Source organism: Equus caballus, chromosome X, assembly GCF_041296265.1.
Source record: "Equus caballus isolate H_3958 breed thoroughbred chromosome X, TB-T2T, whole genome shotgun sequence".
Classification (NCBI taxonomy): domain Eukaryota; kingdom Metazoa; phylum Chordata; class Mammalia; order Perissodactyla; family Equidae; genus Equus; species Equus caballus.
The window spans coordinates 62,682,088-62,826,266 of record NC_091715.1 but is presented as its reverse complement, the minus strand read 5'-3'; the positions used below and the strand labels follow the sequence as shown (position 1 = coordinate 62,826,266).

The following is a 144,179-nucleotide window of genomic DNA, read 5'->3' as shown; positions in this document are numbered from 1 at the left end:
GAAATGTTTGATAATGGGCAGTGTTGACAAGGAGTAAGGAAACACTTTCATATACTGTTACTGAAAGCATAGATGACAAAAATTCTTTGGAGGACAATTTGATAATCTCTCAACATTTATGATGCCTATACCCTTTGATGTAGCAATTCCATTTCCAGGTGTCTATCCTGTAGATGTACCTGCACAAGTGCGCAAAGATGCACATACAAGATTAGTAATTGTAGAATTGTGCGCATTGACAAAAGACTAGATATACCTAAATGTCCACCAATAGTAGACTATTTAGTATCTTATAGTACATCATACAATGGAATATTATATACTCATGAACAAGAATGAGGCTATTCTCTATCTGCTGAAATATGGATATGTACACAATATTCCTGAAAAGATTAATAAAATCTTGTTGATTCTAGGGAAGGGATTGGGATTTGAAGTCTGAGATAGGAAGAGACTTTTTATTGTTTGCAGTGTTTACATTTTTAAAATTGTACACAGTTTTAATCAATGTAAAAGACAAAGTTGTAGATCTTTATATATCAATATTCAAAGATAAACAAAAAGTATTAAATTAAAAAACAAGTTATTCCACAGTTTGAGTCAATATTTTAAAATATACACACACACACAACTAAAAGTGATTAGGTACATAGAATAAAAGCTTAAAAGGATAAAATATTGACAGAAGTTAACTCAGTGATTAAGATATGGGTAACTTTAACTTTCTTCTTTGTTTTTCTTTTGAATTTCTATAACTTTATATAATGAGCATGCATTAAATTTATGAGTAAAAGCAATATGTACTAAAAGAAGAGAGATTAGACAAACTTGGGGAAACAATGAGAAAATAATGCAAGACATGACAATAGTCCTTCCTTTGGCTTGAAAAGCATATCATTATCTCCACTGTATTGATGAGAATGTGGGGACTCAGCAAGGTGAATTAATCAGGGTTTACCTGAGGAAGACTTGACCATAACCTGAACTAATGGACAATTTGTGCTTTCTGGCTTTGGGTTCATCTTTCCTGGGAGAGGTCAGTATGCAGCTCACATCTTCTATACAAATTCTGGGGCCAGACACCAGAGAAATATGACCTCTAGGGTTCCTCTAAGGAGCATGGGCTGGTGGGGAGCTCCTAATGATCTGCAAGGCATTTTTACATAGGATGAGGAGAAACAAAACTCCAGCCAGGGCTGCTGCTAGCATATATGGCAGCTTTGATCAAATTAGATAAAGCCACCCCTTCCTCAAGTAAAACCTTTTTTAGTTAGGAAATTATTGCACACCCTGAACAATGCTACAATTTTCCAAAGCCCTGGCGGCGGCACCCTGGCTGTGGATACACACATTCCCCACACTCTTACCTGTTCACACATCTCCTGAATGTTGAGTCTCATATGCCATTGGTCATGCATACACTCATCATCACCTTCCATCCCCTATTCTTGAAGTGAGATGACTCTGACAGGATTCCAAGTTGGGAGGGGGCAGGAATTAGATCTCTGTGAGTATCAGTCAGCAGAAAGAAGTCATCTCAGGAAATGCAGCAGAGATAAAGCACAGCTGTTGCAAGTGTAAGGGTCAAGGGCTGGCATGGGTTCTGAAAATAAGGGCAGCTCATGGTCAATTCTTATACCTCCTTCATTTTTCTTGCTTCTTAATTGGTCAAGATGTACTCTACAATATTTAATAGAAACAGTAATAGAATAGAAACAGTATCCTTTTCTTGTTCCTGGGTTTCATGAAAAGGCTTCTAAAGTCTCACCATTAGGTATGATATCATGCTTATATTATAGATTTTTATTTTTTATTGTATTTTGTGTATATCTTTTAATATTTCATTCTATTCCTAAATGCTTAAGTTTTTTTAAAATCATGAATGAGTATTGACTTTTATCAAGCACTTTTTTGCTCCCTTGAGATCATTATAGAGTTTCCTCCTTTAATCTGTTAATCTGGTGTTATATCAGATTTTTCTGATGTGGAACCATCCTTGCATTCTTAGAATAAACTCCTTCTGCCATTTTTCATACACCAGTGAATTGAATTTGTTAATATTTTACTTAAGGGATTTTTTAAATTTATGTTCATAAGTTTAGTGTCCTATTATCCTTATAAAATAATTTAGGTGGCTTTCTTCTTTTCTGAAACAATTACTAGAGATAAGATATAACCTTTTCACTAAAATCTTTGTAAAATTCTCCTGTTCAACTGTCTGGACCTTCGATCTTTCTTAGAGGGAGGAGGTTTCTGATTACTGGTTGAATTTCTTTAATGACTATTGGTTTATTCAGGTTGTCTTTAGCTTTTTGAGTAAATTTAGCAAAATTTTTTTTAAAGATTGACACCTGAGCTAACATCTGTTGTCAATCTTTTTTTTTTCTTCTTCTTCTTCATCCCAAAGCCGCACTAGTAAATAGTTGTACATTCTAGTTGTAGGTCCTTCTGGTTGTGCTATGTGGGATGCCACCTCAGCATGGCTTGATGAGTGGTGCCATGTCTGTGCCCAGGATCTGAACTGGCAAAACCCTGGGCTGGGGAAGCAGAGCATGCGAACTTAGCCACTCAGCCACAGGGCCTGCCCCGCAAATTATCTTTTTCTAGGAAATGATCCATTTCTTCTCAGTTTTCAAATTTATTGGCATGAAGTTTTTGTAGTATTTTCTTATTTAAAAAATCTCCAATCTATCTTTAGTTATGATGTCTTCATCTTTCCTAAGACTGCTTTATTTATTCCTTTATATTTTGTCTTGATTTGTATTGCCTATGGTTTATCTACTTTATTAGTTTTTTTTCAAAAAAACTAGATTTTGGTTTAGCAGGTGATGTCTAATTTTTTAGAGAGCTAAAAAACATTTTTTTAATTATTTAACTGTTTCTATTCCCTTACAACCCACTCCTATCTGGCTATTCTAACCACTGTCGTCCTCAAACTGCTATTGTCAAGGTCACAAGCAATTTTCATGTGGCCAAATTAAATGAACACTTTTATCTTCCTATCTCACCCAGTTACGCAGCAGCAATCAACCAATTTAGCAACCTCTCCCCGATTTGTCTCTCCACAGAAGTAACCACTTTAAAATCTTCCAGTGGATTAATTTGGTATTAATATCAAATCACCTCTGTAAATATTATACTTACATTGCTATTTTTAAATTGTTCCTATTAACATTATCTATTGGTTTTCTCCTATGGAAGACAATAATTTAGCTCTCCTTCCTATCCCTGCCCACAGACACACACACTTGTCATCCCTCCTCCCTTTTTCGTTAGATCGGTAATACCATGCATTATTTTGACCATGTGTGTTATTTAGAGAGGAGTTATGGAGTGAATTATGTCTACCTTTTCATTTCTGCACAACTTTTTGTTTTCTCTGGAGTTGATAATTGTTTGGGGTTTCGTCTTCTTGTACTATCACTATTTCATCCCAAACTCCCTGCCAGTTGTTTACATCTCTTCTTAATATGTTTAGACACACAAGGAATTTGATCAATTTCATCTTCTTGAAAAAAATTCCCTGGGAGCCTTCTGATCTGCTTTTATATGGAATGGTTGTCCTCTATGCCTGTTGCATACCTATCATCCTAAGATATCTTTTTATCAACAGGATTTCGTTCACTTTTCTGCTGTGTTGGGCATCTTCTTTCTACATTCCCTGTCTTTGTTTATTCTGTTTGTTTATTCAGTGGACCACATCCTCCAGTACCTTCCTGAGAAAAGGTGTGTTGGAGGAAAATTATTTGAGACCTTTCATATCTAAAAATGGCTGTTTTCTTAACATCACATTTGACGGACAAGTTTTCTGGGTAGAGAATTCTATTTTTGGAAATCATTTTTTCCTATAAATTTGAAAGCACTGATCTTGAGAAGTTTGAATCCAATTTTATTCCTGATCCTTCCAAGTGATCTTGTTTTCTTCTCGGGACACTTGTAAGACGCTTTTGTCCTCGTGTTCTAAAATTTCACAATGATATTCTTTGCTGTGGATCTGTTTTTATTCATTATGCTAGGCACTTAGTAGGCCCTTTCAATCTGGAAACTTGTGTCTTTTAGTTGAAATTTTCTTCATTTATTTACTCAAAAGTGTCTTCCTGTTTTCTCTGTTCTCTCATTCTAGAATTCCTTTTATGTAAATGATAGTCCTCTGAAATGAGTTTTCTAATATCCATAAGATCTCCTATTTTCCATTTGTGTCTTTGCTCTTCTTTCTGAGAATTTTCCCCAACGTTATTTTTCAACCCTTGCATTAAGTCTATAAAAGTTTTATCATCTTTTTAATTTCAAAAATTCTTGGGATTATTTTATTTTCTGAATGTTTCTTTTATACCATATTTATTCTTGTCACGTAAATGCAATGTTTTCTCTTAATAATGCTCTCTTTTTGTCTTCCTGCATAATGTCTATTTCTGCCAAACTGCTTTCTCCTGTTTGTGTTGGTCTCTATCTTTCATTCTCAAGGCTTTCCTCAGATGTGTGTGTTCCTTGCCATCCATATTTAAGAATGTGGCAATAAAATGCTGATTAGAAATTCAGAATACGTGGATGGGGCTTGTCAACTGTGAGCTTTAGTCCAGGCTAATCTGGCTGGGATTTTTATTGGGGATCTTCTGTTGATGATATATTTAAGTCTTTCTTCTTGGCTGGTCTAATTTCCAGGGGAAGACTCCTCCAATCTCCCACCTTGAAGGGTGAGGGTATGCCCACTAGCATTCTGGGAGCAAGCTGAATAGGGGAAGAGTGCTAGGGATGGGGTGGAGCTTCAGCATTGAGTATGCATAGCTTCACTTAATCACCTTGTTTTCAGTAAAGCACTCTCATCCTCAGCTGTGCCTCTCATGCTCCAGTATAGAGACCCTCTGTTTTGCCATCTCCAGAGAATCACCCTCCAGTTTTCTGTTCGGATGGGGAAGAGATAGCTCTCTCAGAGGCGTGGACTTAGGGAGAGGAATCTAGGGATCTGAGTGTTTCTTAGTCTTCCATTAATACTTCTCATGTTTTCCCTACCCCCACTTTTAAAGATACCTAGAGCCTCCAATTTCTGCTTCAGCAGTGTAAATGGGGTTGGTCCTTATCTCTCCTCACTGCTGGCTTGGAATTCATCTTTCTCAGATCTTCTATTTTTCACTCATCCATCTGCTTTGCAGCCTACCAAAACTTTTGTTTTCTTTTATCCAGTTCTCCTACTCCTGGTGAGTGTATGCCTTTAAAAATCTATTTATTATGGATATTGAGATTTGAGGAAGGAGGTAAAAATAGATGCATGTATTCAATATGCCATCTTCACCTGAAAGCTGCTTCCTACTTCAGTTTTATTTTCTGGCTCTTCCTACTTTAACTTGTCTTCAAATGGAACTATCCGAAGCTGGGTGCTAGCCCCTTTTCTCTATGTATGCATTTTTTCTGGGTTATCTCATCCAGACTTGCAGCTTGAATTTATATATTGGTAATGCCCAAATTTCTATCTCTAACTCAGACCTTTAACTTAGAAGCTTATCTAATATGTTGATAGGTAATGGTAGATTGTGTTAACTATTTTGGGGCTCACATGTGTATTAATAGGGATCCTTTGGAGGTGATGCCTTAATTTAAAAGGGGAACCTTAATGAAGAAATGTTCAAACACTATGGTAGTATAGTAGGGGGAAATTTAAGACATGGTAAAGTCCTCTTGCACCTCTCAAGTCACATCATGTGGGCAACCACTTACCCAGAGTTAAACGAAAATTTGTTGAGTGTCTACTATTTGTGAATCACAATGCCAGAATCTAAATGGTGGTATAAAACTGTGGAGGAAGGATGACCAAGAAAAACTAACTCTTCAAGGCACTCCAATATATTACAAGAGACAGATAAATAAGTTATAATAAGTTTCAAGGAATTATAATACAACACAGGCACTAAGTAGGTTTTCAATATTTGCTGAATGAATGAAAGAGTAAGTGCTCTTTGTGTGTATAATAGTCAGTATAGACAAGGTTATGCTGCCTGGAAGCATAGCCTGGAAGTGACACATTGCACTTCCACACACATTGTATTGCCTATAAAAAGTCACACAACCCCAACCTAATTACAAAGGAAGCTAGAAACACATATATTTGATAATTTTTGCCTTGTTGGGGTATGTGAACTAAGTGTTGTGGGAGTACAAAGTACAAAGGAGGGTAAAACTCATTCTACCTGAGCAGGCACATCAGGGAAGGATCCAAGTAGAACCTTAGTGTTTGATTAGGATTTGGACAGATAGGGGTCAGAGTTAAAGTGTTCTAAGCAGTGGAAAAAACATAGCAAGCATAAATATGAAGATGCTCCTTACATGCTCATTCTGTGTTAAATGTGGGGAAGGGACATTAGATGATGCTCAGGAGATGTATAAACAGGAGAAGAAGATATTGTTGACTTCCAGTTTAGAAATTCTGGAATGACTGAGCCAGCAAGCCCCAAGGAGACCATATAATACACCCGTTTAACCTCACACATCAGAGAGACTGAGGCCCAGAGAGCAGAAAGGACTTGCTTAAATTGTTGCAATCACTTGTTGACTGATCAGGTATTAGAATCCAAATATCTTCACCCCAAATTTCCTTAACTCAAAAGGAAACAGAATGGTCAGCACTTGTGTTCTGTTCTGTATATCATAATATATGTCTCTCATCCTGGAAGCAGGAAGCATCCAGAGTAGTCCCACTATACCTAGAAAAATCATTTTTCAAGCCAATCTGGCTACTGAAATGTCAGGAAATTTCCATAATCATGATAAATTGATTTATTATATACCGTGTGCTCCCATGCTGTCAGATGTCCCTTCTCACCTTTGGTGGTTCAGTGCCACTGGATTTTGAATATTTATTTGTTCAGACCTGGCTTTGGATCATATTTTGTTTTGCTGAGTAGATCTCTCCCTATGTTGCTGAGTGGAGAGCTGCCAGGGTGTTTGAAGCCACCCCACCATCTGTTCCAACTTTCACTCCTATGTTATCAGAGAGTGAGGAAAAGGCTAAAGGTGCCATTGTGCCTTCAGAGATGTAGAAGCAGAGTGGGATCACTTGACTGCTGCCAAGTCTGATGCCAAACAACCAGAAGCATTAAAGCCAGGTAGTTTTTACCCCCGTCCCGGAAAAAAAAAGCTTTAATTCAGAGGCAGTGAACTTATATAGCCCCTGACATTGTCTGAGACAGGAAAATGGCATTAGAGATGTGGGGGACTAACTGGATGAGGAAAGACTTTGGGAATTCTAGGCCTCTGGCTCGGTTTCATGTCTACCTGGTGTCAGCTTCTGCTAGCTTTCCTTTGTTTCTCCTAGTTAGAGTCACCAGTATCCACTCATCTTCCCAATCTGCTGTCCTACTTTTTGTTTTAAAACAAAAAGCATATTTTTATTGTGGTAAATTATATACAATATAAAATTTACCATTCTAAACATTTTTAAGTATTCAATTCAATGGCACTAAGCACATTCACAATGTCGTATAACCATCACTATTATCCATCATTCCAAACAGGTACTTTGTAACCATTAAGCAATCATTCTTCATTCTTCCCTACCCTTAGACTCTGATAACCTCAATTTTACTTTTTGTCTGTATTAATTCACCTATTTTAGCTATGTCATATAATTGGAATCAGTGGAATCATACAATATATTTCCTTTTGTATCTGGCTTATATCACTTACTGTAATGTTTTCAGTGCTCATCCATGTTGTTGCATGTATCAGAACTTTATTTCTTTTTATGGCTGAATAATATTCCATTACATGTATATACTACATTTTGTTTATTCAGCCATCTGTTGATGAATCTTTGGACTGTTTCTACCTTTTGGTTTTTGTGAATAATGCTGCTATGAACATTGGTGTACATATCCCATTCTTGAACAAGTCCCAACCTGGACTGAAGGTGGTGAGTCAGTGGCTTCCGATAGTAGGACTGTGGCTTAGTTTGCACATGTTATTGGAGCAAATTCTGAGAAACTTGGAAGTGTCTGAGTCACAACTACCTTCTCTCCATTGGCTCATACTAGGCATCTACCTCAGCGTCTGCCTTGGCATGTTTTCAAGGTGGTAGGCAAGTGTTGTAAACAATTAGAAATATTAAAAGCACAGGGCACCAACAATCAGAAAGCAAGCTGATCATAAAACTGGAGGAGGGTAATGAAAGTCTTCTGGCTGGCCTAGGTATAAATCTTTTAGTTGCTGGGGTGTGAGAAAATCTAGGGAGTCCTGGAAAAGGGGCTGGAGTGGCCATGATGGGAAGGAAGACTAAAGACCCTGGACATTTCCCTACTGGCATTGAAGTGTTTCAGTATTTTAACAGCTGGTATGGCTGTACTAGTAAATTGTGTCTAAATACAAGTCTTGGGCATGTCCATCCTGGACACCCAACCTAACCTGGCCCTATTCACAAACTCTTCCAAAAATAGAGGAGGGTACAGTCTCAAACTCATTATATGAGGCCAACATTACTGTGATAACAAAATCAGACAAAAATATCACTAGAAAAAGAAAGCTAGAGATCAATATCATTGATGAATATTGATGCAAAAAACCTCAGCAAAATACTAGCAAACTGAACCACCAACATGTAAAAAGAATTATACACCATAAACAAGTGAGATTTGTTCCAGGAATGCAAGGTCAATTCAGCATATGAAAATAAACCAATGTAATACACAATATTAATAGAACAAAGAGACAAACCACGTATCCTCTCAATAGATTCAGATAAAACGTTTGCCAAAATACAACACCCTTTCATGATAGAAACATGGAACAAACTAGGAATAGAAGAGAACTTCCTCAGACATCTACAAAAAACCCACAGCTAACATCATACTTCATTGTGAAAGAGTGAAAGCCTTCACCCTAAGATTAGTAACAAGACAAGGAAGTCACCTTTTGCCACTTCAATTTAGCATTGTGCTTGAGGTTCTAGCCAGGGAAATCAGGCAAGAAAAAGAAATGAAGTCTATCTAGGTTGAATAGTAAGAAGTAAAACTATATTTGCAAATGACATGATCTTGCATATAGAAAATTCTAAGAATTACCCCCAAATTTAAACATAATATTACCATATGATCCACCAATTCCACTCCAAGAGAAATAAAAGCATGCTCATACAAAAATTTGTACAGGGAGATCTCGTCAAGATGACGGTGTGAGCAGACGTTGAACTTGTCTCCTCCCACGAACACAACCAGGTTACAACTATTTTTGGAAAAATTACCCTGGATCGAAAACTGAAAACTGGATGAAAAGAACCCCAACAACAAGGGACAGTCCTGACAAAGGCAGAGGAGGCAGAAATTCCTGCTGGAGAGGAAAAAAGCCACCTTGGGAGCAGCGGAGCTTCTCAGCTGCCCAGGCGGGAGCCAACCTAAGGTAAGCAACCCTCCCTGGAGGAGTGAGGTCCGGAGCGGGGGTGATACTGCTATAAGCATCCTTCAGACTCAGCCCAACTGAGATGGAGGTCTTACTGTCTGGCTTTGCTGGCTATTAACTGCAACGAGGATACCCCCAGAGAAGCTATTGGCCAAAAGCCGAAAAGACCTGGGTCATCAAGGACCCATGCACAAACTCACTCATTGTAGCAACCTAAAATCACCAGAAAGAAGGCTGACAGTCCTTTGGGCTCTGGGGGCATCTTGGTGAGAGGAGGGACCTCTCCAGAGACTGAGACATTGGTGGGGGCCATTGTTCTGAGCTGGTCCATGTGTGCTGACACAGACCCCAGTGGGTGCCATTGAGGTTCATCCCTTGGCCTGTTAGCCTAGGGGTCTGCCACGCCCACTAGAGCACAAATTTAATCCAGTTCAGCCAGGGCAGGCAGCCTGCCCTAGGGATCGGCCCCACCAAACAGCAAGCCCTCAGGCTACCCTTCAGCCTGCAATGACTGGGTGCCTTGATCCTCTATGGGCAGGCAAGGGTGACTGCCTTTGTGGGGCAGGGCCTGTGTGAGGACCAGGTGAACTGTGGGGGGACATTGTTGGAGAGGTGGGAGCCTCTGCAGTGTGGCGTTGGGGTACGCTCCTGGGGGTTGAGAAGGGTACACAGACCAGGATTGTGTTGACGGTGTATGTGGTCCTGTGGGAGGTGAGGCTAATCAGTGGCAGAAGCCCTGTGCTTCACAAATAGCCGGAAAAAGGATCAGCCCCACCTTCCAAAGCCAGAAACAATAGAGTACCACCGTGCCTAGGGCCAGGCCCACTCAGCTACACTCCTAAGAGAACTGACAACAGCCTTGTAGGCCTGAGGTCTATCACCACTGTAAGCCCCTGAGCCTAGCAATAAGCTACACTGGATACCAACCCAATTAAGAGGAAAATTGCAATAGGAGTGTGCTGAAAGACTTAGTAGTGAACAGTGCTGAGGCTCCCCAAACCAGGTTTACAAACAGCTGGCCAGGGAAGGAAAGACTAGACTCCCTGGGTAACTGCAGTGGGAGCAACCCTGCCACAGCAGAAGGACACAAGTAACCCACAAAGGGGTCACTCCTGGTTCTTATGGACTTGTGATGAGAGGGAAGCATGCTGCTGGCCCTCATAAGGCATCTCATACATAAGACCACTTCTCCAAGATCAGGAGACATAGCCGACGCACCTAATACATAGAAATAAGCACAGAGAAAGAGGGATAATGAGGAGACAAAGGAATACTTTCAAAGCAAGGGAACAGTACAAAACCCCAGAAAAAGGACTAAATGAAACAGAAACAAGCGACCAAATTGACAAAGTGTTCAAACAAAATATTATGAGGATGCTCACAGATATGGGGAGAAGAAGGGATGAACATAGTGAGCACATCAGCAAAGAACTGGAAAATATTTAAAAAAACAATCAGAAATGAAGAATACAATACTGGAAATGAGAAATTCACTAGAGGGACTCAGTAGCAGAGTAGAGGAGGCAGAAGAATGGATCAGTGAGCTAGAGGAAAGACTAGAGGAAATCACCCAAGCAGAACAGAAAAGAGAAAAAGAATTAGACAGAATGAGAACAGTCTAAGGGAACTCTGGGACAACATCAAGCATGCTAACATTTGGATTATAGGTGTCCCAGAAGGAGAAGAGAGAGACAAAGGGGCAGAAAATTTATTTGTAGAAATAATAGATGAAAATTTTCCTAACCTGAGGCAGGAAACAGTCATCCAAGTTCAGGAAGCACAGACAGCTCCAAACAAGATAAGCTGAAAGAGGCCCCCACCAAGACATATTATAATTAAAATGTCCAAAATTACAGACAAAGAGGAATCCTAAAAGCAGCAAGAGAAAGTCCACAAGTGACATACAAAGGGAAGCCTATCAGGCTATCAGCGGACTTCTCAGCCAAGACACTACAGGCGAGAAGAGAATGGCACGATGTATTTAAAGTGCTAAAAGGAAAAAACCTACAGCCAAGAATACTCTATCCATCAAGGTTGTCATTCAGAATGGAAGGAGAGATAAAGTGCTTCCCAGACAAGCAAAAATTAAAGGAGTTTATCACCAAGAAACAGTTCTGCAAGAAATGCTGAAGGGACTTATTTAACTGGGAAAGCAATGACCACAAATAGAGATAAAAAAATTATCAAAAAAAACAAAACAGCATAACAAAAAACAAGGCAATAAGATCACTTGTAAGGTAAAAATATAGTAAAGGTAGCAGATCGACTACCTGTGAAGATAATATGAAGGTTAAAAGACAAATGTATTAAAATCACCAATTTCAATGATAAGAGGGGAATAGATAGACACACACTAAACAAGAGACTATATATGATTTGAAAAAAAAAATGTGGGAGGAGGGGAGTGAAAAAGTAGAGCTTTTAGAAAGAGGTCATGCTAAAGAGTCTATCTACTCAATTTAGACTGTTATATGCATAGAATATTAAATAGGATCCTCATGGTAATCACAAATCAAAAACTTATAACAAGCAAGAAAAAAAGTAACACAAAAGAAATCAAACACATTTCTAAAGATAGCCATCAAACAACAAGTGAAGAGAGCAAGAGACAAAGAAAGGAACAGAGAAGAACTACTAAAACAGCCAGAAAAAAAAAGGGACAAAATCTCAACAAATACATATTATTCAATAGCTACTTTAAATGTCAATGGAATAAATGCTCCCATCAAATGCCATAGGGTGGCCAATTGGATTTAAAAACAAGACCCATGTATATGCTGCATACAAGAGACACACTTCAGTCCTAAAGACACTCACAAACTGAAAGTGAAAGGATGGAAAAAGATATTCCATGCAAATGGCAAAGAAAAGAAAGAGAGGGTAGCAATTCTTATATCAGAGAAAATAGACTTTAAAACAAAAACTGTAACAAGAGACAAAGAAGGACACTACATAATGATAAAGGGAACAATCCAACAAGAAAATATAACACTTGTAAATATCTATGCACCCAACATAGGAGCACCTAAATATATAAAGCAATTATTAACAGACATAAAAGGAGAAATAGACAGTAACACAATAATAGTAGGGGACTTTAACACTCCACTTACACCAATGGATAGATCATCCAAACAGAAGATCAATAGGGGAACACTGGCCTAAAGGACACATTAGACCAGATGGACTTAGTAGATATATACAGAACATTCCATCCAAACACCAAAGAATACACATTCTTTTCAAATGCACGTGGAACATTGTCCAGGATTGATCACATATTAGGCCACAAACAAGTCTCAATAAATATAAGAAGATCGAAATAATAGCATGCATCTTTTCTGACCACAAAGTTATGAAACTAGAAATCAACTACAGAAAACCAGAAAAGCCACAAAAATGTCTAGATTAAACAAAATGCTACTGAACAACGATTGGGTCAATGAAGAAATCAAAGAAGAAATCAAAAAGTTTCTGGAGACAAATGAAAATGAAAATACAACATGCCAAAATCTGTGGGATACAGCAAAAGCTGTTCTAAGAGGGAAGTTTACAGCAATTCAGGCCTACCTCAAGAAAGAAGAAAAGTCCCAAATAGACAATCTAAATGCTCCTCTAAAGGTGCTGGAAAAAGAACAACAAACAAAGCCCCAAATCATCAGAAGGAAGGAAATAACACAAAACAGAGCAGAAATAAGCAAAATAGAGACTAAAAAAATAGAAAAAATTAATGAAACCAAGAGCTCTTTCTTTGAAAAGATAAACAAAATTGATGATCCCTTAGCTAGACTCACCAAGAAAAACAGAGAGAAGGCTCAAATAAATAAAATCTGAAATGAAAGAGAAGAAATTACAATGGACACCAGAAATGCAAAAGATAAAACAATACTATGAAAAGCTATATGCCAACAAATTGGCTAATCTAGAAGAAATGGATAAACTCTTAGAAACATACAATCTTCCAAAACTGGACCAAAAAGAAGTAGAAAATTTGAATAGACTGGTCACCAGTAAGGAGATCGAAACAGCAATCAAAAACCTCCCAAAAAACAGAAGTCCAGGACCAGATGGCTTCCCTGGTGAATTCTACTAAAAATTCAAAGAAACTTAATACCTATCCTTCTCAAACTCTTCCAAAAAATTGAAGAGGAGGGGAGGCTTCCTAATTAATTCTACAATGCCAACATTTCCCTAATACCAAAATCAGACAAGGACAACACAAAAAAAGAAAATTACAGGCCAATATCATTGATGAACATCGATGCAAAAATCCTCAACAAAATACTAGCAACTCGAATACAGCAATATATTAAAAAGATCATACATCATGATCAAGTGGATTTCATTCCAGGGATGCAGGGATGGTTCAACATCCACAAATCTATCAACGTGATTCACTACATTAACGAAATGAAGAATAAAAATCACATGATCATCTCAATAGATGGAGAGAAAGCATTTGACAAGATACAGCATCCATTTATGATAAAAACTCTAAATAAAATGGGTATAGAAGGAAAATGCCTCAACATGATAAAGGCCATATATGACAAACCCACAGCAAATATTGTTCTCAATGGAGAAAAACTGAAAGCTACCCCTCTAAGAACAGGAGCCAGACAGGGATGCCCACTGTCACCACTGTTATTTAACATAGAATTGGAAGCCCTAGCCAGAGCAATAGGCAAGAAAAAGAAATAAAGGGGATCCACATTGGAAAAGAAGTGAAACTGTCCCTCTTTGCAGATGACATGATTTTATATCTAGAAAACCCTAAAGATTCCACTAAAAAACTTTTAGAAACAATAAAGGAATACAGTCAAGTCACAGGACACAAAATCAACATATAAAAATAGGTTGCGTTTCTATACACTAACAATGAATTAGCAGAAAGAGAAATTAAGAATACAATATTCTTATATTTAAATTTAAATATTTTACAATCGTAACAAAAAGAATAAAATACCTAGGAATAAACTTCACCAAAAAGGTGAAATATCTGTACACTGAAAACTATAAAACATTGCTGAAAGAAATCAAAGAAGACACAAAGAAATGGAAAGATATTCCATGCTCTTGGATTGGAAGAATTAACATCATTAAAATATCCATACTTCCTAAAGCAATCTATAGATTCAACGCAATCCTTATCAAAGTTCCAACAACATTTTTCACAGAAATAGAACAAAGAATCCTAAAATTTATGTGGAAGACAAAAGATCCCGAATAGCCAATGGATTCCTGATAAAAAAGAACAAAACTGGAGGTATCACCCTCCCGGATTTCAAAATATACTACAAAGCCATAGTCACCAAAACAGCATGGTACTGGCACAAAAACAGACACACAGATCAATGGAACAGAACTGAGAGCCCAGAAGTAAACCCACACATTTATGGACACCTAATATTAGACAAGGAAGCCAAGGCCATATGATGGAGAAAGGAGAGTATCTTCAATAAATTGTGTTGGGAAAACTGGACAGCCACATGCAAAAGAATGAAAGTAGACCATTCCCTTACACCATGCACAAAAATCAACTCAAAATGGATTAAAGACTTGAAGGTAAGACCCGAAAGCATGAAACTTCTAGAAGAAAACATAGGCAGTACGCTCTTTGACATCAGTCTGAGAAGCATATTTTCAAGTCCCATGTCTGACTGGGCAAGGGAAACAAAAGAAAAAATAAACAAATGGGACTACATCAAACTAAAAAGTTTCTGCACAGCAAAGGAAACCATCAACAAAACGAAAAGACAACCTAACAATTGGGAGAAGATATTTGCAAACCATGTATCTGATAAGGGATTAATACCCCAAATAAGCAAAGAACTCATACAGCGCAACAACAAAAAAACCAACAATCCAATTAAAAAACGGGCAAAATATCTGAACAGAGATTTCTCCAAAGAAGATATACGGATGGCCAACAGGCATGTGAATAGATGCTCAACATCATTAGCTATCAGGGAAATGCAAATCAAAACTGCAATGAGGTGTCACCTCACTCCGGTCAGAATGGCTATATTTAACAAGACAGGAAACGAAAAATGTTGGAGAGGATGTGGAGAGAAGGGAACCCTTTTTCACTGCTGGTGGGAGTGCAAACTCGTGCAGCCACTATGGAAAGGAGTATGGAGTATCCTCAGAAAATTAAGGATAGATCTACCATATGATCCAGCTATCCCACTGCTTGGTATTTCTCCAAAGGACTTGAAAACACAAAGGCATAAAGATACTTGCACCCCTGTGTTCATTGCAGCATTATACACATTAGCCAAGACTTGGAAGCAACCTAGGTGCCCATCAAGGGTCGAATGGATAAATAAGGTGTGGTATTTATACACGATGGACTACTACTCAGCCATAAGAAATTATGAAATCCGGCCATTTGTGACAACATGGATGGACCTGGAGGGTATTTTGCTGAGTGAAATAAGTCAGAGGGAGAAAGTCAAATACCATGTGAATGCACTCATACATAGAAGATACAAACAACAAGAAACAAACACATAGCATTGGAGATTGGATTGGTGGTTACCATAGGGGAAGGGGGGAGGGGGGAAGGCAAAAGGGGTGATTAGGCTCACATGTGAGGGGATGCACTGTAATTAGTTTTCGGGTGGTGATCATGATGTAATCTACACAGAATTCAAAATATATTATGATGTACATCTGAAAATAAATAAATAAATTATAAAAAATTTGTACAGGAATATTGATAGTAGCATTATAATAGCCAAAATGTGGAAACAACTCAAATTTCCATCAACTGATGATTAGATAAATGAAATGCATTATAGCAATAAAATGAATTATTCAGTCATAAAAAGGGTGAAATACTGATCCATATTACAATATGTATGAACCTTGAAAAAATTATCCTGAGTGAATGAAGCCAGATAAAAAAGGCCACATATTATGTAATTTCATTTATATAAAATGTCCAGAATAGGCAAATCCATAAAGACAGAAAATAGATTAGTGGTTGTAAGAGCTTGTGGGAACCAGAAACGATGGTGGAGAGTGACTGTTAATGAATAAGAGGTTTCTTTCAGGGATAATGAAAATGTTCTTGAATTAGTGGTAATGTTTGCACAACCTTGTGAATATATTAAAATCCACTGAATTATGTACTTTAAAATGGTGAAGTTTATGTTATGTGAATTTTATCTCAACATAAAAAAGGAAATAAAAGAAACTATGATGATGATGCCTTATCAAACAGAGAATATTATGAAGGGATGTAAATTATAAAAAAAGAACCAAATGGAAATTCTAAGGTTAAAAAATAATAACTTGCAGCTTCTGTGAAAAATGACAGAGTGGTTCCTCGAAAAATTAAACATATTATGACCACACAATCCAGTAGTTCCACTTCTAGGTATATACCCAAATGACTGAAACAGAGACTCAAACAGATATTTTTACATTAGTCTTCATAGCAACATTATTCACAATAGCCAAAAGGTGGAAACAATACAAATGTTCATCAACAGATGAATGTATAAACAAAATGTGGTATATACATACAATGGAATATTATTCAGCTTTAAAAAGGAATGAAATTCTGATATATGCTACAACATGAATGACCCTTGAAGACATTGTGCTAAGTAAAATAAGCCAGACACAAAAAGACAAGTGCACGCTTACCTCATTTTATTGTGCTTTGCTTTATTGAACTTCAAGATACTGCATTTTTTACAAGACCCTCTGCCAGCAAAAAAATTATGACTTGCTGAAAGCTCAGATGGTGGTTAGCATTTTTTAGCAAAAAAGTATTTTTTTTTAATTAAGGTATGTACATTGTTTCTTTAGACATAATGATATTGCACACTTCATAGACTACAGTATAGTGTAAACATAACTTTTTTTAAAGAGATTTTATTCCAAAACTACTCACAGCAGGGGAAAGAGCTGAGTTATATTCTTTTCCCCCTCTCCTGCTCCCACAGGGAAGGATTGGCCCTGAGCTAACGTCTTTTGCTGATCTTCCTCTTTTTTTTCTTTTCCCCAAAGGACTAGTGCATGGTCGTATATCCTAGTTGTAAGTTGTTCTAGTTCTTCTATGTGAGCCACTGCCACAGCATGACAACTGATACATGGGTGGTGTCATTCCATGACTGGGAGATGAACCTGTGCTGTCAAGGTAGAGAGCATGGAACTTTAACCACTAGACCATCAGGGCTGGCCCAGATATAACTTTTATATGCACTGGAAAACAAAAAAATTCATGTGACTTGCTTTGTTGTGGTATTTGTTTTATTGCAGTGATCTGGAACTGAACCCACAATATCTCCAAGGTGTGCCTTTATTGTATGATTCTACTTATATGAGGCACCTGGAATTGTCAAACTCATAGAAATTGAAAGTAAAATACTTGTTACCAGGGTTGGGAGGAGGAGATAATGAAGAGTTACTGTTTAATGGATACAGAGTTTTAGTTTGAGATGATGAAAAATTTCTGGAGATAGATAGTGGTGATGGTTGTACCACAAAGTGAATGTACTCAATACAACTGAACTGTATGCTTAAAAATTGTTGTGCTATGTAGGGAATCCTCTGTTGGTTAATGGATGTCTGTTTAGTTGTAACTTAGAGAGGAGAAAGAAAGGGAACAACTCACTCCGCCATGATGCTGACACTACTCAAAATAGTTGTTTTATGTTATGTGCATTTTACTGCAGTAAAAGAAAAACAATAACTGAAGTGAAAAATTCACAAGAGGTGCATAACACTAGGTGTGAACTGGCAATGAAAGAGTAAGTAAACTTGAAAATAGACTGATAGATATTATGTAATCCAAAGAACAAAGAGAAGGGGGAAGGGGCAGAGCAAAATGGTGGGGTGAGCTGACCCGGGATTCTCTCCCCTCCAAAATACAACAAAGGATCGGAAAAACTGAATTTCAGAGAATAAATCTAATGCCAACACGTTAGAGACCTACAATACCAACAAGGCGGAGAACATAGACCTTGCTGACGGCCTCGGAGGCGCTGGAACGGGTAGGAGAGAACGTCGCTCCCTCCCCTAGAGTCTCCGATCCCTGCTGCGCTGGTCTGGGAAGGAGCAAGGGAGGGACCACGTGACCGGGGGATCATCCAGGACTCCTGCCGCTGGTTCAGTGGAAACCCACTGGCGGGGGAAAGCTTCCGTGCGTGGGGACCCCATAAACTCAGGGCCTTGGGAGACCAGAGAACAAAACTGATCTGAATCCAGATTGGTGAGAATAGCAGCCCCTCCCTCACGGAAAAGTGCACTGGGTGCTGCCATCTTGCCGGAAGGCAGAGAGCTCAGAACATGTGGCTCTCGCCCTCCATCTAGTGGCGACAGGCTGTAACTGCAACCAAATTCTACCACCATGCGAAAAAACCGCTCCTCTACCATCCAGCAATTTATAAAAGCCCCGGACCAGAAGGAAAACAATAAAAACATAGAATTAAGTCCTGAGGACTTGGAATTAGGTAAACTAAGTGATAATGAGTTCAGAGCAGCTATAATCAAAAAACTCAATGAGGTAGAGAGAAAGATAGAGAAACAAGCCAATGAGTTCTGGAGTTACTTCACAAAAGAGATTGAAATTATAAAGAAGAATCAAACAGAATTACTAGAGATGAAAAACACATTGGACCAGATAAAACAGAATACGGATTCCCTGAATGCCCATGTAGACACCATAGAAGAGCAAATTAACATAATTGAAGATAGACAGGCTGAATGGCTCCAGACAGAGGAAGAAAGAGAACTAAGAATTAAAAAAAAACGAGGAAAATCTCCGAGAGATAGTGGATTCAATGAGGAGTAAGAACTTAAGGATCATAGGAATTCCCAAGAACGTGGAAAAGGAAAATGGAGCAGAAAGTGTGCTTAACGAAATTATTGAAGAGAATTTCCCAAATCTAGGGATTGACGGAGAAATGTGTGTAGAGGAAGCTTTCAGATCTCCTAGATTTGTCAATGTAAAATGACCTACTGCAAGGCTCATAGTAGTACAATTGGCAAGAAGGAAAGAAAAAGAAAGAATACTCAGGGAAGTAAGAAAAAAGAATAACCTACAAAGGAGCTCCTATCAGACTTTCAGCGGATTTCTCTACAGAAACTTTACAAGCTAGTAGAGAATGGAGTGACATATTCAAAGCTTTAAAAGATAAGAATCTTCAGCCAAGAATACTCTATTCAGCAAGAATGTCCTTCAGCTATGAGGGAGAAATTAAATCTTTTCCAGACAAACAAAAGTTAAGGGAATTTGTAACTAAAAGCCCTCCACTACAAGAAATCCTCAAGAAGGCTCTCATACCTGAAAAAAGAAAAAAGGGAGAAAGGGGTCACAAACCACAGACTAGGGAGACCGATGGATAGAACCAGAACAGGATAGCAAATATTCGACTATAGCATTAGGGTAAAGGTAAGGAAACTACCAAAGCAAGGACGATCTTATCACTCTAACTACAAATTCATAACACGAGTTGGAATAAGAAATGAAAATAATTCTTTAGGAGGGGAAGAGCAAAGGGTCTAAATCAGTATAGGCCAAGTAAGTAAGAGACCACCAGAGAATAGACTACATTATACATGAGATTCTAAATACAAACTTCAAGGTAGACACTAAAATAAAATACAGAACAGAGTCACAAATCATAAATAAGGAAAAATCTAAGAAACCCAGCATAAGAAATTGCAGTATTAAATTGGTAGGCTAAAGCACACAGGAAAAGAAATGCAGGAAAACAAGATAATGAGTGACAGATTGACAGCATTAAGTCCACATGCATCAATAATCACTCTCAATGTAAACGGATTGAATTCTCCAATAAAAAGACACAGAGTGGCAAAATGGATTAAAGAACAAGATCCAACAATTTGTTGCCTCCAGGAAACACACCTCAGCCCCAAGGAGAAACACAGGCTCAGAGTGAAGGGATGGAGGACAATACTTCAAGCTAATAGCAAGGAAAAAAAGGCAGGTGTTGCAATTCTCATATCAGACCAAGTGGATTTCAAAATAAGACAGGTAAAGAGAGACACAGAGGGACAATATATAATGATCAAAGGGACACTTCATCAAGAAGAAATAACGCTTATAAATATCTATGCACCCAACACAGGAGCACCAAGATTCATAAAGCAACTATTAACAGACCTAAAGGAAGATGTTAAAAACAACACAATAATAGTAGGGGACCTCAACACCCCACTCACATCAATGGACAGATCATCCAGACAGAAAATCAACAAGGAAATAGTGGAGCTGAATGAAAAACTAAAACAATTGGACTTAATAGACATATATAGATCACTTCACCCTAAAACAGCTGAATACACATTCTTCTCAAGTGCACATGGAACATTCTCAAGGATAGACCATATGTTGGGAAACAAGGCAAGCCTCTACAAATTTAAAAAAATTGAAATAATAACAAGCATCTTCCCCGATCATAATGCTATAAGGCTAGAAATTAATTACAAGAAAAAAGCTGAGAAAGGCACAAAGATGTGGAGACTAAACAACACATTACTGAACAAGCAATGGATCATTGAAGAAATTAAAGATGAAATCAAAAAATACCTGGAAACAAATGAAAATGATAGCATGCCATACCAACTCATATGGGATACAGCAAAGGCTGTATTAAGAGGAAAATTCATCGCAATACAGGCACAACTTAACAAACAAGAAAAATCCCAAATAAGCAATCTTAAACTACACCTAACTGAACTAGAGAAAGAAGAACAAATAAAGCCCAAAGTCAGCAGAAGGAGAGAAATAATAAAAATCAGAGCAGAAACAAATCCTATTGAAACGAAAAAGGAAGTAGAAAGGATCAATGAAACAAAGAGCTGATTTTTTGAGAAGATAAAATTGACAAACCCCTAGCCAGACTTACAAAGAAAAAAAGGGAGAAAGCTCAAATAAACAAAATCAGAAATGAGCGAGGAGAAATAACAACAGACTCTGCAGAAATACAGCGGATTATAAGAGAATACTACGAAAAACTATATGCCAACAGAATGGATAACCTAGAGGAAATGGATAAATTCTTGGACTCCTACAATCTCCCAAAGCTCACTCAAGAAATAGGAGACAATTTGAACAGACCAATCACAAGGAAAGAGACTGAAACAGCAATCAAAAACATCGCAAAGAATAAAACCCCAGGACCAGATGGCTTTCCTGGGGAATTCTACCAAACTTTCAGAGAGGATTTAATACCTATCCTTTTCAAGCTATTCCAAAAAATTAGGGAAGATGGAACACTTCCTAACACATTCTATGAGGCCACCATCATGCTGATACTAAAACCTGACAAGGACACCACGAAAAAAGCGAACGACAGGCCAATATCACTGATGAACATACATGCTAAAATTCTAAACAAAATTTTGGCAACCAGAATTCAGCAATTCATCAAAAGAATCATACATCAGGATCAGGTGGGATTCATACCAGGGACACAGGGATGGTTCAACATCCGCAAATCAATCAACGTGATACACCACATCAACAAACTGAGGAATAAAAACCACATGATCATCTCAATAGATGCAGAGAAGGCATTTGACAAGATCCAACAGCCATTTATGATAAAAACTCTGTTCAAAATGGGCATAGAAGGAAACTACCTAAACATAATAAAGGCCATATATGACAAACCCATAGCCAACATCATACTCAATGGGCAAAAACTAAACGCCATCCCCCTGAAAACAGGAATGAGACAAGGATGCCCTCTATCACCACTCTTATTTAACATAGTACTGGAGGTCCTGGCCAGAGCAATCAGGCAAGAAAAAGGAATCCAAATAGGGAGGGAAGAAGTGAAACTCTCACTGTTCGCAGCCAACATGATCTTATATATAGAAAACCCCAAAGAATCCATTGGAAAACTCTTAGAAGTAATCAACAACTACAGCAAAGTTGCAGGGTACAAAATAAATTTGCATAAATCAGTAGCATTTCTATACTCTAATAACAAACTAACAGAAAAATCTGAACTCAAGAACACAATACCATTCACAATCGCAACAAAAAGAATAAAATACCTTGGGGTAAATTTAACTAAGGAAGTGAAGGACCTATATAATGAAAATTACAAGGCCTTTCTGAGAGAATTGGATGACGACATAAGGAGATGGAAAGACATTCCATGTACATGGATTGGAAGAATAAACATAGTTAAAATGTCCATTCTACCTAAAGCAATCTACAGATTCAACGCCATCCCAATCAGAATCCCAATGGCATTCTTTACAGAATTAGAACAAAGAATCCTAAAATTCATATGGGGCAACAAAAGACCCCGAATTTCTAAAGCAATCCTGAGAAAAAAGAACAAAATGGGAGGCATCACAATCCCTGACTTCAAAACATACTACAAAACTACAGTAATCAAAACAGCATGGTACTGGTACAAAAACAGGTGCACAGATCAATGGAATAGAATTGAAAGCCCAGAAATAAAACCACACATCTATGGACAGCTTATCTTCGACAAAGGAGCTGAGGGCATACAATGGAGAAAAGAAAGTCTTTTCAACAAATGGTGCTGGGAAAACTGGAAAGCCACATGTAAAAGAATGAAAATTGACCATTCTTTTTCACCATTCACCAAAATAAACTCAAAATGGATCAAAGACCTAAAGGTGAGACATGAAACCATCAGGCTTCTAGAAGAAAACATAGGCAGTACACTCTTTGACATCAGTATTAAAAGGATCTTTTCAGACACCATGCCTTCTCAGAGAAGGGAAACAGTAGAAAGAATAAACAAATGGGACTTCATCAGACTAAAGAGCTTCTTCAAGGCAAATGAAAACAGGATTGAAACAAAAAACAACCCACTAACTGGGAAAAAATATTTGAAAGTCATATATCTGCCAAACGCTTAATTATCCATAATATATGAAGAAGTCTCACAACTCAACAACAAAAAATCAAACAAGCCAATGTAAAAATGGGCTGGAGACATGAACAGACATTTCTCCAAAGAAGATATGCTGATGGCCAATAGGCACATGAAAAGATGCTCATCATCGCTGATCATCAGGGAAATGCAAATCAAAACTACACTAAGATATCACCTTACACCCGTTAGAATGACAAAAATATCTAAAACTAATAGTAACAAATGTTGGAGAGGTTGCGGAGAAAAAGGAACCCTCATACACTGCTGGTGGGAATGCAAACTGGTGCAGCCACTATGGAAAACAGTATGGAGATTCCTCAAAAAACTAAAAATAGAACTACCATACGATCCAGCCATCCCACTACTGGGTATTTATCCAGAGAGCCTGAAGTCAGCAATCCCAAAAGTCCTGTGCACCCCAATGTTTATTGCAGCACTGTTTACAATAGCCAAGATGTGGAAGCAACCTAAGTGCCCATCAACAGACGAATGGATAAAGAAGATGTGGTACATATATACAATGGAATACTACTCAGCTGCAAAACAGAACAAAATCATTCCATTTGCAATAACATGGATGGACCTTGAGGGAATTATGTTAAGTGAAATAAGCCAGCTAGAGAAGGATAATCTGTGTATGACTCCACTCATATGAGGAATTTAAAAATGTGGACTAAAAACAGTTTAGTGGATAGCAGGGGAAAGGTGGGGTGGGGGTTGGGCACAAAGGGTGAAGTGGTGCACCTGCAACATGAATGACAAACATTAATGTACAACTGAAATTTCACAAGATTGTAACCTATCATTAATTCAATTAAAAAAAAGAACAAAGAGAAATAAAGAATGAAAAAAAATTGAAGGGTCTTAGAAAAATTTGGGACACCATTAAGCCACCAACCTATACATAATGAGAGTACCAAAAGGAAAAGAGAGAAAAGAGCAGGAAAAGTATTTGAAGAAATAATGACTGAAAACTTGCCAAATTTAATGATAAAGGGTTAATCTATACATCTAACAATCTCAACCAACTCCAGGTAGGATAAGCACAGATACTCTCTCGCACATATACAACATTGTAAAAATGCTGAAAGACAAAGAGAAAATCTTGACAGCAACAAGGGGAAACCTACTTGTCACATACAAGGGATTCTCAATATGCTTAACAGCTGACTTCTCATCAGCAACAATGGGAGACAGAAGGTAGTAGGATGACATATTCAAAGTGCTACAAGAAATTTAAAAAAAATCAAAGCTGTCAACCAAGAATCTTATATCTAGTAAAATTGTCTTTCAAAAATTAAGGTGCCAGGACTAAAAGCTGGAAAGGATATGGAACCACAGGAACTCTCATACATTGCAGGTGGGAAAGCAAAATGGTCCCTCCGCTTTGGAAGATAGTTTGGCAGTTTCTTATAAAACTCAATATAATCTTACCATATGATCTAGCTATCATGTTCCTTGGTATTTAGCCAAAGGAGTTGAAAACTTATGTCTACACAAAAACCTGCACACAGATGTTTATAGCAGCTTTATTTATAATTGTCAATGCTTGGAAGCAACCAAGATGTCCTTCAGCAAGCAAATGAATAAACTGTGGTACAACCAGACAATGGGATATTATTCATCACTAAAAAGAAATGAGCTATCAAGCCATGAAAAGCCATGGAGGAAACTCAAGTGCATATTACTAAGTGAAAGAAGCCAATCCGAAAAGCTTACGTATTGTATAATTCCAACTATATGACATTCTCGAAAAGGCAAAACTATAAAGATGAGAAAAATATCAGTGGTTATCAGAAGTGGAGTGGGGGTAGAGATGAATAAGCAGAGCACAGAGGATCTTTATTGTGGTGAAAATACTCTGTATGATATTATAAGGACGGATGTATGTCATTATAGTTTTGTCCAAAACCACAGAATGTACACCATGAGTGAACTTTAAGGTAAACTTTGGACTTTGGGTGACTACAGTGTGTCAATGTAGGTTCATTGTCGGTAAAACAAAAAAAAGCACCATTTTGCTGAGTGATGTTGATAGTGAGGGAGGCTATGCATATGTAGGCGCAGGGGGGTATATGAGAAATCTCTATACCATCCTGTCAAATTTTTCATAAACCTAAAACTGCTCTAAAAATAAAGTTTTTTAAAATATAAAGATATTCCCATATAAACAAAAACTTAGAGAATTTGTTGATAGACAGGCTCATCTTACAAGAAATACTAAAGAAAGTTCTTCATGCTGAAAGAAAATGATTCCAGACAGTAATGTGAATCCACACATAGAAACAAAGAGCACTATTAAAGTTAATTTTATAATAAAAGATAGTATAAATGCATATTTCTTCTCCTTTTTCCTCTTAACTGATTTAAAAGGCAACTGTATAAAACAATATGCATATAATTTTATTGTTGGGCCTATAATATATAGAAATGTAATATATTTGACATATGTGACAATATATTGTTGACCCGAAGGAGGTGGATAGCAGCAAAGTTGTATTAAAGAAAAAAAAAAACAGATGGCAACTTGAATGCATATGAATAAATGAAAAATTTATGGAGCTGTCTAAATTTTAGATAATTTGTCACAAGCCTATTTCTATTTGGGAAAGACTGAATTCTGCCACTGCTAACAAGTCCCCTACCCTCCCTTCTCCTCAGGAATGCAGATCTGCTCTGAAGAGTTTTTCACTTGCCTTAGAACAGCAAGTTAAGTGGCAGCTCAACCAGCCTTTTGCCAGGTTTTTCTATTTACATAGAACCAAAACCCACCAAAGAGAGCCCTGGACCAAAGAAGGTAAGGGAGAAAGTTGGGCTCACAGAGAGAAGCAAGGCAAGGGGCCTGGGTTAAGTCAGAAGTTTCCCTAAAGAGATCAACGGACATAGAAAAATAGTGAGTGGAATTGACACTTCCTAAACTCCTTTGACAAGATCCAAACCAAGGACTATAAGAAAAATTAAGGGTGCCAGCCTGGTGGCATAGTGGTTAAGTTGACATGCTCTACTTTGCGTAGGCCTGCGGTTCGTGGGTTTGGATCCTGGGTGCAGACCTGCACACCGCTCATAAAGCCATGCTCTGGCAGATTCCCGCATACAAAATAGAGGAGGATTGGCAACAGATGTTAGCTCCAGGCCGATCTTCCTCACCAAAACAAAAAAAAAAAGAAAAGAAAAATTAAGTTATCCTGGGAATAGGAGACTTTCTGTTATGAATGAGTAAACTGGCTGGGAGACAGAAAACAAAAGGTCAACATAATAATGTTTTTTTGAGAGTAAATGCTACCAGAGCATTTACATTTACAGAACATGAGTCTGTAATTTCGCATGGTTATAAATGTTCTGAAGAGCCAGGTAATGTATTTAGTGAAATTGAGCTGCTAATTCATACAGCAAGTATTTATGTAGAACCTATGTACTGAGCTTGGTCTGGCAATGGAAGAATCCAAGATGAGAAAGACATAGCCCCTGTCTGGAGGGATTGTACAGTCAGGTTGGGAAGACACAACACAGATGCTCATATGAATGACTGCTACTCAGTGTAAGACCAGTCTTGAGCTGGAGTCAGGGGAGGAGGAGACAATATGGTACATGAGTGAGGAGGAGAGGGCAGGCAGGAGGCTTATGAGGGAAAGGGAGACTGAAGCTGGTTCTCGAAGATTAGATGTTGGAATTGATGGGGTACACAACATACTCCTCCAAAATATGGCAGCTTCGCACGTTAAATATCTTAAACTGAAGGAATTTTAAAAATGGCCATGCAACTTTAGGAAAGTTGTTTAACTTCTCTGTGCTTAGTTTCCTTCACCATCTATAATAAGGGGTAATAACAATATTTACCTCATAGAAGCATAGTGAGGATGATTTAAAATATATAAAGTGTTTAGAACAGTATCTTACACATTATAAGCCATAAGTGTTAGTTATTATAGGCGTGCATTTGTGTGTTTGTGAGGTGGAGACGACTTTAGACAGGGTGGTAAGGGAAGGCCTCTATGAGCTGGGATCTGAATGATGAAGAGCCATGGGAAATTCTCTGGAAAGAGCATTCCAGACAGTGGGACAGTTAAAGGCCCTGATACTAGAATGAACTTCGGATATTAATGGAACAGAAAGAAGGACCAGGACCAACCTGGTAGGAGAAGCTGAGCAAAGAGGGTAGGAAATGGGTAGGGATTTCTGGCAGGTGACTAGCAGCAGAGGGTAGAAAGACCAGAGATCTAGTGAAGAGGCCATGACAATGGTCTCAGCAGCAGAGGAGGAATAAAGTAGATGTGGCACTAAAAAGCTATTTAGGAAATAGAATGGAAGACAGGAGGATTGGGAACAGGGACAGGGTGAGGGGAGAGGGAATTGTCAAGGAAAAATATCCAGGTTCTTATTTTGGGAAAATTAGTAAGTAGTGGTGCCACCAAGTGGGGGGTGGACATAAAAGGATGAGCAGAGTGGGATGAGAATAGAGAGAATATATTTGCTTATTAGACTTTCTGAATTTGAGGCTCTAAGAAACATTAAAATCTTGCCTGTCACTCCAAACTGTGTAACCTTGGGCAAGTTACTTACCCTCTCTGGGCCTTAGCTTCCTCATCTGTAATAACTGCCCTTACCCCAGAGATGTTGTGAAGATAACATGAGGTAATAACTCTAAAGCACATTGAACAGTGTCTGGCATAGAGTAAGTGCTTCGTAAATGTTAATTATAATTATTATTACAAAAGCATGTAGGCATGAGCAAGCTTGAGATGTTGAGGGGCTGGCAAGGGTCTACTATGCCTGGAATGTAAACTGCTGGGGGGAGATAGATCATGATGAATAGAGGAAGATAAGGCAAGTCAAATTGTGAAGAACCATAAATGTTCTCTAGGCTAAGGAAGGGAATAGATGTTCTGAGAGAGCAACAGGGTTGGAGCCTTGCATTTTAGCTCTAGAAAGAGATCTAGAAGTAGTGTGGCCTGTTTCCTTAAGATCCTGACTAAAGACTTCAGGAAACATCACCTGTGCACAGACATGTAAATAGTAGGACAGGGAACTTTCTTTAGGAAGAAGATGGGAAGCAAAACAGCTAAGACAGTAAGGGTGACCCATGGTAGACTGTGTATAGGTCTGGGGCAGAGGCAGGAGATAGTTCAAGGCCAAGTCCTGCCACTGTGACTGTAGACAAGTGCCTTTGATTCTTGGGCCTCAGTTTCTCACTCTGTAAAGTGGGGACAAAGGATTGGATCCAGGAATCTCTCTGGTCCCTTCCTGCTCAGACATTGTAATTAAGGGATATAGGAAAGCACACAATGGAACGCTACTGAATGGCAGAGAAGGCCTGACCCAGGCCTTGAAGGCCCATGGAAGAGTCAGGAAGCAAGTTCTAGGCCCATATCTGCCCGACTGCTTGTGTGACCTTAGATAAGTCCCTTCTCTCTCTGGGACTCCATCTGTACCAGGAAAGTGTTGGTCTATTCTAGCTTCTAGAGCAGTGACTCTCCAAATGTGGTCCCTGGAATAGCAGCATCAGCATCCCCTGGAAACTTGTTAGAAATGCAAATTTTCAGGCTCCACTTCAGACCTACTGAACCAGAGACTCTGGAGATGAAGCCCAGTAATCTGTTTTAAAAAACCCACAAAGTGACTCTCATACACACTAAAATTTGAGAACCATTGTTGTAGGTGTTTTCAAAATGTTGCAGTGAGGGAGCCCCTCCTTTTTTCAAGTTGTAGTCTATATACAACTTGATGAATTTTTACATGTTTATACCCTGTAACTACCACCCAAACCAAGAATATTTCCATAACCCCAGGTTTCCTTGTGCTCCTTTCCAGTCAATTCTTCCTACCCCAGCTCCAGACCATTCCTGCTCTAGAACTTCATACAAATGGATTATATGATATTTTCTCTTTTGTCTCTGCCCTCTTTTGTACAACATAATGCCTGTGAGATTCATCCATATTGTTCCATGCATCAGTAGTTTATTTCTATTGCCGAGCAATATGCCATTATATAAATATACTATAGTTTCATCCATTCTCTAGTTGATGGATATTTGGGTTGCTTCCAGGTTGGAGTTATTGCAAATAGTACTGCTATGTCTTTTGGTGGACAGAAGCACTCATTGCTCTTGCATAAATACTCAGGAACACCACCTTCCCCTTTTTTTTAAATTAAATCTTTGTGTGTGTGTGTGTGAGGAAGATTGGCCCTGAGCTAATTAATACCTGTTGCCAATCCTCTTCTTTTTGCTTGAGGAAGGCTGTCACTGAGCTAACATCTGTGCAATCTTGCTCTATTTTATGTAGGATGCCTTCACAGCATGGCTTCATGAGCAGCGCTAGGTCTGCACTCGGGATCCAAACCTGTGAACCCCAGGCCGCTGAAGTGGAGTGTGCGAACTTAATCACTATGCCACCAGGCCGGCCCCAAATCTTTTTATTTTGAGATCATTGTAGATCCACATACAATTATAGGAAATAACACAGAGAGATCTCATGTACCCTTTACTCACTTTCCCCCCCTCGTAACATCCTGCAAACAATATTACAATATCACAACCAAGATAGTGACATTGACACAGTCAAGATAGAGTATCATGTCGCAAGGATCCTTCATGTTGCTCTCTTATAGACAAAGCTACGTCTCACAGGCCCCTCTCCCTTTCCTTAACTTATGGCAACCTGTTCTGTTCTCCATTTCTATAACATTGTCATTTCAAGAACGGAGAATTTTGAGAAATGGGTAACAATACTATAGTGCCTTAAAAGAGCACAAATTTATTACCTTACAGTTCTAGAAGTCAGATAGAAGTCCAAAATGGGTTTCAGTGGACTTAAACCAAAGTGTTGGCAGGGCTGCATTCCTTTTGGAGGTTCCGGGGGAGCATCTGTTTCTTTTCCTTTCCTTTCCTAGTTTGTAGTGGCCACCTGCATTCTTTGGCTTGTGGCCCCTTCCTCCATCTTCAAAAGCGAGACACATAGCATCTTCAACTCTCTCTCACTTTGAGCCTCTTCCATTTCTTAAGGACTCTTGTGATTACATTGGGCCTACCTAGATAATCCAGTATCATCTCCCTATCTTAAAATCCTTAACTTAATCACACCCTCAAGTCCCTTTTGCCACATAAGGTAATACATTCACAGGTTCCATGGACATTTTTGGGGGGGCCATTATCGTGCCTACCACATCCATGTTCTTGGAAGAAGAAATCCACCTGTCTTCCTCTTTTTTAGAGAATCAAATTATTTATATGTATGCAACACAATATACAAAGCATATGAAAGCAGACATCTTCTGGTTGAGGTTGGAGGACACCTGATCTCCTTCATTCTTCAAGGCAACAACAATTGGGACTATCATTAGCAGAAATTCCTAAGGCTCCCTCTGATACTGATGTTCTCTAGGTCCCTAGAACTCTATTTGCTACCTTAGAATTGAGGCTGGGCAAGTATCTCCTCTTCTCAGTACGTGTCTGTTCTCCCACAGGCCCCCGGTGGGAATGGTAGGGAGAAGGTATAGTATAATAGTTAAGAGCACAGGCTCATGAACTAGATTCCCTGTGTTCATATCCTGGCTCTACTACTTCTAATCTTTGTGACCTTGGACAAATTAATTCATCTTGTTGAGCCTCAGTTTCTCCATCTGTAAAATGGGATAAAACAGTATATCCTCAGGGTAGTGGTTCCCAGATTTGTCTGTACATTGGAATCATTAAATATACTGATGCCTGTGTCCCACTACTAGAGATTATAATTTGATCTGAGGATATGGTCTGGGCTTTGGAATCTTTAAGATTCTAATGTGCAGACAAGTTTAGGAACCACTGCCTCAAAGAGTTGTTGTAAGGATTTAAAGCTCACAGCATACATAACTTACTTTTCCTTGCAAGTATTGGCTGACCAAGAAGGGAGCTGGTAAGCGAAAGAAAAAGCCAGATCCAAGACAACCTGGAAGGCTTATTTGGGTCTTAGTTACCTTATCTGTAAAAAACGGATAACCATATCTAGGCTACAATATTGACATGCTTTATAAACCATAAAGTGTCACCCAAAAGCTTTTGTACATACTCTCCATCCTCACTCCATACTCCACTCCCCACCACCTTTTGCAACAGGGATCAAGGTAATTTCTTTGACCTTCGTTGGCACTGCAGTAAGTAAGGGTAGTAGGAAGTAGGCAGCAATCCTGAAGGCTTCCTGACAAAGAGGCGGGACAGGGCCTGACCACTTCAGGAGGAGTCTAGAGACACAAACCACCCTTCACAAGCAGCCAAAGCCCGACGGCCAAGTGAGCCCAGGAGCATCACACGGTCAATGCAGGGCCCACCTACACTGGAAAGATTGGTCTGGAGCTGTGTAAAGGACATAGGCTATTAAGTTAGACAGTCCTGTGCCAATGGACAGTTATTCTACTTTTTCAAGCCCATTTCTTCCTGTATAAAATGAAGACAGTCATATCCACTCCCCATGGGACTGAAGTGAGAATGAAATGAGACCAGAGATGGGAAGGTGGCCTATAGAGTGGAAATTACAGTGAAGTTATCTTACAGCCACCCACTCATGCCACAAAAAAAGATCAAGTCACAGTAAAGTCTTCCTAAATTTTATTGGCACTGAAATAGAACATGAGTTGAGCATAAACCCCTCCAAAACAATTTTTAAAACCCCAAAAAATACACACAAAATAACCTGAATACAAAATCTAACTTTTCCCCCCCGCCTCCCTGGGGGTAGCCCTTAAGGCAGCTACATTACCCTAAATTCCAGGTTTGAATTTAGCCAGTATAGGGCACATCACCAAGAGAGTGTCAATATAATTCACAGCAATGCACGTAAGACTCCCCAAGGTCATGCAGGGGGTGGGGGAAGGAGAGAGGAATCGAAGCCATAGTCTCTGGGCTAGGGATATTGCATAGAGGGACAATATGGCCCCTTGAGGACTGAACTCTGGGGAGAAGGAAAAAGAGAAAAGTAAAAATAAAACCAAATACCAAGTAATTTAAGAATGGATTGTATGACCTATAGTGACAGGTGACATCACCAATACTGAAAGCTTCTTACGTTAATGTTTCTGGCAACATATGCTTTTATAGCATAGTATATGCCTCCCAGGTGTGGGGGTAGTACGGGAATGAGGCCAAAATGATCCTGCTCCAAGACTAATATCTTCTAAGGGTGCATTAGCAAGAAACACAGAAATCAATATTGAGTTAGATGCCACTAGAATATATAATACTGGTAGAAGGAAAAAGAGCCCACACATGAGACAGAACGAGGAGGCCGCTCCTGGGTTGAGAGCAAGGAGTGGGGGTATGGAAGGGACCAGGCCAGAGTCGCCAACAGCTCTCTGGTTTACAACTCCAAGGGACAGGACAGTTGGTGGCAAGACCTGGGCTAGAGATTTGTCAAACAGGCAGGGCCCAGTCACCACCTTGGAGCGGGGAGATGGGAAGGGGCTATTAGGCACCTGAGGGGGTCAAGTAAACTGTGGGATCTGGGCCACGGGCTTCTCTCACCATACTCAGCTTCTTCTACCCACTCACCATTGAACCAACTGACATCAAGCTCCAAGGCTCAACATACTAAGGCCTGGATGGCCCCGAAGCAAGAGTTGTGGCCCAAGTGGCTCTGATGGGAGAAGTGGCCTGGAACCTCTGGCAGGGAAAATACTGAAGCCAGGTGTAAATATTTCCTCCCTTTGGCAAGAATCCTGGATGGGGCTGGCTGGGTTTTTGGGTAACCATCCCTACTGTTCTAGCTGGAGGGCATTTGAGGATTGGAGTGGGGAGGGGCAGATCCCAAGAAGGGAGGAGGAACCCAGAATAATAAGTAAGGGATACCTCTGCCATTGAGCTCACTTGGAACAAGCCTAGCCTCCCATAAAGCATTGGGGCAGGATCTTCTACCTAGCGTTGCCTGAACAGAAGGGCCAATGTCCTTCAAAGATGTTGGTGAAGCCTCTTGAAGACATTATCTCCCCCATCTCACCTTAGGGAGAAACTGAGTCCCTGAACTCAGGGACAAGGCTTATTTAGGACTCAGTTTGTAACAGGCCCAATCTAGGTGGTAGAGAGAAGAATAACTCAATAACTTTTTAGCCTCCAATCATTACAAAGTCTAGATAACACTATAAAGAATGGGCATTGGGAGGCCTAATCCTAGGTCAGTCGACATCCTAGAGCATATAGCCAGGGCCCTGCCTCCTTCCCTAAATCCTGTGATGTTCCAGTTCTGCAAATCACAGGACCCTGAAGAGGAAGGCAGTAGTGGGGAAGGGGTTAGGGCTAGTTTTCAACTTACTCCACACTTGACCCTGGCAGAACAATAATAAATGTGGGGATGATTCCCCAATCAAGTGGAAAGTGCCTCTGAGCTGGGGAAGTGGTCTCTTCTAGAATGCTAGGTTGAATGGGACAAAGAGGGAAAAGAGGGTCCCATTGGCACCAAGTGGGCCATTTCTTTGCTCAGTGAGGGCTGAGGGGCTAGGTTTGGTCCCATGGCTACACTCAATGCTTGGCATGACTCCAGGGCTGCTCTAGTTAGTGGCTCCAGCACAGGGTGAGTTAGGTGAGAGTGTAAGAGTGTGGGAGCAAGGAAGAAGGGAGGAGGGGTCCCTAGAGGCTGGGTGCCCATTACATGGACTCAAACTCATCGATGCGCTGCTTGGTGTTGCCCTGCCGAATCTGGCGCAGGGTCTTGTATTTGTCTCGGCCCAGTCGCATGTTCTCAGCATGGATCATGTCATTGGCAGTCTTCTTGGACTCATCGCGGGCATTGGCCAGCTCTGAAGTGAGGGCCTGTGAGGATGCAAGGGGATGAGGGGTTAATGACTTCCTCTCATTTTACCTCCCCTTATTTAACTAGATCTTTCTTTCTCACTTGTTTTCTCTTTCTTTCTCTTCTTTCTTCTTTCCTTTCTTTCTCTCTCTCTCTTTTTTCCTTTCTTTCTCTCTCTCTCTTTCTTTCTCCCTCTCCCTCTCTCTCTCCACCCCCACTTACCCCTCCTTTACACACACACACACACACACACACACACACACACATACGCTTTTTTTCTTTTTTTGGTGAGGAAGATTGGCCCTTAGCTAATATCTGTTGCCAATCTTCCTCTTTTTCATGTGGGATGCCACCATAGCATGGCTCAATGAGTGGTGCTAGGTCTGTGCCTGAGATCAGAACTTGTGAACCCTGGGCTGCTGAAGCAGAGTGTGCAACTTAACTATTATGCCACTAGGCTGGCCCACACACACACATTTTTTGAGAGCCATTTCTACCAGCCCTGTTAGGACTGCAGTGGGGCAAGAATAAAACAAACAACACAAACTTAGGGGACCAATTGATGACAGGTATTCCCTGAGAGTAGAACAATGTATCAACAATTCAGGTAGGAATTGTGTCAGCTAAGTATTTTCTGAATATAAGAGGTAAATGGAATATGGATGGATGATGGGGCAAAAAAAATGGGGAAGAGGTGGCCTAGGATCTAACTGATAAGAGAGGGGTGCCTACCCTTAAAGCTCCCACTTGAAAAAGGCTCAGGATCCCATACAGCACGGAGATAGGCTCCTCTACCTATCTCCTCATGGTGATCTAGGGAAGGCCATGGGCTACTAAGTCAATGCACATGGTCTCCTTGACTCTTTGGCCCTGCCTGGATACCTTCAGGTGCTTCTGGACACGCTCATTCTTCTCCGCCTCAGTGGTACGTTCCTCCTCACTGCGGTCCTTGGCCATAGCGTCAGCCCGCAGGTCAGCGCTGGCCTCTGCCCCATTCTCATCCTGCTCATCCTGGTCATTCTCAGCAGGCTCTGCCACATGAGGCGTACTCATGGCAGTCTTCAGCTCAGCCCGGGTCTTCTCCAGGTCTTCTTGTACCATCTGAGCCTGTCAGTAACAGAGGGAGAAAAGGACTGGCAGTCAGACCAGGCTAACTTGTGGCATCCTATGTGTGCCTAGAACAGCCCAGCAGGAGGCAAGCACCAGGCAGGCCATGTCACTTCATCTGCCTGATCCTTAGTTTCGTCAGCTGTACAATAGTAGCAATTGTACCAATTTTCCTGGGGCAGTGGAGAATTCTGGGAAGTATTTGAGAAAGCCTGACCTCCTTCTTCCATGATGCCCACTGTCAAGGAAGGATAGAAGGTGGAAGGAACCCAAACCTAAGGAATCCAAAGAACTGAAATATATATATTCCCACAATGCTTTGCTCTGAGCACTGTGTCTTACCTTCTGCTGCCATTCCACAGCCTCACTCTCTTTCTTCTGTCGGGCCACCTCCAGCTGAGAGATCCGAGCTGTCAGCTCTGCCATTTCCAAGGCCTATGGATAAATTGGAAGCTTGTGAGAGCTGGGCCTTCTGATCCTCAGGGCCCAGGTGTCTTCAACCCCAGTTCCCTTGGAAAACCAACAGGGAACCTGCTGCTCCCTTGCTTGCTGTCCTGGAGGCTTTTTTTACCACACCTCCTCCAGGAAGCCTGGAGGACCACTCCTATTCTCAGATCTACTATCGCACTCGATTAAATCCAAATCATTTCCTTGTAAATCAGAGCTCCCCAGCTAGACTATAGACCTACTGAAGACAAAGAACATGTCATCTCTGTCTCCCCCTCACTTCTCTCCCTCTTCCTTTCCCTCATTTCTCTTCCTCTCCCTCATTTCTCCCCGTCTTCCTTTCCCTCTTTTCTCTCCCTCACTTCTCCCTTTCTCCCTCATCCTCATTTCTCTCTCTCATTTCTCTCCCTTTCCCCTCTCCCTCTCTCAGTATTGCCCACTGCACAGTTAGGGCCTCAGTAAGGCTTTCGAAATCACTATGTCAATGCCTGAATTCGCAGACCCTTCTCTGTTATCCTAGAATGCTCAGGGCCACTAAGACTTCCCAGGACGAACATAGGAAAGATGCTCAAGTATCACAATGTGATCTAAACAAGGGAAAAATGCTTATGCACACCCTCACTTGGGCAAATCTCCCAGAGGAACCTTCCCCTGAGAACTAGGTCTTAGTTTGCTGCACTCCCACTCCAAACAGTACAGAGATAGAGCATATGTCAAGGAATTTGGGCCACAGGTTCTTCAATTCTGAGTCACAGAACCCTTGGAAATTGTGATGACAGTACAATGCTCACCTTCCTCCCCTGAAAAATGTATAGGCACATAGTTGTACATGATTTTAGGGAGCAAACCCTTCAAAAAAGAGACAGAAATGGGTTCTCATCCTTACTTAGCCCTAAGTGTGTAATCTCTGGCAAGTCTCTTAAACTTCTCTGACCCCTGATTTCTTTATCTGGGCATATTATCCCATATGGGTTAATCCCATAGGGTTATTGGGAAGAAGAAATAAAGTAAGCAAAAGGGAGAAGTTGCTAGCATAGCTTGTAATGCACAGTAGGTAGTCAACCAAGCGTGAAGCTCTTTCTTTCCTCCCTCCCTTTCCTTTGTCAGGTCATCAGCTCAGATCCCCAAGGACTAAGAAAGCAGAATAAAAGTAAAGGTTAGGGAAGACTGTTTATAAAGGCCTCTGGGCCACACCAGTAACTTCTCAGTTTGCTTCTGAATGAGCTATCTGCTAGAGGCCTGTAGGGTGGTACCCTGCTGGAAAGAGCCAGCCCTGCTGGCAGAGGTAGCTGTGAATAGGTAGGCAGAGAGGGGAGAAAACTTAGGTCCCACAATCCTGGCCCATTTTGTAGCTTTACCAGCTGTTCCTGGGTCTTCTTCTGGTCCTGGGAGGCCTGCAACAGGGCCTCCTTGGCCTCTTCAGCTTCTTGACGCTCTTTGGCCAGTTTTTCAGCCTCGCTCTGGGCACGCTTCCGCTCCTGTTCAAGTTCCAGAGCCCTGCGGGTCTGTTCTTCCAGTTCTGAGAAGAGAAGGAGCGGAAATGTAGTGAAGAGTGCAGAGATGAAGAAAGGACACCTAGCTTCCTTCCTGGAAGTGCTTCACCCCAGGGCACAACTGGCAGAAAGCTCTGAGCACTCTTCCTCTCGGCTTACTTCATCTATTCTATAGCCACGTCTGGATTATATGGCCTGAGTCTGCAGCTGAGGTAGAAGGGTCTCCAGCTCATAGAGTCAGGCTCTGGGATCACCCAGTCTCCAAGGTGACTGCAAGCCTCACCTTGCTGAGCCTTCTTAGTCTGCTCCTCAATCTGCTTCAGCCTCTCCATCAGTTCTTCCTTCTCCCGTTCAATCTTCTCCTTCTCCTTTTCTGCCATCTCACGCTTCTTCTTCTCATTTTCCAGTAGAGCACTAAGAAAGGAGAAGAAGTGATGGAAGACGATAGCAAGGCCACATGGAAGCACTGGGATCTCCAATGCTTCCTGGCCCTGGACCCTCAGCCCCAACTCATCCAACACACTCGGGGCTTCTGAGTTGGGACTACTTTGCCTTATCTCCACATCTTTGTCCTCATATTATAGCCCCACATGGGCCAGTATGCTCAGGGCCTGGTCAGCTTGTCCCAGAGTGAGGACATCCAACCTGGATTCCCAGTTCTGCCACTAACCAGTGAGTAACCAGTAAGTGACCTTAGCTATGTCATTTCTTTGCTCCCCTGGGCCTAATAAGTCCTGCCCTATCTCATGGAGTTATAGGGAGACAAATTTTGGCTCTATGCTGGGATACTGAGCTTCAAGTCTGCTGATCTCTATGGCTAAAGCATCAGTCCTTAGGCCTAACTCTGCCTGCCCTCTGAAGCCCAGCTCTAGAATCCTTCTTTCCAGAATTTGTTGCAAACCTAAAATAAGTACTTGCTTTTTCTTGCCCCAACACCTCTTCCAGAAGCTCTTCTTTTCTCCATTGGCTAGATGTCTTTTCTCTTTCTAAGGCCTCAGGATACTTGGCCTATCTTTCTCCATAAAACTTCTTACCACCTCACATACTGTATAATTTGCTTATTTGTTCTGTCTGTCTCTTCCCACTAGAATGACAGCTTCATGCGAGCAGGGATTTTGTCTACTTTTTTCACTGCTCAATAAACTCTTGAGTGAATGAATGACACAGCTTTTGTACCTTGAACAGTTTTATATGTATATGCTGTTTTTCCTTTTTCTCCTACTAGATTGTGAGGTCCTTGAGGGTAGGTTTCTGCCAGATTTAGTTCTGCAAACTGCCCCCAATCTCAGAAAACATTTTCTGAATAAATATGAACCTTGGTGTCTAAACTCTCATACATGGAATCATTTTCCAGTCTACTACCAGAAGCCTCCTGAGGTTCCAAATTCTTTGTGACAAACTACAGCACTCTCAAACCTTAACATATATAGAAATCACTTGAGATCTTATTTATTAAATAACTCATTGAGGTGAAATTCACATAATATAAAATTAACCATTTTAAAGCAAACAATTCAATGGCATTTAGTACATTCACAATGTTGTGCAACCACCATATCTATCTAGTTCCAAAATATTTCCATCACTCCAAAGTAAAACCCCATACACGTTAAGCAGTTTTTCCCTATCTCCCCTCCCCCAAGGCCCTGACGACCACCAATCTGCATTCTGTCTCTATAGATTTATCTATTCTGGATATTTCATATAAATGGTATCATACAATATGTGATCTTTCGTGTCTGGTTTATTTCACTCAGCATGACGTTTTAGAGGTTCATACACATTGTAGTATGTATCAGTACTTTATTCCTTTTTATGGCTGAATAATATCCCACTGTATGGCTACACAATTTGTTTATCCATTCACCCACTGATGGACGTTTGGGCTGTTTCCACCTTTTGGCTATTATAAATAGCACTGCTATGAACATGTGTGTACCCGTACTTGTTTGAACACCTGTTTCCAATTCTTTTGTGTATATACCTAGGAGTGGAATTGTGGGATCATATGGTAATTCTGCCTTTAACTTTTTGAGGAACCACCAAACTGTTTTCCACAGCAGCTGAACTGTTTTACATTCCCACCAGCAATGTACATGAGTTCCAATTTCTCCACATCCTTGCAAAGATCCGTTATTTCTGTTTTTATTTATTATACCCATATTAGTAAGTATGAAGTGGTATCTCACTGTGGTTTTGATTTCCATTTCCCTAATGACTAAGGATGTTTCCATGTGCCTGCTGTCCATTTGCATATCTTCTTTGGAGAAATCACCTGGGATCTTAAGATGTACATTATGAATCAGTAGGTCTGAGGTAGGGTCTCAGATCCTGCCTTTCTAACAAGTTCTCAAGTTGATGCTGATGCTGCTGAGCCTTGCTGCACTTTGAGTAGCAAGGGGCTACAGTGCATAGAAGCTTCGTAGGGAAAATTCTGGTAGCTTTGCCCAATTCTACTCAAAAAACCCTACAGAGCCAAGGTTTAAATGTGCATGAAGCCTTCTACTGCCACTATACTGGTCACATTGCCTGGAGCATCTCAGAGTCCGCCTACAAGTAATGGCATGAGAATCACAGAAAATGGAGAATTATGAAATGCCCCTCCCTCCTATAAGCCTCTGAAATCCTAGGCTTCTGATGCCTATTTCCTGGGGATGGGGATGCCTGAGACTTACTGTCATCCCTGTACAGCTCTCTCTCTCTCTCCCCTTAGTCCTGGGATGGCTTCATGTCCTGCCTTTAGCAGGCTTGGAAACTTTGAGAAGCTTCCTTGCCATGGCCCTGGTCCTACTCCAGCTTCACAGCACCTACCGCTCCATCTGCTTCTGGTGCTTCTCCTCCCGGGCCTGTGCCTTCATCTGCTGCACCTCGATGGTATCAGGCTTGCGGCGGCGCATGTATAGCTCGTGGTTCCCCATGCACAGGGCCAAAATCCGTTTGTTAATCCTCAGCCGGGGAGCATAGAAGACAAAATCCTGTTGGGAAACCAGCAATCAGAAAGAGTTTGGAGGGACAGATGAAGGTGAGCGTCTGCCTTCTGACAAGCTAAATCCAAAAGCACTGGAAAGATTATTTAGCCCAATTTTCTCACGTTACAGATAGAAAGACTAATTATCAGAGTGGTGAACTGACTTGCTCAGGGTCAGACAGCAGATTAGTGACAAACCCAGGACTAGAACCCAGGCTGCTTGACTCTGAAACCAGCGCTCTTTCCATCAAACCACAATTTCTTTCAACCTTTGCTTATGAAAAGCATCCTAAAATATCCTCAACCCAGTTGAAAGACAGGAACTGACTTTATCTGTTAATTAGGGATCTGCTAGGTCTCAGGGGTCTCTCTTAGAGGCCCAACAATCCCTGTATAATATACCCTGGTGAGTGCAGTATGGGTGGCTGGACTGTTTCTGCAATCTCCTGAAAGCATATATTAGACCTAGCCCTTTAAATCCTTTTTGGAGTAAGGCAAGTTGTAAATACCTAAGTGAATACATAAATCTTCTGAACATCTATTGTCCTGGTGGTTGCTGTTTTTTAAATAAGCCCTTGATCTCACTGGCTTTGTTACTCACCTTTTTCTGATGAAAGTTGAGCAGAGCAGCAGTTAAACACACACACACACACACACACACACACACACACACACAAATCCAGGGAATTTGAGTTTGTTACTACAAATACCACTGGACGAAGGCCATCAGCTGATAGACTAACCACCAGCTCCTCTGTCACTGAACCCAAACTGCTACCATCTCATATAGCTTGGGGTTCAGAGGAAGAAACACAAGCTCTAGAAGTCAAATGACCTAGATATAAATCCCAGCTCTAGCATTTTTAGCTGTGTGATCTTGGGCAAATCACTCCATCACTCTGAACCTCAATTTCATCAGTTATAAAATGGGTATACTACTACCTACCTGACAATGCTGTTGAGGGTTTAAGGAGAGAACATACATAAAGTGCCTAGCAGAAGTTCAGATACCTCAGGGCTGGAGAAGAATGGTTGAGGACTCATGAGAAGGGTCTGGCTGAGCATAGCCATTGGCCCTTGTTGGACACAAGGTACACCAGAAGAAGAGACCCTCATCTCAACTTTCTAACTTACTCCCAATCACTAGCTTTCTGGTCTTATCAGCCACAGGCAACTGAGTAGGTGAGAAGTGTGGCAAGCATGTTAGAGGAATGACTGGACCCAAAGCACTTTTTTGTTCTTGGGTTGCTTTGGAGAAAAGTCTTGAGAAGACAGCAGCAAAGTTATACCAAAAAGCAAGTTTGGGGGATCATGTCTGGATCTGGACTTCTATTGCCTCTTTCCTTTCTCCACAATTAAAGATAAATCAAGTACACGAACAGTTTCTACTTTCTGGGGTCTAGGGGCTTTAAAAGATAAGAGATAAGATGCACTCTGTTTCCACTCCAGAGCTTCAGGGCATCAGAAGACAGTGGCTAAGAGGCAGCACTTAGACTGCATGTGGCTCTCCCTCATCCACGCGTCTCCTGAGACACAGGTAGCAGGGTGGCGCCAGGTATAGGATGTCTCCTGGTCATTTTTGGCATCAACATCCCCTTCCATCACCAATCTCCTTTTGTGTCTCCTATTCCCACTCACATCAAAAACAAAACAAAACAGAAAAGGGAGAGAAAAATACAATATGATTGCTCCTAGCATTATCCCAGTCTTGGCAAGTACCCATCTTGGCCAGTGGGAGGAGTCACTTACCGGGGCTTTTTTGTCAATGGGCTTGATGACAAATTTCTTGTCATTGAAAGAGATGTTCCTGATTTCACTCCAGGGGAAGCCTATCTTGGGAGTCAGTCTGTAGAAATTGAGACCACGAACATCAGGACAAAGGCAAGACAAGAAGGACAAAGAGGGTTGGAGCCTTGCCCTACTCCCCATCAACTTCTCCCTTAAGGAGGTAGATTCATTGCCATCTCAGCCAGTGTCATCACATGCCATCAGGTCAGTTGCCAGCATTGAGGGTGTACAAAGAACCTCTTCATACCACAACCAAATTATTATCCTTTGTCCCAATCTCTGAGGTTTGTTTTACTGTATTTTTTTCTGAGGCATGAACCTTGAAACAATCTCTCACAAGAATTTCCAGCCCTATTTAACTGGGACTCTTCCATCTAAGGTTGTAAAAGTTGGGGAGAAGGTAAATAATGTGCTCCAAGATTCAGAAATTACATGGAACAATAATCTACTGATCTCCATCCTCACCAAGAGCAGACCAAGGAAAATAAACAAGCAAGTGAGATAAGGCTGCAGCAAGAGGGATTATAGGTCAAACAGCACTTAATCATCACATGGAAGTGGGATTAATTACAACTCTTGACAAGGTAGGTTCTAGGCCAGTGCTGTCCAATAGAAATATAATGAGAGCCACACATGCAATTTTAAATTTTCTAGTAGCCACATGAAAATAAGTAAAAATGAATAGGTGGAATTAACTATAATAACAGCTCATTTAACCCAGGATATCCAAAATACTATCATTTGAACATGTAAATCGATATTTTTAAAAATACTAATGAGACCTCTTATATTCTATTTTTCACATTAAATCTTTAAAGTCTGGTGTGTAGTTTACACTCATAGCACGCCTAAACTCAGAGTAGCCACATCTCAAGTGGTCAATAGCCACATGTGGCCAGTGGCAACTATAGTGGGCAGTGCAAGTGTAGTCAATGCAAGATTTAGAGGCCTGAGGGAGGTTGTGCAATCATCTGGACTGGTCTAAACTAGGCAGGAAAAAAAACTACCCAGGTGGGACCTAGGAGGTACATTCTTACTACACGGTGAGAGCTAGGCGTCAGAGTGGCCCAAGTAAACTAAGAGAATTCTGAGCTATACCTGTCATTCTGCTCATAAATGTTGAGACCCAGGGCATCCACCCCCAGCCACAGTTCTGAGCCTTTCTTGTTCTTGATGCTGAAGTAGTTCACACCATACATCTCCAGATCCTGGGCAATCTTCAGATACTCCAGGACAGCATCCTCCCTAAAGAACAGAGTGGAGGGTTATAGAGGAGAGCCTGTGAATCAGACTCAGGGAGATAAAAAGCCTATCTGCTCTGCACTTCTGACAAGGATCTTGCCATGAGGGGTGGGAAAGGGGATGGAAGGTGAGCTGATGGTGGCAAACAGAGCACAACACAACTTTTGCCAAGAAAAATTTGCTGGCAGGAGCCTAAGGTTTGAGGTTCCCAAGGGGAATAGGGATGGGCTGACCCTTGCTGGCTTTTGACATGTTAGCTATCATAGAAGCCTCTTATACAGGAACATTTTTAGCAGAGCCCAGATGGGGTGGTGACAGCAAAATGATAAGATTTGTTGCTCAACTAGACAACCTCCCAATGGTTTGCCATGTTTAGAGTTTCTTCCCCATTTACTTTTTTGAGGAGGAGCCCCTGGTGGTCCAGAAGCTCCCTAGGGATCCTAAGGTCCCCTCTATTTCTTTATGGTCAAAACTGTTTGGACTATCAGTCACCATCATTTGCAAAAACTAAAGCTTTATAATGATCCTGATTTGCTTTCTATCTCTAATTTCCTCTGTAAACTACCTTCCTGTCCCTCTCTCTCCAACATGCTCCAGTGTCCGTAGTCCTTTGCCTCTTCTCTTCCCAGAACCAATTCTCATTCTCCCTGCAAGAGCCCACATTTGGTAGGACGGGCTTACCTGAGCATGCCTCGGTGCTCCTCATGCCACACCTGGATCCGCTCCTCCCACTGGTCCTTGTTGAGTTTGTGTTGCTCCAGAACCCTAGAAAGAAAATGGGTAGTTAGCAGTTTAAAACACAAAGTCCAAATGCAAGGGTAAAGGGAAGCCCACTTAGCTCTCTAAGGGCTTGACGCAAAGAGGATGTGCAAGTCAGCCCAGTGAGGTCAGACTGAAATTACAGCAGGAGGTATTAATTAGACATAGGGAACTTCATGAGAAGTAGGAGAGATACAAGAATGGGTGACCAAGAAAGACAATGGGAACACCTTCCTTGTACTTTTAACCAGAAAATCCAATAACATGCTATGGTCTCCAAGCAGAGCAGTAACGTATCAAATCTGTGCTGACTTGTGGGGCTAAGAGTAGGTGTGGGCCTCACAGAGGCATGGAAACTTTCTCCTAGATCCGTGTGGGACCAACAGTTTGTGTTTGTGAGAATATTGCTCAGGGATGAGATTACAGTCTGTGGCTACAGAACAAGAACTGAGCCCAAACGGCTTTGGGAGAAACTAACTGGTTCAGTCTCCCAGATCTACTAGATCATAAGGCTTGCTTCAAATATGTCATCTCAGACATAACAGCAGTGACTCAGGTAGAGTCCCAGGGCACAACCACTATCCCTAATACCTTTAGGTGAGTTGTGCATATAACACAGTTCCAATGGGACTGAGTCTCCCAGAATGAAGCAGAACTTTTCCTTCCAATCCAAAAGCCTATGAAAATGGTCACTGGACACAATGGGGAAAAACCTAGGGTTAAAAAAATCAAGAGACTAGGGTTCCAGATCTGGCTCTGCCTCAAATGAGCTGTGTAAGATTGGGTAAGTCAGAGCGAACACCTCTGTACCTCTATTTCCTTAGCCAGGAAATAAGGATAATACCCACTTTATTCATTTTGTGTGTTGTCATCATGCTAAGACAAAAATAATGAGTGTTTGAGAGAGCTCAACTTTGAAGTTTACAAAAGCAGAAAGCTCTGTACACTGGTTGTCAATATTAAAAGGCTGTTTGAGTTCCCCATATCCCTGGCTTGTGTATTTCTCTTTCTCTCTCTCTCCTGTGAACTTCTGATATAAGAGGTCTAAATCAGTGAAAAAGATTGACAAAATAGAACAGGGGAGGGGAGAAATCCATCCATCTCTGGTTCTCTGGTTTATAAGCATCTGTTTCCAGGGTAATGAAGTTCTATAATCAGGCAAACAGAGGGGGGAAAAAAGCTTTATATATTGAAAGTCAGAGAAACAACAATAGAGTATGGTGCCATAGGCGAATGTCTCTCTAAGCAGTATTACATGGTCTTCAGACAGATCCTAGTGGAGAGGAACAGATCCGGCAGACTCTGTGTAACAGATATCGGTCAGCCTTGGGGTGCAGTCCCCTATAGCCAGGATAGATGGCCTGGGCACCACCTTACCTCTGCGGCAGCAACTTGTCCCCAGCCAAGTAACCAGACTTGTGGACTTCCTTATTGAAGTCACCATACTTGGACTGGACAGCATAGGAGGCCAGCAGCACAGCAGTCTCAGGTGGACAGTAAATATCATCATTGAGAATGCCCTCCTTCACTTGCAGGAAGAACAGGCGCTGTGTGATGTCCTGGATCAATTCCTCGGATACATCCTCTGGGTAGAACTTGGCACGGAACTTGAAGAGCAGGGGGCTTTCCTTCCGCACATCCTGGGCAGTCACCTGGGAGCAGCAGGAGTTATGGGTTCTCAAAAAATAGACTTTGTAGGTGGGGGAATGGCTGCAGGGTGGGGAGAAGACACTGAAAAGTCATTAATTTGGGTAACCCCAAAGAGCAGGGTGGCAACTCTCCTGGTAATTCAGAAAAAAGACATGTTACTTTAATTGGGGACCCAATCCCATGTCCATAATTGCTTCCTATTGGGGATTTCTTCCTGAAATGACCGAATACCCACTGATGATCATAAGCCCTCAAGCCACCATCACCTGACAATATATCCAAATGCCCCCAATTCTGAGGGTAGGCTTAAGAAAGCTCCTCTTTTAAGGCTCCCCTAACTCCATAAATTAGCAAAGTAAAAATCAGGATGTATGACTGAGGCCTGGGAATTGGCTAGGCAAGAGCACAAACTAGATTGTTTTTCAAGGCCTGAAATTGGCTCCTAACAGCCCACATTTATCCAGCAAAAGTCTCTACTCTTTGGGAAAACAAGACTTTGCTAGCAGAAGGTAGGGTACTAATCACCTAAACACAATCAGGAAAACAAGCCACAGGACAGTATGGAGACCTCCAAGGACAAAATAATCCAGTTTAAGTATACTCAGATGGAGGACTGCCATGTTCCTGCAGACAAGCTGCTTGGAGATAGAGAGCTTGAATGGACCTATACTCAAACTATCCCATTTGGAGTTCAATTGAGATAGAAAATCAAGAAAGAAGGAATCATCTGTGTGGTGTTCAGGTATCAGTTGAAGGTAGGGGAAGGGACAAGACAAGATCATGAGACCTTCAAGTCTTTCCGGATCAAGAGTCTGTGACTCTCATTTTAACAAATCTCCTAAAGCCCTTGAGTTTAGAAAGAAAAAAAAAGATACCAAGCCCCTCTTGAAGAACCACTAATGGCTGTGGTCTAAAATAAGTCAAAGTTCAAGACAGAGCTCCCAGTAGGGTCCCTTCTTCCTTGGACCCTAGCCATTCTTGCTGTTAGAAGTCAAAGTGGAGACAGAGCTAGAGCTTCACCTTGGCTGAGTCCTCTGTCCTTATTCTCATCTAGTGATCAACAGACTGCCCAGTGAAAAACATAGCTCTAGGTGTCCTGGATTTGCCAGCTAGCACGTTACCCTCCTGAGCAAAATCTGGTGGAAGAATGAATTCCAAACCCAACAGTAGGGTAAGCAGTTACCTTCTTATTGAGTTTCAGCCAAGTGGAGAAACCCTTAGTGTCCTGGTATTGCAGACCAAAGAACCAAACTTCCCTCAGGCCAATAGTTTTCACCACCTAGAAGGGAAAACATAAACCAATCATTGATTGAATGGCTGTCTTGTGCCAGGCACAGAGAACACAAAAGTGAAGCCAACGTGGTCCCTGACCTTAAAGGACATAAGGTACCCAGGGTCTGGCAAGAAAATACACCTGGGCAGCAGTCAAGAAGTGATGTCAGCATCTCTCTGCACAAAGTACTTCTGATAAAGTAGGGAACAAATCTATTACTGATGAGCACTACCACACACCAATAACTTTATATCCATTATCTCCTATTTTCACAATAGCTCTACTATATAATTACAACTAAGCTCATTTTACAGATAGTGAAAGTTAAGGCTCAGAGAAGTGAACATTCAGGTAGTGAGTAGCAGACTCAGGTATTATATTTAACTCTAAACCCATTCAAATCCAGTGCTTTCTGCCACCTCCCTCCCTCTATTATGCCATGCAGCTTCCCACTCCCAGGATGGATTAAAGGCTGAAGATTGTTAGCTTAACTCCTGCATCTTGTTCTCCTGGGTTTCTCCTTTATCTGTAGCAACTAGGAATAATGCCCACACCCTTCAGACTGAGTACCATTTACGATGCCCCAAGAAAGAATGTTTGAGGACACAGAACAGGGACTATGGTATCTATACACCCCAAAGCTGTGCTGTGCCTGGGGGCTGCGAAGCCTCTCTCCTGCCCTGATGAGAGCCCAGTCATGATTCCCCTTACTACTTACACAGGTTGAGAGTGGGGATGAGGGTGGAAACAGGGTGAGTACCTCAGTGTAGTAGCTGAAGGGCCCCCTGGTATTCTGGGTCTCTTGGCTGAGCAGTGGGCAAGAAAGGGAGGCCAGCCAGGAGAAGACAGATGGGATCTGTTTTCCAGTCCCTGACGTTAGCATGTTAATGGTTCTGGCTGGTGGCTCATCTCCAGCATGCCCACCACTGGGGATGGAGGCAATGCAGCTGAGCCACACCCTAATGAGGTCATGCCGGCATCAGGCAGTCTTCTTTATCTTTACTTTTTTGGGAGGTGGGAAGTGGGTTGGAAGTGGGGGAATGAGGTGAAGAAATTTACCTAGAGACAGAAACATAGAAACAGGGAACAAGAACTCAGTGTTACTCATGTCCTTCCTTGCAAATAAATCATTATCTCCCCTCAACACATACATACCCCTCCACTGAATCCATGAAGTTTCTACTATGTATCCAAAGCCAGGCCCCATAGTCACTCACAGAACTTACTCTGAATCTAGAGCTTCAGAGGCCCCAAGGAAAAAGTAGCTCATACTTATTATCTATTATGTGTCAGGTACTGAACACTGAACAACCCTGAGATAGCTATTATCTCCATTTTATAAATGAGGAAACTAAGGCTTAGATAGGCAACCTGCCTAAAACTGTAGTGTCTACACTAAAATCCTGATGGGTATGACTCCAACACCTGTACCCTTTCTTCTCTAGCATGCTATCTCCCAATGCCAAGGGCTCATAGGAGCTTAGGAGCCCAGGGGTTCGCAAGTGACTAACTGCCTTGTCTCTGTTGGCCAAGATATCCCAGCCAAATAATGAACTTTGGCCACCTCTGCATCTAAATATGATTCCTGGCTCTCCCACTAAGTTCAGTCAACAATCGCTCTGGAGAGAAGGCATATCCCCAAGTCATCAACCTTCATTGCTTACTGGGGTATGCACGGCAGTCACCCTTCTTCCATAGCTTGAATCAGGTACCAGGAAATCTGAGTGGAAGTCTCACTTTTGTCTCCAATTTGTTGTGCGATCTTAAGGCAGCACAGTTCTCTTTCTGGGCCTCAGCTTCCCCATCTATCCAGATTCCCCATCTACTATAAGTGGTATGGCTCAAATGGCCTCTTTTTTCTCTCAGGTTCTATCATTCTACTAATTAGGTTATTTGTAAATGACTAAGAAATACAATCCCATTTCCCACCTATCTCTTGCTGACTTGGATAACTAGTAACATATTTAGAAGAGATAAATGGGGTGCGGGTGTGAGGAAAGATCAAAAGACTTCCAGGATTCAGTAAAAAAGGTGAGTCCCTGAGTCTAAGTCAATAGGCAGTAGGAATTGCCAGCAGGTTTTAGATGGAGAATATAAAACGCTCATGTTGAAATGCGATACTGGCTTTTGCAGAGGACAGAGGGGGAGGGTACAGACAGGAAAGATTTTTTAAAGCACCTCTTATCTCACCCCAGATCTAACATAGGGCCCAATTAACAGTTCTAATAACTTTCCACAGAGTTGCAGAAGACTAGTGTGCCCAGATACAATTGGTGGGGAGAAGTATGTTGCAAGAAACAATTCAGTCATAGGAGAGAAATAGATCCATTGAAGATGCTGAAGATGGACCATTAAGGCCCAGCTAATGTGGGAGTCCGACTGGGAACAGAGCTGGTAGAGCAGCAACTGGCCTTTGCCTGTAAACAACAGCCCAGTTGTAGAGGCTCAGAGACCCAAGGGAATGAAGCAGGCACAGACTATGCAGCCAGTCCCAGAGGTTCCAGGAGTGAGCTCCTTAGCCTCTTTTTGCACCACATTGTCTGTTTCACTAATGGGATGGGTAGGGGTGTAATGAAAGGAGGATCATGGGAACCAAAATAGTTTACAGGATCTGGAGTATCTGAGAAGTTGGACAAAGTAACAGCTAAAGCGATATCAAAAGAAAGATTTCAGGATCGGTAGGGAATTTTAATCTCTCTGAGTACTGCCTCTTTCCTTATAAACAGAGAGAAATCAGATGCATATAAATTTTCCACTTCCTTAGGGTCCAGGGCTTGGAGAGATGAGGAATGTCTCTAAGCCTCCACTGACGTCCCAAAGTGAGGAAGTAAGGGTGTAGGGGGAGGAAATATGGTCTGAAGTCAGAATTGAGACTGAAAAAGAACAAAGAGTAAAACAGATGACCCCCGGAACCCAGGCTATAAGGAAATCTCCAGTTAAGGTCCACAGGGTGCTGGGAATTATTTCATCAGGCAACTCTTGGCCCCATTTCCAACTTGGAAATGGGGCCAAGCTTTGCTTGCTTCCAGCTTTGCTTCCAGCTGAGACATCCACTCCAGAGTAAAGAGAAACTTCAGTTTCTAGTGAGACAGAGTATCTAGGTCCTGGTTCCAGGAACAACATCTGTAGCTCCAGTGACTAGGATCCTTACCATTCCACTCAGAAATGACTCTATGCCTGAGAAAAAAATTCTTTCTTGGCTCCCTTTGACCCCAGACAACTCATTTGGCCTGACCTAGTTATTTCTCAAAGCTGTCTTGGAAGAAATCCTTCAGCAGCAGAAAATAATGAATGCATATACTCAGGGGAAATGGGGGGAGATACAAGTAGATGGCTGGAAGCCAAAATTTCTTTGAAGCCCCAGGTTTAATTTTAATCATTTGTGTAAATTTTATATTCTACTCCTTAAGTATCTATGTTTTAATAATGAAATAGATAACATCTACAAGTAAAATTGATGTTCCAAGATACTAAATCACATTCATCCCACAGCTCTGTGTACCTCCTAGAACCTGCCACATAGATCTAGAGGGACCAGGACCTCAGTTTATAAGATACTGGTTGTGGATTCTATTCAGCCATACAATACAAACCCCCAAAACAGACTGTGGTGTATTTTAGGGTCCAAGAAGCATAAACTGGAAAACTGGGGTCCAGTGAGGGGAAGAGATTTGCCTCTGAGAAAATCCTTACTAACTGCCAGAGGCATCTGGATATAAGGAAGAACCCCCCTTTGCCTCTCTTTTGCATGTGAAGGCTGCATACATCTGAGGTCTGTGGAGGGGAGGGGAGATCAGGTCAATTCCAGAGCTCAGAGCTCCCCTCCTCATATCCCCATACATCTATCTGAGTAAAACAAACTAGTGACATAATCAGCCACTTCAGAAACCCAAAGCAGGATTGGGAAGCAAGGCTGGAGTCTCAAGAGGAAAACTGCATGAGAAATTATGTGCAAAACTGCATCAAAGCCCAAACACTTGTGGCCCACTGAGATCCCATTACAGGCTTGGAGGCAGCTATGTCAACCACCCACCTGAAAGCAAATCACTGCACAACTGGAAAGTTTTAGGGGGGACTGCAACCATCACTGCTTCTGCTACTCCACTGCCTGTGCTTATGTGGCTATTTGCTCTATAGCACAGAACATACTCAGCTAGGGTTCTAAGTTTAGGGACCAAACTTTCTTCCACTCAGAATGTGAAGAGGCAAAGAAAGAGGAGGTCACAGAGGACACAGCTGATACAAGGCACTGGGAAAATTGGAAATGCTATATGCCTTGGTTCAAGCCACTATACTACTTCGTAGCTATCTGACCTTAAACAGGTCTTTTCCCCTCTCTAAGCCTCAGTCCCTCATCTATAAGATAGGGATGCTACTTTTACAATAATAGATGTTAGTTATTTTATAAAATAAAAATGGAAAAGAAGAAAAGGTTGCTGCCTTCAATGCAGAGTCCACAAATTCTAAGGACTTTACTGAGCCAGAAAAGCTTCCTGATTTCATGGCTCCCTTATCTGAACTCCCAGGGCAATTTCCACCTACTTATTTAGCCCTTAATAGGAACAACCAACATTAGAATGCCTGCTATGTACCAGGATTTTTACTTTACTTATTTGAGGATTAAGTAAAACCAGAAAATCTCTGAGATTAGTGTGATTACCATTTTACTGAGGAAAGTAAAGTCCTAAGAGGCTAAATGAGTCATCCAAGGTCACACAGCTAAATAGAAGGACAGAATTTGAACCCAAGGCTGACACCAAATTCTATGCTCTATACACTACCTCCATAACCAACATGAGCCTCGAGGGCATTTCTTTCACTCTTTGTGGGAGGAGAGTTGCATGTACTTTTTTTATACTTCCACAGGTAAGGAACTTCAAGTTCCTTAAGAGCAGAGATGGTATTTGATAGGTCTAGAGACTCTCCTCAAGACACAGTAGAACTTTAGTCAATATTGAGTCAGTCAAGGAATACATGAATGAAGGGATGCTCTGAAATTTCACCTTTCTTCCAGAGCTCAAAGACTGTGAGGGGAGGGGGCAGGTAAAGCTAGACTAGAACTAGAGCTAGACATCCTAGCTGGGGAGGAGCCAGGCAGAGGGTTCTCAAAGTGGAATGCATCGCGCTGACACCACCCCCTAGTGGCACCTAGGTAATCAAGAGCCTTCTGAAGAACCTCAGGCTTTAGAAGCAGGGGTAAGTGACAGAATCACTGTAGCAAAAGAGTTCTCTCCCCTCCCTAGCTGTGAGCACACTCACAAGAAATAAAAGTAAACCGGAGGAATTCTGGGCCCCACTTCCCTTTCCCACAAGGCCTTGGACCTCCTCAAACTATGAGTTCCCATTGTTGCCTGTTATTTATCACTGGTGCCAAGGAGAGTGCTTCCTCTCTAGTTGGCTTCCTCTCTGGTCATCACCCAGACTTCTGGGTTCCAGGATGGCCCCAGAGCTTTTGTCAATTCCTCTCAAGGAGTCTAACTCTTCCCTCCTATGGCCCAGTTCCACCAGGAGGGCCTCCTTGAATGATGGGTCTCAAACGCCAGACAGAATGGATGTCCTCCCTTATGCCTCATCAAGTTCGAGAGAGAAGAGATTATATCCCTCAATGGCCTATGAATATGTACCTCTGCAGATTCTCATCCAGACTTGCCTTGGCCTTGAGAGTGCCAAATGCTCAATTCCTTGTCTGAGCTCAAAACTTTTTTCCTTATACTTTTCACCTATGGGGTCCCAGCTCTGTCCCTTCTGACCTCACAGAACGTGACTGCCCCCTGCTTCCTATGACAGCCCCTCAGAGACCTCAAGACAGAGGACATATCTTCTCTTGAGCCTTCTCCAAGCCAAAAAGCTTCATTCACCCCAAGCAGAGTAGTGCAGTGGGGAAAAGTATAGTTTTCCAGTCAGAGCTGTATTTGAAACTCCATATCACAACTTCCTAACTACATAACCTAGGTTGTTTCACTTCTCATACGTAGGATCACTGTGAGGATTAAAGCACCTAGCCAGGGCTACTTCATAGTATATGCCAAATAAAGGATATTTCTCAAAACAACACTGATCTTCTGGATGGCAAGTCATAAACTTCTTAGTTTTCTCCTTTTCCTCTCCCCAAGCAGTATGAAAGTTTCAAGTCTTTCAAGGGCTTTGTTCTGAAGCAGTAGCTTTGAGAACTAGCATAGCAAACTGGCCAGGGCTCCCTACTATCTGGGCTTCCCTTAGAACCACACTCATAGAATGCAAACCAAACCAACACTAACAAAGAATTACCAGGCCTTGTGGCTTTTCAAAGTTAATAAATCTCTTTGCTTAAGGATTTTTCATAATTTTTCATAATTTTTCTAAATTATGCCTTACTCACCCTCCACAGCTATTCCCTTCCAATGCAAATGGACGAAGTCCCCAGTGTTAAGGGCAGGGGATGGCATCATTTGGCCTGAGAGGGGTGGGGTTTAGAACCAGGTCTCTGGGAAGGAACTCAGGTAGAGGCCAAAGGAGACTCTGGGTCCCAGTTGAACCATAAAATCCACACTGGTTGATATTCTCCCCCAGAATGATATTGCTGTCTGAAGCAAAGGGCGTAACAGCCTACATAGCACATGGATACCTTCCCCCTTTTGTCCCAGAGACAGTAAGAAGCCTGTGCAGAAAGAGATGTCCTCCCTGCTAGATAGTTCCCCTCCACTCCGGCATTTGCCAACTACTAATTATACTCAAATGAGGCATTTACCTCCTTTTTACAGAAAGGAGTTATCTGAAATCCAAATAGTGGGGTTAAAAATGGGAAAGAAAGAGGTATGAAACACAGAAATAAATGCCAGAGATAAATCTGGTTATGTCTCAACAATTTAAGAGATCGGTTAGACATTGTACAGATAGGGAAACTAAAGCCTAAAGAGGGGAAAGGTTTGTATAAGGAGAATTAGTGGTGGAGCCAGCCCTAGTGCCCAAGATTTCTAAGTTTCTATCTAGGTGCCCTTTTGACTTCCCAGGCTCTCCTTTTAAAAGCTCTCCAATTAAAAACCTGCATGCAAAGGGAGAATGCAAAACCTTAATATAATCAAAATGCTGTCATTCCAGACTAGCATTATAATCAATGAAAGCTGTATGAATGTTGGCACATTAATTGTAGTAAATGTGTGTTTAAATGTTCCTCTGGCTAATTTGTACTTTCACAAATTAAATATCAATGACTACTTATACCATTTAAAACAAAACAAACTCCAGAGAAGAAGCAAGTTCCACCTAAATCCAAAGTTAGATACTCTGAGGATCTTAAGTCCATCTCCCAACTCTAGGTGATTAACAAGACAGGAAGTGTCATGCATTTGGGACCTATTATTTATTACATCTCTATTATGTGCTGGATGCTTCACATAACACTCACTTCCCTATTGGTATTTTCTTATGGTCTTTCTCACCTGTTTCTAATTTATCCTTTTGGATTTTGTATCCTTATAAACCACTGTAACAAGCTTTTTATGAATAAGAAATGAGATATAAATAATACACTCTTTCATAACCCCACATAAAGCCTGTAAGGTAGGTGTCAGACCCACTTTTTTTCTTTTTTGGATGAGAATACCAACCCAGAGAGATTCAATAACTTTTCTAATGCCTAGCTAAGAAAATGAAGATTTTGTTTTCTCATCTGTTCAATAGAGCCAGTACTAATTCCAGCACTCACAGGGCTTTGAGATAGTCAAATGATATAGTATACAAAATGCCTGTCACAGTACCTGGCATACAGTAGTGCTAGATAAATGTTAACTCTCATCTGTATTAGTCCCAGACAACAATTTTCCCACTCTATCATATGACATCAGAGACTCGGGGACATGCCAAAGCTGTCCTCAAATTTATAGCCATCCTTTTCCTTCCTTTTACATGGAGATCGGAATAGAAAACATCCTCCCCACCATCCCCATCTCCATTCTCTCCTTGTTTTTCCCCTTGTGAGTCAGGAGTACTCTTAGGAATAGAATTATCTCATTTGAATATAACCTCTTTCGTCTTTTTTCCTTCCTCTTCCCAACTCCAGCAAAGTTCTCAGACAGTAGAGGGACTCACAGAGCAAAAGAGAAAGAGAAGCAAGAGGGCCTGAAAAATTCATCAAGGTGCCATGTGGTCCCAACATCCTTTACAATGTCAGACTCCCACCTCAGCAGAGGGCTGGTGGGGAAATGGGATAATGGCCCACTTGGAGGGATCCCAGTCTCTGGAAATGGGAGCCCCATTTTCATTCCTGGAAGTTTGGTCACGGATGGCATATTCTCTTGGCTCCTGGAGAGTCTTTGAATGCTGAAAGATTCTGTGGCCCCCATCTGGCTATTATATTGTATAACACATCCTTTCTGATAATGGTGATTCACAGTGAAGGGACCTTTGGGTTTGAAATGGGAATGACCACTTCAGCATTACCTCCATGGCATGACTACAGGAGATAAAGTACCCTCCTACTGTATTCCTCACCCTCAGTCATGTCCTAAGTCCCAAAATTCCTTTGAGGGAAAGGTACACAGAGCACACTACCTCAGGGAGAATAAGTTGGTTTCCTTCTACTAGGAAACAACAACAAAAAAATGTGACAGAGGCCATGTGGTACAGTGACAAGAATGTGGGGTTCAAATCCCAGCCAGATACCAACTGGGTGAAATTAAGTTATTTAATTTCTGAGCCTCCTCATTAAAATGGAGAAGAGATCACTTACATCTTTTAGGATTTAGAGGAAGGCTCCATGTGCTAATATTTTTAGAGTATCTAACATAGAGTTATACCTTGCTCACTTCTCTTTTCTCCCATGTTCAGGACCAGGGATAGTATTAGTCAGGACAACCCAAAGTGCAGGCTGCCAAAGTTAACTTTTGCCTCCTTTGTTATTAAGGCTGGGGTCAGCCTTTGTTTTGACCTATCTCAGAGGAGCAAGTAGGAGAAGAGATTCCCAAGAAGCAGTCATTGTGGTGGGAGCCACTAGGAGAAGTGGAAGAGGCTAAAGAACAATGAGTTCCTCTCTTACCTGGTCAAACAGCTGCTTGCCAGTGGTGTTGGGCTGGATGGCAAACTCCAGCTCTGCATCCATTGTGGTCACACGCACATTGATCTAGGATGAGATCAAAGAAGGCAAATTAGTGTCTGGCTCTGTGCTCAGCAGAGCGTGGGACAAGTGTCTCTGTTCAACAAGAGAAGAGAGAACTAGGATGCCAAGAACTGGAGCAACTTAGATATTGGTGGGAAGGAAGGGAGAATATTGAAACAAATAAACAATAACCCAGCCCTGGTCTCAACCAGCTTACTGAAAATAAAAAACATAGGCAGAGAGTAATGCTTACCAAGGGGCAAACACATGAATGCTAATCAGCCTACTATCAAGAGGAAGTAAGTGCTGACTGTACTTCTTCCAGGAAGCCTTCCCCACCTACATTAGCCAGCTCCAGGCCCACAGCATTCTCTCACCTCTGATCTATAGCCTGGATTATCGACAGCACTGCTCTTTGCAGAGGCAAGTTAAGAGCACGATATAGAACACTGGGTTCCAGACTTAGCACTGTAACTGGCTCAGTCTATAACCTTGGATAAGTCTTCTCTCTTTCCTGGGCCTTAGTTCCCCTCATTTGTTCAAGGGTAGTAATGGGAGAGGGGTCAACTACACTAGTTGATCTCCAAGGACCATTTCAGTGCTGACATCCATGGTTCTATATATCAACTTGCATTGTTAATGCTTCCTGTATTTATGTCTCATTGGTGCCCCTAGGCACAAGAGAGGAAGGGGGCCTCAGGAGAGGTAGGTGTGGGCAGCACAGAGGTGTACCAAAGCCAAGTCAGGAGAGGGATAAGGGACAGGGACAGGCCCAGATGAAAATAACAGGTAGCCACACCCAGGATTTCACAGGCACTAGAAAAAGCACCCTCCACCCTCCACCTTTACGAATAGATCCCCTAGCCCAGGTCAACGATAGCTGAAATTTCATCACTAGAGATTTGTTCCATTGGCTGAAAACTTGGTAGTGGTGGTAATAGTAGTAATAGCAACAATAAGCAGCAGCTTTCACATATGGAGACTTACTACTTAGTAGGCACTTCATATGCACTACCCCCATTTAATATCAACAATCACCCTGTGAAGTAGAGAGTATTATCTCCACATTGGGGATGAAGAAATAGATATTTGCCTAAAGTCACATCACTAGTAAGAGGGGAAGACAAGGTTTGAATTCAGATCTAAATCCAAACCTCACAATTTAAACCAATATGCTAAGCTCCTCTTACATTGAAATGCAAAATGTCTCCCATTAAAATAAATCAAAAATTAATTTTTTAATTGTTGGACATTTTGATTAAGTAATCTATATGGTGTAGCCACAATATGGCTTATTATATGGTCATATAAAATATTTATGAAGAGTATTTCATGCCCAGGGAAAATAGTTCAGTAATATTAAGTAAGGAAGACTAAGCAACAAGATTGCATGAGATCAATTTTGTAAAAAGTATGCATACAGAGAAGATTGGAATCATGCCCAAGTGTTAGTCAAGTCAGGCTTTGTTTTTGGATGGTGATCTTATAAGTGCATTCTCCCTTCTTTAAATTAAAAAAAAAAAACACTAATCTACATTTTCTAGGATGTTCACATACTACCTATACTATTGGGGGAGAGACTAAAAATAGAATTGTCAAAGAGGCAAATCCCCATGAAATTATCAGTCTTTGATACCTCTGGGCCTTTCCTGAGCACAGGGGTCAGTTAGTGGGGAAGAGGAGGCCAGACAGCCATTTTGCCAGCTAAATAATTCTGATGAGGACCAGGCCCGGGGAACAGCTTTGTAAATAAATCCCACCAGGGAGCCAGGGAGGAAATCTATTTCAGGATTGACAATGGGACAGGAAAGGCCCTGAAGGCAGGAACATGTAAGGCAAGTACCCCAGTGGGAGACAACGGGCAAGGTTAGCCACCTTGACTCAGTGTTACCCTAGGCTCCCTGCCAATCCAGTGACCTCCATAGAATGGGCCCTCATAAGGTAGGGAGAATAAGGCCCAATGGGCCAAAATTTGGCCTCAACATCTAGCCTCAAATCACCCTTGAGCTGGGTCAGGGGAGACCTCAAAACACCAATGACTGAGGGGATAGGAAAGAGTGGAAAAGAGACAGTGGGCTTTTTAGTACACTGGACTTTATTCTCACCTTGGGGTTTCTGTCTTACTTAGAGTTACCTCTCCAGCACCCAAGACTCAGTGGGTAATCACAAGATGTTGGCTAAATGAACAGTACTAAGTAAGGGGATATAAGAAATAGACAGATATAGCATAGTATACAGATTCAGAGGTGGGAACATTTTACATCTTGATCTTTTGTGCCATGGACCCCTCTGCACAATCTGGTCAAGTCCATGGACCCCATCTCAGAATATTTGTAAAAGCATGAAATAAAGTAGACACAAAGAGACCAATTATATTGAAATAGTTATCAAAAGTTAATGTCTTTATTATATTAATAAGTTACCTAGCACTGGGTCTTATTAGTTATTACTACTGTAATTTCAACATTGTGCTGAGCATAAATGATATTTCGAGAAATCTACCATAGCTAAATTTTAATATAAAAATATCTTAGATTTCCATTGGTGACAAAGTCACAGGTACTGCCATTATGACTGCTTTTATTTTGCGTACATTCATAATTGAGAGAGGACGTAAATTCCAGTGAGAGTTTAGTGAAAACTAATATGTAATTTTCCTCCATCCAAGTTCATAGATCCTTCCTACTTTAAATTATATCCATGGACTTCAGGGAGGCCCGAGAACTCTAGGTTAAGGAGATTCCTATAAATTTATTTCCGTTCACCCAACATTAATGGAACACTATGTTTAAGGAACTATGGTCAGAGTAGAGCTGTAGGATCAATCCCTGAACCCAGGAGGGGGTCAGACCCCTCCCCAACAAAGGAAACCTTTTGTGGAAATAAGAAACCAGAGTTCAAAGTGGTATTTGTACTGGTCTCTAAGGATAAGTTAGAGTTGAAAAAGGGAAACGGTAGGAGTTGGGGGAAGAGCATCCAAGTGCCCCAAATAGGGAAAGCAGCACATGTGATGGCCCAGAAGGAGAGAGGGATGCAGATGGCTGTTTAGAAGCAAGCATGCAGCCCTACTCCAGGGTGAATGAGGCCCTCAGAGTGAAGAGCGAGCGGAGAAGCTGGGAAGGTAGGGGGAGGGGCTTCAAGGCTATGCTAGAAAGCTGGGCCTTAATCCTGTCAGCAATGGCTTAGCCAGCCTGGAAGTTGTGAGTAGGGTGCAGGAAGGATCAGAACAGGGGTTTTGGGAAGAAAGTGCCCAGGGATGAAATTGAGTTAAAGGGTGGGACTCTAGGGAAACATTTTACAGTCTGGGAGTTCCCTTTATTTCACACTATTGAGAAGAATTTTCAGAGGAAATAAACCAGTATCTCTTGCAGATCATGTCAATCACAGGTCACGTCAATCTAGCATCTTCAGGGTCTGGCCCACAGGCCCAAATATGTAACTCAAATATTTGTTAAAGAATGTTTCTTAAATAAATCAATCGGTAGAAAAAGGACCCAGCCTGGGTTAGGAATAAGCATGTCAGACAGACTGGTGTTGTTCACGCTTCCTCCCTCCTAGAGAGGGCTCTCCTAAAATCTGAAGATGTCCAGTTGGAACATACTTCTCCAGAATCCCTGCTCAAGGTTTCTGCCATTCCACTGTGGCTACTTCTCCAGGGAGAGCAGCCTGAGGTTTCCTGAACTTCACTGTGGAGACAAATAATCTTAGGTTTAAAAAAAGAATTAGAAAGAAAAGCAAACACAAAGGGACTTCTATTCTTGCCACCACTTAACTCATTAGAAAATGTGAGTCATGAGGAGAAGGTCCTGGGTCTGTGCTCTCCTGTTTTCTGTATGTCAGAGGCAGGAGAGAGAAAGGGTACTAACACAACTGGGGCCTAAAGGTGACAGGTAGAGCAGGAGTCTTGATCAAAGATCTCTTGTTCTTCCTTAGACTAATCTGGGACCTAAGTGTGTAAGATGAGCTTCAGGCCCAGACCTACTGCCACACAGGGCCCAGTGGATGCCCACCCTAGTGGGCACCCACTGCCCTCCTTTTAGGCTTGGCCTCTGCAATCTCAATGGGAAGAAGAGGATGGTCTAGTTTTGGAGGCAAGAACCTGAAAATAAAGCCTCCAAAGTCAGCAGAAAGCTCCTAGGCAGCCCCTCAGCTTGGCAGGAGTGGAGGAGTTGGCCTGGGTAGGGTAGCATTTCATGATGTAGTCCCTAGCAGAGAGCTAAATTCCTGCCTAAGCCTGTCCCTGAGGATCCAGGCACAGTCTGAGGTCAAAGACTGTGTCTCTGGAAAACATTAAGGGTTTAAGGAACAAAAAAATGTCTGGGTGTGGCAGAGAGGGTCACCCTCTCATACACACCAGCCCTCCCACCCTTACCCCAAGAACAATAAACCCACTGTTATTTATTGAACAATTGAACACAGACACTTCCCACACCAAGCCCTTCAGTGGACACTAACAAGTCCATCTCAGTGGTCTCCCATCCAAGGCCCTCAACAAAGTGGGATCTCTCCTGTGTCACCAGATGGCTAGCCTGAGAAACAAAAATAACGAGGCCAGATGCTACCTCTGCTTTGGCTGCAGCAGCTAGGGTACTTTGGTCTTTGGGCCTGGCCAGCTTCAAATAAGGGACACTCTCTTTCCCTAGAGACACGCGCACCCAGGTGAGTAGCAGCCAGGCAATAGTGAAAAGATCAGGTCAATGTTTCTCCTCACTTGCCCCATGTCACTGAAGTACAAGGTAGCTTTTTCCTGGAGAGGAGTTTAGGGGAACAGAGGAGAAAACAGAGAGAGTCAAATAATCACAAGTAACTTGCCTGAAGCACAGACCTGTAAGACTGTGGAACTGGCATTACTGGCCCCACTTAACGTACGAAGAAACTGAAGTGCACAGAGGCATGTGAGAGAAGGATTGAAATGAACACTGAACACTGAACTTACTGAGTACCAACTATGTGCCAAGCCCTATCATCCACAGTCTTATTTAACATCACTGAAGTCCCATTTACTCAGCCAGTAAGTGGTGAAAATGGGTCTTCTGGATATTCCTGGAGTTCCTTCCACAACTCCACCTACCTCTCTGATCATGCTGATTGCACTGCTATCTTCAGACACCACCTTGGCAACTATTTTGGCCAAGGCCAAAACATTTTGGCATAGAAAGCTTGGGCACATCTGGGAAGCACTGCTTGGGCAGGCCCCCTCACTTGGGCAGAGCTTGTGAGTCAGCCAGCTGAGTCTGAGCTCAATGACCTCACCCCCTCACCTGCCACCTCCCCATTCTCCTCAAGGGGCCACCCCCTCTGGGCTTTCAGTGGAGCTGCTGGTATGGAGAAGGCAAAGGTAAGAGAAGGAGAGGGGCCAGAGGTAGGACAAGCCCTACACGGGCAATCTCAGAACTTCAGTCTCTTCTTTGGACAGAGAACAGTCACCACGGTGTCACACAAACTGCCTATCTCCATTATTTAGGCTCCAGTACCCACCATTTCCTGCTATCAGAACTGGGGCCAGGGCAGGGCAGCACCTGGTCTGTCTTGCCTCTCGTGATGACAGCACTGCCTCAAGCAGCCTTTTTCCATAAGGGGGAAAACAAGAGTTGCTTTGAATCTATAGCCTAGGAGGCATTCTTCTCCTACCCCTCCTTCTGACTCACTCACTTCCCAGCAACTCTGCCTCTTCCCTGTTGACTTGGAAATAGTACCTGGTACAATTATCTGCTCTGACTTCTTCCTGACTATTTCCAGACCCTTAACACTGCCCAGCCTGCAAGCCCTGCCTGGGGTTAACCCTTCCTATGCCTTCCTATGTGCCTTTTCCCGGTAATTTCTAGAAAGGAGAACCACAGCCAACTCCACACACACCCATAATTTAATGGATCAGCAGTAATTCTTCAACCACTCCAACTGCTGCAAAGGACATGAGAAGTAAGTGTCCCCTTTCACATGCTTTGGCCCAGTCCTGCCCTCCAAAAGCTCCCCAAGAACCATTTCAACTGAGAGACAAGGGCATATTGGAGACTGGGTATTACTCACCCAGTTATCATATATTTGGGGGAATAACCCCAAACATAACTAACCCCTCTTAGCAATGAGAACATAACTACCGTGTCGCTATGGGAGGAGAGCTCAGGGCAGAGGCCAAAGCTGAAAAGGTCAGAAATAGGTTACTTTAGCAAACTGCAGCTTCCCTATTAATCCAGCCTTAATTGCACACAGCCTTCTGCTCAACCCCAGGCTGAGGTAGAGTCCCCCTCTTCCCCTCAACACACGAAAAGTCATGAAGGAAACTGGCTCCCCACTGTTTTCACCTAACTCCAGGACTTACTTTCAAAATCAGCTCAGCCAAACCATACCCCAGGAGAAAACAACACCCACTCTCCTACCCGCTACTCCAGCCCATCTCTCCTTCCTAAGGTAGGTACAGAGGCTGCCCCACCAGCTCCTTAGCATAGCCGTTTCACCTCTTTACACTTTCTCAAGATTTCAATCCACGCATCCTAAAATCTCATCTGGCTCCTCCAGAATAACACCATTCTGAACTTCTCATCCCTGCTCTTCAAGAGAATAAACAGTCCAGAATCCAAAAACTGTCAGACCTGGAAGGGACCTCAGAGATCATTTGATTCAAACTGCAATATACTGCTGGGAAAACTGAGGTCCAGAGAAGGGGAGGCACTGGCCCAGGGTCATACAGCTGCTAGGCAGTGTGAGAGCAAGGACTGAAAATTTGCCTCTTGGTCCACTGGCCTATTTAATAAGCCATAGAACCACTCTGGCACTTAGAAAATAGTAGACACTTGAGACAAACTATTGTTGATCTGGAAAGACTATGTGGAGGAGGCTGGACCAGCTGGCTTCCATGAAAAACTGCAAGCTGGCTCTGCTTGGAAGTCTAGCTTTTGACAGAAGGCAGGCCTAACTTTCAGGCTTTGAGACACTCACCACCACTCATTCTAAGGAATAACAACATGGAAGGAAACTCAAAGATTCCTTGTTTCTAAAATTATTTTGCAAAAACTTGGATAGCAACTGATTGGGAAGGTCCCCAATAGCAGGCTCAGCTAAGACCCAAGCTGGAGGTTGGAGGAGGGGGAATGCAGCAGGAAAAGAGGCAGGGAATTTAAGGAATGGATTTATATCCAGGTAGCCAAGAACAACACATTCTTCAATCTCCATAAAACTTTGAAGATGCTGAAATAAAAGAGGAGAGGGCCCATCATTAATAAAGAAAATCTCCCAAGCAGGTGAAGCCCCTCTCTGGGGCCACACCCAACTGGGCTTCAGTCTCTCCTATCAATTTCCTGCTTGGCCTGGCTTCCTGCCTGCAAGTTTCATAGGAAGTATTTGGAGACTGGAAACACAGACCATTTTGCAGCTGCCTGGAGATGCCAATTCTGCACAGAGTACTAGAAGAGAGCTTCTAGTACTCCCTGCTCAGGAACACATCCCAGCAACCACTAGCATCACAGCTCTGGACCACACTGGAGCTGATCCAAACCTCAGCTTGGGTTCCAACCATTGCTCATGGGATTTTTGCCCTGTCCTGTGCTCCTGGGTGTTAAAATCACTGAAGCCAGGATCAGTCAACTATGCATGGGCAGGGAGAGGCTTCCAGGCCAAGTCAAAAAGCTCTGTTTTCAACCCCAGAGCTAGGCTAAGGTCAGCTTCCTGCCAACCTTGCTGGTAAGCCAACGGCCAAACCTGGTACCTGGGGAACCTACAAAATTAGAGCCCTCATCCCAGAAATAATGGTCTCATCTCTTTGAAGAGCAGAACATGGTACAGTAGAAAGAGGTTTTGGAGCCTCTTTGACCTTCCTCTTTCTGAAACTCAGTTTCCGAATTTATAAAACGGGTCTAATAATATTAACCTCAGAACAGGCTTATTGGGAGACTTAAGTTAAAATACTAGACATGAAAGTACTTGGCACATCATAAGCAGAATGTGATGATTGCTAACCCCTCCTTTTTAAGCCATATTATTACACATATCTTACCTCTTAGTAATGATTTAAAACAAAAACATGTTGGACTACAGAGGGCTAGGGGATGCCCAAAAAGACCTCCAGAGACCCCTTCCAGCATAAAGGTCACTTTCACTTTGGCAGCAAACTCTAAACTGTGATTAGATTTCTAGATGGTTAGACAGTGTGAAGCCATGCACATCAGGTAGACACATATATATCCTTGCATTATGGTAAATTCTTTCTCTCTTGGGAGAGATGGGGATTTCCCCCAAGAAGCAAAGCCCTGGGGGGAAGCAGAACACAACAGAGTGCTTACGCTACCTTGTCCTTTTCAAAGGCTGCCTGATCTTCCGTCCTCATTCTGGGCTCTTCCTCGCCATTTTCTCCAATCATGTCTCACCAACATCCACAAGTCCCCACCCCCTCAACACAACCCATCAGGACCTCCAAATTCCTTCGGCTAGTATCCAGAAAAATCACAAACTAGGTCTGAAAACTGACTCATCAGAATCACCCAGGGAAATTTTTAAAATACAGATTCCCTGGCCTCACCCACAGAGATTCTGATTTATTATATAAGAAGCAGGGCCCAAGCATCAGCAGTTAAGACCTTCAGATAATTCTAAGGCCCAGCCAGATTTGGGAACCTCTGGCACGGAATACGGTTCCCTGAACCAAACAGCCTCTCAAGGCTAGAGAGATGCTTGATAGAAGAGAAACACAGCAAACAGACAGCAACTGCTGAGACATCTGGGCCACTGGACCTGGAGAATGGCTCTCCAGAGTTGAACACAGCCCACTTCCACAAAAGATCAGGGATGCAATCAACCCTGCTACTGCCCCCGAACCCCTCTGCAGTCTGGTCTTCCTATTTGTAAAGTAGGGCAAGGATTATCCTTGCCCCTCCCTATCTAATAACATCATTCCTCACCACCACAGACACTTTTGTGCACTAAAGCAATATTTCTGTTGTAGGAGGAACACAGCTTTGTATTCGGAAAACCTGAGTGCAAGATCCAGCTCCACCAATAATAAGCCATGTGCTCTCCATCTTCCCATAGAGAAACAGGCACAATGATGCCAACCTGGCAGAGTGTTGTGCAATGCTAACGTGGTGTTTCCCAAACTTAACTAATCATAAGAATCATTTGGGGCACTGATTTAAAAACCCAGATTCCTGGGGCTGGCCCCGTTGCCGAGTGGTTAGGTTCGCGCGCTCCGCTGCAGGCGGCCAGTGTTTCGTTGGTTCGAATCCTGGGCGCGGACATGGCACTGCTCATCAAACCACGCTGAGGCAGCGTCCCACATGCCACAACTAGAAGGATCCACAACTAAAATATACAACTATGTATCGGGGGGCTTTGGGGGAAAAAAAAAAGAAAAAATAAAATCTTTAAAAACCCAGATTCCTGCAACCACTCCAAACTCTCTCTCCAGACTCTCAGACAAACAGACTCTCCAGAGGAGCTTGGGAAGTAGTAGTTTTGCCCCAGGTGATTCTTATCCTCCGGGAAGCTTAAAAAAAAAATCAGCTGGCACAGATGCTGTTGTGATGAGATGAGAGGTAGGACCAGAGGTCTGGTCCTCCAAAATGCTTTCGAGCCCAGAGATCCTCATGCAGGGACAGTGAGGTTAGGACCCAGCAGAACAGGCTGTGGACCAGGCAGGAGAGGGAAGAGAAGACCTTGGAATTCCAATCAGAAAGCTAAGTGCTTTCTAGAATGGCCAAATCCTCCGTCCATTGTCCAGAGTCTTCCACCATCCTCTCATCTGGTTAAAAATCAGATAGTGGGAGGAAACAGCAGGTGCAGATCCCTCAGCAGCCAAAACACATTGATGAAAGTGCTCTAATTAGAGCCCCTAATCAAAATGCCTTCTTGAGTTCTCCGCCCCTTAAACGTTCCACAGTCACTCTTTCCCTGGGAGAACTTTCAGGCAAAGAGCAGACCTTAAATGACACTCTCTCTTTCCCGGATGCTCTGGGAACTTGGAGAACAGAAGAGACGTGGTGAGAGGATGCTGTAATTGCATACAGATGTGAGCATGTTGAGCATGAGTGAGGGTGGGAGTCTAAGATGGGTGTGATTAATTAACTGGTTAATTAGCTGGTTCCAGTGCACTGGAACTAGCTCACACTAGGGCTGATGATATACATCTCTTCATAACTGTTCCTTCAAGGACCTCATGTTGGTAGGTTGAAATCAGCCATGGTGAGAATATTTACACCTCAGGGATGCATAAACAGTGCAATCTTGGCTTCACCAAAAAAGTTCGTTGTTAAACATTTACCAGCCATGAGACACATGTGATGTAAACATCCTTAGGCCCATCTTACAAATGGGAAAACTGAGTCTCAATGAAGGGAAACAACTGCCATCTTCTAGCTGCACGATCTTGACCAAGAGCTAGATCTGTCTGACTAGCAACAAATCTCCGGCTCTCCCTAACAGCACCCCAGGGGAAGAGAAAGCCCATCTTGTCAACAAAAAAGTGGCTAACCCAAAGGGCTCCTCCATCAGCTAAAAGCCAAATAAGGCCACCTAAGTGTGCCTGGTATACCACCAAGGAAAGCTGGGGATAAAGAGCCCAGGACTGAGACATGAAGGCAACAACAGACAGTCCCATCCTAACCAGAGGAGGGAGGCTGGAGTCGGGCAGGGAATAAGTTGGAAAGCCCCTGTAAAAACCACAACACATTCTTAAGGTCCCTTCACAAATATGTGACAGACAGTGTGGGCTCTGGAGGGAGGTTCTGGGGCACTGCAAGTCCCTAGACCTCCTGAAGCCTTAGTTTCCCTATAAATAGACCGAGAGTAATAATGCCTAGCTCACACAATTGTTGTGAGGACAACATTATCTCCTTTACTTATAGGAAAGAACCTGGCTTGCCACCTAGCATGTATTAAATGTTTAATTTTAGTTCCTTTCTCTTGGAAACTCATTATCCAATCCAGATTCTTCCAGGGCCACTGGCTCACCCTTATACAATAATAATCCTAGCCTCATGTGCACAGTGCTTTACAGTTTAAAAGACACTTGTCCACATGCACCGTCACACTAAATTCAACTCTGTATGAAAGGCAGGGCAGAGACAAGCACCATTTTACAGAAGGGAGAAATGGAGGCTCAGTGAGGTAAATAGCAATTTGCTCAAGTGTGAAGGAAACAGCACTAGAACCCAGGTCTCCTCAATTACTAGTACACTGTCCTTTGCCCTTCCAAGTTTCTGTTATTTAAGGATACAAGAGGGTCCTTCCAATGGCTTACTTATCATTTATTGCATCCAAGAAACCTACTGGCCTCTGGCCTCTAGCTCTATCTCAGGATACTATAAGAGGGTCTCTCTTTGGGATGGGAGAAGATCAAGGAAGCACAGGGTGGAGACAGTCTTTCTTGTGGTAGAGGGAGCCACACCATTAGCTGGGGACAACCAGCCAAGAACAGTGGGCCAGAAATTGATTCTGGGTCTAGTTCCAGTAGCTTTGGGATAGTCCCTTCCCTCTCTAGGTCTGAGTGTCCCCAACTATACTGGGTAGGTCTTGATCAGTGCTTTTCAATTTTATGACTTTTTTAAGCAGCTTCCTGTCTCTTCACTCTCCCAAACAGAAAATCACATGAAATTTCAAAAAATGAAGTACATAAAAGTAGAACTGTTCTGGCTGAAGGAGGGCTACAGCTCCCCAGGCAGCTTAGCCAAATACAGTTTGCAAACCACTGGACTAGCAGCTTGGGGGAAGGGAGAGAGCACCAGGTCTAACTTGCTAGAATTCATCCTAAGTCTGCCTCTGATTCCTTATAGGACTTAAAGGACCCTCTGGGCTTTAGTTTCCCCATCTGTAACATGAGGTAGTTGGACAAGTTGGACTCTAAAGGCCCCTTCAGCATTGTGATTCCAGGAAAAGGGAACCCAGCAATCCCCACAGTAGAGAATTGTGAAGAGTCCAACAAGAGTAAAGCCCCATCCCTACGCCCTGGAGAGACCCTCAGACTCTAGTGACTCTGAACTTAACTCTTCAGGCAGTTCCTCAACCACTGGGTAAATGGCGGCTGGGTGAGTGGGCACACAGGCAGGAAGGCGGGCGCCCCACCCTCCCTTGCACAGGAAGCTAGCTACATCCTCTTTTCCCCACCCCAGGCAGTACATCTCCAAAGGTCCCCAGCAGAAGTAGTGGGGGCAGGGAGAAGAAGAGGATGGGGCCTGAAAGGAAACTGAGCATGCAAATCACCTCAGCATGCTAGGGAGCCATCTGGGGGGAGGGGAATGACTAGGGCCCTGGGAAAGAGCAAGAAAGAAGCCCCATTCTCTACTGGGGCCCAGCTTCCCTGACAAAACCTTGCCAAAATGGCCTATGGCTGCAGGAGTCACATGGCACGGGCTGGTACAGTAGGGAGCCTGGGCCCACCCCCTCCTTGCCATTGAGTTTCTCCAGCCTGAAGAGCTGGGCCTCATTCACAGGTGTTTACAGTTCTTTCTTAGATAAGAACACAGACATGTCGTGGGAGGGTAGGTGTACACATGAGAGAACACTCGAGAATACAGGGGCTTTTCATGCCTCTCAAAGCCAAGGAGGCAGGCAACAACCTGCATGGCCACACCACCAGCCCTCTTTCCCGAGCCTACCCCCATACCCTGTGACTGGGGCCCAGCCCTCCCCACATCCTGTTCTCAGAGAACACGTGGCTGCCTGGGGAAAGATAATGTCATTACCACACTTCCCCTCCCTGGAGGAGGCTATGGTAGGCTAGGGAGGGGAGATGGAGTTCTCTGCTTGATCAGGCTAAATAATCTGCAGTAAATCTCCCAGTTTTACAGACACGGACAGGAGGGGCGACCAGCTAACACTGGGAGGACTTTCCACAGTGGAGGATCCATGCCTCGAGACAGATGGTAATGGTCCAAAGTACCTCTGAAAAAATGAATTTTCTGGAAAAAACACAAATTGGCAACTTTTCCTACATTTGGAGACTGGAAGACAATATGCCAATGCTCTTCCTTGATTAGTGAACGAGAAGATGCAAAAATACAATAAACTAATTTTTTAAAAAGGCTCCCAAACACCACTCAAGTCTCATTACACATGGGTTTTAGATACCAGTATCAGCATCTAAAGCAGCATGATTTGAAGACAGTCTTAATGGGCCTAGAGTGGCTTTGGCCACTCCAAAACAGAAAATGACTTTAGACCCATAGGAACAGCTCCCCCAACAAACTCAGAGGAAGAGATGGTGTGGGGGTAGCACAGCCTGAGCCCACTCATTGCTCAATTTTCCTTCACTCCTCTCAGATCAGCTGACTCCGTGGCTCCTTCTTGTCTTCCCTTGCCAGACTATAAGTAGCAAAGAATGTGGCTGAGCATTCCATCTGAATATTCAGGGAGGCCCTCCCTCATCCATGGGGAGAAGTCAGAAGGCAGATGCCATTCCACAGCATTGCCTCACTAAGGAGGCACTGCCTCCACATCACTGCCACACACCTTCTGTGTGGCATGATCCTTGGCTAGGCTTGTATGGGGGACCTTGGCTGACCACCCCTAAACAGGATATCCCCAGTCCCACCCAGCCTGCTTCTCCCCCACACCTAATCTTACAGTCCAATCTAACTCTTGCCCCCATCAAGGAAGGAGGTTTATCACATAGGCCTTAAGAAAATACCAACTCTTAACTCCCGCCTCCAGTAGATGTACTGAAGGCTGAAGAGTGGCCTCATACCTGCCCTAGGTATCTGTTTGTAGCCACTAGCTCAGTCTTCATTTTTGTCATGGTCCTGGAAGCAGAGGTATAGAGCACCCAAAAAAATGCCTTGAGGTCTGTAGAGCTATGATTGTTTAGGAAAACTCTCCGGGAGGGGAGAGGAGTCGGTAAGAGAACAGGAACATAACATCCAGCTTATTAGTTTATTAATTTTGGTCCCTACATTGATTGATATAACTTCTCTAAAAGCTGGCTTTGTATTGTTTTGAGTTGATAAAGCCACATCTTGCCCTCCAAACCACAAGCTCAGCTACCAATTTACTGAGACCAGTAAAAACTGTTTAACCTATCCAGCCTACAATACCAGGGTGTTTAGCACCCCTACCACCACAAACATATAATCTTCACACCCCCTAATGCTGAGGTGAATATGCATAAAACCACTCACCCCTACACACATATACACATCAGAGTTCTCTGGGTGGAGTAAGAAGGCTTTCCTCCACTGTCCTAATTTGGTCTATTTTCTTCAGAGAGCAGCAGGAAAGAGGCCTACCAGAATCTCTATAGAAATTACCCAGCAGCCTCCCCAGTGGCCCAGCAATAGACATTGTTTCATAATCCAAAGAGTACCCTAAAATTTTACCTACAATTCTAGTAAGACCTAGAAAAGCAAATAGAGCCACCTCTTACCTACCTCAAATATTTTATAAAGGACCCGGACACAGTCACATATACACACATGCCGGTTTCATATACCACCAAGTTATCAGACATCCTGTATGGACCAGGCCTCGGGATGATTCTAATTCTTGCACATGTGCCTACATGAAAGAGAGTGAGTAAGCAAGTGTGTGAAATTAGTTTTTGTTGGGGGGAGTGACATGAAGACAAGTGAATGGGTGATTACCATTCTGTACTGCATGGGCAATGATAGAGGTAATCAGAGGGAACTGTGGAAACCTAAAGGGGTACCCAGGCCATAATGGAGAAGGTAGAAAGACGGAAGGTTTCTAAATGAAGAGCTGACCTGTCCTGAAGGATAAATAAGATTATCACAGGAGAAATATGTTAAAGGGAAAGGGAAGTTCATGGTATTCCAAGTAGAGAAACAGCACGTACGAGGACACAGAGACAAGAAACAGGATGTATGCCCTTCAAATACCACACAGAAATATTCAACATGCGAAAACCCTCCAAAAGCACAAAGTTAAGGATCAAGGCCTTCTTTCCCAGCTCCCTGACCCTCTTCCCAGAATCTATCAGAAGAGAATAAATTAGAAACTTTTCCACCACACCACAGTATTTGGTGCTAGCTCACCAGATTTGGGGAAGAGGTGTGCCACAGGCAGAAACAGAAATCCCTGAAGACAAACCCAGACAAGGTGGCCTAATATACAAGATATAGACAGGAAGCTAATTCTGTTCTGCACAGCCCCACCGAAGCACCAGCTTAGCTTAATGAGTACTCCCTACCCTAGCTCCCACGAACCTCGAGGGAACTGCTCTTCAGACCTCAAGGGAGCCTACTACAACACACTTTCAGTCCACATGGAAAACCTATCTACCTACAGATAGACCTGGAAGGGTGACCAGACTAAGATCTCCCCTGCACCCACACCCCACCACCACACACACACACACACACACAAAGAGGAAGTGAAAGCTACAAGCACAGCAAGGGCTTGGGGTGGGCCTCAGCCACAGCTGCCTGGTTTCTGCAAAGGGGCGGGGACCCATTGATTTCACAAACTGTTTTGCCCTCTTAAGCAAGGGTTCCTCTAATCATTTTCTCCTCTGCACATCCTCTATTCTTCCCACCCCATAACCATCTTGTTTAACCTGGGTCTCATATACCTCTTCTCCTTTTCCCCTACTCCCTCATCCTGGGACTTTCAAGGCTCCCCAGAACTGGAGTTCCTCTTCACCAAGCAACAGACACACCCATGCAGATTCTCAGACTATTTCCCCACAACAAGCTGCAGCGGAAGGCACAATGGGGCTTGCCATAAACTACGCCAGTCATTGGCATCATTATTTCAAATATCAGTTTCCTCATGCATTAAAAAGAAAAATCAGATCGTGCAGTTCAGGAAGCACACTTATAAATTAGAGGCAAAGCCTAACTAGGGTCCTAAAATTCTTCGATCTCAAATACTTAAAGAGGATGAAATACAATGAAAGAAATTAAGAGAACTGGGGCATTTATCAAGCACCTTCAATACGCCAGGCACCCTTCTAGGTGTACTTTCACAGTCGTGAGCTCTTTTCTCTCTCATAAATCTCTATGAAGTGGCTATCATTATTGTCCCCATTTTAAAGATGGAAAACTAAGATTCAGAAAGGTTAAATGCCTTACCCAAGGTCATACAGCTATAAATAATTGTTGAAAATGATTCTACGTAATTGGCCTACTTCATTTATCTTATGGCTACCACCCTCCTTTCTCTCAAGTCACCTTGAACAGTGCTGACTAGACCCCCAACCAAAAAAGTCATGGGACAACCTGAGACGACTCTACTTGGAATGCTCACCACTAATTGTCACCGTAAAACCATTTAAGCTAACCTCACTCACTGAATAGCCACAAATTTGCTTCAGTCCTTAAGGGTCAGAAACATCTTTGCATATTCTACAAGCCTTCTATACCATTGGGGAGTTACAGGGCTTTGAGGACATTAGGGAAGGGGAGAGGAAGAGTAGCCCTGGTAAGTGCTATTTACCCCCTTGTGCTCTGGTTATCCTTGGTAAGGAAGCATAGTAATGGAGTCTCCCAGGCCTAGTAGCCTAAGAGTTGAGTGGGCATCTACGATCCTAGGTGTGTTCAGAGAAGGGTAGGCACAGCAGAAGGGAGAAAAGAAGGCATTCCAGAGCAGATCTGGCACAACTCCTCTTAGAACCCTGACCTTTCCAAGAGAGTGACTCAGCCTTAGCACCATGATCTCTCCATTCCAGGATTCCCAAAGACTAGGCATGAATGAGCTTGGGTGCCCAAATAAGCATGTACCCACATAAACACAGGAACAGCTAACATAGTGCAAACCCCCAAAACTGGGTGTAACACTACAGATGGAGCTGGGAATGCCTTCCTGTCTAGGTAAGCCTATCATTAGAGCTATACTTTAGTATCACCCCTACAACTCCAAACAGGTTCAGTGTCTTGCTCCAAAAGTACCCAGGATTCCTTCTGTTCAGGCATGGTCTCTCAAGAACACAAAAGAGGCAGCTTCTCAAAAAGCCAGGCCTGATTTTAGGAGGCTAAACAAAGCCAGGGATGAAGTGTGGGGGAAGGAACAGGGAGAGCTAGCCCCAACTCCGGAATTCCCTGTTGAGTACAGCTTTGGACTTCTGTGTTTTTGTTTTCAAATCTCCCTAATTACTACCAACAGCAGCTGAGTACTTAACAGATTTGTGGCCATCTGGGATGTAAAACTGTCTTACATAGGAACAGTGAGGTGCAGGAAAGCATCATCTATCAGGTTCTTTCCACTCCAAGAAGGATACAATTTTAATTCTAACCCCTGGTGACTGTAAGCCCAAGTGTACGCCAGAAAGAAACAGAGTGGTCTGGTTAGTTAGTAACCAACATGGAAGGGCTGGCTACAAGCAGCCCAATCATAAACCAGGATTCAAAGGCCTACCATGTGCTTGGCTCAGGAAAGAGGTGACTATAAAGGAGTCATGAGTTTATAACAAATTGGCATACAATGAATTGATAGTATAAAGCATGGATTAGCCAGCCCTAGTGATCTAGTGGTTAAGATTCGGCGCTCTCAGTGCTACAGCCCAAATCCATTTCTTGGTCAGGCAAGCATACCATCCATCTGTTGGTTGTCATACCGTGGTGGCTGTGTGTTGCTGTGATGCTGAAAGCTATGCCACGGGTATTTCAAATACCAGCAGGGTCACCCATGGTGGACAGGTTTCAGCAGAGCTTCCAGACTAAGACAGACGAGAAAGGAGGACCTGGCCACCCACTTCTGAAAAAATTGGCCATGGAAATCCTATGAACAGCAGTGGAGCATTGTCTGATATAGTGCCAGAAGGTGAGATGATGGTGCAAAAAGACCAGGCAGGGTTCCACTCTGCTATACACAGGGTAGCTAGGAGTCAGAATCAACTCGATAGCACTAACAACATAAAAAGCATAGACTACCAGGGGTTGGCAAACTATTTCTGTGGGCCACATATAGTCTCTGTTGCATATTCCTCTTTTTTTCATTTTAACAATGCTTTTTAAAATGTCAAACCTATTCTTACAATACATACAAAAACAGACCTCACAGGCAAGTCTACCAATTTCTAGACCAGACCAAACTGTCAGGCTAGTAATTACACTATCTGCAAGCCCTCAAACCTGGACTAACAGCTCTCTTCACATTCTACTTTCCATAGAAGATGCACAGCAATGGTCTTATCTGAAAGTTAGCCAAAGATAACTGGCCCAGACAATCATACACAGTAGCCTATTCCCTTCCCAAGTAAGGGCATTGGGAAAAAAAAATAGGCAATAAGTTTGGACCACTATCCATCTTTCACAAAGGTTCATTCATATACTGGAAAGGCCCTGGATCAAGTTGATCTAGCAGGCCCCAGGTCAGGGGCTGAGCTATAGATTGCCTGGCCCCTAGGCTTCTGGCTCAAACCTCTGGCCTTGAAGAGCAAGGGGCATGCATGAAGAAGTAAGAAGGGGCCCTTCCCAGCTGGCCTATTAAGGGCTCAAGAAACAGCCCTTATCTATCCCCTTAGAAAAAGTTTGGAAAATAAAAGAAAATAAAGTTGGAGATTGCAAACTCAGTGGGAGAGGGAGCTAAGAATGAAACTAATGCCAACCAAAAAGCTCCAAGGCTAAAGAACTCCGTCAGTGGCCAAGACTGTACATGAGCCTTTCTCCTCTGGACTAGGTTTAGGATCCTCCAGGTCCAGTTAGAACTACTCTCACAAGGGAGTGGTGAGAAGAGCGGGCATTCAGGAGTGCTCACCATCTAACCCCCCACTTCATGCCCTGGCACCTCACACTTGTCCCTTCTATAGAAAAAAAGAAAGAAAAGAAAAACATATATGTGTGAAAGCATGTGTACCCTAAATGTCAACTACTACTCAGAACTGTGGGCTTCTGGATACAAGGGGTGCCACCGACAGCCAAGGTTCAAATGCAGCCCTTTCCTCCCCATTAGTTTCCAGATTCTTCCCCCAGGAGATCGAAGGCTTCTAGGGAATCTAGTCTGACTCCAGGGAGTGAACAGAAGAAGAAATGCCTTCAAACCAATTCAGCAGTTATTGAGCACTTGCAAAGTGTAGGGCAGGGTAACGGGCACTGAGAACACACAGATTATGATAAGCTCTTACTTAAAGGGTTCCCCACCTAGAAGTGAAAAGATATAATTATCAGGTCCCACAGAATGCAGTGTGGTCTATAGCCACCCTAAAGCTTCCAGTCACCTTTCTCCCCAAATAAAAAGTTCCTTTGGAGGCTGGTGTGAGAAAAGAAACTAAGATGTCCTCTTGGTGCTGCCCAGTTCTCCACATTAAGCACCTTGTTGTGCTCCTAGGAGAACTTGGAACAAAGTTCCCTTTGGTACCATAGAAGGAGCTTATTCTCTAATTGAAGTACCACACACAAAACCATGTGAAAATAAACAAAGACTACACTGTGATATGGTGCCAGGGCTTGTGAGAGAGCTTGGTGAACTCTGAAGGTACAGGAGCAGCAGGGGCTGGGGCCCAGTCAGGTGTAAAGGCCACCCAGCTGAAGCAAGAAGCAGAGAACAAGCAATCTTCAGTTCCAAAGCATCTTGCCTTGGACACAGAGGAGGGCCCTAGCTAAGCAGTTCTATATGGAGCTGAGGAATGAGGTCACATGGTCCTTAGGCTCTTACTCACCAACTCCCTATAACGTTCCCACTAACTGAATGCCTTGGTGCCCACAACATTACTCACTTCCCATTCTATCCTATCCTTTCTCCTCTGCCACCATTGGCCTGTACAGGTCCAGTCAACTCATGCTCTGAAGAGAGCTGCTTACCTCCTTTGGGTCCAGTTAGTTAATCTGAACCCCATTCCTTCCACCAACACTTGTAGGAGGGGAAGCGCATAACTCCCATCTCATCCAGGCCCAATAACCAAATTTAGAGCCTACCAAACTGAGCTGTCACGGCCACATTCACCTCCAGCTACGAGAGTGGAGTGGGAAGAGCCCTGGACAAAGTCTCAGATCAGCTCAGCTGTATCCATGCTGTACGGGCATTGGCTAGGTCTCCCCTTTCCCAGGCTCAGTTTTCACAAATGTAACATGGAGAGGCTTCGATTAGGGGATGTAGTTATCTACCCTGGCCCAACATTAGAATATCCAAGGGGAGCTCTTAAAAAATGCTGGTGCTTGGGGCCGGCCCCATGGCCAAGTGGTTAAGTTCGCGTGCTCCGCTTCGGGAGCCCAGGGTTTCACCAGTTTGAAAACTGGGTGCGGACACAGGGCCGCTCATCAAGCCATGCTGAGGCGGCGTCCCACATGCCACAACTAGAAGGACCCACAACTAAAAATACACAACTATGTACTGGGGGGCTTTGGGGAGAAAAAGGAAAAATAAAATCTTAAAAAAAAATACTGATGCCCAAAGCCCTAAGCCAGAGCAATTAATCAGTCTACACGTGCTTCCACAAGCTGGCCAAGACCAATTGCATAGGCAAGCTGGACTTCCCCAGTGGATGAGAAAGCAAGGAGCCTAGCTGGCCCCATGCAAAACTCAGCCCTCTACCTTAAGAAGGGCAGCTCTAACAGTTAAATTCCACCTTCATTCTGACCGCTAGGGCCACTAGGATCATGAGTTCAAACTTCCCCCTTTTCCCAACCTTGCTTGAAAACTACAAGAAAAAAAATTAAAATGTATCTGCACTAGTAAATTCAATCTCACATGCTTTGACATCAAGCAAGCATTATGACTTTTCCTTCTTCTAAAGGACCAGGCATATCTGCCATTATGCACTGGGTTTTTCCATTTGCCCTGTCTGGTCTCAATGGCCCAACTTTAAGGACCTCACACCCTACTTAGAGGAGATGGTGACAAGGGAGAGCTGCTTTTCCTGCTTCCACAGCCTTTGGCTGCTCTAATGACACATTCTCATGTGATGGTGTCACATTCCTGAGAGGTTACCAATTACTTACGACCAGGGACTATCTGGCCGGAGACTACACTAAACCATCTACATCATGATGTCATCTTATAACCTTTCTTCCCCAAGAACTACCTTTCCAGAGCATCTCTTCCCTCCTCACCCAAATCAGGCCTGGACTGACGCTTGCCACCCTCACCTGCCTACCCCTCTACCCAGTTACGCTCCTCAACATTCCAAAGGCCCTTCTGTGAAGGTCTCCCCTCCAAAAGCCAGGCATATCTGACCACTCTCAACCTCTCAGGGCTAACAGAATTGCCATTTGGTCCAGTTACCCACAGAATTGAGAACATTTCTGAGATGTGTGCCACCATCCCCTTACCCAAGGCGCAGCAGACCAGCTTTCACTGTTTGGGGAATGTAACATTTCTGAATAAATGACAGATTTTCAGAGCAGAAATGACTCTCATAGATTAGCCAAACCAACCCCTTGTACAACAGACTACCACCTCCAAAGGGGCAAGAGCTTGGCCAAGTTTGCCCTGGGACGCTAGCAGAGCCCAGACTAAACTCCAGCTCTCTTCAAGTCCAGAAGAGTGTTCTTTTCCCCAATACCTCCTCCATTCAACAACAAGTTGGACCAATGTTCATGCTCCTGCCAAGGTACAAACAAGACCCTATGTTATTAGCTAGGTCTAAGCATTCCCCAAACAATTCTTACTTCCTAACAAGAAACACCTATGTGTCCAGGAGCAAGGCAAAGCCAAGTAAGTTATTGGCTCAACCAGGTGGGAAGCTCAACTAGTCTTGAAGGCAGTAGTCTGACACTAGCAAGAAGGGTTACACAGGAAGCCAGCTGCAGAACAAGAGTCAAGCCAGGTCCCAAGCAGGCACAACACAAACAACATGACAGGCGGACGTTCCAACATAGACCCCAAACTACTAGAATTCTCTCTAAACCTTATTCTTGACACATGATATTTTAGAAGAGACTGAAGGGAGGTTGGGCAACCATTGGACCAGGGGAAGGACCTGATGTTTAAAGCTGAAACTTCCTTTATAGCCTCAGAATTCTGGCCTAACCATGACTAGAGCTTAAGTCCAGGCCTTTATGAAACAATACTTGTCTCCCCTTTGCATACCCCACCCTATGCAGAGTCTAAAACCAAAGTCTTCTCTCCCACTCAAGTCCTGTCTCCCTTATTCATTAGCTGAGTAATTTTTGCAGAGTCACTTAACCTCTTTGAGCCTCAGTTTCCCCATATGAAAAAATGGGGATAATAATTCCTAACCTGTTAACTGGAGAGAGTTAATGAATATCAAATGACATAATAATATGGTAAAAAGGACTTTGAAAATTATCATGCATATCATAAATGTAGAGAATTATCAGTATTTGTGTCGGGGACCTTTTTTTTTTTTTGTCCAGATGTGGGGTGCAAAAAGCTAGGAACATTGGAAAATAACTGCATGGCAATGCCAGCCAACCTATAAAGGAATTCCTTTAATTCACATCAGACAAGGCTGTTTTAAACAGGGAACTACTTGGAAAACAGGCAGCTACCCCTAAACTTATAGGAAACTCTCAGCTTCCTAACCCTAGTATTCCCTTTTCTGGGCTGATCAAAAGCTAGAAGTTCCAGAGGAACTTGCCCAGAGAGGTCTCTAATAGCTCTTTCAAGATTTATTCAGTCTTGGCTCTTTCTTCAAAGGCTGAATCCCAGTGGAGTGAGGGGAAGGGAGAACTGTTCAAACCCTTCCTGGAATAACAGTCCATGTAGGGTAATCTTATACATGGTCTTTTCTACCTCCACTCTTTGAAGGACTGCCTCCCTCCCAATCCGAGACTCATAAATTTTTCACCCCTACCTGAGTTCACAGCCTGGAGGGACGGTCAGTGAGGGCATAAATGACCTGGGAAGTAGAAGCCCATCACTTTTCTAGCTCCAGAGGCCAAACTTCACCATTTTCCTTGTGGTTAAGGTCAGTTATCTATATCAACATAAGAGTAATACACTATGGATAACTCAGCAGTACCAATCTAACCACTTTACTTTGGGAGTTTTTTAGAAATATTTACCTAACTAATTACATCTTGTTTGGATTATCAGAAAAGCCAAGGGAGTTTACACTCCCTGGGCTCACATGGCTCAGGACAGGCAGTCCACAGGTAGCTAGGAGAAGAAACTTTTGTTATGGATAGTTGAGAGCTGATTATATGGCAACGAATCATTGGTCCCAAATGGTCTATATATGAGCTGTTACACAGAAGTGAACTTTTCCTGATAACTGAGGCTTACCCTTTTAAAGCTCATAACCATTCTTAATGGTGAGGTGAAAGTCTTTCATCCACTGACACACACTACTGCCTTTGTCAACAGAGGCTGTTAAAACATGATTTAAGCTTCTCTGAGGACTTGAATCCTGTATGCTTGATTTTCTACAGAACTAATATTAGACGGTTTTCCAATGTTATCTTATCCAAGTTTCCCATCAATTCTAGCTAATAAAGCTAGCATTATCCTCTCCACTTTACCAATGAAGAATGGGAGGCTCAGGGAGATTAAAGTACTTCCCCAAGGTCACACAGCCAATAAGTGTTGAAACACACATCTTCCTACAAGCCTGACCTACAATAAAAGCCTGGAGATACTTTGGATCCAAGCCTTCTCAAGTAGCCAAAAAATTCTTTAAAATGTCCTTTCCTTTCTTTTTCTGGAGTCTGACCTCAGAGCTTTGCTCTCCCTGCCCCACAAGGATTCAGAAAGCTCCAATCACTCAGAATCTGCAGGCAGCTTCCTGTTTGTCTAAAGGGGAAGACAATAATGCCTGCAGTGGCCTATAGGTCTGGCCTAGCCAAGGGCAATCTTTGGTGGAAGAGGCTCCAGAAACTCTGCTTCACCCACTGTGAAAGTCTGGGAACTAAGAAGACAAGAGAAGGGCAGGGCATGCCATGAGTGGGGAGAAGAGAGCCTGCATTTCTGGTAATTCTGCTTCTTCTTGCCTGGCCTGTCTCCTTCAACATGATCAATATCGCAAGCTAGCAACCTTCTAAGACCAGAAGCAGCCACTGGGCTAGAATTTGTTTCCAAAATACATTATTTATTTATTTGCATTCCACAAATCACTATCTTCCTCAACTCTTCAGCTGGATGGCTCAGCCACATCTGAGCTCTCTGCAAGATTCCACTTTCCTGCAACCTGGACAAGATCCCTGGTAAGTATGAAGGGGGGATTCTAATCCAGCTTCACTGCTTTTCTCTGGGGAAGACTGAAAAGGCATGTGCCCACCAGCACTAACACACACGCACACACATACACTTACACAACTTCTTTCCTTAACCGCAGATAGCTATGGTAGCCAGAGGTCTTCTGAGGAACAGGGTTCTCAGTTAGGTACCGTTTGGAATCAAACTACCCCACACAGGCAAAACCACAGAAGAGGGAGGGGGCCACATTAAGCACAGGAAAGTGGTTTACCCTACCGCCAATTACTCCACTAAGGTCATTTAGGCACAGGTGAAATCACAGCAATCTCTTGGTGTAGGGCCTACTGAGCTTGAAAAGGGGAGCAGCTTTCATTATCCTATCCTTCATCCCAACAGAAGGGTCCACCACTCCCACCCTCTCCAGAAAGCCTTCTCTCTCAGGCAGGCAAGCCCTTTTACAATGTGCTTTTTATTTTCCACTCAGAAAAGAATATAGGACTTTTCATTTGTGTAGATTTTAAGTGTTCCACTCATTTGATAATTTGCTTATTAATGAGCCCATACAGACATTAAAATCAACAGGAAAATATGGCCATCACATAGTTAAAAAACAACAAGTTGCAGAACAGTATGGATTTGTGTTATGTGTGTGTTTAAAGTTACATAAGTCTAAATGCATTAAAAAGTCTTAGTTCACATAACTAACTGGTTAATAGCGGTTCCCTCAGAGAATAGAGTCGGGGCAGAAGACAGGGGATTTTATATTTCTCAGTGTCATTTCATTTCTTACAGCAAATATGTATCAGTTTCATAATAAAAAAACACAAACCAAAAATTGTAAAATAAGTAAAGTCTGTCCTTATTTAAGTTTGCTCTACCAAACAGCATAGAATGTGTCTGTTAACATTCCTTGTACAGTGTCTAGCTCAGCACTATAAGAACAGATGGAAAAAGACCTTTAAAGACAACATGACCTTCGGAGGTTCTCACTATTTTAGGGCACTCAACCCTAACTAGTAGGCCTAAACCTATATCTCTCAAATGCGAGCCACACCCCTCTCTCTGGAATGGGTGAGAGGAAGGGTACCTCCTATTGCTCCCGAAATTAGCCTACCTTGACTAAAATATGCCCAAATCTACAAAGATATGTAGCTCTGGGCCCTAAGGCAGCCTGGGTGATGGTGGTGGTGGTGATGCCAACAGCAGGAGAACACAACTGCTGAGTGCCCTGACATGATGTTCTACAGGACTTCCCTGCTGTCCTCTCTGATCTCTGCCTGACTCTGCCCATCCCTGAGCACAAGAGCCAACTCAATGCCTAAACCTCAGGAGCACAAACCTCTCAAGATTATATTACACAATGCAGTCCTGCCTGCTGGCCATGCCACAATGAGCAACGTACATACAAAAAACTTAAAAGACTAGGCAATGCTTCAAATATGTACTATAGGGTCAAACTCCAGATTGCTTCAAAGCCAGATAGAAATGCTTGCAAGGCTGCCTGTTAGAATCCACTAAAAACTCTGATTCGAATATTCCCCCTCAGCATGAACATTGCCATATTATATGAAGATATGGGAAAAGAGAGTAGAAATTGGCTGTGAACAAGCTGGCCACCCACAGCTAAACAGGCTCTCCAAGGTGCACAAGAAGGACAATTCCTCCCCATTCCTTGGCACTACTCAGCTCCATTCTGCCAGGGCCCAGCTGGGTCCACAATACATAATTTCCAGTGGGCCACTAGAATTGTTGTTTGGCTTCTAGTGGACATAGCCAAGGAAGTCTATTGAAGACAATTCCCACTTGACAATAGTAGCTGTCAATGTACCTATTCAACAAATATTTGTTGAGCACCTCCTCTATGCCAGGCACTATGCTAGGTATGGGGGATACAATGGGTAGAGGGAAACTGTTCCTATTCTCACGAAGCTTACGTGCTTAGTGGGCTAGGGTGATAGAATGGAAATAACACACTCCGGAAGAGTTTTGGCTTCAACTCATGCTTCTGCCCCTGACTCATGACTTTGAGCAAGTCCCTTCCCCTTGTTACTTTATAGTTGACCAGCAGATCTTCCACATATTCAGGTAATTTGCTTCCTTTATAAAACATGAAATCCTAGGATGGATTGAGGGTTTTCAAATGGCCAGGACAACAGCAAGAAGCCATGAGTAGTATGTGGAGAAAACAAAAAGCACACTAGATGGAGGAGTATCCCCATCCAAAGACCTTGAATCTGGCTTGAATGGTTCCTCATAAGCTGTTTGCCCAAGACAGGTGGGATGGGCAGGCCTTTAAAGAACATATAGTTAGTGATGGACACAGAGACTTGTCCTTCTAACAGTGCATGGTGGACTTTTGGCCAGAAAGCCTGAAAGGTGCTCAGTTTTACTGCAGCTTCTATAAATACTTCCATCTCCAGCTGAAGGAATGTTAGGAAACCCTCTACGCTAGTGCCATTCATTTGATGCTAAAGAGCCCAGGAGAAAGTGGCTCCTCCCTCCCCAGCCACTTGCGGCCATTGTTGAGTAGGCCTGTGCTGGGCCAGTTGGAGCCTATTACTCTTACCATTTTACAGATGGAAAACTGAGATCTGGAATGATTTAAAAAGCTTGTATTGGTGGGTCAAGGCCAGCAAGACTTTCTCTCAGGTCTCTCCTCCCTATAGATGCTAACGCACCCTTCCCTTCTCCAAGATGTATTTTTCTATTACTAGGGCCTAGTATGTCCTACCAGGTGTTCATCTAACACTGTTGGATCCCTTGAATATATTACTGCTGCTTCTCCCTCTCCACGGTCACTGACTATGCGCTCTTCAAAGGCCTCCCCATTCCTAACCACCTCCACCTAGACAACAGCTCCTTCTTGAGGCAGGGGGAGTTAGAAACTTTCATATCTACAAGTTTACTGAAGGAGAAAGCCTGGGAGTTCAGATGGCAGCAATAAGATGTGATAAGTATCATAACAGAAATTCTGACAAAGTACAGAGGGCACACAGAAAATGCCACAACTAATACTACCTGAAAGTATTAAAGAAAGCTTCTAGTGGAGATGACATGGAGTGGGGGGAGGTAAAGAAGACACATTTGACATTTCAAGCTGAAAGAAAAAGCATGTACTAGAGCTGAAGGATATAAAAGGTATGCCTTACTTGGGGAACCTTGATCCCACAAAGCTACAGAATAGCGTACATGTGGGGACAAGTGAGAACTGAGTCTGGAGAAGGAGCGAGGATGGAGCCAAGTATCAAAGGGTTCTCACTATATACCATGCTAAGGGGTTTAGATTTTTTCTTGTTCACATTCACTGCAGTGTTGGAAGTACTGGGAAATGCTGGGAGTAATCTAAATGCGCCCCGACCCCCAAAAGAGGAATGGTTAAGTAAATTATGACACAGCCATTGGATGGATTCTTGTAAAGCCATTAAAATGTTCATTTTTTGAAACTAAATAGCATTTACCTAAGTTTTTAGTGACATGTTAAGTAGGGATAAAGAATTAGGATTTTTTTACGTACACTGATTGCACCATGGAAAATTAAGGTACATATGAGATGTGACAAGAAATACACATAGACAATAATTGCTATGTTAAATGGTGGGTTTATGGGAGATTTTTCCCTCTATTTGCTGAACTTTGTCATATGCCATTTGGGTTTTATAAAAAGAGGAAATATAAAAATAAAGAACCACTGTTCTTCCATTTCACTCCTCTTTCCTTCCTTCTCCCTTTCTCCCTCCTCCATCTGCTTGCCTACTCTCCCTCACCAATAGCCATTCTAATATACTACCAATAAATGGAATCCTTAACAAGCCACGTGAGGCCCCTAGGAAGGAAAGGCTGCCAGCAAGGCCGCTACTCTCAGGAGCAAGCTTCTTCGTGACCCAGAGGCCATTCCAGCTCCATGGCTGGGGAAGAATCTTCCACTCAAAAGCATTGCCCAGCTCTATCCAACTAAGCTTTCTCTGGTTAAACTGCCCCAGGAACTTGTTCCCAAAGGAAGGCAGATGCCAAGAAAACTTCTATCTTGCTCTCCCTCCAGGGGCCTCTGGGAAGGTGAAGATCATGTTCATGGCCAACTCCTAGGTGGCTGAGATACAGCCTACAATCCTTGATTCACAAGCAAGCACTGTACAAAATGTCAGTAAGGAGGAAGAAGAAGGGTGAACACAGATCCTGCCAAGGGTATACCATCTCCAGGAACTTGCTTATGCCCCATCAGCCCATCAGGCCCTCATGGGAAATTCAGAAATCCCTCTCCTTTGATCTACAGGTATAACACCAAAAGAAACCATATTCACAAAATGCAGGATCAACTGAAGGCTGAGCCCCAGGCATGTGGCAATGTCCCTCACTAGAAATTCCTCCCCTTCACTCCACCCAAGACAACATCACCTAGTTCTCCCCATCCAAGTGCAACATAGACATCAGTGACTCAGAAAGAGGAAGGGGAAGGGGAGCATAGCAATTTAAGACTCGGCCAAAAGCAATTTCATAGCCCTCAGGAGACGGATGTTATGGGGGAAGGGGGTAGAGGAAGTCAAATCTCATTTGCATTCAGTTTTGGTTTGTTTCTTGGTCTTCCCCTTCCCTGCTGGAACAATGACCAATTCAAGGGTCTTCTATTCTTCCTGGAGTCACCAATGACCCAAAATAGGCAGTAACGGTAGTTTGCAGGCTGGACTCCAAGGCCCCACCCAAGGCACTCAGTCAACAATTGTCTCTCCAAGCCAGGATGCCCAAAGCAAGCTCTGTGGTAGGTGGATCCAATACCTCTAAGCAGAGCTCATTGAAATAGAGAGGGCTACTTACACATTGATAGCTGGGCAAAAAAAACCAACACTCCCAACGCCATGAGGAGAGGACAATTTCTCCAAATAGTCATTGCTCTCTGTTCTGTTACACTCTTTCTAAGAATCCCTTACTATCTTCTTTAAGACTGAGCACAAATAATCAGAATGTCAAGAAAAGCCAATGTTCTCATTTTACAGATATAAAAACTAAGGCCCATAAAAGTGACTTGCCCAAGGTCACACAGGCAGAGACTAAAAACCAGATATCCTGATTTGGTCCACTATTCTTTTCATTGTACCATTTCTACTAAACAGCATTTTTTAAAAACCATCTAGACAGGTGTCCCAAGGTATAAGTGTCAAAAGCTCAGCTCTTCTAACCTAGGGTTTGACAGCTCAGGACGGGATGGGAAACAGAGGGACACTGGACCCAGCCCACTCAGGAAAGCCAAATAAGAAGCCTAGGCATAAAAAAAGGCATACACAAAGAACTTACTAACTGGAAGGTTTTACCTACTCCAAAGGAATAGTTTCAGATGCTGAGAGCCCCAGCCCGGCCCCACCCCACCGCACCCCACCCCCACACTCTGAGCCTTTTCAGGCCAAACAAGACTACTCCTAGGCTATCAGAGATCTGGGTAAGAAGCTAGAGGGGGTGACCAGGCAGGGTCAAGAGGGCAAGGAAAGATAAGAAAGCAGGGTGGAGAAATCACAATCATTCCAGAGCTCTCCCTTCTTCCTCTCTCCTCTCCCACTCCTCCCCACTCCCATCAAAGAGCCTCACCTCCTGCTTTAATCTAAAAATGCCCTAAACGAGGAGAAAATAAAAGCTTGCAGGTGGCACTATAAAAACTTGAGGAAGGTGTTCCCTGTACAAAATGACAAAAGGGGACTAGCTGAGGTGGTGAAGGGCATTTGAGGGGGGAGAAAACAGCCAAATAAGGCATACTTGACTGGTAGGGGATCATCAGGAAAAGTTCCAGAAGCTGACGTCGTAGGGAGGAAGGCTTTAGTCATTGGTTTCCTCTGGCAACTGGCCTAAGGCCAGGAGGCAAACTTCCAACTTTAAGAAAATGCCCAGGCTATGGCAGAAAGAAAGGCAACCAGGCTATATTTTCCCCAGGCCCACCTCAGACCCTGCTGGAGCAGCTCTCCAAGTACCAGCAGAAAGGTGTAGTATAACCCTGAAGCAAAATGGCAGATGTTCTCACCAAGAATATGCTAGATACCCCATGGCCCAGGTGCCAAGAAGAGTAAGGAACCTGGAGACGGGGGCTTTGCTCTATTCCAGTTACATATTTCAGATATTTTCATGTTAGTGACAAGAAAATTTCAAAGGTGAGGAGGCTAACTGACTTTTGTTCTCAGCAAGGGAATTTCTGTGGGTTAGTCAATTTCTCAGGAGTATCCTGTGAGGATGTTTGGAGAGGAGTTTAGCTCACTTAAAACCCTTGAAGATAGCAAAGATTTGTACAACTTAACTAATGACACCCAAATTGGCTGTTACCCTGACCCCCACCCTCCAAACTCCATGGAAACATGAAGGAAGGACTCTCTCACATACCTACTGAGGCAACAAAGACAACAAAATTTGTTTTAGTTAGTTCATCCAATTCTGGAAAACTCAAGGTACCGTCTCCCCCAACAAACTCCTTCAGAAGCTTTGCCAGTTGAGACAGGACTGTCGGCTCTAACTTCCCCCAGAAAGGGCAACTTCATCTATGCTCCTGTACTCTGTGGGCTTCCTTCATTTCAGACAAACTCACTTTCAAAAGAGCACTGGCCTAGGGCCACCTGGTTTACACGATATACCAAAGGCTCTACCACCCAGAATGGCCACTGCCCGAAAGTGTATACATCCTTCAAGGCCCTGTTCATACCCCCCTTCTCAAAATCTAAAGAAAATGCCATGTAAAGTACATATTTTTCTCAAACTGTTTTTAAGTGAGTTAAACAGGAGATCTATGAAGGCAGTAATTGTATCCTCCATCCATTTATTTGTATCCCTTAAAGTAAATAGTACTTAATAACCACTCAATAAATGGTGAGAATGCAGCTGCCTGCCTTCTTTCTTACCCATCCTACCTAGCACAGGGTTGGGCGTATTGCAGTTCCATAAATAATTATGATAACTAATATTTGCATAGCACTTATTAGATGCTAGGCACAGTTCTAAGCACTTTACACAAATTGCCTCATTTAATCCTCACAACAAGCCCATGAGATAGGTACTATTATTATCTTTGCTTTACAGTTGAAGAAAATGAAGCAGAGAAGTAACTTGCCCAAGGCTACACGACTAGTTGGTCACAAAGCTGGGATTTGAGCACAAGCAGTCTGGTTCCAGAGTCTGTGCTTTCCCACCACTACTCTATACTCCTCGTCTATGAAGGCCTGAAAAGTCCTTTTTTGGTTAGCTACCTGCCGCGGGGTTGGCCTACAACACCTAGAGGTGAGTAGTGAAGGCTGAGGCCAGGAGACTCCAGTCTTTATTCAAATGTTTGCTACAGCAGCAAATATATTCTGCAAAGTGGAAAGGAAAGTAACATAATGTTCTCCTAACTCAAGGAACAAGTCAAGCTGGAGCATTATGTCAGAATACAAAGAGCTCAAAATTTAAAATGGCAAAGACAGAGCAGGTAATTTGGGTGCAGGGTGAGCAGGAAGAGAAAAAAGTCATTCTTAGGCCCCAGAATCACTAAGGCACCCAGTGACTGAAACCTGCTACAGCAGAAGATATTTAGGGGAACTCCACTGCAGCCATATTGTTAATGTAATCACCACAGAGCCAATTCTCTGGAAGTCTCTGTCCCCTGGGTAAAAAGAGTCATCGTTCCAAGATGGGCAAGTCCAGTGAGAGGCCACTAACTTGGGAATCGGGAACATCAAGTTCTCCTTTCAATACTATTACCAACTTAATGTGATCTTGAACAAGCTGGCTGACCCCTCTAGCTATGAATACAAAAAAGAAATAACTCTACTCCATAAGGACTCTTAGGATAGTGAGGCCTAATCTCAAGCAGAACATGGCTGGTCTCCTCTCCTTATCTCTCTTCAGTGCAATGATCTGCCTTCCACCACCCTTCACAGCCAAAGCAGAACACTCACCTTCCTTAGAAGCGCTACAGAGCCTCAGAGGCAAGGTCAGAGTCTGAGCCATCTGCACAGAAAGCAAGCTCTGAGGCCAGCTCTCCACACTTAGAAGGACTTGCCCTTTCCATGACCATAACAACACTACGGTCAAGTCACCCCCAGCACAGAGGGAAAAAACAATGAGTACCCTGCAGCAAGTGCCATTTAGAAAGCAGATATTCAAAGTTCCTCTCCTACACTGGGGGTTAGGCAAGTTGGATTTTAGTTCCAGCCCTATTACCAGTTCAGTCAAATCACTTCCCTTTTCTAGGCTTTAGTGCTCCTATCTAAAGAATAAAGGTTGAACTAAAAAGATTTTTTTGTTTGTTGTTGTTCTTTTGTGAGGAAGATTGGCTCTGAGCAAACATCTGTTGCCAATCTTCCTCTTTTTGCATGAGGAAGACTGTCCTTGAGCTAACATCTGTGCCAATCTTCCTCTATTTTGTATGTGGGATGCCTCCACAGCATGGCTTGATGAGTGGTGTATACATCCACGCCCAGGATCCAAACCCATGACCCCAGGCCGCCAAAGCAGAGTGTGCAAACCCAACCACCTCGCCACCAGGCCAGCCGCTGAACTAAAAAGTTTAAGCCCAGCTCAGTTGCTCTGTGGTTCAAAACACTCTTGTGAGAAACCTAGACCACCCAGAATGATCAGCTAAAGGGAAGCTTAAGGCTGAGGAAGTCCTGGGTCATCTTAAAAGCAGATGCATTTGAAATGCTGCAGCCCACAACAGTTAGCCTTCTGCTCACCAGTGGTAGATACCTTAGGAGGTGGTTTATGCCTACCAGCTCCTCAGTGTCTACCAATATATCTAACTACCACACTCATGAGGTTAAAAAGAAATCTGAAACATAATCTCTAGCTTCCTGGCCTTTCGGCAGAACTACAGGGGGTCTATGCTGCTGGCAGGCGGTGAGAAGAAAGAGAGGGAAACCTATGAAGTGTTTGTCTGAGGCTCTTCAGTCAACCCACAACCTACACAATATAGTCTCATTTGGTTTCTTTCTTGTTCCTCAGCAAGGGAAGACATATCCCTTTCCCCTCCATAGACTCAAGAAGAAATGACCAGGAACAATCATGCTTGTGTTCTTGTCAGAGCTACTAATGAAACAAACCAAATCCCAAGCTAGAAACTCTCCATTCTGAACTCAGTACCCAGGAAGAAACAGCACTCCAGAGGTGTAGGGGGACAAGAAGATACATTTTAGCAAGTAGTGTTCAATTTTGTATTCCCAGCATAACCAAGCACTCAACCTAGCCTGTTACACAGAAGGCACTCAAATTTTGAGGAAAGAATGTCTGACAGAGTAAACATACAGATGAGAGGCTTGAGGCTGTACCATGGAATCTCTCAAGAATGTCAGTGCTGGAAGGGTCACTAGAGTGTGCCTAGTACTAATACAGTTGCCTGATGACAACCCAGAGAGACTAAGGGCCCGAAGAAAGGACTTGCATAAAGGTGCACTTCATTTGGATCATTTTATTGAGGACAGGAAAGATGTTCTTCTTACAGGGAAAGAGAAGAAGAAAAATCTTCAGGTCAGAGTTACTTGCCGTTTCCCAACACCCACCTTCCAAATCAGTGGAGTCCTGAGCTAACCCTCCAAGTGACTGTTCTTGTACCACAAATCAGAACCTGGAATTGAAAAGTTTTTCAGCACTGTCAGGCATGAAATGAGAGGAAGGATGAACAGCAAAGCCAGTCAATCACGACAAGACTACCTCCTTCCCTTGACCAATGGACTGCCCCAGTGGAGAGCACCTTTGTACTCTGTTTTTCCTTTTGGGGCAGAAGGGTAGGGTGAAGCAGCGGGGAGAAAAGATTGTGAGTTGAGAAAGATGTACATGATAAACTCAGTTCCATCTTTGAAAGATCAGAAACAGACAGTTCCAACCTGTAATGATACCAATTTTCAGCCACTCTAGCCATGAAAAGCCCAACCCTGGTAGTGTTGGTAGCCAGATCGTCTCCCCTCTGAGGGCCTTAAGTCTAGAAATTTCAATGAGGGGCACTCCCAGGAAGATACAAAGGGACCTAGACAGACTGTTGCCAAGCAACACTAAGAGATCAGAGTTCAGATTAAATGTAGCTGCCATCTCATCTCATCCAGAAAGAATTGGATTTAAAGTCAGGGAGACAGACCAGAAGACCTCTAAATGTTCCTTCTACTTCCATCATTCACTAAAGCAGTCTCCTGAGAGGAGGAAGAGAGAGAAAAGGAGGAACACCCTTAAAATAAGCTATTGTTATAGGCAGCTAGAGAATAATGAAGAGTTAGCAGACTAGTGGTCTACTACACCATCTCTGTGACCCACTCACAGAGCAACCTTCCTCTCTCCAAGCTAACATGAGAGATATACAGATTAGTTGGTTCCTTTAAGGGTCTCATGAAGGCCCTCCTGTCCCACCAGCCCCAGAGGGCTATTCAAGGAGAAGCTTAAAGGAAATCCTCAAGATGGTTTCTATTCTGTCTCTATTATTTACACTTTCACAATGGGCAGAGTGAACTGGAGAACCAAAGAAGTGAAGAGATGCAGGATCCAAAGAGTCACCCTCTCTCATATAACCTCCATTCCTGACCCCTTGCCCAACCCTGAAGTCTGTGGCAGGACTGGTTCAAGGGTTAAAAGACTGAGATTCTTCCTCCTATTTACCAAGTACCACTTTAGTGCCACTCGAGTGGCTTAAGCAATGCTAGGAACGGCAGGAAAATAAACAGTCCACACAACCCCTGTTAAAGTTTAGCTGAATGCAGACCCAGAAGCCTTCAAATACCTCAAGGAGCTGGGCTCTACATTTGCTCACATGGATGGTCTCACCAATGACCACTTGATCACCTTTCCCCTGACCTGTTGATCCAGGGCTAAAACCCCAGCAAACCAAAGAGGTTTTACCAAGACTGACCCTCTGAGACCTAGATTCAAGTCCTAGCTTTGCTACTGACATGCTGCATCATTCTATGTCAGTCCCTCCTGATCTGCGGGTCTCAGTTTCTCCATCTGTACAATGAGAAGGGTTGGACTTGATAGTTGTGAAGAGCCTTTTCAACTCTAACAAACCAAAAACCCAAGAAAACCTTGAAAATTCAAAACAATCTTTTTAGGGAATCCAAGAGAGCCCCAAAGACTTTGTGATCTAAATAAAGTTAAAGAGGGTAGGGAGAGGGAAAGATTTTTTTTTAACAACTGTCTTATCATTATCAGAAAGTGTAGATGGCAGTTAATAAGCTTCTCCATTCTAGCAACTGAAACAGACTCAGGAAACCGGCAACTAGAAGCAGAAACCATGAATTGGTGGGGAGGGGGGTGGGAAAGGAGCATATTTCAACAGATTTAAGAGAGGCTGGGCTGACTAATGGAGACAATTGATTGTAAAAGTGAAACCAACCCCGGACAGACTGCAGAAATGGTTCATATGAATGAACGGATTTGATTCTTCCACTACCCTTCCCTATCTGTCATACTCCAGAAATAGCCTAAAGCACACTAGTGAAAAAGCAGAGAAGAATAAGGGAATTTTCTCCCTTCATCAAAGTTACTAGTTGGTATGCAGTGAACTAGAGTGTGCCCCTAGATGCCTCACCATTGGGTTGAGGAGTTGGAAAAGTGAGAGGAGGTAGCCTCAACTCTCACCAGGAGACCACACAAATACCAATGTTGGTTACTTTGCCCAAATTATCCACTTTCTTTTATCTGAGGACCAGGAAGGCCTGAGAACAAGGTACAATATGCTTTGGGAAAGAGAGGGGACTCAACTTCAAGAACCCAATCATTGAATCGGAATAGAGGGTCAATGGAATGAGCATCAAAAGCCTGGGACCCCAATCTTGGTTCTGTCATCCTGTGTCCTTAGGTAGGTCCTTTCCTATAGGCCTAAATATCTTCACTAGTTAAAAAAAAAGAGAGAGTTGTACTAGAGAGTCTCTGAGGTCTCTTTCAGGTTAAGATTCCATGGTCTTAACAGACTTGATACAGTTATTTCTCCTAAAAGTTGACCATTCCTTAAGCCAAACAGCATGGCAAATTCTCCAAAGCTTCTGGTCTATCAAAATTCAGCCCTTGCCTTCCAATTTGATTCAAATTTCAGTCAATCTGCAAAAAAATACCTTCAGTATTCAGGTACCATCAGTACCCTAGGCCTGACCTCAAAGAGCTCTTACTCCAGTCTCTTTCCTTAACCAGGAAAAGGATCATCATGCTGTCTTCTTGCTACTTTTCACTGAAATGGGATCGTTAAGGCAATTTTGGAACAACTTCCAGGCCCATCAAGTTGCATTTAAAGGTGAGATATCTCATAATTGAGGATGAGAGATGCCATTAGAGAAGAGAGGTCATGAGGCAGAGTCTGTTTTCAGAAATCCACCCACCTATTTAGGCAAAGCCACACCTTAAGAGGAGTCAAGGAGTCAACCACAGAGAGAGAAACCCAAAGAGAGGCTCCTGGAAGAATCTTTATAATCCTCTGTGTTAGCAGAGACCATGGGGTTTTTTTTCCCCTCTCTCTTTTCAAAACCATTCTCTCACTTTGTGTGTGTGTGGGGGGGGGGGGGGGGGCAGGGGGAGGGACAAGTGTGGAAAAGCCCCACGTCATAAAACCTTGAGCAATTTAAAAGAGAGATGGTAGAAGCATATACTTGTTGAAAACTTGGTGTTTCTGAAGGACAGGAAAGGCAAGAATCACTTGGCAATAAGGCCGGAATACAGCAACGTGGCAACCAAAGCTCAGCACACCCCCAAAGAACTGGGCCCTCCACCCCTCCTCCAGGGATTCTCAGCCCTTCTCAAGGCTACTAGTCACTACCTCAGCTCTACAAGGCTCAGGTAGTCCTAGGGAGAAGGGTCGGGAGCACTGCTCAGCCTAGGCCAGCGAAACAAGCCACTTGGCTTAAGGGACTCAAGCCAGAGGGGTCACCAGGCCTTCCGGAGCAAGGGAAGGGCCCCAGCAGCCATTTGTCATGACTTGCACAAAAGCAAGCAGGGCTCTTTATTCAGGCACACCCCTCCCCCGTCCCCCCCTCCTGGGCATCCGGCCCTCCTAGGCCCTACTCCCAGGAGGCTTCTGCTCTTCTCACAACAGCCAGTGGAGTGGAGACCAATCCTAGAAGCTACCACCACTCTGCAAAGGCGTGGCCCCACAGGAGAGAATCCACACATCACAGAACAGTCCGGCGGGGATAAGAGACACAGAGCCATTAAGTAATGGGAAGGGCAGGGATTTGGTGAGTGAAGAGGAGGAACTAGTCTTCTCCCCTAGGAAGTAGAGCCGACCTCTCCTAAGTCTGGCGCCTAGTGAAATGTTAGCACTCCTTGGTTAAAGCAAGCAGCTTGGATGAGTCCCTCCACAACTTTCTCCTCCTATCCTAGTGAGAAACAGCTGGAGCCGCCTGCGGAGGCTGTGGGAAAGGTGAGTGGGGGTGCGGGATCCGCCCTGAGCAGCTCCCTGCCTCCTCCGTGCTTCTTGGTTCCCATGGCCCCTCCAGGACAGTGACAGCCTTCCCCCAGAAAGGCGCCAATTCCTGGACTGGGGGAAGTGTTCTCCTCCGGACCAGAGTCCTCTGCCCTGTGCCCATGACCCGTCAGGGGCAAGAGGAGAGCTCGGGCTCCCGAAGAAGCCTTCCCTACTCTCGCATCCCAGACGCAGGGAACTGGAATTTGAGAAAGAAGCCGGCCCCGCCCCGTCCACACTTCTACCCGGAGACTCCCTCACCCACGAGGGAGCGCCAGACCAGTACTGCACTCACGCCCCTCCCCACACCAGGCCTCAGCGGAGGGCGCGGCGTCCCGAGCCAGCGGGTGGCTGGCCAAGCCCCCAGCCATCAGCAAGGGGCTACAAGGGTCAACTAGAAGCCCCGGGCCCGGCAGCACCCACCCCCAGCACTCACCGTCTTGGGCATGGTGGCTGCAAAGGCAGTGGAGTTGGCGAAGTTTGGCTGGTTGCTGTCGGGCAGCGGTGAGCACGCAGTACACACGGCTTGGACTTCGGGGGCTGGGGACACGGAACGGGTCCCTCGCTAGCGTCGGGGCGACTGCTCGGCTTCCTGCTAACGGACCACGACTTCACAAACCCCACCCAGGAAAGAGCCGCCCCCGTCGCGCCACCCGCTCCTTTATGTGGCTGGGCTTCTGCGCCGCTCCCCGCCCTCGCGCCCGCCTCCTTGCCGGCCGCCAGCCTCGCCCCGCCCAGCCCAGCCCAACCCAGCCCAGCCCAGCCCAGCTCAGCTTCAGCTCAGCCAGGCCACACCAGCCACGTGGGGGCCGGCCTGGGCCTGGGCGCGCCAAAGGAGCTTCCACCCCTGACCCAGGCCCACCCTGACCGTCTCCCACCCCCTTCACAGCCCCTAGCCCTCCCAGCCATCTAGCCCCACTCCCAAGCAAGGCCAGACCCTGGGCTGCATGCTGGCAAAGGTTTAAGCAGCCCCAGTCAGCAACTTTCCACTGATGGGGAGCTCACTATCTATTAAAACAGGCCGTTCCCTCTCAAGACAGCTCTGACTCTTAGAAAGTTCTTCCCGTGTGTATCTGAACTACTTTTCGCTGTGGCTTCTGCCCGTGGATCTCAGCTCTGCTGCCAGGGCTACAGGAATCCCCTGCTGTCCCTAACAACTCCTCAAAGGTCTGAAGATCTGATGTCCCCCTGAAACTTTACTTCTCGTGGCTACAGTGCCTCAGGTCCTCCAGCATTTCATCCGTTCTCTTCTGTAGGACTCTATATCCCTTTTCCCACCAAATTTCTTCCCCATCCTTGCTCAACCCTTATTTTCATCAGAATTGGGCTCCTTTTCCCCATATCTGTACTCTGTTCACTTTCCTTCCTTCAAATCCCAGTCTCCATCTTCTTCAAATTAGTGCCCTCATCCTTTAGCCCCTCCACCAACACATTCACTCATTTATGTGATTCACTTTTCGATAAGGCTATAATTCCCCCAGGTTAGATGTACCCCCACTCCACTCCCTTGGGATGTGTCTGCCGGCACCCTTTCTACTTCTTGTCAGGGCCACAGAATTCCAGAATAGCAATATTCTAGACTGTAGCAGTTATCTGTTAAGTTTGAGTTTTCGTTTGAAAGTGACTGGCCATAGTCCTTTTTTCTCCTATCCACTAGCAACTGTGCAGAGGCATGATCGGAGCATCCTTTGTGAGATAGGGCACCACATACCTCAGGGATGATGAGCCAACTTGGGGCAGTGAAAAGGATATTTGAGAGGGGTTATCTAGACACCTGGCTCTGATCACCATAGCTTTGCCATTAACTTACCCTGTGACCAGTATGTGGGTTTGGTAAGTCCCTTCCCCTCTCTGGGCTTGAGTTTCCCTTCTGTAACAAGAAAGGGTTGGACTCCTGGGCTTCCAAGGTTCTTTCCCACTCTGACATTATAAAAGGATAAGAAAGGAAGTAGACTCCCTAGGACAATAGATGAGTGTAGCAGGGTTGCATAAGGACTAGCCTTCCATTTGCACTCAGCAATGAGCAGTCCTGCTCCCTGTCATCTGCTTTCCTAGCTCAACAGTGTCCATGAGTCAGTGTGCCTCAGTTTCTCTCACTGCTGCCAAGATTCATTGATGTGTGCTAGGGTAAACAAAGGTGCCTACCCAACCCATTTACTCGAGCTGAGCAGTTGGCTCGAGGAATAGCAGCACTCCCCAGAAAGCCTTAGCAGCAAGGGTAGCAATGGATGCCATCATGTTCCTTGACATTGCTATGGTCCTTTTCTCCAAGAAGTTCAAAGAACTCAGTGATTTCCTCATTCCTGTTCTCCTAGGGTCCAAAGGGGCCTGAAACTAGGATAAGTGCCTAAAGGGGGAGGGAAAGTTGCTTAGAGACTCCAACTTTCATTATCTATTCTGGAAAGTGGAAAGCCCCTGTGTGTCATTCCCATGTGTCCATGCCAGTATCTTCCTCCCCCCAACAAACACACAAGAGAGCTGGCTAGGGAGTGTCAGTTAGAGATGAATGCACTATTTAAAAGGGAAAAGGGGCACAGGAGTCCAAGTGAAGAAAGGGAGGTTAGAGGGTGGGGAAGCTAAGGAAGTTGATGGAAAGAGAGGCCAAGAGAGGATGGGTTTAGCCCCCTGGGGAGAAGAGTGGGAAATGGTAGGAAAGCATAGACTATCAGAGGTGGCTTAGTCCAGCCCCCATTCAAGTCAAGAGAACTGAGGATCAGGAAGAGGAAAGGACTTACCCAAGATCTGGCAACCAGTGTGGAGAATGGATTCAGGGAGTAATAGAGAAGACGAAGAGCTCAGTTAAACTGTTGCGATTATACAAGCAAGACATTTTGAAGGCTAGAACCAGGGAAGTAGTGCCAACCCTCCCCTCCCCACCCCCCAGCAGACAGCAGCTGATTATGGTGATTATGGTCAAGCTGTTGGGCATTGCTTGAAGGTTAGACATCAAACCCCTGACTAGCATGGACCCATCTCAATTAGCCCCCTGTCTCCAGAGCAGAGCAGAGGCAGCTGAGCTGCTCTCTTGTTCTTCAAGTTGGCCAGCGAAACACTCCTTTGTTTCCTACCACTTTGTAAAACACTTTATGCCTATATGGCCAGAACTTCTGATACCACCCCCTACCCCCTACCCCCTACCCCCTACCATGATCACATGTGAATTGAGAGTTAGCTCAATCTTTCTGGGGCCAGAGTAATCCCCACAATTAGGTTAACATATGATGAAGTTTATCCCAGTGTTTGTAGAGAGAAGACAAGGGAATAAGGGTTAAGCATTCCCACATGTGTTGGCTACCCTGGATGAGGGAAGTAGGAAGTATGAAGACATTTGTGTTTTTAGAAGAGCTGAATTTGGAAAGTTCAAGGAAAAACAGGCAAGTATTTTTCAAGCAGTAAAGCTAGGTGAGGGCCAATATGCACAAGAGTTGTACAGGGACATTCTGGAGCTGGAGTCCAAGGAAGCTGGAAGCATCTGAGTCAGGGGTTAAGAGATGCAAGAGGAGATTTGACCTGGGCTTTGGGCCAAACATGGGGTCTAGATGGAAAGGCTCAGGATTCCTAGGGGGCTTGGACTGTTCTGGAACTGCAGTAAGTCTTGATGTCAAAGCCAAGGGAATGGCAAGCAGGAACTGCATAAAGCTGATTTATGTGAAAGCCTATGCCAAGCTCAAGAGAGAAATGAGATTGGACTTGTAATCACCTCCCACCCAAGATCTAAGTTCACTGCAATAAAGAAGCTTCTGCATTCTAATTGTCATTCCTTCTTAGGAGGACACAATAGTGCAGGAGAGGTAATACCAGAGAAGAACTAGGTAGGAAACAATCTTGAATCCCAGGGATAATTTGGATAAAGAAGCACCCCCACCCTAATCCTTGGGATGGTAGCAGTTGAAAGTTCCCTATCACTCAGAACTTTCTGAGGGCTCCTTTTCATTTTCTTCACTGTTGGAAAGTCCTTATTTACATTTAAATTAGATATCTTTTGCTTCACTCAGCACAATTGCTCTTGGCTGATGCTTCAGGAAGGAATTAACTAAGCCTCTGAGGTTGCTCTTCTCCTTTATTCATAGAAGAGAAATGTGGCAGAGAGATGAGGACAAACATCAGCTTGAGGCCACACATTCTGAGGCTTTCTCTCTTCCTTCCCCTGGGCCAGTAGCCCAAGCACTAAGCTAGCTGTGCCCTTTACACAAACACGAAAATAGGCAGAAGAATATACTTCTGTCTCCTCAAAGGGAAGAGGTCTTCTCTGATGCGAGCTCGGGGAGCCAAGGAGTGAAAAGAAAGATTTCTTGGACTCTCAAGGTCTGGCAGTAGTACTCTTTTATTTAGAGAATATCACAGGGACAGGACCCATGGGCAGTGAAGAGCTGCTGGCATGTTGACAGGACCCACCGTCAGTAAAGAGCTGCAATGGGTTGAAGGTAAGGCTAAATTTATAAGGCATAGGCATGTGAATTATTTCTTTACAAGACAAAGGAAAGATCATGAAAAAAAATCATTAAAATGATATCAGTGCAGGGGGGTCTGGTTATTGGGTGGTCCAATAACTTTGGATAGGAATCAGGTCAGATGAGGTCAGGACATCCTATGCTTCCGCGAGGATGATATAGATCGGTATATAGGACAGGACACCTTGGACTTCTCTCCCTGGGGCAGCCTTGATCCTCATCATTCTTGGTACAATATGGTGAAAGTACAAATTGAAGCAGTAGGGAAATCTTGCTTTTAACCATCCTCAATCTTCCACCCATTTCTTGGGAACAAAAGCTAGGGTTTGGGTGAAAGGGAGAAGATAACATTAATGAGGTACTTATCATGTGCTGAGCGGTGGAGAGACCATTTCAATATCCAACAAGAACCTTGAGAGGTAGAGATGAGGAAATTGAGGCTCTGAGGAATGAAGTGACTTATGCAAAAGTCACATGGTTTGTTGATGGTGGGACAGGGATTCGGGCCCAGGTCTTGTGAGTCCAAAGTCCACCTTCTTTCCACCAACCTGACCTGTGAGCTTCTCAGTCCCCAGCTGTAACCAGACAAACCTGAGGAAGGAGATGCCTTTTAAGATTCGTATCACCCCTGCGTCTCAGTGGTCAGACTAGACAGCTTGAAATAGCGGGTGCATAATAACAAACAGCAGTGATACGGCGTCTTGCCAGTATCAAGTGCCTGGGAATATTTATTATTAATCATACTAATGGGCCACAGTGGGAGAGAAGAGAGTTTCCTCTCTGGCTTTTCCTCCAATAAGGCTGAAAGCTTTTCAAGAGCTTCCCCCATCCAGCCAGTATCAATTCAATTTGAGCCAGTGTCCTCTTGGAATATGAAAGTAGCCCTACAGAAAGGTTCTCCCAGCCCGGACCCCAGTAACCAGCAACCAATGACCAGAGACCACACAGATGTGGCCAGTCTGCCTGCAGGGCCCAGAGAGAAAACAGCCCACTGAGCATATGGCCCCTCCATGAGCGGCCCACAGTTCAAACTCAATACACCTAGAAGGAAACCATCCATCTGTCCACCCCACCCATGACTCCCACAGTGACCAGGTGCCTGCTAGGTGCCTGGTTCTACGTGAGGCTCTGCGAGGGGTGCTCACCCTCTGCCTCCCCAGGAGCTCTCCTTCCCAACGGCTCTGTATCTCTTGGTGGTTTTGCTGTTAGCACCGTCCTTTGTGTGCACCATGTCATCACCTTTAACTCTCCTCTGCCTAACCCCTGTCATCTGGCCACCAAGCCCTGTTCTTTGTCTGTCTGTCCTTCACAGCTTCCCTCCCACCCACCTCCACTGCCAGTGCCCTAGGTCAGCCCTGATCAACTCTTCCTGGTCTCCCTACCTCCAGGCTGCCCCATCCAGGCCATCCTCCACATGGCCACCCTCCACACGGACACCATGGTGATCTTCAGAAACGCAGCCTTCACCTGCGCTCAGAGTTGTCAAGTGACCCCCTCTGCCCGACACACACTTAACCTTTGCAGCTTTTGCTTCCTCCCACAGCTCCCCAGTGCAACACTTCCCTTTGAGCCAGGCTACTCCCACCATGTGCACACAGCACGGTGTGCTCACTCTTGTCTCTGCACAAAGCCCTCTCTTGATCTCTCCTGCCCTCCTTTGCTCTCTGCCTCCCCCCAGCTCCTGTACTGCCTGAGGTCTGCAGTGCTCATCTGGCCTCCTTCCCACATCCTGCTTTGTCTTGTCACTTGCTGCTTTTTGTTTTTTCCCTTTTCCTCCATCCCAGTCTGAGCTGTAGTTGCTCCTGGAAAGGGATCAGACTGTGTTCCACGCAGAAGGAGCCCAGCACACTTCCAGGCATGTCTTTAGAGCTCAGGACAAGTTGTTCAGCTAGGCAAGAGGAAGAGAGGGATCTGCCATTCTCATGTCAAGCCCTGTGGGTCTATCAACTTGTATTATGTCCAGTTCTCTCAGAGCCCAAGTTCCCTCTTACATTGCCTCAATTCTCTGGTTAGGAGACAAGACCAATGGAACAGAGCCTCCTACTCCTATTTCATTACTCCTTCTCCCCCAACTCACAACTCACTGTCTCTCTCTCTCTTTCTCTCTATCACTTCCTGTGTGTGTCTATGTTTGTGTGTGTGCCAGCTCTGCTGCCAGTCTACCTTAGAGAAACATTCTACTGTGCACAAAGAGGTATTTACAAGGATGTTCACTGCAATACTATAATAATTAAGGGAAACAACCTAAACATCCATCACTAGGGGATTGATTATATACATTATGGTATATCCATACAACGGGATGCTGTTCAGCCTTTTAAAAGCATGAACTACCATGAAAAGCACTTTTTTTAATCTACTATGGAGTCACAGAACAATGTGAATAGTATGATACCACTTATGAATTAAAATGCCATGTCTTTGTACACATTTGTAAGTCCCCAGAAAAGGGGAAAGATGCGCAACAAACTGATATCAGTTGTTATCTCTGGAGAGGGGACTGGGATTAGAGAGGAGAGAAAAGGGAGAATTTTTACTTATTAATGTATATATTTCTGTATTATTTAATTTTTTTAAATAAGGCTGAATTACTTTTGCAATTATATAAAATGTTTTAAAAAAAGAAATATGAGTAGGAGAAGGAAGAATAGGAATAAGAGATGGTAAAGGAGAAAAAAGGAGGAAAAAGGAATCTGGGAGAGAATGTAGATAGGTTGGGCAACAAAATCAGGATCCAAAGTTTATGGCAAGCCCAAATGATGGTAAAGCTTAAAAGTAGAACAAATGTAAAGATTGTGCTTGAGTCCAAATAGTCAACCTCATGAAGAAAATATGAGAAAGATGTGACTTAGCAGTAGCATGGCTAAAAAGACCTCTGAGGTTTTACTTGATAATAAACTCTGTAGATGTTAGCAGTGACCTGTGGCTGCTAGGAGACTTAATTCAAACCTAGAGAGCTAACATCTAGGATGAAGGGGCAGTCCTGCCTTCTTTCCTGGTCAGACCACATTTGAAGGACTATATCCTGCTGTTTTCCCCCCTTTAAGGGGGAGACACAACACTGGGGTATAGCCATAGGAGAGTGAGCTAGCTGAGGATGGGACTGGGATCTAGGACACATGAGGAACAAGTGGAGGATATGAGGTTGTTTGAGAAGATTCAGGGGGATGCTGTCTATGTCTTTGACTTCTGAATGGCCACCTTAAGAAAGAGGGAACAGATGGTCTTTATATGACCCCAAAGGGCAGATCTGAGAGAAAACTATAATAGGATGCAAGGAAGAAGTTCCTAATGGTCATATCTGTCCAAAACTGGAGAGAGTCACTCAATGAGTATGGAAGTCATAATTGGAGGTGTGTGAGCAAAGGCTGGATGATCCCACACTCTGAGATGTTGAAGAGGAGATTCCTATACTCTGAGTCTATGAAACCAATATGGTAACAACCCTTAAGTGAAAACAAGGCCACTTTAAAATCATTATCTCATTCACTCCTACGAAGAACTTAGGTACAGAGTAGGTATCAATCCTTATTTTCTAGATGAGGTAGCTGAGGTTCAAAGAAGTGAGATCACTTGGCCATGATCATACTACAAGTGAGGACTTGAAATTAAGTCACTTGACTTTATTATTCATCCAGCCATTCATTTTATTCATTCAGAAAATGTGTGTGTGTGTGTGTGTGTGTGTGTGTGTGTGTGTGTGTGTGGTATGTGCTTACTATATGCAAGGCACTGTACTAGGCCCCAGGGATACAGACATGAAAAGATAGAAGTCCCTACTCTCACAGAGCTCACTGGCTGGTGGGAGAGACAAAAAAGAAACGTATTATGGAAATGTGTTCTTTCCACCACTCCCCACATCCTAAGTGTTGAGCTATGGGGATCAAAGGCTTCATCTCAGCAAGGCTAATTGAAATCATTGGCCCAGCGTGGAAAGCTCCCATTTCCAACACTCTGAAAAAGCAGCCCATAGGAGAATGGACAAGAGACAGAAGGGAGGATGACTCAGGGGTTTGAGCAGACCCCTCCCCCTATTACTGAGACCTCCATAAGAACACTGTTCAACACCTTCTGCTGTTGGCTAGAGGTGTATATGCTTTATTCATATGCATATGCATTTATGTATATGCAGCAAGATAGCTGCATGATTTTTTGGTATGTGTATGATGGAGAGAAAGTGCCATTTGGAATGCAGCATGAGACAGTATAAAGAGCACTGAATTTGAAACCAGAAAACCTGGTCTTAGTCTCAGTTTTGCCATTTACTAGTTTGATAAATTTAGACAAATCAATTGATTAACCCCAAGCCTCAGTTTTCTCATCTGTAAAAATTGAGGTAATAATAATTGATACTTCCCAGGATTGTTGTTAGAAGGATATATAACGTTGAACATGAGAAGTCTTTTTGCAACCCATAAAGTACTTGCATATGGAGAAAGGATGATCATACCTATGTGTATTTGGGGTGGAAATGTAGATCCCAGGGTCTTCCTGGGCCCAGATATGCCTCTGTTTGGCCATACATATATTGTTTATATGCTCCCATGCTTGCCTTTTTATGTGTCCATTTACATGTGTGTGTGTTGATGGGCCTAATGTGTATTTCCAAGTCGCAGATATGTGGATTCATTTTCCTGAAATACTTTTTCTCATTCCTTAACCCCTAGACTCAGACCAGAACATATTCTTTTATCTGAGAAATGCAGGTCTCAAACATCCCTAACTATGTTTTGAGAGCCCTTCTCCTTCTTCCACCCCCCCACCCCCCGCCAAAGGAACTTCACCTTTGTTCAACCCAGCCATGCGTGTACATGCAGATGAGAGCCCATATGCAGATGTATCTCAGCAGGAAAAATGCAGGGCCTTCCTCTGGGTTCGACGTGCCCCTCAGAACCAACCACATCATGTGTTCGTGGACCTCCCCAGTAGCTCCAGAGGAAGTGCTGCTGGCTGGTGGGTATAATGCCTCAGTGGAAGAGGAGGAGCTGTTCTCCACTTCCTCTCACACACATACCACTCCCTGACTCCCTCAGCCTCTACTTTTCCAAGGCTTTGGGATTGGGGGCCAAGAGGTCTGGCTCTGCTTTCCTCAGATCAACAAAGCCTTAAATGTGCTGCCAGATGACTGGATCCAAAGATATCCAGCCAATTATTCTGAGTGTCAGAATGTTTGAAAGAAAAGAGAGAGCCCTGTATTTAACTTATGGAAACACTGAACCTTAGAGCTAGCCTGGACCTTCATCACTGCCTAACCCCACCTCTGCCATAGGTGAAAGGGTGAATACAGAAATCAGAATCCTAGAATATCACACATTTAACATCATCTAGGCTACATGTCTCTGTTTTATATGTGAGGAAACTAAGGCCAAAAGAAGCAAGTGGACTTGCTCAGGGAAAAACCTAGCTCTCCTGACTCTCAGGCCAGTGTTCTTTCTGCTGGGTCTCCAGATTCAAGAGCAATAAGGGTCAAGCAAGTCAGTGAAAAAGAGAGATGGTCCTATAGTTCTGTTGCTTTGGGGATATCTCCTGAAAATAGAAGCTAAGTGGTTCTTAGGGAGGGGAATACAGGTACAGAGACTGGCTGGTAGGTCTCTCTGCTGAGAGCAAACCTTGACAGAGTACCTACTATGGCTCAGGGCAGGATCTGAGATGCAGGAAAAAGGCAGGCTTCTCTTGTCCAACAACTGATCTGGAAACTGAGGAGGTCTTGTTCCTTCTGCAGACAAGAGTTCCAGATCTCCAACAAAAGCTCCTGAAGTCAAAGGTTGTGGTTTGCATTCTCTCCTCACCTCCCAGAAACTTCCCCAATTCTAGGCATCCTGATTGATGATGCTTGCCATAGAGATGAGATCATCCTGGCTTCCTGGGCAAAGGCCTCTATCTGGATCCACCCACTAGCTGGCTCTCTCCCTGTGCTACAAGTGCACCAGCCCTCTGGTGCTCCACATTTTGGTTGTCTCCAATCTTCTGGGGAGCTGGATCAGCACAGTACACCCAGGGGTTATGGGGTTGCCTGCTGGTTTAGTGGCAACTGCTTCCCATCCCTAAGGCTCTGACCTCATAGACTATATGGGGAATGGAAGTGGAGGTAATGAAACCCCTTCACCTCATCTCATTTACTCCTTTATCATCTCATTTACAAGGTGTTCCGCTCCTATCTGCGCTCTCCCACTCCCTAGACAAGGCTGAACGTGGACTGCTTCCACTTCCTGTTCAGTACCATACTTTTTCCCACTTTAAGATCTTTGCAGATGCTGGTCCTTCCTCTTGGTACACTCTTCCTGGAACACTCTTACTCTAGCTATCTGCATGGCTGGCTCCTTCCCTTCCTTTCAGTCTCAGCTTAAATATAACTCCTTTCCTTGCCCATTCTTTTTAAAATAGAATGCCCTCTACCCGTCCCCCCACAAAAAAAGCCCTTTAATCTCAATTTCAGAGATTTTTTTCCTTCACAGTACTTGCTATAGTTTGCAATAATGTATTTTATCTATGTATTTACTTGTTTAATGTCTACCTCCCTGCAATGGATAGAATGACAGAATAATGCACCCCCCCAAAGGTGTCCACATCCTAATCCCCAGAACCTGTGAATATGTTATATTACATGACAAAGAGGAATTAAGGTTTCAGGTGGAATTAAAATTGCTAATCAGCTAACCTTGAAATGAGGAGATTATCCTGGATTATCCGGGTGAACCCAGTGTCATCACATGGTTCCTTATAAGTAGAAGAGTGGAAAAAGGAGGCATGAAAGGAGATCAGAATGATGTGATGAGGATTCAACCTGCCATTGCTGACTTTGAAGACGGGGGACTCAAGAAACTGGAAAAGTCAAGGAAGTGGATTCTCTCCTAGAGTCTCTGGAAAGAATGCAGCCCTCCTGACCCGTTTTAGACTTCTGACCTCCAGAACTGTAAGAAATAAATTAGTGTTGCTTTAAGCCACTAAGTTTGTAGTAATTTGTTACAGTAGCCATTGAAAACTATTATACTCCCCATTAGACCATGATTTTGATGAGGGCAGAAACTATGTTCTGCTCACTATTGTACCCCCAGCATGCAGTATAGTGCCTGGCACAGAGTAGGATATCAATTAATATTGATTCATTTTAGATAAATGAATGAAACCTGAGCATGCCTTACATATAATCCCTTCATAATGTCCCTAAGTGTGCGGTGGTCTTCCACGTAAGGGGCTGAGTCCAAAAGAGGCCAATACCTTCTCAGCCAGTGCTTGGTAGGAGAAAGAAGCTAGAAGCCTTGGAACACCTACATCTTTTATTTCTCAAAAAAAGAGCCCTGTGGACTCTATATCAAGCCACTTGTCTGTCCACACAGCAATGTACAGGTGTTCTTTTTCACACTTCCATATATACAGATGCTGATTTACATCCAAGAACCTTTTCTGGAGCATCTACTATGTCCCATGTGCAATGTTAGGAGCTTGCTCATATGTTATTTGTGGATAGTGGTGGTGATGGTCTGTTTTCCCACATGTTATGTCTTATTATCTCATTTACTCCTTGCTTTGTCAAGGTAGAGATTCCTAGCCCTCCTATGAAAAGGCTCAGGGAAGTTATGAGCTCAGCCCAAGGCCACACAACCAGTGAGTATAAGAGCTGGAACTAGAATCCAGCTCTTCAGACACCAAACCCAGTAATAATTTTGTTTTTTAAACTACCACCTACTTCTACTGCTCCCTTACACACAATCTCCCATACACTGGACCTATCTTCTTTCTTCCCTTAGACCACATCCTGAACATTCCACCTTCTCCCTCCTGAAGTGATATACCCTGCCTTTTAGCAGCCACTTTGTCTCTACTTTCCTCCTAGTGAGAGGAAGCAGTAAGCTGAGTAGAAAAGTCATAGGATTTGGCATCCCAGTCTAGGTTTGAGTGCTCACTTGGCGACTTATGGACAGTGTGATCTTTAGCACTCTCTCCTCATCCACAGGATGAGGCCCTACCTTTCATTTCCAGCCTCATCTCTCTCTTTGATTTTTTCCTTTTTTCCTCCCCTAAACCCAGGCACATAACTGTATATTCTAGCTATAAGTCCTTCTAGTTCTTCTATGTGAACCGCTGCTACAACATGGCTACTGACAGGTGAGTAGTGTGATTCTGTGCCCGGGAACTGAACTCAGGCTGCCAGAGCGGAGCTCACCGAACTTTAATCACTAGGCCATCAGGGCTGGTTCTCATCTCTCTCTTTCAATGTAGCTGGATTTATCTAGTCAGGCTGGTTGTCTTCATTTGCCCATGTCTACCGCTACCCCCCCCCCCGACACGCAAACACTCAACAATAATAACTATGGTCAATAGTTACTGAGTGCTTATTGTGTGTCAGGCACCTTGCTAAGTACTTGATACACATTATTATCTCAGTTAGTCCTCACAACAACTTGAAATCATAGGTATTATTATCTCCGAGTTATAGATGAGGAAGCTGAAGCTAAGAGAGATTGAGTAACTTGACTAAAGTCATTGGCACCTGAACATGACAAGATATAAGCCCAGGTGCTCTGATACAGAACTCACACTTTTAACTACTAAGCTCACTCCATTATTCTATATTCACACACACACACACACACATGCACACCCTGGACATTTACACCTTAGAGACTTTCCTCTAGATACTCCTTCCTCCTGCAAAGTGGATATGGGGAGGAGGAGTAATAAAAGTGGCACATCAGACAGAAGGAACAGAAAGATCACAGAAATTTAGAGATCTGCAAGCAGATTGATGAGGCTGGAGCACTAGGTCATGTGGCAAAAAGGCTCTACCTCACAGATGCCTCCAACTCAACATTTTAAAAAACACTTCTGATCTTTCCTCTCAAACTTGTCCTCCTCTAGAAATCTAAGAGTCATCCTTAATATCTCCTTCTTCCTCACTCTCCCTCCCATTTCAGTCCATTGCCAAGTCCTATCGATAGGCCTCCTAAATAGCTCTCAAATCTGCCCACTTCTCTCCGTCTCCACAGCTACTACTTTGGTCTCAGCCAAATTGAATGGACAACTGCAGCAGGTTTCTAACTGATCTCCCCACATCCTTTGTGGCTCTGCTCCAATCTATTCTCCACAAAGCAGCCAGAGGAATCCTTTCAATATGCAAATCTGGTCATGTCACTCTCCAGCTTAAAAGCCTACAAGGGCTTCTTTCCTTTGCTCTTGTTATGAAGAATAGAATCTTTGTCATGGCCTTTAAAGGCCCTTTATGGTCTGGCTCCTGCTTACCTTTCCAGCCTCTTAACCAACCCTCCCTGTTGCTATTAGCATCCCAGCCAAACTGGCCTTCTTTCTGTTTCTAAAATATATCATGCTGTCTCCAATCCATCCCCCACAAAGATCTTTGCATCCTATTTATTCTGCAGGGGGAACATGCTTCCCTACCCCCACAATTTACCTAGTTAATGCCAACTCAATCCTTCCTTTAGATAAAATATCACATCTTTCTAAAACTTAGTCAAGCTCCCTGCCATATGTCCTCAGAGAACTAGCCAACCTTCCTCCAGAAAACTTACCACAGTTTGTAAGAATACATTTATTTGAGTCTTCAGTTGATTATTGTCTGTCTCCCCAAGTAGACCATAAGTTCCATGAGGGCAGGAACAGTGTCTATTTTTGATCAGTACTGAATACCAGTGCCTAGCACAGTGTTTGACACATAGTATAATTGGTACTCAATAAGTACAAATAAATGAGAAGTGGTAAGTTCACAAAGGGCCTTGCACCTCATGCTAGAGGACTTTAATGTTATCCTTATGGCAATGAGGAACTACTGATGGTTTTAAAGCAGGGGAGTGACTTGATCAGGTTTTGCTTTTGGAAAGGATAATGTTGCAGGCCAGAAGAAGACAGATTGGAGGGGAAGAGATAGGATGTGGAATACAGAACTCAGTTTAGAAGGCATTGTAATAGTTCAGGCAAAAATAATGAGGATCGGGACTATTTTATGGCCTGTGGGCCATGTCTCAACTCATTTCACAAATGATCTGAGGTAACTTACCACAGAAAAGTAATAAAATTATGAAAATATAAAATTTTTAAATCAGAGTGGCAGATATCAGAATAGGAAGTCAAAACTGAGGAACCCTGTTGATGATGGTGAGAGAGAAGGAGAAATTAGTAAGAATAGAGCATAGACATGGAAATCACTAGAGCTCATACAGTTAAGCTGTGAATTTGGCTCTAAGCATCCTGGAGTCCATGTGAAAGGGAGACATAATCAGTCACATAGTTTTCATTGTAGAAAAAGAAAAAGCCGATTCGTTCTTTAGTTCTGGACTAGGATGATAGTATTAGGAATGGAGAGAAAAGGACAAATGTTAAGATGAGCAGTCTCATCTTAACATTCCCTCCCCCATTCCTTGCCCTCCTTGACCCCACCATGCATTTCCTCTATGTTGCAACCACACCTAATCATCCCCAGGTAGGTTCAAAACTGTTTTCCTTTGAGCCTACTGTTCCCTCAGTTTTATTTTTTATTTTTTTCCCCTCAGTTTTATAGTCCTTCTCCACCTGACCAACACCTCATCCTCACAACCCAAGCCATATGTAATTTTCTCTGGGAAGCTGCTGCAACCCCAAGAGAAATTCCTTTCCTTCTCTGTGCTCCTGCTATGCTTCGGACACCCAACTCTCCCACTGTCCTATAATTACTTTGTCTGATTTCCCTGCTAGGCTATCAGCTAAGGAACATGCTTCAAGGAGGCTCCATGGGGGAGAGAGAAAGAGAAGAGTGAACCCTGTGCTATGCAGGCCTGAGAGTGGGAGAGGTCATTACGTGAAGCCCAGAAGACAGGTGGGGAAAACTTCCCCAAAGCAGATTGGAACAAGAACCAGAGCAGAGATCCTGTAGGATGCATTGCAAGGAGGCAGTACATGCCAGGAGTAGAGGGACCTGGGGCCCCTGGCTCCAGAGCAACCTTGGAAGCACACTCTGGGAGGAACGGTCTGAAGGCCTGCCAGCCTGGACCCAGAGTCTGCCTGACTCAGCCTAGACTCAGCCCAGACAGGGGAGGGTGGAGCTGAACCTCCACACAGGAGCTAGGCCTCCTCCCAGCCCCACATCCCAGGGATGAGTCAGGGCTAGGCGTCAACTCCATTACTTGGCAGTTTGGGCCAGGAAAGTGAGTGTTAGTCTTGTTCTGAGATTGAGGATAGCTCTAACTTTCGCATTGTTTTTGTTAATCCTTCTTTATTTGCCCTGGAGTTACAAGTGGTTAAAGAGAGCTAAATATCTGACCCAAGCTTAAAATCCTTCAGTGGTGTTCTGATATCTACAGGCTGAAGTCCAAACTCCTTAGCAGGGCATATTTGACCTGCCTCATCTGTTCAGCTACCCATCATCCTGCTCTCTAGTCGTACCAACCAGTGGACTAGATTGGAAAGCCATGTTTTCTGAGTCCTCTGGGCCATTGGGTATGCTATTCTCACTGCCTAAAATGCCCTTTCCTTGCTGGCTCCCCCACCACCACGATTTACCTGAAGAACTATTAATTTTCTTCTAGTCTCAGCTCACCTCATCTGAGAGGTCATCCCTGACCATAGCCACTTTCCCAGGCTGAATTTGGTTCCCCTACCCTGAGCTCCTACAGTCCCTTCAGCTTCCTTTCTCTTTGTAATCAGACAGTGTTTGTGGGAGAAATTAAATACAATGCCCCCAGAAAGGACATATGGACTTATGAGAGTGAGGGAGGTGGTTGGGAAATATTGTATAACTCTGGAATGAAGGGTTTGGGCATCAAGGTGTGCTGAGTTTGAGTCCCAGCTCTGCTACTAATGAGCTGTATGGTCTTGGATCAGTTATTTTATCTCTCTAGGCCTCCATCTTTCCATCTATTTGATGGTGGTATTATAGTACTGAAAGGTATCAGTGGTCCCTTTCTGCTCTGATATCCTAGGATTTTTTAAATGTTGGAGGAAGAGGTAAATGAACCAATGGAAGAGTAGAAAAGGATAAATGAGAGTTAGCCTGCCACCACAAAGGATGTTACAGATTTAACTGGCAAGGATCCTGCGATCTTTTCAACCTGGCAGGTACTGTTTATTATTTATGACATACCATCCAGTAGTGTGTGCACTGCTTTACAGATCACTGAACCGTATCACTAATGTTATTCCATTTTACAACAGTCAGTGAGAGAGGCAAAACAAGCATTTAAAGGCTATCCCTGTTTTACAGAGGGGAAAATTGAGGGAGAGAAAGCAGTGGTTATTCCATCAGTGCTCAAATATTTAAGGTTTAAATTCTTGCAGTCACCTTTTGTAGGGTGACCAACCTTTCCAGTTTGCCAAGGATGTGAGACTTTCAGTTTTAAAACCAGAAAAGTCCCAGGCAAACCAGAAAGTTTGGTCATCTACACAAGTAACTAGCCCCCCTGCTCCTAATCACCCTTGAGGCAAAGGGCTGTAGTTGGAGAGCAGAGGGGTAATACCATCTCTTCCCCATAGTCCTGCCCTATTGGGACCAGGAGGCTAATCTAGCCCTGTTTGTTCTCCTCCAAGCTGGATTACATCCGACTGGACTTCTCTTGGATTAGTGGTTCACTGCCCTGGCTGCAAGTTAGAATCACTTAGGGAGATTTGCAAAACTAACTATGCCTGGACCCCACCCTAGACCAATTAAATCAGAATCTTCGGGCTTGAGTGAAGTCTGGGCATCAGTATTTTTAAAAGCTCTCTGGCTGATTCTAATGTGCAGCTGGGCCTAGGAACTACTGAGTCTAGCTGTTCTAAGCTTTAACCATAGAGTAGGTTGGGCCCCTGGATAGAAAAACTACTCCCCAAAGGTCTGCTCCCCTTTTTTCCCTTCTCTGTCTCCCAGCATACAAAACTTCCTCTAGACACTTAGAAGAGGCCCTCTGCAGAAAGCAGAAGCCCTTCCCCACCCCTCCCCTTTTCCTGGCAGCTTAAGGTGATCCCCTTCCTGAAATTATTGGCATTTTTGCAAAGGAATTTTGGAAAGCATTCAATATTTGGAGGACAAAGCACTAATAGTGAAAAATCAGACATTGAGGAGGTCTCCTAAAACTGGGGGATTTGTCTAGGGCCTTTGGAGCCACACCAACTAGGTAACCGCCTACCTATCCAGCGGAATAATGGAGCCCATTTAAACTCTGATCCAGAAGGAGGGAAGAGCTGTGGGAGTTCCAATCTCCTTGCTGGAAGCCCTGCAGCTCCCACAGGTCAAATGCAATGGGAGAAGGGAGGGACTGGTGGGGCAGGGAGGCCAGGCAAGGGAAGAGATCTCTCTGAGGGGCTGGGGGTGGGAAGCCAGGCTGACTGTGGTCTTTGCTTTAACTCACTGCAGGTCCCACTAGGCTTTATTCCCAGGGGCCACTGTCCTTGCCTTTCCCATTAGCCCCAGGCAGGCAGTGCAGGTCCACAACATTTGTCAAGTCTGCGACTCAAAAACTAGAAGGGAAGTGACTTGGAGGGCATCTAACTGTTTCCTTGACCCTCTCTTCACAGACCTCCAGTGGTGAGACTCTTACTTCTCATACCTAGTTAGACAACCTACTCAATCACAAGAGAACTAGGGCATTTGAAAAGCTTCTTAAGCCAAAATTCGTTTCCATGGAATTTTTATCCTCTCTGGAAAGAGGTTCCAGCTCCTTCAACCATTTCCCTGAGTTAGGTCCACTCCCTCCTAGCCTACTTACTTCCTTCTGAACAGACTCCAGTTTGTCATTTGTCTGTGTGACCAATAACATGCCACGCCCAAAGCTGGACCCTGGAGAACTCTGTCCAATATAGAGATGAACGTATTCTAGAAATGATATTTCTATTAATATAGTCCACATACATACACACACAAACACACCAACCATAATTTACACTGTCTACATGCTGATATATAATCTGCTGTTTTCACTCAACTGTATTTCATAGGTATCTTTGTATGTCAACTGATATAAGTCTATTTCACCATTTTAAGTGGCTGCATAATGTTTCATTGCATGGATGTACCATAGTTTATTTAACTATTTAGCTATCAAAGGACATTTGGGTTGTTTTCAATTTTGTACGATCAAACATTGTAATGGATAACCTTATGCATATATCTCTACACACTGGTGCACATTTATTCCTCAGTGGGTCAAAAGGTAAGCAAATTTTAAGTTTTGGTACATGTCACCAAACAATCCTCAGAGAGATTGCTCTAATTTCCATTTCCATGAAGAGTGCATGCAAGTGCTTTTATCCCCACATGCCCACAAGCACTGGGTATCAGTCATTTTAATCTTTGCTAATATGCTAGACCAAAAAAAAAAATCCCCTTTGTCTTTGTTTCATTTATTTAATTACTAGTGAGGTTGAGCATCTTTTCACATTGTTAGTCATTTATATTTCTTCTTTTATAAACTATTGATTCACATCCTAGGTTCCATTTTTCATGAAGTGTTCTCTTTTTATTATTGATTTATAAAATTTCTTTATATTTTAAGGCTGTCAGGCCCTTGTATGTCAAATATCTTGCAAATATGTCCCCAGTTTGTCCTTTGTCTTTTGACTTTAATTTTTGCAACACAATTTTTTTTTAATTTTTATGTTATCAACCTTATCAATATTCATTTTGTTATTTCTGTCTTGTCCTGCCAAGGTTATAAAAATTTTAATCCATATTTACTTCGAATACATTTAGGCCCTCATTCCAGTTACTATACCTTTCCTCTTCCCTCTTGTACCCTCCATCAGAACTCACCATGTGGTACCAATTCTCCTCTGCTTCATGCTAGGTGACTGCTAGATTAGAGACCATAAACTGAGATATGCTAATAGTTGCCTATGTGTCCTCAAGCTCCCAGTTATGCTGTCCTGACATGTTGATAGGGAATTCTTGGAAGCAAGTGTTACCTCACAGGAATACTTCTCTCATGGTGTCATTTTGAGCACTAAGACAGGTAGGTAAAGGAAATGATTTGGAGGCAAGAGGTTCATGGAAGTAGGCGGTATAGTAGAAAGAATACCAGATTTAAAGTTAAACAAATCTGCATTTTGCATATCAGAACTAGCTGTGTGTTGTGGTCAATTCATATCCCCTCTCTCAGACCCAGTTTCCTCATCTATAAAATGAGAAGACTACCATGTATTCTTTATAGTTATTGCCTATTTGCTATCTTTGTCCTCTCCATCTAGTTTTGTTCACTGTTGCACTCCCAGCATCCAGCATAGCATCTGACAAACAGTAGGCACTCAGTAAATGTTTATCACCTGAATGAATGGACACATGGTAAAGTGTGTGCTGGCAAACAGTAAGCAGTATGTACAGTGGTTCCCCTGCTCTCCTTCCCTCTCAGAATCCCACCAGAGCAGGCCCAGCCATCAGCTGCTCCTCATGAAAGAAAACTCTTACATTTTTTCTCCCTCCAACCTCAGACAGTAAGGAACTGCCTCCTGCTCCCTGATTAAGAAAATGAGGTAGCCAAGAAACCCTGAACTAAGAAGGAGCTCAGGGCAAAGGGGAACTGCTCTCTACTTCCCTCAATTGGGCAGAGCAGGCTGACAAAGAGGCGACAATCTTCTCTGAGGGCTGTACACCATACCCCCATGCTAGCTTAGGAGCCAGGAGCCATGGAGTCTATAACGTTCCTACTTCTCGGAGAGCAAGTTTCCATGCTGGGAGATTCAGATTAGGGTCCTGGCTCTGCCATTTATTTATCCTGTAACCTTGGAAAATTCACTTTCACTTCTCCTTGTCTGTGAAAAATGGAGCTCATAATACTTGCCCTACCTCCCCATGAGAAGCAAATGAGATAACTAGAGGCCCACATATTTGTTATAGCACTCTGTGTGTGCACAGGTATTTCATTGCATCCTCACCACGACTCCACGTGGTGAGTATCATAATGCCTGTATAACAGGCTATGAAACTGAGACTCAAAAGGGTGAAGTAACTTGCCCAAGATCACACAGCTATGAAGTGCCAGAGTTGGATTCAAATTCAGGTCTGTCTGATTAAAGCTGCTCCTACTGAATGCCAGGCACTATGCTAGGCACTAGGAATACCATCATCAATAAGTCCTGGTTCCTCAGGGTACTTATATTTAGTAGGAGGGGCAGATGTGTAAATAGATGATCAAGGCGTAGGGTGATAAATACAATGTCAGAGAGACTATGGGAGAATGGAGAAGGGGTATCTAATCCAGCCTCGCAGAAGCAGAAAAAACGTTACCAAAAAATGGAGCTTGAGCTGAGACTTAAGAGTAAGCAAGAGTTCTCGACATAGACCAGTCAGGGGGAAACTCATGTGAGGCAGAGGGAACTGCATGTAGAGAAGCCAAAAGTGTGAGAGCACACATCAACCACAAAAAATCCTACAGTAATTAAAGCAGTTTGGTACCAAAAGAAAGAACAAACAAATCAGTTGGTCAGAATAGAGTCTAGACACAGTCTCAAATACACAAGAGGATATATGGTTATCATCTGTTAATTTCATTCAATGAATATTTTTTTGAAAACCTGTGATATGACCGACATTCTATTAGGTACTAGGAGTACAGCTGTGGTAAAAAAAACCACTGCCCTTATGAACTTACATAACTTACATTCTAGCAGGAGAAACAGACAATAAACAAGTAAATCAGTCTAATATGTAATAAATTAGATGGTAATAAGTGCTAAATAATAAAACAGGGAAGGAAATTGGAGACGTGGGGCCAGTTGCAAATTTAGATAAGGGACATCAGTGAAGGCCTCACTGAGAAGGTGACAATTAAGCAGCAACGTGAAGAAACTGAGGAAACAAGCAGGATATCTGGGTAAAGAGCATTCCAAACAGATGGATTAGCAAGAGCAAAGGTCCTGATGTGGGAGCTCAGATGTTCTAGGAACAATGAGGAGACCTTTATGGGTGGATCAGAATGAGAGGGGAAGAATAACAGGGAATTAGTTCAGAGAGAATGTCCAGTTAGCAGAATGTGGAGAATGGCAGAGAGTTTTGAAGAATCCAAAGGGAAATATTGCAAGTAAGAGAAGAATTCGGAAATGTAAGCAGGGGCCCAATCACAAACAGGCTTAGGCATGTGTGTCAGGCTAAGGGCTTTTGGACTTTAACCAATAGGTACTGGGCAGCTAGTGAAGGCTTTAAGCAGAAGTGACACAATCAGAGCTGGCTCTCCACTCCCACCCCAACCCCAAAATATGATAGGTTCCTCTGGCCTATATGAAGGCTAGATTGCCCAAGGAGAATCTGGAAGCAGAAAAACCAAGCTATGGCAATAATCCATGCCAGAGACAGTAAACTAGGGGCAGAGGTGAAGGAGATGGATCTAAGAGACTGTTTTTTCTCCCTTCCTATTTAAGAGGTATTAATAGCACCCTCTCCAGTCTTCCCCACATATACATATTGAGGGAATATGACTAGCTGACCTCTAGGATCACTTCCAGCTAGGACACTTTGGGGTCTTGGGATTTGAGGCTCTTTATTCACCTCCTTCCAGCTCTCTAGCTGGCTCATCAACTGCTGCCAATACTTCCCTCTCTCTCCATGATGCCCCACTCTGGGGCAGTGTTACTATTGTTTTCTCAGGGCTGGTGGGAACTGAAGAAGAATAGAGGGAAGGCCTCAGTTCTTCTATCTTCAACGAATCCTCTGGCATCCTTGGCTGATGGAGGGGGTAGGAACATTCTGGGATATTTTGAAAGCTTCCAAAAATAGCCTCAAGGACTTAGTCAGAGAGCCTTGGACACTGACTGAACATTGGAACTCACAGTCTTTGCCAAGTTCCCACCCCAGTCTCCATCCTCTTAATGAATAAGCTAGTTTTCCCTCCTTTCTTAGCTGTCTCCTTGGAGGACCCCGCCCAAGCCTGCAAAGTTCAAATTTAGCCCTAAGTCTCCATCCTTAACTCCTCTGGAGAGAGAGCCCAGGGTATAGCAGCTTATTCTCTTTAAAAGTCCTTGTGGGTTCTTGGATGGGAAAGAAAATAAGACAAAGATGAGGAGAGATTGAGACCAAGACACACGCCCACAGAGGTCAAGAAGCAAAGGAAGAGACACTGGGATATGAGGAAAATAAAGAAAGAAAGATAGAATGACAAGGAGAGAAACAGAAAGGATAAGAAAGGAAGAAACAGAAGAAAAAGGAGAAACAGAGTCTGAAAGACTAGAGCAAAGAAGGAGAGAGTCAAAACCTCTCCTTTGGGGGTTGTAAGGACCAGTAAGGGAAAGCAAAGTGGTTTGGCTGAGAAGGTAAAGGAGTGTCTGGTCTGGTGGTAAGGCATTGGACCATATAGATTTAAGATCCAAATCTACCCCTGAAAAGCTGTGTGACATTGGCACTGACTTGACCTTTCTAAAACTCAGCCTCTTTAATAACACAGAACTAATACTTATCAGGCTGAAGTTTTCATGAGATTTTCAGGAGAATAAGCTATTAGAAACTTTAAGTGTGAGAAGAGTTCCTATTATTACAAATAGCTTTAGAGAATGTCTGACCATTAAGGCTAACACTCCTGGTACAGATGAGACAATCGAGGCACTCTGTACTTTACCAGGTCAGGAACAGGAAGAAAGAGCAAGAAAGCCTGAGAGAGGCCTTGGGAAAAACAGGGGAAACTGGAGCAGGGAATTAAAGAATGGAAATCTGAGTTTATTGTCTTAATAAGAACTGAGATGTGATTAATTTTTTATGGCCATGTTTGGGGTTTGATGGGTGATAGAGAGCAAGTGTAAATATGTCTAGTATGTAAAGAGATTTTTATAACAGAAATCCTTGAAAAGGGAGCATTGCCAGTCCATCAGGGACCCAGGAAGTAGCCACCTCCTTGCCAACAGAAGTCTGGGAAGGAAGCCCTACAAGAGGAAAGGCATCATGAAGTCTCCAACCGGGCCAAATGTCACTCTTGGGGATTCCATGGCTCCCCAGTGCCTATGAGGTTAAGCCTAAGCTCCTTTTTGTAGTATGTAAGTCCTTGCCTGATCCCTCACCATCCCCTCCTCAGCCTCATCTCTGGCTTCACTCCACCCTATTCCCTGACCTACAGCCATATTAAACTTCTGGCCGCTGTGCCGTATATGTACTCTCTCCCTGAGATGTATCCATGTCACCTCTCTCTTTGCTTACCCAAGCTAACTTACTCTTCAAGTCTTAGCTAAAGATCACCTTTCCTGGGAAATCTTCCCTAACCATCCTCCATCCTCAGTCCTGGATCCCATAATTTCTGGTTCATGCTTCCTCCATTTAGCAACCTAGGTTGACATTATTTGTTTCCATGTCTTTGTCTTCCATAAGATAATGATTACTTTGAGAGTGCAAACCATCTATTCTCCATCTTTGTAATAAGAATCATAGCTAACATTTATCTAGCTGTACCAGACACTTTACACACATGAACTCTCACATGAACCCCATGGAGGCGGATACTATCAAATAGCTCAGGTCATACAATAAGGTATCATTATACACCCATCAGAATATCTAAAATAAAAAACAGTGACAACATGAAATTCTGATAATGGTATGAAGAAACTGAGTAATGCGTACATTGCTGGTGGGAATGCAAAATGGCGTAGCTCTGAAAACAGTTTGGCAGTTTCTTAAAAAACTAAAACTGTAACTACCATATGACGCAGCAATTGTACTCTTCAGCATTTATCCCAGATAAATGAAGTTTTCTGTCCACACAAACACCTATACATGAATGTTCATAAAAGCTTTCTTCATAATATCCAAAAACTGGAAACTACCCAAATGTCCTTCGATGGGTGAATGGTTAAACAAACTGTGGTGCATCCATAACATGGAATAATATTCCGAAATAAAAAGGGAATAAACTATTAAGACACACAACAATTTGAACGGACCTCAAAAGAATTACACTGAGTGAACACAGTCAATCCCAAAAGTTACATATTGTAAAATTACATTCATATAACATTCTTGAAATGATAAAATTATGTATATGGAAAACAGATTAGTGGTTGCTGAGGGTTAAGGAGGGAGTTGGGGGCAGGTGACTGTGGCTATAATAGGAACATGAGAGATCCTTGTAGTGATGGAAATGTTCTGTATTTTGACTGTATTAATGTCAATATCCTGGTTGTGATATTGTACTACAGTTGTGCAAGATGTTATCATTACAGGTAACTGGGAAAAATTGCAGTGGATACCCCTGTGTTATTTCCTACAACTGCATGTGAATCTACCATTATCTCAAAATTGAGTTTATTTTTTTTAAAGAATGAAGTCCTGATACATGTTATGACATGGATGAACCATGCAAAAATTATACTAAGTGAAAAAAGTCAATAACAAAAGACCACACAGTGTATTGATCCATTTATATAAAATATTCAGAAAAGACAAATCCATAGAGACAGAAAGTAGACTAGTGGTTGCCATCGGCTGGGAGAGGGGGACTCATGTGGGGATGAGAAGCAACTAATAAAGTATACAGGGTTTCTTTTCTTTATAGAAATGATGAAATTTTGAAGCATCCACTGTAATTTTTTTTTGTTTTTTCCTCTTTGCTGAGGAACATTTGCCCTGAGATAACATCTGCTGCCAATCTTCCTCTTTTTGTATGTGAGCCACCACCACAGCATGGCCACTAACAGATGAGTGGTGTAGGTCCATGCCTGGGAACTGAACCTGGGCTGGTGAAGTAGAGTACACTGAACTTAACCATTAGGCCACCAGGGCTAGCTCAGGGTTTCTTTTTATGGTGGTGAAAATGTCCTAAATTTTGATAATGGTTATCGTTGCACAACTCTGAATATACTAAAACCCACTTAATTGTACATTTTAAAAGGGTGAAGTTTATGGTATGTGAATTATATTTCAATAAAGCTATTATTTTAAAATGATAAATTCTGTAGCAAAATGGCAGAGTAGACAATTTCAAGCTCTCATTGCTCCACAGAAACATCAAAAAACAAGGAGAAACTTGTCTTTGAACCAACTTTTTTCAGAACTCTGGAAAACAGTCCAATGTTTACATCAGTCAAGTGAACACTAGGTCAAGACAAAAGGTAACTAAAAATGGTAAGAGAGCTTTGTGTGCATATACTTACCCTTGCTTCACCCCTTCGTGAGTATAGCAGCAGTCTTAAAGTGGTGGCAGCCCATGTTCCCAGTGAGGGCATTGGTCTTTGGTTCCAGAGAAAGCAGAGAAGACCTTATTTGCAACATTGTGTTTGTCTGTTCTAAGTTCTTTGGGAGCTATCTGAAGGACTAATGCAAGGAACTTGTCTCTATTTTGCCTAACTCAGAACTCAGACCACCCTAAACTTTCACATCAGGCTAAGTGCAAGCCTGGCTAAGTGTTGGATTGCCCCAGCACAGAGCCAATCTTCAAATACTGGGAGAGGTGTTTGGGTTTTTTTTTGAGGGAGTATGATGATTTTCTTTTGTTGTTGTTTGTTAATGTTTGTTTTTGTTTTTAGTTATTGGCATTCAAGGAAATATCTGTCAAAACACTGGCCAAACATGAACTAAAGGTGTAGAGACGTCAGATACCATACAGGACAAGGAATATGGTCTTTGCAAAAATAGTTTGAATACTTACTAAACATACAGACTACTACAGTCTTCAACAATCAACAAAATAGCAAGCCCTGAGGAAGGAGGAGAATCTGATTTCCAGTGTTACCACATTATAATATTCAAATGTCCTGTTTGTCTTGTGTATATCACAAGATATACAAATAAATGGAAATGTATGGCCCATGCAAAGGAGTAAAATAAATGGACAGGAATCACCCCAGATAAAGTCTAGACATGAGACTTACTAGACAAAGACTTCAAAACAACTATATTAAATATGCTCAAAATGGTAAAGGAAAACATGGAGAAAGAACTAAAAAAAATCACGAAGAAGATGTATGAAAAAAATTTGAGTATCAATAAAGAGATAGAAATCATAAAAAATAACCACATGGAAATTCTGGAGCTAAAAAGTATAGTAACCAAAAGTAAAAATTCAACAGAGGGATTCAAAAGCATATTTAAGCAGGGAGAAGTAAGAATCAGTGAATGTGATGACAGGCCAATTGAAATTATCAAGTATAAGAAGCAGCAAGAAAAAAGAATAATTAAAACTGGGTAGAACCTAAGGGACCTGTGGTAAATTATCAAGTGGACCAACATACACATTATGGGAATCTTAGAGCGAGAAAAGAGAGACAAAGGGGAAGAAAGAATATATGAAGAAATAATAGCCCAAAACTTCCCAAATCTAATGAAATACATGAATCTATAAATCCAAAAACCTCAACAAATACTGACTAGAGTAAATTAAAAGAGATCCATATCAAAACATGTGATCAAACTGTTGAAAGACAAAGAGAGAATCTTGAAAGCAATAAGAGAGAAGTGATTCATCACGTACAAGAGATCCTGAATAAGATTAACAGCCAAGTAGTCATCAAAAACCGTTGAAGCCAGAAGACAATGGAATTATATATTTAAAGTGCTAAAAGAAAAAAACTGTAAACCAAGAATTCTATATCTGGCAAAACTTTTCTTCAAAACTAAGGATGAAATTGAGGCATTCCCAGATAAACAATAGCTGAGGGAATTCATTAACATTAGACCTGCCATACAAGAAATGCTAAAGAGAGTATTTTAGGTTGAGATGAAAGAACACTAGACAGTTAATAGAAGTCACATGAAGAAATAAGGATCTTTGACAAAGGTCTATAGATGGGTAAACAAAAGCCAAGATTTTTGTATTTTTTATTTTTAACTCCATTTTTTATTTCCTACATTATTGAAAAGACATATGCATAAAAATAATTTAAAAATCTATGTTATTGGGCACGCAAAATATGAAGTTGTAATTTGTGAAAAGAATAACATAAATGGACTGAGCTGTATAGCAGCAGGGTGTTTGTAGGCTATTGAAGTTAAGTTGGAACAATTCAAATTAGATTGTTATAAATTTAGGATGTTAAATATAACCCCCATGATAACCACAAAGAAAATATCTAAAGAATATACAGAGAAGGAAAAGAGAAGGGACTCAAATGGTTCACCTCAAAAAAACCCAACTGAACACAAAACTGGATGGTAATGGAAAAAAGAAGACACAAAAAATGGATACAAAATACAAATAGCAAAAGGGTAAAGTAAATCTTTATCAGTAATTACTTTGAATTTAAATGGATTAAACTATTCAATCAAAAGAGAGAGATGGACACAATGGTTTGAAAAACATGACCCAACAATATGCTGTCTACAAGATCCTCACTTTATATCCAAAGATATAAATAGATTGAAAATGGAAGGGTGGAAAAAGATTTTCCATGCAAATAGTAACAAAAGGATAGCTGGGTGGCTATATGAATATCAGATAAAATAGACTTTAAGTTGAAATCTATTATGAGAGACAAAGAAGGAAATTATATATTGGTAAAGAGTCAATTCATCAAGAGCATATAATAGGGGCCAGCCCGGTGGCACAGTGGTTAAGTTCGCACATTCCGTTTCTTGGTGGCCCGGGGTTCGCTGGTTAGGATCCCAGGTGCAGACATGGCACCACTTGGCAAAAGCCATGCTGTGGTAGACATCCCCCATATAAAGCAGAGGAAGATGGGCATGGATGTTAGCTCAGGGCCAGTCTTCCTCAGCAAAAAGAGGAGGATTGGCAGTAATTAGCTCAGGGCTAATCTTCCTCAAAAACATAAAATAAAATAAAATAAATTAATTATTTAATTTAAAAAAAGAACATATAATAATTCTAAACATATATGCACAAAACAATTGAGCCCCCAAAATATGACCAAACCTTGACAAAATTGAAGGGAGAAATAGACAAATGTACAAAAATAGTGGAAAACTCAATACCAAATATTGAAAGTGGGGTAGCACTTTCAATAATAAATAGAACATCTAGACAAAAGATAATAAAGAAATAGAGGATTTGAACAGCACTGTAAACAAGCTAGACTTAACAGACATATATAGAACACTCCACCCAACAGCAGCAGAATATACATTCTTCTCAAGTGCACATTGAGCATTCTTCAGGACAGACCATATGTTAAGTCACAAAATAAGTCCCAATAAGCTTTAAAAAGATTGAAATCATACAAAGTGTCTTCTCCAAACACAATGGAGTAAAGCCAGTAATCAATAACAAAAGGAAAATGGAAATGTCACAAATATGTGGAAATAAAACAACATACTCTTAAACAACCAATGAATCAAAGAATAAATCACAGGGGAAATTAGAATATACTTAAATGAAAATAAAAATACAACATACCAAAATTATTAGGATGAAGTGAAGACAGTGGTCAGAGGGAAATTTATAGGTGTCAATACCTACCTATAAAAGAAGACAGATCTCAAATCAATACCCTATCTTTATACTTCAAGGAACCATAAAAAGAAGAGCATACTAAACCCAAGCTAGTAGAAGGAATGATAAAGATTAGAATGGAGATAAATACAAGAGAGAATGGAAAAACAATAGAGAGAATCAATGAAACTAAAACTTGGTTCTTCAACAACATCAACAAAATTGACAAACCTTTAGCTAGGACAATAAAGAAAGAGAGAGAAGACACGTAACTAAAATGAGAAATGACAGTGGAGACACTGCTACTGAACTTACAGAAATAAAAAGGATAAAAAAGAATTCTACGAAAACTCGTATACCAACAAATTAGATAGATGAAATAGACAAATGCCTAGAAATATACAAATTACCTGACTCAAGAAGAAATAACCTTAGCAGACCTATAACAAGTAAAGAGATTAAATCAGTAGTCAAAAACCTCCTGACAAAGGAAAATCCAGGACCAGACAGCTTCACTGATGAATTGCACCAAAGATTTAAAGAATTATCACCAATTCTTTCCAAACTCTTCCAAAAAACAGAAAAGGAGAGAACATTTCCTAACTTATTCTGTGAGGGCACCATTACTCTGATGCTAAAGTCAGAAAATGACATCCAAAGAAAAGAAAATTACATACCAATATCCCTTATGAATATAGATGCAAAAATCCTCAACTAGATACTATCAAACTAGATCCAACAGCATATTAAGAAAACTATACATCATGACAAGGTGGGATTTGTCCCAGGAATTTAAGGGTCATTAAAGGTAAAAAAATTAATAAATGAAATACATCAGTTTAATAGAACAAATAGAAAAAATGATCATTTTAATTGAGGCAGAAAAGTCATTTGATAAAATGCACACCCTTTCATGATAAAACATTCAGAAAACTAGGAATAGAAGGGAACTTTCTCAATATGACAAGGGACATTTATGAAAAACTCACAGCTGACATCATACTCAGTTTTGAGAGACTGGAAGCTTTCCACTTAAGATCAGTAACAAGACAAAGATGCCTGCTTTTATGGCTGCTATTCAACATTGTACTGGAAGTTCTAGCTAGAGCAATAGAAAAAAAATAGAAATAAAAAGCATCCACATTAGAAAAAAAAGGTAAAACTATCCTTATTCACAGATGGTGTGATCCTATATATAGGAAATCCCAAAGAATCCACAAGAAAGCTATTAGAGCTAATAAACAAATTCAGCTAAGTTGCAAGGTATAATATCAACACACAAAATCATTTGTATTTCTATTCACCAGCAATGAATAATCCAAACAAGGAAATCAAGAAATCAATTCCACTTACAATAGCATGTAAAAGAATAAAATACCTAGGAATAAATTTAACCAATGAGATGAAATACTTGTACACTGAAACTACAAAACGTTGCTGAAAGAAAATTAAGATCTAAATAAATGGAAAGCATCCCATGTTAATTGATATGGACTTAATATTGTTAAGATGTCAATCTTACTACTCCAACAGTCTACAGATTCAGTGCAATCTCTATCAAATTCCAACAGCATTTTTTGCAGAAATGGAAAGCCAATCCTCAAATTCATATAGAATTGTAAGGGGCCCCAAATAGCCAAAACAATCTTGAAAAAGAAGAAGAAAGCTGGAGGAATTTTTTCCCAATTTTGAAACTTACTACAAAGGTACAGTAATCAAAACAGTGTGGCAATAGCAAAAGTATAGACATAAAGACCAAGGGAATATAATTGAAAGTCCAGAAATAAATGCATACATCTATGGCCAATTGATTTTTTGACAAGGGTTCCAAGACCATTAAATGGGGAAAAATATTCTTTTCAATGGATGATGCTGCTACAATTGGACTTTTCTACATGCAATAGAATGAAGTTGGACCCTGATCTCACACCATATACAAAAATCAAGTCAAAAGTATGACCTAAATAGAGGGGCCGGCCCAGTGGTATAGTGGTTAAGTTTGTGCACTCTGCTTCAGTGACCCTGGGTTTGTGGATTTGGAACCTGTGCACAGACCTACATATTGCTCATTGAGCATGCTGTGGTGGTGTCCCATATACAAAGTGGGGGAGGATTAGCACAGATGTTGGCTCAGGGACAATCTTCCTCGAGCAAAAGAGGAAGATTGGCAGCAGAAGTTAGCTTAGGGCCAATCTTCCTCACCAAAAAAAAGTATGACCTAAATATAAAAGCTAAAACTATAGAACCCTTAGAAGAAAAGATAGGAGTGAATCTTCATGATCTTGGATTTGATGTTCTTAGATATGATACCAAAAGCAACAAAAGAAAAAGTAGATAAATTGGACTTCATCAAAATTAAAAACTTTTGTACATCAAAGGACATTATCAAGAAACTGAAAAGACAACCTACATAATGAGGGAGAACATTTGCAAATTATATATATGAGAAGGGTTTAATATCCAGAATATATATAGAACTCTTGCAACTCAACAACAGGACAAAAAAAGTAAATTGAAAAAAATGGGCAAAAGATTTGAGTGCACATTTCTCCAAAGAAGATTTTAAAATGTCAATAAACACATGAAAATATTCTCAACGTCATTAGTCATTAGGAAAATGTGAGTCAAGAACACAATGAGATATCACTTAATACCTATTAGGATGGCTACAATACAAAAAAGAATGAATGCTGGTGAGGATATGGAGAACTCACAACCCTTGTGTTCTGTTGGTGGGAATATAAAACAGTATATAGCTGCTATGGAGAACAGTATGACAGTTCCTCAAAAAATTAAAAATAGAATTACCATTTGATGCAGCAATTTCATTTCTGGGTATATACCCAAAAGAATTGAAAGAAGGATCTCAAAGAGATATTTGTACACCCATGTTCACAGCAGCATTGTTCACAATAACCAAAAGGTAGAAGCAACCCAAGGGCCCACCATCAGATGAATGGATAAGTGAAATGTAGTATATGCACACAATGCAATATTATTTAGCCTTAAAAAAGGGAAATTCTGACACATGCTATATAACATGGATGAAACTTGAAGACATTCTGCTAAGTGAAATAAGCCAGTCACAAAAAGACAAATACTGTATGATTCCACATATATAAGTGGTGTGGAGTAGTCAAACTCATTGAGACAGAAAATAGAATGATCTTTTCCATGGTCTGGGGGAAAGGGAAAATAGGAAATTGTTGTTTAGTGGCTGTAGAGTTTCAGTTTTGCAAGAGGAAAAGAGTTCTAGAGACTGTTTTCACAACAATGTAAATGTACTTAACACTACTGAACTGTACACTTAAAAATTATTAAGATGGTAAATTTTATGGTATGAGAATTTTGCCACAATTGAAAATTAAATAAATAGGGGCTGACCTGGTGGTGCAGAGGTTAAGTTTGCATGTTCCGCTTCGGCGGCCCAGGGTTTGCCAGTTCAGATCCTGGGTGTAGACCTATGCACTACTTGTCAAGCCATGCTGTGGCAGGCGTCCCACATATAAAGTAGAGGAAGATGGGCATGGATGTTAGCTCAAGACCAGAATTCATCAGCAAAAAGAGGAGGATTGGTGGCAAATGTTAGCTCAGGGTTAATCTTCCTAAGAAAAATAAAATTAAATAAATAAATATCAGAAGCTTAGAAAAAAGAATGGAAAGTAAATGTTGGCAAAGTTGTGGAGAAATTCGAACCTTCATACATTACTGGTAGGAATGTTAAATGGTGCAGCCAATGTGGAAAACAATTTGGTAATTCCTCAAAAAGCTAAACATAGAATTACATATGACCCAGCAATTCCACTCCTATGTATATACCCAAAAGAATTGAAAACAGGTCAAACAGATACTTGTATGCTAATGTTCATTGCAGCATTATCCACAATAGCCCAAATGTGGAAACAACCCAAGTGCCCATGAACAAATAAACAGGTAAATAAAATGGGTATACACATACAATGCAATATTATTCAGCCACTAAAAGGGGTAAAGTTCTGATACATGCCACAACATAGATGAACCTTGAAAACATTATGCTAAGTGAAATAAACCAGAAACTGAAAAACAAATATTGTATGATTCCACTTATATGAAATATCCAGAATAGGTAAATTCAGAGACAGAAAGTAGCTTGGGGGTTACCAGGGGCTTGGGGGAGAGGGAGAGCAGAGAGTTATTGCTTAATGGTTACATAGTTTCTGTTCGGAATGATGGAAAATTTCAGAGATAGTTAAGTGGTGATGATTTTGCAACACTGAATGTAACTAATGCCACTGAATTATACACTTAAAATGGTTAAATTGGTAAATTTTATGTTATATGCATTTTACCACAATATAAAATACAAAAAAGAGAGAAAAAGTGATAATAATAGCTACAAGTACTACTCTTATTGCTGTCTTCTAGTGTAACCACATGTGAAGTACCTGCTCCATGCAGGTACTATTTTAGGTACTTGGGAAACAGTGAAGAACATTTTAGTGAGAGGAGATAGACAATATACTAACAAGTAAGGAATAAGGAAACCTAATTTATAGCCTCAACACTGTCGTGGCCCTGGCACTATGTGGCTTCTGTTGCCTGTGATTGCTTGATGAGCCCCTGCCTTGGGTCAGGCCCTGGAGACCTAACTCGTAGAACTATGTTTTCCGTATGATCAAGTCCATGGCAATGGGCAACTCCTCTCCAAGCAGTTTTTACCCCTCCGTTCCCTCTGCTCTCTGGATGGCCAATTTTGCCTTGTCCTGAATGAGGTTGAGCATCAAACTCAAGAGCTGCCTTGGAATAACAGAGCCCAGGCCAGGCACGGAGAACTTTGAAGTTTCTGATCCTTTACAATATTCCCTTGGGTCCTGGCACCTCATTGCCTTCATCTTTCCTTGACTCAGTTCCTTGAGTGTGTGGAGAGCTCCTGGTACTGTCTTTCCCCTGCTTTTTATCCAGGACTGGCTGATTGGCTTTCCAACCATCTCCTCCCTTCCCTACCTCACCCCTCATGGACTTTGAAAGTCCAGGGCTCCAGCTCCTGGACTCTCAGCATAGACAAAGTAATGGGCCAATTCAAGCCCCAGTTTAGTTATTCACTGAATATTTGGTGTCAAACAAGCAAAATCAAACGAAACAAGTCATTCATTCCTCAATTTGGCAAACATTTAATAAGTCCCTGCTCTGACCTAGGTGTCAGTAACTTCACTTTGCAGCCAGAATAATGGTAAAAACCATTTCTTGAGCACCTACTGGGGGGAAGATACTTCTCATGGAATATCTCACTGAATTTCCATACAACTCTGTGTAGGGGTGGGGCTTCTCCCCATTTTTCAGCAGAGAAGCTGGGGTTCAGAGAGACATGGCTAAAGTCACTGAGGGGCCCAATGTACCTAGACCATTCCACAGCTTGTGTATACTCCACACAGCCAATGTACCATACACTCTGCCAACACTTTACTTCAATGTACACACTGCACACTTCACCCTATGTTCTGCTTGCACACCTCACATATAACATCTCCCTCTGACATACTGTCTATATCTGGTGTTCCTTGAATACCACACAGAAACTGACATGTACATCCCGACAGACAGACTTTACAAAGACACTGAAACAACTCCTCTCCTGACACTTCACATACATACACACATGCCTGCAAAGGCCACACATATGATAAGCCATGCCTCTCATCCACCCACTCAAGGGTCAACATGCCTCTCAGAAATACAGAGTCATACTGTGTTATGGCAATAAAACTAAGCACAGAGACTCTTCGCCCTTTCTGCCACATCCCCCTTCATATATCCCCCCCTCCCAGACCTGCCCAGTCTCCATGCCAAGCTGTCTTCATTTCACCCACATGCAGACTCCACACACAGTCTCATACTCACTTACAGGCCCAGCCCAGGCCACATCCAGGAATTGCTACCTCCTCCTCCTCTTCCCTTGTCTGTCTCCCCAACACGGTGGTATTTGGAGTCACTTAGCAGAAGGTGGCTGTGCAAACAGAGGTCTGCCCTGGACCTTAGAGAACACTAGTTGGTAGGGCTATGCCCCCTTTCACTTGTCCTTGCACCTTGCTCCCGTTTTGATATTGGAGCTTTCCCATATATTTGCCTTTATGGTGGGAGAGGGTGAACAACAGATCCATCTCCTGTGCCTCCTATGTTCCAGATACTCAGCTCAGCGTAGGGAGGAATTGGAGGTGAGGGTTCATATAAAGAAATGGAAGCAGGGTCTTCTCCAGGAGTTCAGGCTTTAGAATGACAATCGAGTACCTGTTCTAAAGCTACCGCTGCCCTCCCCCTTCCTGGAGTTAACCTCCAGTGCCCTGTTCTATGGTCCCTTAAATACAAGGGTGCCAGGGTCTTTCTTCACTGCCAGTATGCCTTTAGATGACTCTCTCCTTGACTCTATGTCTCTATTTCTCCCATCTGTCAAATAAAAACCAATTGTGAGTTCTACCTTATCACTATGAAAGATGGAGAATGCAAGGGAGGCCATATCGGGTCTGGTCTAGGCTGGGAGCTTTCTGTGTGGCTGTATCTTCTCAAGGAATCCCTCTCACTCAGAGGCCCTGAAGGGGTTCCTGTGTGTCATTTCTAACACAGACTGATGTGTCGAAAGCAGCATGTTGTAGTATGATGAATAAACTAGCCGGCTTTGTGGTCATATTACCTGCACTTGCCTCCTTACTAGTTGTGTGACCTAAGGTGAGTTTCTAAATCTCTCTGACCTCAGTTACTCAGTCGTAGAAATGTGGTTAATAATGTTATCTTTTTCACAGAGTTGTTTCAAGGATTAAATGAGAGGCTGCAGGAGTTCCTGGTTCATTGAGAATACTCAATAGATGTTTGCTCAATAAATGAATAAACCAAATAATACCGTTCTACTCAGGCTCAGGATCACAGATCCAGTAAATATCAAATATAATACCTGGTATTCACTGTGTGTCCCACTGGAATGTAAGCTCCGTGAGGGCAAGGGCTTTGTGTCTGTTTTGCACCTCAAGCTCCTAGAATAGTGCCTCGAAAATAGTAAGTACTTAATAAATATTTCTTGAATAAATGAATGAGCAAATTAATGAATACTATATTCCAGACATTGTGTAAGGCATGTGGGACAGAGTTCTAAGACAGACAATACTTGTCTTTATGGAGCTTACAGTCTAGTCATTAAATTGATAATGACTCCAATAATCAAACCTGGGGTGAATGCTGTGAAAAAAGGGGGGAGGATGCTGTGAGAGTGACACCGCAAAAGGAATTTCCCAGTCTGAGAGACAGTCTCCCAGAGCCAGTGACCATCTGAGTCTGAAGAAGGAATGAATCAAGTGACAAATAAGTAGAGAAAGTGGCAATGAACTTGGACTATTCAAAGATCAGAAAATGATCAGCATGGTTGGATTGTGCTGAGAAAGGGAATGAGTAGTAGGAAGTGGGATTGGAGAGAGTGGCAGGCCCCCGATCATGTAAGGCCTTGGGAGCCATGGTAAAGAATTTAGCTTGTTGTCCTCATGTAATGAGAAGACCACGGAAGGTTTTGAGCAAGGGAATGGCATGATCTATGTTTTACAAAGGTTATTCTGACTTCCTTGTAGACAATGGGTTGTAGGGGACTAGGGTAGAAGCAGGGAGACATGTTAGGAGGCTAGGGTAGTTGTCCAGGTGAGAAATGATGGACACTCAGACCTAATTGGTGGGAAGTAAATGAGGAGAGAGGTGAATGTATTAGAGATATATTCTGAGTGTAGGAAGACTTGCTGATAGAGTAGATAGTGAGGGAGTGATAGAGAAAGGGGAGACAAAGATAACTCAGGTTTCTGACTTGCTACCTTGGTATATGGTGATGCCATCTTTCTTTAATAAGGAATATTGTGAAGGAACAGGCTTTGGGGTAGAGGGAAACAGAAGTTCTGTTTTAGTTGTCTTTGGTTTATCAGCAAGACATCCAAATGGGGGTGTCAAACATGAGTCTGGAGCCCAGGAGAGAGGCTGGGCCATCTTCAATAGAATTACAAATCCTAGTGTGCTTGGGGAGCCATGGGCCAGCTGTGAGTAGAGAAGTGACATGAACTAACTTTTGTTTTAGCATGATCATTCTGGATGCAAGGTTTAGAATTGACTGTAAGAAGGCAAGGATGGAAGCACAGAGACCAGGAAGGAGGCTCCTTCAGTCATATAAGCAAAAAGTGATGGTAGCTTGGACCAGGGCAGTGGTGGTGGAGATGGGGAAAAGAGGTTAAGTTCAGTATATATTTTGGAAAAAGAGCCAAGAGATCTTGATAATAGATTGGATATAAGAGGCAAAGGAAGTGGAAAGGTCAGAGATGACCCCCTTTTGAGGTTTGCCCAATTGTGTTGATGGTGGAGCCATAGTCTGAGCTAGAGACCATTTGGGAAGAGCAGGTTTGGGGAAAAGGTGTTACCCCAGGGGAGCCCAGGGAATATTCCCCCAGAGGGGGAAAGGTTCAGTTTTTTTCTCTTCCCTCCTTGCTCCTTTTACTTCTTCTTGACAATCTGCAGCAACCTTCAAAAGGAGCCTATGCGTTGTACATAAAATTCCACTATCAGAGACTCTCTCCTTCATGTTAAAACATAGTGTTTTCTGACCTCTGTTAACACCACACATTTCCTCTGGGAGATCACATCTACCCTTGGGACTTCAATTACCATTATTATTCTGATGACTTCCAACGTTCTGTCTCTATCCCTGTACTATTTTCTGAGCTCCAAACCCACATGCCCAACCGTCTACTGGATATCTTTCTCTAGACATCCACATGCACCCCAATCCTACCATGAACCAAATCAAAGTCCTCATATTGCTCCTGTACATCTATTCCTCTGCCCCAGTGCTTCGCAGTTGCATGAATTACAGTCCTGCTGTATATTCAGAGTTCCCTGACCAAGGAACACGTAAGTAATCTTTGACTGCTCTTAGTCGCCACATCTAGCCCAACACTGAGTCTCACAGATCTACCTTCTGCACAGTATAGAGTAGTGGTTAAGAGATTGGGTTCTAAAGCCAGCTTTCCCTGGCTTATATCCTAACTCTGCAACTTACTAGTCACTTAAACTTTCTGTGCATCAGTGCCCTCACCTGAAAAATGGGAATGATAATAATAGTACCTGTACCTACTTCATAAGGTTTTTGAGGGATCGAATGAATTAATGCAAGTATAGCACTTAGAACAGTTGCCTAGCACATAGTAAGTACTTAATACCTGTTAGCTGTCTATGATAATGTTAATGATGATGATAATGATCTCTCAAATATGTTCCCCTCTGTCCCTCCTGACTGTGTCTGCCATAGTGTAGACTCCCATCTTGCCTAAATCACAAGAGCTCCCTAACTTAGCTGCATTTGAACGTAATAGATGTTCCATGCACAATCCAGGGCACTGACATGACACAAAAGTTTATTAGATATAATTCCTGTCCTCCTAGAGTCTGGAGAAGCAGTATAATATACAGATACTCTGTCCAACATGGTAGCCACTAGCTTCAAGTGGTTATTAAACTTTAACTTTAGATTCATTAAAATAAAATCATATTAAAAATTAAGTTTCTTAGTCACAGTAACCACATTTCAAGTGCTCATCAGCTTGGAGTCAGGCTACTTAGATTGATATCCTGTTCCTGTTATTTCCAGCTGTGTGACCTTTGGCAAATTACATAACCTATCCGAGTCTATCTTTTCATCTATCAAATGGGACTAATACTAGCAACTACCTTAAAGAGTTGTTGTAAGGATGAAATGAGTTAATACTTGTAAAGTGTTCAGACCAGCGCCTGGCACATAATAATACTCAATGAATTGTACTACTGTAGTTTAGCAGCAGTAATACTAGGAGTATCTCACAGACAGCGGAATTGTGTGTGCACTCACATTTGTGCACACACACACACACGCACACACTCAGAAAAATGTAACATTACCAGTTGATGAATCCTAAGGGCTAAGGATTTGGTCTAGCAGTTGGTGCCGTGTGAGTTCAGCATGGTGCAGTGGAACCATTTCTTGGATAGGATTCTGGAGAATCCTAGTTCTAGTTCTAGTAGTGATTCTAGCCATGGCTCTGGAATTCATTTGTTGTGTAACCTGGGGCACATTGTTTCCCCTCACTGGCCTCAGCGGGGTGGTTGAACTGCTCTGGATGGTGTCTCTGCCCTACCAGTTACAGTACCCTTTAAGGGAAAGGGTCCTGTTTCAGATGGCGTAAAGGAGTTAAGATAGAAAAGCACATGGCACATCTGAGGGATTGTAATTAGAGCTGCCATTTATCAAGTGCTAATTCTCCACCGGGCACCACACATTATTTTGTTTAATTCTCACAACAGCCCTATGAGGTAGTCATTATCCTCATTTTGCCAATGAAGAAACTGAGGCTAGAGAAATAGGAGTTTGGAAAGGCAAAGCCACTGCCTACTTTCAGACAACCAACGGTGAGTGGTAGGGTAAATATTCAAATCCAGCTCTGCTCTGTACCAAGACCACATTCTGAACCACCCTGTCATACTGCCTAGGAGGCTTGATGGGAGAGAGTGGGGCTGGAGACATGGGTCAGAGTCACCCTAGTATAATTATCGAGGAACACGGGAAGAGGAGAGACTGGAAACAGGGATACCCACTAAGAGACTGTTGCATGAAGGTGGGAAGTGATGAGGGTCCCGAAGTGAGGTAACAACCTTGGGGATGAAGAGAACAGAACAGATGGAGGACATCCCATGCCACTCTTTCACTCTATTGTCAATTCCTTGAAGGTAAGAACTGTCTTTTTCATCTTTATGTCCCACCACTGCATGTGTTGTCTACCCACACAGACACACACATAGCACAACACAGCACTTTGCGCACAAATCCACTATTGATTAAATGGATTCAATTAAACTGCATTCACAAGACTCAGTGGCTGATTTTCTCTAAGGAGAAGACCAAGATGGCTTCCAGGTTTAGAAGTTGAGTCTTCGGTAGAATTCTAAAGTTGCTTTCCACGGAGTAGTACAGTGCTCAGAGCATGTCTTAACTATCTTGCTTCCTCTACCCTAAGATCTGTCCTTGGCAGGGCCCCAGCTAGAGTAAAGCTGGCCTTCCCTCCCAATCATCTGGCCCTCTGGGCTGGGAATGGGGTTGTTTCTCCTGGGGGCCTCCCTTCCGCTTTTCCTGGCCTGGGCAGTGAGTCCTTCTTCATAGTACTTGAATCAGAGGAAACAGATAGACTGAGGAAGTGAAGAAAAAACAGGCTGCCTGGGCTCTGCAAGCCAATGTAAACACTCAGTGTTTTCCTGTTGTTGCAGCCCAAAGAGTCCCATGACATCATTCCTGGCCTTTCCAGAACACACTGGCTTGGCTCAGCCTGCCAACACGCCCAGGGCTGAGCCCCCCTTCCCAACTAGGGTTAGATCCTCCGGAACTGGAAAACTTCTCTGGGCAAATCATTCCCCTACTGCCCAGCCAGCCACTTAGACCTTTCTGGCCCTATATGGCATAGGAGACTGAAGGCCAGACATGCTGTCCCACTTCCCAGAGGCCGAGTGGCTGATGGGTCAGAGCAAGATTTCCCATACCGGAAAAGTTATTTTACTTCTTTAATGGAGATTTGGAGTCCAGAGAGGGAGAAGAGGGCGTGACACACAGGCCGTAACTGTTTTCTCCCTTCTCTACCCCACCCAAAGGCATACAGGTTCATGTTCTCAGTGTTGGTCACAAATTCCTAGAAACAGAATTTTAAGGGGCCTTTCAAGACCTTGTAGTCTAATCTTCCCATGGCACGGATGAGAGCACTGAGGTCCAGAGAGGGGGAAGGGACTGGTGCCAGTCACATAGTTGGTCAGTGCCAGAGATCTGAACCTGAGCTGTCTCGAGGCAGGATGATATAATTACAAGAGCTCTTGACAGGAAATTCAGAAACCAGGGTTCAAGCTCTAATTCCTCTTTGAGAACTTCAATAAATTCCTCCTTTTCTCTGAGTCCTGGTTTAGATGGGTATAAATCAATTCAAGGCGACAAATATTTATTGAGAGCCTACTGTGCTTAGTAGAGCTGGTGTCTCCTGGGGATGAGAAGAAAGCATGATGAGAGCATTCTCCATTTCACAGGTTGGAATGGAGAGAAAATGAGAGATGGTCTGAATTCCATAAGATACCTAAAGCCTGTGTGAACTCCATGCCTCTGTCTCTAGGCAGAGTCAAACCATAATCAGGGGTCAGGGGTTCTTCAGAGCTGCAGCCCACTCCCCATTCCCTTCACAAGGCAGCAGAGAGCTCTCATTGGGCCAGAGATTTGTTTGCAAAAAAGTTTCCCATTTCTAGTCTCATTTAGCTGGGAAGATTTGCATAGAGAGGTGGTGAGGTCTTAAGTTATAGTCTAGAAAATCCAGCCAAACACATTATGGTAATGCCTATAGCCGGCAGTAATTGGATTTCAAGTCATAGCTGTGTCATGGAGCACCGGCAATTTGAAATAGCTCTAAGTTCATCACAGCCTAGATTAGCAAGTAGAATTCAGAGGCACATTTAGGGAAAAGGATGCCTATTCCTGCACCCAAAGACACACAAGGTAATGTGAAGTCATTCCATTCGCCATTCAATTTAGCCACAGCATGGGTCAGAAGAAACACACACAGAAAATATAGACGCATTTAGATACCTGGAGACATACATCCATACACAGATGAAGAAGGCTGCCTACGCACATTGGGAGACACAAAGTAACACACAAACACACACTCTCAGAACATCAGACACATACACACACAAAAAGACACACACACCATCCAACCAGAAGCTAGGAAAAGACAGTTAGCTGTCTGGGAATTCCAGGGGACTACTTTCTGATCCCTCTTCTCATCTTTCTCCTTCCACCCCCGACAATCTTCATGATTCAAATCGTATATTTTTTCTACAGAAGCCTTAGAAAGCCACTCCCCTACCCACCACATCCATACCTACTCCCACTCCCCCACATCAGACTCTCGTTACCTGTCGTTATCTGTTGCTTGGACTACAGCAAAGATCTATCGGGGCTGCCTGATGTCAATATCTTTCCACTAATCCATCTTCCATGAAGCTGCCTGCCAGAGAGAATCTTTCAAGAGCACAGCCATGTTCTTGCCTCATTCCTGCTCACAATCTTTCCTTTCCTCTCTACTGTTGGGCACAAGCCAACCCAGACACCTGGCATTCATCGGGTGACCAAAACCTGGGGGGTCCTTGCCCCTGTTTATGCCCTCTGCGGTCCAGAAAGCAGATAGCACCTTGCCCAGCTCCCTACCCATGCTCACCCTAAGCTCTTCTGCCCCCTGTTCTATTCCCTTGAGCTAGAACCACTCTCTTCTATACTTATCAAAATCTTACCCATGTTATATTTTCCTGCATTGTTTGAATTTTTTAGAAAGCTGACTACATCTTTGCCATTAAAAATTTTTTTGATGTTTTCGTCCTTCAAGACCCAACCCTAAAGTTACCTCCTCCATGAAATGTGCCTCTAATCTCCCAAAAGTACTGTATTAGAGAACTGAACTTACCCCATTCAGCCTTCACAGATATGTGTGTCTCAGTGCTCAGAGGAAAGTTGATGGGGGAAAAGGATGGGACTCTCTGATGCTAGTGCCTCTTCTGGGGCAGACACTGGCGCTTTTGTGCTGGCACTCTTTTTGTGCTACTGCATTTCCTATAGTTCTGAAAAGACAGACTGACAAAGCCTAGGCCTCTGGACTCTTGGGCCAGCCTTTTTTGAGCTACCCTATTCTAGTCATGGGTTTGAGTCCTGGCACTGCCACAAGCTTGCTGTGTGACTATAAGCAAGTCTCAACCCCTCTCCAGCCTCAATTTTTTCAAGGATCCTTCTAGTTCTGGATTCTATTATTATAAGATGTGAGATTTTATGCAGCTCCTCCTATGAGGATGTCTGATGCTGAGTATGTCCACTATCATTATCACTCTCTCTCTCTCTTTCTCTCTCTCTCCTCCCTGTCTCTCTTTCAACTCTTCTTTCCCTGTCTGTTTCCCTCTCTTTTCTGTCTCTCTCTTTTTCCCTTTCTCTCTCTCCTTCTTCTGTGACCTTCTATCTCTCCTCCCTCTTTATCTGTTTCTCTGCCTCTTCCTTTCTGTCTCTCTCTCTTATATGTGTCTCTGTCTCTGATTCTATCTCTCTGTTTCTGCCCCACCTCCAAGCCCAGGAGGTGAATCTGGCTGAATAACTTCCAACCCAAAACAGCTCTGAAGCTTCCTGAGTGTTGCTGATAAGTAGAGGTAGAAATGAGGTCCTTCTGAGGGCCTCAGGAAGCTCAAATCTACCCCTCTTCTAGGAAGGGCTCACAGAGCTAAAGAAGAAGGCAGCAGGATGAAGAGTCCCATAGCAGGGCCAGATGGCTCTTACCCTCTAGCCTTGCACCCAACAAGAGGGCATTGCCCACAGATCACAAAGGATCTCCATCTCCTAGATGATCTGAGCCAGAGGTTCTTAACAACCATGCATTCCCTCTTCCCACTCCCTCTCCATCATCTTACATATGTGAAAACTGAGGCCCACAGGCAGGAAACGAATGGCCCACTGCTCCACAGTGAAAAAATGGAAGAACTTGAACTAGAATGCTGATCTCCTGACTCCTAATAAAATGCTCTGAAAATACTAAAAAATCGATTTCAACATCATCAGTTGAAAATCACTTTTCAGAACATTGTGCTAGGAGAAGACAAGGCTAAGGATAGTGATGGGTGGGGTGGAGACTTGATAGACATCCAGATTGTGAACACTCAAAGACAGAGTCCAAGTCTCCTTCTCTCCAAGGAAAGCCCAATACAGTGTTTGGCCCCAGCTCAGTGATGAATAAATGAGGGAAGGAGCTGCCATCAGGACACTTGGGGGACACTGATGCTTCCTCTGGGTATTTATGTGGAACACTCCAGAAACTTGGAAACCAAAGAATCAAGGGATTTAGTCTCAGTCTGTTCTAAACTTTCTCAATCAAGAGTTCCTCTATCACCAACCCTCATGAATCACTTTCCTCTTCATAAAAGGAATAATGATATCTGCCTCATCTGGTTCCCTGGTGCTTGGAGCAGTTACAACGAAAAAAAGAAGAGGATAGGAAAGAGCTTTGACAAAAACAAGACAATGCTCTGTAAATGTGATGGTTGGGTGCTATGGTGATGTCTCAGCTGGCAATTATGTTCTTGGTGGTGGTGACTGTGGGCACTGAGTGAGTCATCCTTGTACTCTCAAAGCTGGAGGCCTTGAAAGGGGATAAATGAGGTGAGTCTTCAGTTAAGAGTTTTTTCCATGAAAGGGGGCCAGAACAGGGGTGGACAGAGCCCCCCCCCCACACACACATGCACACTATGCCTCCAGATTCCAGCCTCCTAGGGACTAAACAGCCAGCTTCAGCAAGGACTGCATCCCCTCCTCTGCTATTTAATTCTGAGATACGACGTCCCCAAGCCATTGGGGTTTCTGAGGGGCTAGAAATTAGAATCCCAAATTTCTATTCAGTCCAAGTTCTACAGCCAGCCTTAGACTCTAGTTCTGACTATAACTAATTTACTCTGACACTTCAGGCAAATTGCGTTGCCTCTCTAAGCCCTTTTCATCTATAGCATTCAGAATGATCTAGACATCTAACATCTTTCAAGAGTCTTGGACTCCTGGGTCCAAGTCTAGAATACCTGGGTTCAAGTCCTAGCTCCATCACAGCAACTGCATGACCTTAGACAAGTTCCTTCCTGGGCCTCAGTTTCTGCAATTACAAAATGAGGTGTTTGGATTAGATGCTTAGCACTATGTTTCAAGAGTTCTGGACTGAGATTCAAGAAATCTGAGTTCTAGCTCTAACTGCCACAGAACGAATCATTGTCTAAGTTTAGACTGGTGTCATCCCTTCTCTGGGCCTCAATTTCCCTATCAGTATCATGAGGGAATCTGAATAAAAGTTATCTAAACACACTCTCTGATTCTAACATCCTGTGGTTCTAGAATTTTATAGGCACTGAAAAGGAAGTGAAGGGAGGGAGAGGCCACACCCAGAATTTCTCATAAACTAGCAGTGGTTGCCCTCTATAGGTTTGACCTGAAAGTGCAGGCCCAGCTAGACTTGACTTGCTGATGTAACTGCTGAAGAGCTGAGGCAGGAGTGGGACACAGAAGACAACTGGATGCTTCACCAGATAGAGCCAGACACATAGACTAGGGTTGACCTACAGACTTCCAGACCCCTCCCTAATGAGAGGGATCCAAATCAAATGTGTGCTGGGAGATTGCATCTTCTCTCCTAGCCACCAGTAGCAAGAAGGGCTTTCCAGGGCTCTACGGAGGGCATGGCCAGTGGAATATTTGCCATGAGTAAAGTAAGTAGGTTTAGGGGGATGTAGATGAATGTTTGGGGGTAGAGTGTGACTGTGCTGTGAGGGTGTGTATGAGAATGAGTTAGTTCCAGGGCTGCGAAGCTTTCACATGTGAGGCAAAGAACTCTTCTTAACATATATCAGGAGCTGCCCAAATTAGATGTTTTTCAGCATCTGCCTCTACTCCATGCCCTCCCCAGAGTAAAAGCAATCCGTGCCTGGCCAGAAGACCCAGTATGACCTTAGTATGGAAGTAAGAACCTAAATCAGGAGAACAAGAATAAATACTGGAGAGTGCTCAGTATTCAGGGAAGGCCCTAAGGTCTAGGGGATTTGTGGGCTCAGTCTTGGAGTATCACTAAATTAGGGGCAACCTGTGGACTCATTCTTGCAGGGCATTATGTCCTAGAGGCTTAGGATACATTCAGATATAGGGTTCTGTTACAGAAATAGGGACATACTAAGCCTTTTATTGCTATTGTTCTATAATGTTTCATTATAGAAGTACTAGGCACGTCATGAAACTGTGTACTCCCCTCCACCTTCTCTCCTTCTTGCTTAAAAAGTCTGACAATCCCACCCAGATGCAAGAGTGAAGACAAAGGAAGACAGTGTTCCTTCTCGTGTGATAGAGGTGGTTGCAGCTCTAGTTCTGCTCCTGACTCACTATATAACGCAGGTAAAGTCCTTGCCCCTCTCTGGGCCTCAGTTTCTCCACCTGAGACAGAAAGGAGTTGGACTTGAGCTCTCAGGCTTCTCCCAGCCCTGACATTCTACCTGGTTCTTTTTATAATGTTCTGTGATGTTCTCCCTCTACCCAAACAGGGCCCAGCCATTCCCTAAGGTCCTTTCAACCCTAAGGTCCTACCCTACTCATTCAAGCTTACAAGGCTCTTCATAATATCTTAGCCCCATACCCACCCCCTCATCACTGACATCACTGTCATTGCTGACTGCAATGGTATACAGTCTTCTCTACTTTTGGTTGGAAATTCTAATCATCCATTTCTGATGCTGGTGAGTTGACAAAGATTGATATAGTACTCCTCTGAAGTGACAAAACTCCCAGCTCTGCCACTACCACAGTGTGGCCTTGAGAAAATCCCCTCCTTTTGCTATACCTCATTTTTCCCATGTTTAAATTAAGGGCAGTGGGCTAGAATGGTCTCTGAAAGCAGAAAATTGTTCCAACGTCTTTCACTTCTAGGCAATGAGAAGGTGTAGATTGTCTTGGATGTTTTGCCATAATCTTGACCTTTCAGTGCTTCTTAAATGGAAACCTGTCCCCCCACAACCTCCCACCTCTGAAAAGTGCCACAGATTTCCACCACTATACCCTAAATAAGAGAGCCACACTTCCATTCTACTTTCGCAACTCCTGAGCCTGTCTCCTTTACCTCCCCACCAGGTTCCCACCACAAACAAAAAGTTCTTCTTTCCTAATCAAGGATAAGTGTGAGTGATAATAGTTTATCATGAGGAATAGATGCAATAAAGACAACAAATTGCTTTTTATCTTATTAAATGATTTGTCCACACAATTTGTCATTAGTTTGTTATACCACCCCTATCCCTGCTCATGACCATAAGCCTCTCCCAGGAAAACCACAGACAGATCTTGAAATGGAGATGTAAAAGGATATTTTTACTTAGAAGTTTTGTAAACAGAATTATTCTCACAGCTTCAACAACAGTGAGAATTAAATTCAACCTCTTAGCTCAGCCCAGTTGCCTGGGGCACTTCATCAAATACCCCAGTGGCTTGACTTAAAGTCAGACCTCAGGATGTCCCTTCTTTCCCTCTTGGAAGTCAGTTCCAGGAGAGGTGTATGGTGGTAGGCACCACAGAAAAAGCCAGGAGGACAGAGCATGCAGATAGTAGAAGGAGGAGGAGAAAGAGGAGAAGAGTGATGGGGTCCAGGGCAGGCCTCCCCAAGATGCCACTCTGGTGTGCAGATTATTTTGAGCTGAAGCCAATAAAGGCTCAGACTCAGCAAGAACATTCGACCTTTCCCCCCAACTGCCTAAAAGAAATTTAAAATAAAGGGCTGTCCCCAGGACAGGCCATCACCATAGAGAACATTGGGTTCTGGTAGGGTTCTGGGAGGATCCTTGCTGAGCCCACTCTTATTGAAGTTCTATTTACCAAGCATTTGCTTTTCCACTTCCATGTGGGTTGCCTTCCTCCCCTTTGAAGCCCCAAATCACTACCCCAAATGTCCTCCTTGTCTGTAGCTGAAGATACTTAAACAGGCAGCTCTCGGCCAGTTGGCTGAGTTACTCAGTTTCCCCTGAGTTTCTCCCATCTATACATGCTATTAAACTTTGTTTGATTTTCTCCTGCTAACCTGTCTTCTTAATTATTTTATCCATCATAAGAACCTTAAGGAAAAGCGGGGAGGGGGAATTCTCCCACTTCCTTGACAAGACGAAAGAGAAGAGGAGGTGGCAAGGTGAGAATATTCAATAGCAGCGAGGATTGGAGATAGACCTGTTGTGGGTACTGAAAAGTGTTTGGAAAAAGTTACAAGAGAATTGTAAATGAGTAAAATCCAAAAATATGTTAAAAAAAAATTCTGGAAGAGGAAATCACTTGACTATTCTTGCCAACAAATCCAATTTCCTCCTTCCCAATTATGCAGTGTGTGACAATAACATTTCATGTCTATTAGTGACTACATATTGTTAGCATAGCTGAGATAGTGTTGCTAATACTGACTAATATGTTGTGGTTAATGATAGTTAATGCTATATCTAAAATATTATGAAAAAATCACAGAGACAGAAAGGAGAGGGGAGGAATGGGAAAGGATAAAATGGGATGAACAGGAGGTCATGGAGTTAGAGTTCCTCTCTGGGTTCAGACCTGCCTGACCTGTATCTATTTGGAATCTCTGAGAATCTTCAAAGGCCTCCTTATGGCTCTGAAAGCTTTAGTCCCAGGAGCAGTATAGGGAGCAATGCTACAATCTGGCTATACCTTGGCACTGCTGGTACTGATTGCCACCAATACTCATAACCAGCTACTGTCAGATATCCATAGACAATTGTTATCAATACTCACAGCCAATCACAACTGATATCTATAGGTGACTGATGTTGATATCTTATCGGTGCCATCACTCAAAAGTCACCCATTTATACTATGGTGAGGGAATGGGAGAGGAGAAGTGGTTGAGAGGGGAACATAGCACCAATCCATGAAGAACTATCCTCTATCTATCCTGGTGACTCCAGGATTAAGAGAAAGGCCCATGGTGTGGCAGGGGGAAACTGATGTCTAGCTGGCCTTGCCCCTAAGCCCCTTCCTTCAAGGTGCCCTATAATGATGGGGCTGAGTCTACCCTTCAGGCCATGACTAGCTGATCCCGAGTAGCAGGGATTGCCATGATCTGGGACTGCTCTTGAAGGACTCTTTGCCAAAGCTGAAGCCATAAATCTTTATCTGTAACCAAAAATTGGCATCAGGAAGGAACAGAAGGTGGGATCCACCCCTCTTGACCGATGGGATCATTATAGTATCCCATTAGGTCTTAGTTTCTGGCGAGCCAGGGCTACAGCATAATAGCGCTGGAAGTGAACCAGGAGAACAAGCACCAGCAAGACACTGGTGCACATGCTCACAGTGGCTGTGACAGCAGCAGCGAGCTTCCTCAGAGCAGAGAGGGGGTAGACATCTCTACAGCTAACAGTGGTGAGAGTTATGATAGTCCACCAGAGACGTGTAAAGATGTCTCCAAAGTGGAGCTCACCCTGACTTGGGGTGGACATGCCCAAGAGCTTCCCATAGAAGAAAAGTGAGCCAAAGAACAAGAACTCAGCCACACAAATCAGGAGAAAGGCACACACCTCCTTCCAGGAGGAATGGAGGATATGAACCAGGACTCTTACGGCCAGGAACTTTTCAAGGAAGCCCAGGAAACCAACCAGCTTGAGGACAGAAAGAGAATGACTGGTCCTGAGCATTAGATCAAGATTGGGTTGCTATTCAGCCTTGACAGACACCGCCAATTCTACCACCATAGGGAACAGACAGAAGATGGTGGCTAGATTGAGAGGGCTACACAGGAAGCACACCTTATCTGGGCAGGAAATGGCCTGAACAAAGAGCTGAGTTCTAAACCAAAGGGCACAGAGCTGTTCCAGGTAGAGCAGATAGGGGGGTACAGCAGTAAACAAGAACATTTTTCTGCTGCTGCTGTTTTTCCCCTACTCCCACCCCATGTCCCATAGGAGTGAAGTTGTCAGAGAAGTAATCCAGCTGAACTTCCATCTCCTGGAAGAAGATGACCAGAGCACACAGAGCAAAGAGTTTGGAGATCAGAGAAAGGCACTGGGGAAAAAGAGGCATGTCAGAAGTACCCCCATATACCAGCTACCCTCATGTCTCTAACTAGACTCCCACCTTTCTTTGCCTTCTTTTTGGGGGGGATACCTTCAAATTTTCCTGGATGGCTGTAGATTCAGGGCCCAAGCACCATGCCAAGTGTGTGGACATTTTGGCACTTTGGCATGGCACTTTGGGAGTAAGAATGTCTAGTATGGTGCCAGACACTGTTAGAGTTACCTTGACCCCTAGGGAAGACCGGTGCTGGTCAAGAAGCACTCAGAGCCATGGCTTCCAAGCATTCTGCAGTCCCTGGTCTTCAATGGGGTTCAGCAGAAGGTGCTTATCCATGTGGACATCTTCACAGGCCTCCCAAGACAGGAAGTCCTTGCAAGTCTCCTTGCAGCACTTCCACCAGGCCCCAATAAGCCAACTCCTCCTCTAGAACATCCTGACAAATGTCTGCAGGGCAGTGCAGCTGCCAAGTATGGTAGTAGCCCAGCATATAGACAAAGAGCTCAGGATTTCAGTCAAAGAAAAACTTTCAAACTGGTAGACCCTGAGAAGATAGGGTACCAGGTGGGGGTGGTTCAGTCAGCTTGTAGAGGTGGATGCCTGGAAAGGCTTGCATGGTGCTGATATAAGTCTTGTGGTGCATGCCCCACCATGTTCAGGATCACTTTATCGTCCAAGCCCTCCATGGCAAACCCTGAGCCTGCTTCTCTGCTGGCTCAGATCCATCGGCAAGAGGAGGGATGACAGGGGTTATGAAGGGGTCTTCCTGCCTTCCTCTCCCCTCCCAGCCTTGGTCAGGGCAGTGAGGGGACTGAGGGCCACAGAAGTGATGTGGTAGCCCAGGTACCCAAGGTAGGCCATCCCAGGCAGGAAGCTGGGGGTGTCTCTTCCTCCTGGGTCTTCAAGAATCAGAAGGACTGCCAGTTTTCGGGTGTGGTCATAGTGAATAGCCAGAGTCTTTCCTGGGCCCAGCAATTCTAGGTGAAAAAGCAGACTAGCCTGGAAACAGATGTCTTTCAGGGGCCCTTGGGAGATACCTGGTAACTCTGAGACAACAATTGTGCCACGGTATACAGCAGAGGAAGTTACAGACAGGTAACCGCAGACTAAATGGCCAAGATGGGAACAGAGACCTCTCTTAATTCTGTTTGTCACTTTGAAAACTTGGAATGGGAGGGGACAAAAAGAGGAGATGCCAATGAAGGCTAAGTACAGAAGAAGGGGGTGATAGGGGAAGCTGGAGGGCCTTAGAGATCCTTAGGCCTCCACAGGGAATAGGAGGTGCCTGACTTGAGAAACTGGCTGGGGGTTGGTAGACCTGATAGCAATGATTTTTGACTCCAACTCCCCTGGAACCCGGTCCAGGGCACTCATCAGCAGCACCAGCAGCACCAGCAGCCTCTGTGGATCTCTCTACCGGACACCCTAAAATTGCTTTGGGCTTAATAAGTTCCTTGCCTGAGAATAGAAAGAGGTAAGAACAGAATGGAGGGGGTGGAAGATAGAACGAGGGTGGGAGGAGCACAGAAAGGCAAACCAGGGAAGTCAAAATGTCACCAACTAGTCACCCCTAGGAACTCAAGGGTGAGTTGGATATTTTAACTGTTTTTCCAAATTG

The 144,179-nt window shown here is 43.1% G+C and overlaps 1 protein-coding gene across 1 annotated transcript; it reads right to left on the bottom strand.

Moving 5' to 3' along the window:
• Positions 1–31,850: 31,850 nt before the first annotated feature.
• Positions 31,851–93,928, bottom strand: MSN (moesin). Its single transcript, XM_001504861.5, has 13 exons — positions 93,619–93,928; positions 55,781–55,864; positions 46,678–46,773; positions 45,222–45,496; positions 43,767–43,850; positions 42,942–43,088; positions 41,805–41,901; positions 39,899–40,062; positions 37,371–37,501; positions 36,953–37,113; positions 35,490–35,582; positions 34,923–35,147; positions 31,851–34,060 (listed from the first exon to the last, which is right to left on the bottom strand). Exons 1-13 carry the CDS (start codon positions 93,628–93,630, stop codon positions 33,896–33,898), a joined length of 1,734 nt encoding a protein of 577 aa, XP_001504911.1. The 5' UTR covers positions 93,631–93,928; the 3' UTR covers positions 31,851–33,895.
• Between the last annotated feature and the right edge of the window lie 50,251 nt (positions 93,929–144,179).

Coding starts and splice junctions, on each gene's coding strand:
- MSN (XM_001504861.5), bottom strand. Junction 37,114..37,370: donor GACTAAGAAGGCTCAGCAAG/GTGAGGCTTGCA, acceptor TTCTCTTCTCAG/AACTGGAAGAACAGACCCGC. Junction 35,148..35,489: donor CTGTGGAATGGCAGCAGAAG/GTAAGACACAGT, acceptor TGTTACTGACAG/GCTCAGATGGTACAAGAAGA.